Source organism: Pongo pygmaeus, chromosome 15 (assembly GCF_028885625.2).
Source record: "Pongo pygmaeus isolate AG05252 chromosome 15, NHGRI_mPonPyg2-v2.0_pri, whole genome shotgun sequence".
NCBI classification, from domain to species: Eukaryota; Metazoa; Chordata; class Mammalia; order Primates; family Hominidae; genus Pongo; species Pongo pygmaeus.
Window position 1 is genome coordinate 49,525,994 of NC_072388.2, and position 108,849 is coordinate 49,634,842.

The 108,849-nt window shown below is 42.3% G+C and overlaps 2 protein-coding genes across 3 annotated transcripts; one reads left to right on the forward strand and one right to left on the reverse strand.

The window, feature by feature from the left end:
- The first annotated feature begins 17,106 nt into the window (after positions 1-17,106).
- ABHD12B (abhydrolase domain containing 12B) lies at positions 17,107-46,641 on the forward strand. Its single transcript, XM_054447982.2, has 12 exons — positions 17,107-17,219; positions 22,870-22,997; positions 23,662-23,764; positions 25,391-25,510; positions 26,537-26,567; positions 30,538-30,583; positions 30,690-30,819; positions 31,568-31,605; positions 33,751-33,830; positions 44,265-44,347; positions 45,837-45,915; positions 46,519-46,641. The coding sequence occupies exons 1-12, from the start codon at positions 17,116-17,118 to the stop codon at positions 46,639-46,641; spliced, it is 1,065 nt and encodes a 354-aa protein (XP_054303957.2). The 5' UTR covers positions 17,107-17,115.
- PYGL (glycogen phosphorylase L) lies at positions 45,400-93,266 on the reverse strand. Of its 2 annotated transcripts, XM_063651220.1 has the most exons (21): positions 92,750-93,266; positions 91,281-91,415; positions 80,246-80,347; positions 77,615-77,693; positions 74,165-74,268; positions 66,432-66,563; positions 63,415-63,526; positions 62,997-63,079; positions 59,412-59,555; positions 59,088-59,180; positions 58,283-58,429; positions 57,794-57,957; positions 57,154-57,268; positions 55,469-55,570; positions 54,591-54,738; positions 54,413-54,471; positions 54,166-54,307; positions 52,330-52,537; positions 51,255-51,389; positions 50,703-50,769; positions 45,400-47,999 (listed from the first exon to the last, which is right to left on the reverse strand). In XM_063651220.1, exons 1-21 carry the CDS (start codon positions 92,990-92,992, stop codon positions 47,835-47,837), a joined length of 2,679 nt encoding a protein of 892 aa, XP_063507290.1. In that variant the 5' UTR covers positions 92,993-93,266; the 3' UTR covers positions 45,400-47,834. The 2 variants fall into 2 exon arrangements, with proteins under 2 accessions (XP_063507290.1, XP_054303635.2); XM_054447660.2 differs by lacking the exon at positions 91,281-91,415 and having other exon boundaries at positions 92,750-93,250.
- Positions 93,267-108,849: the final 15,583 nt, after the last annotated feature.

The window sequence follows — 108,849 nt, forward strand, 5'->3', positions numbered from 1 at the left end:
GGTGGCTCGCTCCTGTAATCCCAGCATTTTGGGAGGCCAAGGCAGGTGGATTGCTTGAGGCCAGGAATTCAAGACCAGCCTGAGCAACATAGTGAGACCCTGTCTCTACAAAAACATTAAAAAATTAGCCAGGCATGGTGGCCTGCACCTGCAGTTTTAGCTACTCAGGAGGCTGACGTGGGAGGACTGCCTGAGCCTGAGTTTGAGGATGCAGTGAGCCATTATTGTGCCACTGCACTACAGGCTGGGTGACAGAGTGAGATGCCTACAAAAACAAACAAACAAACAAAAAGCCCAAAAAATAATACATAATAAAAATAAAATAAAATTGTAATACGAGGATTTGGTTCTCAGGGCACAGTCAAAACAGAAGTCTTTCCCTCTCAGGAACATATTAGAGAATGCAGCATTTATGATTATAAATGCATGGTTATGGGCTAAATGTTTGTGCTCTTCCCCCAACCCCCGCTTCATATGTTGAAGCCCTAACCCCCAGTGTGATGGTATTTGGAGACAGGGCCTTTGGGAGGTGACTTTGTTTAGATAAGGCCATGAGAGTTGGGTCCTCATATGAAAAGAAATCAGAGCCTCCTCCATTTCTCCCCTCCATGTGAATATATAGCAAGAAGTTACCTGTCTACAAGCCAGGTAGGGAGCCCTGACCAAAACTCCACCCTGATCTTGACCTTTCAGCCTTTAGAACTGTGGGAAATAAACATCTGTTGTTTAAGCCACCTAGTGTATGGTATTTTGCTATAGCAGCCTGAGCTAAGACACATTTTTTCTTTCTTAATGGGAATCACGTGAGATAGAATTATAGCATTTCTACAAGCAGCAAGAAGGTCTGTGTGTGAAGTTGCAAGCTGGGACTACAGGCATCATCTTGCTGTGTTGCCCAGGCTGGTCTTGAGCTCTTGGGCTCAAGTAATCCTCCTGCCTTGGCCTCCCAAAGTGCTGGGATTACAGGTGTGAGCTGCCACACCTGGCATAACGTCATTTTTAAGTAGTGATGAACATAAATGATATTTGAAAATATCTGCAACAGCCAGGCGCAGTGGCTCACACCTGTAATCCCAGCACTTTGGGAGGCCGAGGCGGGCGGATCCCGAGGTCAGGAGATCCAGACCATCCTGGCTAACACGGTGAAACCCCGTCTCTACTAAAAATACACACAAAAAAAATTAGCTGGGCGTGGTGGTGGGCGCCTGTAGTCCCAGCTACTCGGGAGGCTGAGGCAGGAGAATGGTGTGAACCCGGGAGGCGGGGCTTGCAGTGAGCCGAGATTGTGCCACTGCACTCCAGCCTAGGTGACAGAGCAAGACTCCATCTAAAAAAAAAAAAGAAAATATCTGCAACAACTGAAATGTGAGGTGAAAATATGGTGTGAAAAATCTGTGATTCTACTGATGACAAAGTCATAGATATTGCTAACATTACTATAGTCATTTTCTTAACATTAGTAATTGAAGAAGATGATAAACTTTAGTAGGAGGGAAGTGAAAATAAAGATACAATGCTTTTCCTACACAAGTGTACAGACCCCTGAGCTCTGCAGGTGAACAACACCTGTTTTAAAGTGATCCCTGGCACTCACCTCCTCTTTTCCATTCCTCCTGCCACTGACCTAATTAGAGTCCCATCTCCACGTGGACTCACCATAGCCACCCAAACTGAGTCCTCCCCTTTCTCCTAAGCCTGCTGTTATTCCAGTGTTCCCTGCATACCTGAGAGGAGCTGCTGCCACCCACTCATCTATGCCAGAAGCTGAGCATCAGGCCTCCCTCCCCACACCCTATTTGGATGGAGTCCTGACTCCTCAAAGGAGCTCGGGTTTGCCACCCTCTCCACCCACCTCCAGTGCCTGCCTTCTTCATCAGGTGACTACAACAGCCTCCACACTGCTGTCCTTGCCTGGCCTCACCAATCCTTCTTGCAAAGGCACAGACCTATTTGGAACCCAGATTGGATCAGGGTGCATGGCTGTTTTCATCCTCCTGGCTGTCTTCAGGATGAAATTCAGGCTCCTCAGTGTGGTGTGGCTTTCTGTCCACCTTTCCAACCCAGCTCCTGCAACTCTGTGTTCCAGCCACCCCTCCTTTCTTGAGTTATCCAAACTGCAGGATGATCGAGGGGTTAAAAGTGGGGGCTCGAGAGCCAGCGTGCCTTAGTTCAAATCCCAGCTCCATCAGTCGCTGACTGGATGGCCCTGGTAACGTCCCTTGGCTCCTCTGTGCTTTAGGGACCTCAGCTTCAGAATGGGAGTGATGAGAGCAATGGCCGTGCAGGGCTGTGGGGATGCAGTGATATACCACATGAGAACCGTGCAGGGCAGGGCCGTGATATATAGAAAAGCTCAGCACAGGGGCCTTGCTATGAAATCCTGTTTCCCTGGGGAAATAGCCTTTCTCTTGGTCTCTGTTCACCTAATGAGTCCTTTAAGATGCAGGCATCTCCCCATCCTGAGAAACTTCTCTGACCTGGGCTGAGCTGAGCTGGGCTGGCTGCTCTGGACTTCATTGCCCACCTGCCCAACTCACCACAGGCTTGTCACTTACCTGTGTCCTGCACTGAACGTGTAGTCCTCCAGGCAGGGAATGTGGCACCCTCATTCATAATCCAGGTGCCGCCTAGAGCCAGAAATTTACTTCTCACAGTTTTGGATATTGGGAAGTCCAAGATCAAGGTTCTGGCAGATGTGCCTGGTGAGGGCCTGCTTTCCCATAGATGGAGCCTTCTCTCTGTGTCCTCATGTGGTGGAAGGGGCAAACGAGCTTTCTCCTGCCTCTTTTATAAGGACACTAACCCCATTCATGAGGGACCTAATCACCTTCTAATACCATCACCTCTGGGGTTAGGCTTTCAGCATGTGAATTTTGGGGAGACACAAACACTCAGACCATAGCAGAGACTGAATGGAAAGAGAGAATACAAATCAAAGGACAAAAGTGCTAGTGAAGATAAAGAACAGCTAGTTCTCTTCCCCTCTCTGGACAATTTGCTTTTCAGAGTATTGTAAATACGTGGACTTATCTTACTGTTTCTCTGAGTGGTCCTGTCTGTACTGAGTCCTTTCCTGGCCAATTCTTGGGCCTGATAGCATCAGTCTTCTGAAAAAGAGAGGAAAAAAAAAGTCGTGGGGGAAGGGGCTGGGTAGAGGAAGGAAGCTCTCAGCCTGCTCCTCGAAAGTAGGTCTCCAGGGACACTATAGCCACTTCAAACTCTTTTAGCTAAAGGGACCACAGCATGGGAGCAAGAACTTATATATACATATAAAAAATAAAATAAAATAATATATATTTTATGTTTGTTTTATTTTTTTGGAGACGGAGTCTCGCTTTGTTGCCCAGGCTGGGCTGGAGTGCGGTGGCGCTATCTTGGCTCACTGCAACCTCTGCCTCCCGGGTTCAAGCAATTCTCCTGTCTCAGCCTCCTCAGTAGCTGGGACTACAGGTGTGTGCCACCGTGCCCTGCTAATTTTTTGTATTTTAGTTTCACCATGTTACTCAGGATGGGCTCGATCTCCTGACTTCGTGATCCACCTGCCTTGGCCTCCCAAAGTGCTGGGATTACAGGTGTGAGCCACAGCGCCCGGCCCAAGTTAAGTATATTTTAAGAACAGAGGAGACCCACTTGCTGTGCCGAGTCCTGGCTGAGGCATGTCCAACATAGCAATAGTCCTGACTTTAGTTAGAGCTGTCCTTTTTCCTTTATTTTTTACATTACAAAATAACTCATTTCTATCCTGGCATGGTGGCTTGCACCTGTAGTCCCAGCTACTGGGGAGGCCAAGGTGGAAGGATCAGTTGAGCCCAGGAATTCTAAGTGACAAAGAGCTATGACTGCACCACTGCACTTCAGCCTGGGCAACAGAGTGAGACCCCCATCTTTAAAAAAATAAAAGATACAAAATTAAAGAAATAAATACAATAAATTCATTTCTTGGGAAAAGATTAAACAATACAAAAGTGTAGAAAATAAAAAGCAAAACTGCCTTATTTCCCTGATCCTAGTCCCCAGAGATAGTCCCTGTCTCAGTGTGGATTTTAAATACACATATGGAGGGTCAAAGTTACAAATCCAGTATGGCATCAGAAATGTTAAATTATGCCTAGACTTGTCTAGAGAGTCGTGGATGGAAATGCTACAATAAATGCACATTTCTTTTGTAGTGGAAGAAATAAGCTATCTAGAATACAATACATACAAGGAACTCTTTTGATCAGGGAGGGCCTGAGGTTCAGGAGTGGCTGTGCAGTTTGAATCCTGGCTCTGAGCTTTCTCATTGGCTACTCAACAGGTCAGTGCCAGGTAAAGTGTCCCACATCCAGACAGAGGGGTAACCAACCACCCAATGCAATGAGGCTGCCCATCCTGGGGGAGCTGGATTGTTTGGTTTTAAAATGCCTGGGCTGGAAGTGCATGCTGGGATGCGGGGGAAGCAAGCTGCCCGGGGCTGAGCAGGAAGGGCCCAGGAGCCTGCCTAGGAGCTCACCCCTCCCCAACCCTTCTCTTTAAAGCCACCATCATTCTTCCAACTTGTCAAGCCACACCAAGGCCAAGGGAAGCACAGCACCGGTAGGCTAGGGCTTTGGAAAGCAGAGGCAACAGCTGTGCGAGGGGAAAGCTCCGGGCGGGAGGCAGCCCTGGCTGAGTCTAAAAATAAAACTCGGCCTGACAACCTGACAAAGGGCCTCTTGTCAGGCGCAGCAAGAGGGGCTGTCCTGACCGCCCTTGTGAGGCTGTTCTGGGGCCACGTGGGGAATCCTTCCCTTTCTGCCTTTGGAGTGTCATTCTCCAACAGCCTCTTCAGGTGGACCAGGCTGTCCTCAGTAAACAAGCCGCTTCAGCTGGGGGTTTAAAGATGAATCAGCCGCGCCACTGCACTCCAGCCTGGGCGACATAGCGAGACTCCGTGTCAAAAACAAAAAAGATGGATCGGCTGTGGTACCTTTGTGTACAGACTCTCCTGTCTGCAGTGAAAGTGAAACCGGGTACAGGCCAATCTTGCTCTTCAGAGATGGGCGATCTGCCTTGCCATACTAGAACAGCAGCTCCAGATAGGCAGGGATGAAACACATCCGTCTTTGGGAAGGGAGAAGGAGTGCCACTGTGTTTCCCCATTTTATAAAAAGGAGCCCCTGGAACCGATTTGCTCTCACGATGGTGTCAGCTCCGGGCCAAAGTGGGCTCCCCACAAAGGCAGTCCTTTTACTCTCTGCACCGCACAGAGCTCGTTTTCTGAGACTGTGGGGTGGGAATATCCCGCCTGTGCTGCCCGGGTTTCAACTCGGCTGGTCAGGAGCAAGTTTCTCAGCTTTAAAATGATTAAATTCCTCAACGGATTGAAAAAAAATTGTCAATAGAAAAAGCAAAAACATCAGGGAAATTAGAAAATTAAGCATTAATGAGGAGCAGGAAACATCTACTAGAAGGAATTCCTCTAGTATTTAATTTTAAAGGTTTTAAAAATGTGTATCTTTTTGGTGTAAATAATTTTAAAACAGAGCTAGCCGGCATCTCAATCTCTAGATTCAAACTTTCTGGCTCCAAGGTGTCACCATTGTTTGTGCTCCTCATCAGCTCACTGCTGCCCCCGCGTGTCTAATCTAAAAATCACAACACAGAGCTTGTTCTCAATTTTATGCTTTGCAAATAAGTGGAGAAAAGTCCCACCCACCCCTCCCGCCCCCAACCTATTAGCTCCCATGACAACAAACGGTATAGAATGAAAGCAATGTTTTAGCTTGTTAGTTACAGCTGCATAACCCAGGTGAATTTTCAACAAGTCTTTCATTTGAGAAGATATCATTACTTATTTTTATTATTATTATTTTTTTTTGTACAATTCATTGAGCCTTTGCTGAAGGGATAAATTTAATTCTTAGAGGGAGTGGTTATGATTATATTAGTGACGTAAGTCTTACTAATGATATCCTCTTCCTGAGAAGCTACATGAGTTACTTATTGACCTGCATTAGAGTTTATTTTATAACATTACATAAAAACCCTATATTTAGGATGATTGAAAGTTTGCTTTCAATCACAAAGGGTCTGTGATGTGAGAGAATTTCTCACACAAGGCTCAAACATTCACCAAAGGGCAGCTTCTTTGTGTTCACCTGGTACCTTTGTCTGTAGTGAGCAGATTGGATCACTGTTTTGATGTGAAACTAGGCTGCCTCTGTGATTTCTACTGAGCACCAATTTTTCCTATTTCTTGCTCATCTATGTAGTTTATCTGAGTCACTTTTTGCTTTATAAAAACTGGGACCACACAGAATATCATGCTGCTCTAGATGGAATTTGGAAAGTGCCTTCCATCCTGAATAGATCAGGGGGCCTTCTCCTTTATGCAGAAAGGACACATTCCCCTCTTCAACATTACCTGTATGGAAGAAATGGCCACTTGTTCCCAATACTCACACCAGAATCATCCTATACTTTAGTGAGACTTCCCAAAGTCATCCACTAAAACCTGAGTGCCATTTATGGATCTTAATGATCTTTCACTGTTCAATCCAAAAACAGCTCTGGAAGAGAGGGCTGAGGCTCTACCTCCTGCCAAAGCAATCAAACGAGTCTGGTTAAAGTCAGTGCCCGCCTAGGGCCTATGGGGGCAGATTCTGTTAGATCCAACCCCAGTGTACTCCCAAAGGAAAGCTGCGAAGGGCATGGTCTGAATGCCCTGAATGCCCTGAATGGCTGGTATCACTGTAAGAAGAGCACTTGGTAGAATGTTCATCATGTCTTGGAATTCTTTCAGTCACCTGTGTGAGGTTCCTGTGAACTAGGTTAAGACCAGCTTTACCACTCTGCAAGGTAAGGCAGAGACTATGGGTCACAAAATGAGATACAAGTCCAGTATTTCTTGGCCATTGACATTGCTCTGACCAAGTCTTCCCTGTGTTTCTAGTAACATTCCAGGTTCAGCATATCTACAGACATTTAACCCTAAGAGGCAAGATGTCTATCAATGTCTGGAAAGGCAGCTGACAACCTTGGCAGCAGGGACTTGAGAATTTCTACATAGGAGGAGTGCTGAGGTGACTGATTGGATAACAGGGCTGGAGAGAATGCCTTGAGGTTGCATTTGCATTCAAGCACTGTTTTCTATTGTGCATTTATTACAGGCGGCTCTGAGGGTCGCTGTTGGAGCTGCCCATTGGAACTGTCATTGAAGAGAATTCAGTTGGTCATTCTTTCAGTTTTTCAAACAATAGGCTCATTCTAAATATAGAAACATGGTGTGAAGAGTTTATTCAGCCTAAGTTGAAGTCTGTTCAACAGACCAGGGGATCTATGGTTGTGTAACAGTTTTAGAAATCTGAGTAGGGAGACGCCTGCAATGCCTGCAAGTCTTCAGGCTTGTCAGTTCAGCCTGGAGGGGTCCCCTTCTCTAAGTACTCTCAGGAGGGAAGAAGCAGAGATCCTGGAGTCCAAGCCTGCCTTAACCTCGTGTCTTTACCTTTGCCACTGACCTCTGCCATGTCCATTCTCCTGACCACCATCCAGCTGGGACCATGCTACTTAACTGCTGTATGTGTGTCTGTAGAGGAGTGGAGGTGACTGAGGACCTAGTGGGAGTTACTGAAGCTATAGAATAAATATAGCACATCTTCTTGGATTGTTGATTTTACTCAAAGCTTAGGAACATGTACAGTTTTATTAAAATAAATGATAATATATCATACAGTGTGAATTTGTTGGGATTAAATTCAGCTATAAGTAACAGAAAAATCCAAAGTAACAGTGGCTTAAGAAAATGGACATTTCTATTTTCCTCATACTGACAAGTTTGAGAGGGCTAGTATGGCCATCCACAGGGTCAAAGACACAGCTCCTCTGTCTTGTTGTTTTGCCTTGAGTAGCTTCCATACTCAAAGATATCTCCTGGGACAAGATAGCTGCCAGGGAAGGAGACTTTAAATTTGTGTTCCAGACAGCAGGAAGGAGGAAAGGATTTACCTTTAGGGAGACTTCTGAGAAGTCATATATGTCACTTCCTTTATGCCACATGGCTACAACCATTTGCAAGAGAGAGTTGGAGAAGTGGTCTTTATTGGAGGCAGGTGTTTGCTACCTGAAATTTGATATTCCTATGGCTGTAAAAGAAGGGAAATGAATGTTGGGGTAATTTAAACAAAGTCTCAGGTGATGCTGGTGCAGCTGATCCAAGGACCATACTTTGAGTAGTAAGGAACATGATCTTGCATGATCTGGCTCCTGGCTATTTCTCCAATCTTGTCTGCTTTCTCTCCCCCTGTCAGTCCCGATGCTTCAGCCGCACTAGCTTTTTTGATGGGTCTTGATTACTTCCAGCTTGTACCCTACCTGGGAGTCCTTGAACTTGCTATTACTTCTGGCTGGAACCCCACTCTTTTTTTCCTTTTTTCTTCTTCTTTTTTTTTTTTTTTTTTTTTTTTTTGATGGTGTCTAGCTCTCTTGCCAGGCTGGAGTGCAGTGGCGCGATCTTGGCCCACTGCATCCTCTGCCTCCCAGGTTCAAGCGATTCTCCTGCCTCAGCCTCCTGAGTAGCTGGGCCTACAGGCACACCCCACCACGCGCAGCTAATTTTTGTATTTTTAGTAGAGACAGGGTTTCACTGTGTTAGCCAGGATGTTCTCGTCTCGATCTCCTGACCTTGTGATCCGCCCATCTCGGCCTCCCAAAGTGCTGAAATTACAGGCGGAGCCACCACGTCCAGCCGGAACCCCACTCTTAAGTCTTGTCATTAAGATCTCAGACAGGCTGGGCGCTGTGGCTCACGCCTGTAATCCCAGCACTTTGGGAGGCCCAGGCGGGCGGATCATAAGGTCAGGAGATGGAGACGAGACCATCCTGGCTAACACGGTGAAACCCCGTCTCTACTAAGAATACAAAAAATTAGCTGGGCGTGGTGGCGGGCGCCTGTAGCCCCAGCTACTTCGGAGGCTGAGGCAGGAGAACGGCGTGAACCCGGGAGGCGGAGGTTGCAGTGAGCCGAGATCGCGCCACTGCACTCCAGCCTGGGTGACAGAGCGAGACTCCATCTCAGAAAGAAAATCCCAGATAAAGTAGTTTTTCTATTATCTGATTTGGTTTTGATAGCACTAATCTGAATTTATATAATTTATTTATTTGCATGATTGCTTTTCCCCCTGTAAAATGTCAGCATAATGAGAGGAGGAAAATTATTTGTTTTGGTCAACTTTGAATCCCCAACACTTAGAAGAGTATTTAGCACATGTGCTCAATATATGTTTGTAGAACAAATGAGCAATAATAAATAGTCTCCCTAATGATAATATTAGTTCCTGAGTTCAGGGGCCATGACTTGTCTTTTCCCTTTCCTCTACAAGGCTTCATGTGCTGGAATATGTACAGCTGGCATTTGATGAATGCTTGCTGAGTGGGGATTGCACAAGAGAAGGACTACCTGTTTAATCTCTAGATGGGTCAGGGGTGGGATGAGGTGGAATCGCACCTTTACACATGACATGACAACTATGCTAAGCATAGAACTTCCCTCTGGGTGGGGGAGGTGAAAACAGGGCAGCAGACCCCAGACCAGGCCAGCTTAGTGCACCTTTCAGCCCTTTCACTTGTGCTGGTTTCTTTCCTGTCATCCCGCCGTTCAGAATTGTAGAGATGCAAACTAGAGAATGCCACAGGGGCCTATGGAGAATATATGTGATGGAATTTCATGGACTGGCTGCAGTACAGATTCAAGTTTTTCAATTATTTACAAAATACGTATTGAGCACCTGCTTTGTGCCAGACATTATGCTAGGTGCTGGAGATACACACAGCCTGTATGTGTGAAATTTTGTTCCAAACTTAACAAGTAACACCTAACACAAAAAGGATTCCTGATTTAGATAGTGCAAGACTATAGAATTGCATGTGAAACACTGTAGCCCTTCTGCTGAAAAATTGTTTAAGTGGTCACCTCGCAAAACTACCCAACACTCACCTCCGGATTAATGAGCTGATATTTGCTAAGTAACTTGTGATTGCTGGGTTGGGAGGACTCCTTTGGGAGTTGCCATCCTCTTTGACACTTAGCAGGCAGGAGAAGGAAGAACATTATCCACCCCCACTCTCACCCACTCTTTTGTCTCTCGCTCTGCAAGGAAGGGTATGAGTCTCCTGCTGGTATCAATTTTTAATTGCTTTTGGTAGGCGGTGAAGTAGAACAGGATAACTGCATGCACTTCTAGGTACATTTGTGTATCTATTCGTATTTATTAGTAATTAAACTTCTATGTTGGTCTATAAGCCATAATGTTGATGATTGTCTTTGTAAATGAATGCATGCAAATACGCCCAGGAGCCTGACAAAGAGAGTATCAAATACATTCATTAATAAATAATACCAATACTGTGCATTTGTAGGCTGAAATTTTTTTTAACTTCAAAGAAGAGCTTTCATATCTATGATCTCATCTCACACTACATATGATTATTTTAAAACTCCTCTCTAGGGGCAGGTTGTTCCTTGCCTGCTAAGCCAGGCCATGTGAAGCTAATGAAGTCCCGCCTCGGGCTACCGGACACCGTTTGTACCATCAGGCCAGCCTGTCCAAGTCTCCTGGGGTCTTTGCCTGCTTGTTTAAACACTAAAGGCCAAGATGAAAAAGTACACTAATTTCAAGCTGTGCTGGGAGCACATATACACTTGGACATGAGCAGGGGAACTGAGGAAATGAAGCTGCTTTCAGGACCATCTTTGGAGATTCTCTAAACGATGAGGAACAGATTAGTTCAAACTGACGGCAGGGATTCAGAAAGCCCAGAATTACAGACCCGTCATCTTTTAGGACTGAAAACCAGTTCCTGTTTACTTTACCTACAGCTGTGACTTTTTTTCCTGTCTTCACAATTTCTTCATGTGCGCTTCCATTAACAGGAAGATATTTTTACATCATCTTGCTTATGTTTTATAATAGCTTTTCCTGTTGAACTTCAATAGACTAAAAATTCAGTGTCATTATTTATCCTAAGGCTGAAGAACCGCACATCTTGGAAACGCCCTTACTCTGAATTTATTAGAGGGGCATTTAAAAAAATAAAGAGAAGTCAAGAAAATAAAACAATCTCTGATTGGGAGGCTCTCCCTGCCTCTCTGTCTCCATAATCCTAAACCAGCTGCAGTGTTCCCAGATCACAAACATTTAGGCTTGTGTCCACTGTAAAGATTGCTTCAGAATTTTCTTCCTGGATGTCTGTATATCCAGATATGAAATGACTGGATACTGTAGGTGGTGATAAATTCTTCCACCCTGATTACTCATGAAGCAGAAATAATTAGTGCCTGCCTAACCTGTGAGTAACTATTTGAATTCTGCTATTTTCAAGGGTAAGTGGAAGAACTAGTAACCCAGTTTATAACTACCAGTTGGCCCAACCACCTTTGCCTCAAAGACCTGCCCCTTGGGATGCTGTGATAGGTTTAGTTTTTGCCAAGTACCAGTGCTATTTGATAGTCTCACCTTGCCTGCTCTTTTGTATAAGTGTAGCCCATGCTGTGCATTGCACGCAGTGGGTACTCAATAAATACTGAATGAATGCAGCTTATCATCCATCATTTGGTCTGTTTCGGTCTCAGTTTCCTCTATGTAAAGTGAGATTATTAGCAAATGAGTGCTTATGTATTTTCCAGCTTTAACATTCTATGGGATCTCTGGATAGCCATTTTAAATTACCTCGTATCTCCAAGGCTGTTTCTAAGCAACACAGTAATACTTCCCCGGAATCCTTGCCTGACCTCTTCAGCCCACACAGGTGTTTCTCACTGGGCCTTCTTATTATCTGGTGGTACTCCTCAGGTTGTTATTTAGCTTTTCATTTATGTAGGTCCTTCCCTTGCAATTAGAGTGTAGGCTTCCAAAGCCAGATACTATATAAAATATACAAATAAAGACGTATCACCCGAAGGCTTAATCTTGATGTTTTCTAGAGGGAATACTGGGCTTCAGAAAACAGAAGAATCAAGATAAATGTCAAGTTTGTGGTTAGGGAAACTTGGTGTATGATGATCCTGTTCTTCAAGATAGGGAATTCTGCAAGTGGTACAGGTTTGGAGAAGGAAGGAGAGCAGATGACTTTAGTGAAGTGCCACATTCTATACCTTTTTCTGGGAGACTCTCAAAGATCATTAAACAAGAAAAGATTTTGAGATATGAAATCTTGGCCAAATGAACATATTATTACTGTGTTTAGCCCAGAGCTTCCCAAATGATTAAACATAGTGTTGATCTAAAGAAAGAAACTGAGGCAAAATTAATATAGGTAGCAAGTTTATTTGGGCCAAGGTTGAGGAGTGCAGCCTGGGAAACAAAGGAAGTGCAAAGGACGAATAAGGCGAGGGGGCAGTTACAAAGGTTGTTTGCCGGGGATTCAAATTGGTTCACAGAAGTAACATTGATTAGTGATTAGCTATACATTGTTGAACTCTAGGGTATGAGTTACGGTGTCCAGCATGTGGGATTGTTAGTTTAATTTATGGCTACTTAACATCACTCAGTGTAGAGCCCACATAGCAAGAAGAGATTACTTAGGTCAAGGGAGGAGTCAGAGGTGACTGCTGTCACATTTCAATGCCTCACTGGGCCTGATAATTCAAAGGGGCTCATACTTCTCAGATAAAAAGTTTCCTTTCTTTCCCAATAGCTTTTAAAATTTTTATTATTTTTTTAATTGAGATTGCGTCTTGCCCTGTCACCCAGGCTAGAGTACAGTGGCATAATCTCGGCTCACTGCAACCTCCGCCTCCTGGGTTCTGGCAGTTCTCCCAACTCAGCCTCCTGAGTAGCTGGGATTACAGGTGTGTGCCACCATGCCTGGCCAATTTTTTTATTTTTAGTAGAGATGGGGTTTTGCCATGTTGGCCAGGCTGGTCTCGAACTCCTGACCTCAAGTGATCTGCCCACCTCGGCCTCCCGAAATGCTGGGATTACAGGTGTGAGCCTCCGCGCCTGGCCTCTTTCCCAATAGATTTTGGAAATCCTGGTGTATACAACACAAGAAGAGAAGCAGAGCTAGGAAGGAACCCTGAGAACAGCTAACTTTTAAGGAATGGCTGGAGGAATTTGGAAAGTAATACCCAGAGAGGTAGGAGGGAGTTGTAACTGCTGGGGTTTAATCCCAGCTCAGTTCTATAGATATTAGGAAAACAAAATCTCATGTCTTACTGTAGAACGGCAAGGACCCTATGAGCCATGTCTGGGAATGTGGAGAGCTCTTAGGAAGAAACAGTGTACCCAATGTACTCAAGCACTTCCAGTTTCAACTGAAAGGGGCCCATGACATTATCATTTTCTCTTCTCAAAGAAACCACCCCTTTAGCTAAAAGGAAACCCGTATTAACACTCAATTCTAAGTACATGAGAATAATCCAACAGCTGCTCTTGAAGCTATAATGAATTGTCTTAAAATTAGATCTAATATAGAGGAAGACAATCCAAAACTAACAACATAGAAAAATAAATATTCTGAGTGAGTTAGTTACATCATTCTTTCCCTATTGTCTGGGACTGGACTCAAACTTCCCTTTAATGGTTTATTTCAATCTCAACAATATTAGATTTAAAAAAATTCCTACCTGTGCATGGAAAGCTGAGAAAGGGTGAAAAAGGTACATGGTGCTTATGTTGGTGGGATTGTATAATCGGGTAGCCACTTTGGAAAACAATTTGGCAGTTCCTCAAAAAATTAAACATAGAGTTACCTATATGACCTAGCAATTTCACTCCTAGCTGTACAATAAAGAGATATGAAAACATATGTCCACACAAAGACTTGTATGCAAATATTTATAACAGCATTATTTATAATAGACAAAAGGTAGAAACAACCCAAATGTCCACCAACTGATGAGTGGATAAGCACAATGTGGTATACCCATACAAAAAAATATTTTTCAGCCACCAAAACGAATGAAGTATTCATTGAGATAGCGCATGGATGAACCTTGAAAACACTATACTGAGTTAAAGAAGCCAGACACAAAATGCAACATATCGTTTGATTCATTTATATGAAATGTCCAGAATAGGCAAATGCATAGAGCCAGAAAGTAGGTTAGTGATTGCTTAGGGCAGGCGAAGGGAGGAATGGTGAGTGCTAATGGGTATAGGATTTCTTTGGGGGTGTGTGATAAAAATGTTCTGAAGTTATTGTAAATAATAGTGATAGATGCACAACTCTGTGAATATACTAAAATCACTGAGTCGTATACTTTAAAATAGTGAATTTATAGTGTGTGAATTTTATGTCTCAATAATGTTTTATTCAAAATAAAAGAAAACACAAGGGGGATGCATACTTTCTTTTCAAGATATCTAGGTCTTCAACACCCAACTGTCTTATTACCAGCAGTTTACCTTCACAACTGTGCAGCAGCTGAGAGGTGGTCAGTCTTATTCCCCATTCCCTGTTTTTCCAGAATAATTTTAGGTGGTCAAATTAATCTATCTCCAATCAAGATTTATTTTTCTGCTAGTGCAAATAACATTCAACTGTTGGTTTCTGATGTATTTGTACCATCAGCTTTGTCTTAACATTTATACAACATGACATAGGACATGTTCATTTATACAGTTTATCTGTACATTTCTTAGGTTACTTTTCAAAAGTCAGGTTTGTTGAGGTATAATTCATATTCAGTCAAATTCACCTGTGAGTTATATGCATTTTGGTGGATATTTATGGTAACCACCACCACCCTTGAGATGTTGACTATTCCCATCACTCTAAAATGTCTCTTCACACCCCTTTGTAGTCAACCTCCCCTCCCCACCTCCAGCCCCTGCTATCCCCTGATCTAATCTCTACCCTTAAGATACTTTTCATTTCCTGTTCTGTGTTCTCATGGTTCATCCTGAAATGAATCTCTACCAGCTGGGATCCTGATTTGTATCCCTACAGTGTCCAATGTGGTACCTGGTACCTAAAAGGTGCTCAGTAAATGGGTGCTGAATAAATGAATGAATATTTTGTTTTTCAGATTCTATCAAATCATATTGGAGACTTTGTTCTCTGATTTCTAGGATGTGCCGTTTGAAAGGGGCTATTTATGTTGGGAAAGGCCTTCTTGCAGAGTCTTATGCAACCTTTCAAAAAATGGGCCGTAGTGATTTCCAACTTCAGAGATTTTTGCTGAGCATTTCAAACATATCCCTAGACTTGGGGCTTACAACTTTGTTCATCCAGCAAGTAGATGGAAATATCCTCTCTCAACCTGAGCAAGTAGATGGAAATAGACTCTGGGACCACATGCAGCTGTTCTTCTCTCCTCCAACCTCTCCTCCCCATCTTTGATCCCTCCATCTCCCCTTGGCATGGCCCCAGAGTCCCATCCAGAGCTTCCCTGAACAAGTTCTGTGAGATTCCAGACCAAGTTTATGAAGAACTCCTGGGGTAGAATCGACATTTGCTAGAAGCTTTCTCATCATGCAGGGTGTGGCTGTGTGAAAACCCACCTGCTGCTGGCTCATCAATCAGGCTTGGATCCCATTGGTCCTTTCTGAGCTAATTCCTCTTCTATCTTGATGTGTGTGAATCAGAAACTGAACATTCCAGCCAGGTGTGGTGACAGAGACCTGTAATCCTAGCACTTTGGGAGGCCGAAGTGGGAGAATTGCTTGAGGCCAGGAGTTTGATAGCAGCCTGGGCAACATAGTGAGATCTCATCTCTATACACACAAGCGTGTGCGCACACACACACACTCGTGCGCACACCAGGCATAGTGGTGCATGCTTGTAGTCCCAGCTACTTGGGAGGCTGGAGTGGAAGGATTGCTTGAGTCCAGGAGTTCAAGTGAGTTCAAGTACAGTGAGCTATGATTGCACCACTGCACTCCAGCCTCAGTGACAGGGTAAGACCATGACAAGAAAGAAAGAAAGAAAGAGAAAGAAAGAAAGAAAGAAAGAAAGAAAGAAAGAAAGAAGGAAGGAAGGAAGGAAGGAAGGAAGGAAGGAAGGAAGGAAAGAAAGAAAGAAAGAGAAACAAAGAAAACAAACATTCCCAGAGAAAGTATAAGAGTATTAACAGGCAGTGAACAAAATACCCCTTTGCCCTGACAGTTCCATGAAATGAACTAGTCCTCAAAGAAAATTTCCCTTTCTTGAAAAGTGTGGGTATTTTCCCCCAGACCGTCTTACTATCTTCAAGCAGGTGGGTTTCCACGCACTTTCTGGTGCTGACAGCCCCCTGCTCTGCCCTCTGAACACAGACACTACAAAAAACCCATTTCACCTCTTAAGATTTGCACCTTGCCTCCAAGATGAAGCCTTGATGCTGGCATCTAAATGTATCCAAATAAAACCTAATTCCCTTTCTTCCTCCTTTGTCCCCACACATGCACGCCGTGGCTTCCCTAGAGCAGCTCTGGTAGACAGTTCCTGCTCCTAGGAGACAGCTGCACAATGTAAACCTGCACCAAGATGTAAACCTGTACCAAGGTCAAAGTTTCAAGGTGTGAACTCCTTGGTACAATGGTGAGGTTCTGCTACATGCTGCTACGTAAACAAAATACCGAAAAGGTCTTAATTTTTTGCTGCTTGGAGTAATTGTGTTCATAACCCCATGTGGACAGACAAATCATTAGTAAATCAAAGGGAGCCAAAGAAATTCTTTCTATAGTAAGGGTGACAGGGTTGGGGACTGTGAGGATGTTGGGGGTGGATGGGGAATTGAAGACAAGGAGGCTTCAGAAAAAGAGAAAAAGAAAAAAGTGGGGTCTAAGTAGAGGAAAGTTTATATTCTTCATGAAAATCAAAAGCTGTGGCTGTCAAACTTTTGTGTTAGTAGTACCATGGTGAAAACATATTTTACTGCGTTGTGCGCTCCTCACACCCGCACACACACACAGAATTATAATGGAAATCAATTTAAAATAAAATGTTGCATAGCTAGCTATAAGCGTAGGACATCTGTGTGTGTGTGTGTGTGGCCGCGAATAGCCTGACCCAGGCGGAGCGCACCCTCGGGCCGCGTCTCCCCCGCCGTACCAGCCTGCCTGACAGCCCGGAGGAGGAGGGCGGGCGCTATGCGGCCGGGGCGGGAAGGTCGCGGGCGGCTGCTCCGGGCTGCAGCTCCCTCGGCGGTGGCTGCGGCTCGGGACACGGCGCGGGATGGACGCGCAGGACTGCCAGGCGGCGGCAACGCCCGAGCCGCCCGGGCCCCCAGCCCGTGGCTGCGTGGCCGCCTGGTGGGACATGGTCGACCGCAACCTGCGGTGAGTACCGCCAGGTCCAACCCTGGCCGGGCCCCGACGGCTCAGGCTGCGCGGGGATGGGGCAGGGGGCCAGGGCGCGGCCGAGGCCGTAATCCCTTCTGCTGGCCCCGGCCCAAGGCCCAGCATTATGGCTCCCGGGGGACCTCGGCGGCCCCCTGCGAACTCTAGGGCTCTTTGGTTGCCCTTGGTATCCTCAGCCTCAATCCCAACCTGGACCAGTGAGACTCTCAGGTTTGGTATTTCAGGAAGTTATAACTTTTGGGGGCTTCCGAAATACAGATGCCAGGGAGACGGTTGAATTCCTATACCAGTCTCTATTATCTGACCATTTTGCTGACATACAAGATGGATCTGAATAACATTAGTAATAGTGACAATAGTAATATATGTTGTAATCTTGGACGGGGTCCTCTTAGGTCAAGGGCCTATCTGTGTAGGTGGAAAAGAATCAGAAAATCCCTGCCTAGTGCCCTGAGTGTGAACTCCCTGGCATGTATTTTAAGAACACATCTCCAGTATGATAAAGATGTACATAGTGTGTTGAAACCATAACTTGGCATTACCTGTGCCAAGTTCTTATGTTGTTTAAATCTGAAATGTATCAGTGGGTGTTTTGGTTTTTGTTTCTGTTTTCTTCCTCCCATGGATCCTCCGTTTAAACAGGAATCTTAAATTACCTGAAGCCAGATATTGGTTGGAGATCCTGGACCCAGGACACGTGGGTATTTCATTTAGTTTTGTTGGTGTGGGAAGGTATTGGCATTTTTACTTCCCTCTTTCTATTCCTTTTGTTTAATTTGTGCTGGTTAGAAAATATCCAAAAATTACATCCAGACACAGGAAACCTCACTTTGGAGTGCCCAGAGTGATGATGACAAACAGGGATCTTTTCTCTCTCTCTCTCTTTTTTTTTTTTTCTTTTTTGAGACAAAGGTTTCACTCTGTTGCCCAGGTTGGAGTGCAATGGCACAGTCTCGGCTCATTCCCAGGGCTCAAGCGATCCTCCCATCTCAGCCTCCCCAGTAGCTGGGACTACAGGCACCTGCCACCACACAGAGCTAATTTTTGTATTTTGTGTAGATACGGGTTTTCACTACATTGCCCAGGTTGGTCTCAAACTCCTGAAGCTCACAGGTTGCACCTGCCTTGGCACCCCAAAGTGTTGGGATTACAGGTGTGAGCCACTGCACCTGGCCTCTTTTCTCTTCCATTCCTTTTTATTCTCATTGCAGACAGCAGAGTGCTGGCAGTTCTACAGGCGCCCAGTCACCTAGAACCCATGCCTTCCAGCTCTGGGTTGGATCTGAACAACTGGCAGAATGTCCTGATTACACTTGTCAAACTGCATATTAACAGGACTTCAATCCCAGATGTGGTGATTCTGGGAACGTTGACATCTAATGTTTCTCACTTTGATGATCTCTGTGGAATTGATGGCTGATTATTTAACATTTATTTGGCAGTAAAGGGCATTTATTAGGCAGAGAATCAAAGTTGCACTTCACACTCATAGAGAATAACCCACTTTGTTGATAATGGAGTGGGAGATGGGGAGTTGGGGACCATCTATTACTTGCCTTACTAATTAGTGAAAAAAGTCTCAAGAGGTACTTCCTGAAAGAATAAAATACTAGCGTATGTCTTCATCTGAGCAGAAGATTATTGGCTACCATAAGATGTGCTGAGGCTGAGGCCCAGACCCATTTCCACTATCTCAAGTCCTCTTTGATTCTTGGAACCAGGTTCATTTAGGTGAGCAAAACTTCACGGAGGGCTTGCCATGCCCCTGGCCCTGATCATGGCACTGGAACTAGTGGGATGTGTTGTGAGACCCAAGAACATTTCATCATATTTTTTCAGTGGCTATTGTTTAATGCCTTGGGAATCTAGTTATTTATTTCACAAAAATTTTTATCGAATCCAGTTGCTCCTTAAGGTGGGTGGGCCAAGGAGAGTAAGTCTCCACCTTACACTGGTTTTCTTTAAATTAGAAAAATGAGGTCAGGCATCATGGCTCACACCTGTAATCCCAGCACTTTGGGAAGCCAAGGCAGGCAGATCATGAGGTCAGGAGATCGAGACCATCCTGGCTAACACAGTGAAACCCTGTCTCTACTAAAAATACAAAAAATTAGCCAGGCATGGTGGCACATGCCTGTAGTCCCAGCTACTCAGGAGGCTGAGGCAGGAGAATTGCTTGAACCTGGGAGGCGGAGGTTGGAGTGAGCCGAGATCGCACCACTGCACTCCAGCCTGGGTGACAGAGTGAGACTCCGTCTCAAAAAAAATAATAATAAAAAAAGAAAAATAGAAAACGTGCTCCAGAAGGAAGTTGGGGGAAACCAAAGGTTTATTTTCCTCCTCATTTCCCCCATTCCACCCCAAGTCATTACAATCCTAGATAGTGCTCAGAAAATGTGCAGGAGTAGGCTGATAAATGTGTTCATTCTTTCCACAGCGTTGGTTCTTTATTATCTATTGGACACTATTCTAGTCTTGGTAACACAGCAGTAAATAAAACAGACAAAATCCTTGCTCTGTGGAGCACACATTGATTCATTTGCAATTGTAAGTAAAAAAAAGAAAATGAAGTCCTTCCTCTTTCCTCTGAAGCTACCAATAAATGTTGCTTCCTTCTCCCTTACAAAATAAATGCACTTTCTTTCTATTTTCAACCTATGCGTCAACAAATGTTTAATGAGCTCAGCCCTGGGCTAGACAGAGGGAAATGTAAAGGAAGCATTCTATGCCATGTTGTTCTTTTTGTCTGTGGCCTGATAGAGTGGAGAAGACAGGGCTAATAATGGGAAAGCCATCAGAGAACAATTCAAGGCCAGCCAAGGCCCCATTATTATTTGTGGGAGGAAAGACAAGATAGGAGAGGTCACCATGGAATGATCTCTCCATGAGACTTTGACAAAAAAGAGATACTTCCATGGGTGTGAAGGAAGAGGGGATTTGGTTGGGAGGGTGTCTCCTGGTGCTTGGTGACAAACATATGTCGACTGAGTGAATTGGCACACAGGTTGAAGGTACCTGTCTTAATATTTGAAATAGTAAATGTAGTTAGATTTGAGCTTCCCAAAGTTGGTTTGCAGAAACCTCTGAGCATGAGTGATTCACCCTGTAGCAGCTCAGACTCCACCAGCTTTCATCAGTAAGAATCATCCAGTTAGGTTCTGAGTCCCCTGTGGGACGCTGTACGGTTACAGCTGCGGCTGATCAAAGGGCAAGTGAAAGAACACCAAAGCACCAAGGTGGCCGTTTGATGTGGCTGGCCGTTAGCGGGGATTGGGCTGAAACTGCATCCTCCACTCAAATAAGGTCTATTAGCCACTGGTGACTTTTGATCCCCTACTGATCTAGGGGAAGTCAAATTGACAACCCCTTAGTTAAAAGAAGCTGCTTTGCATTATTGATGCTCTGAGGATCTGGTCACTCTGTTCTCTTCCCGCAGTGCATCTCAGAGAAGTGCCTCGAGCTATTTGAGAGAAGGATTGTGTATGAATTATTCCTTAAAAACAGACACACATTTCCCTCTACTGCCTCTGCTTCCCAAGCAGACCTTCAAAACATAGCTTAGCGGGAAACTACCCTGCCTACCTTCAAAAGACAGCTTAGCGGGAGACTAACAGGCAGGGTGGAGGTGAGTGAGGGGAGCTTAGAGGGAAGCCAGCAGGAGCCAGCAGCTGGAAGGAGGCACAGTTCAGCCTTGGGTTCAGTTCTGTCCATTTGGGCTTGATCTGTGGCTCAAAGTGGCTTCTCTGGGTTTTGATTTCTTATCTCTAAAATCAGAACAACAATGTCCTCTCCTTCCTGCTGCCTTCATGGCAGGGGTGGTGGGGTGCTATTTTAAAGTATTATGAAACAATCATTTTCATTTCTTTCTTGCTGATTTTATGAGTAGGCAATTGCCAGTGTATGATGTATTCAAAAATCTATCCATTACCCTTAGCCCACATATCTTTTCCACTTCTTGCAGAACTGCTGGAAATTCATTAGAGATTCATTATCTTCTCTCTTCGTGCCTCTTCCAAACACATATAAGTGCTCTGATTTTTAAGTCATTAACACTTTAGGGGGAATTAATTTTTTTAGAGGTCTTTCTTTGATGACTTTGTTATCAGAGGGCTCCTGAGAATACAGGAGCAGTTAGGAGGAAAGAAGAAAGGACGGGACCCTGCTGAGAGGGCTAAGGTGCAGAAGGAGATCTTAAAACAAGATTGTCTAGAATTTTGCCAGAGGCCAGCCTTGTTCCTGGGGTTCATTTCTGCTTACATGGATGTCACCAAGACTGTGACATCCTGGAGATCATTATAAGACTATGGGATCAGACAGACCTGGGTATGTGTGGCTCTGCCATTCATTGACTTGTGACCTTGGAAAGATTACTTAACTTTCCAGTCTCATTTGCAAAGCAAAGGTAATAATTATCTTCCAAAAATGCCTCTGGTCTAGCATAGAAATCAGGGCAGGGGAGACAATTTATCAAAAATGCTTTCTAGCCCCTCAACCTTACCATTTGATTATATTAAACAGTTTTAACAATGACCTCTTACAACATGGAAAGGGACTAGTTACTTAATGGATAATGTGGGCAAAAACTGGAAGCAGGAGGTGGTGACATTGACCTCCTGTATCCCTCATCTCTCTAAGACCCTCACAAGAGAGGTGGCTTGAGACAGAAGTGTCCTCAGTGACCCCTCATGGACAAATTGTCACTTGTGTGCTGACAGCTCCTGATTGGGTGGTTTGCGTCACAGGGAACAATAGCGTAAGCAAGATGTGCATGCGCCCATCCCACTCCCTGACCAGGCTCCAGCCCTGTGCCTCATGGGTCCCTCTCTTCCAGGGATCTCATCTCAGAAGCGGGGTCTTCTAACACTGGCTCATTTCTTCCTAAGATACATACAGAATATAGAGGATCTAGAGATTATTCCCTCACTGCCTGAGACTAATGATAAGAATAGCTAACACATATAGTGCAGAATTGTGATATAATTAAAAACTGCGGCAACTGTTAAACTGTCTGAATCCTGTTTACTGGTGACTTTGGGGTCCAGCCTCAGCCTTCTATGGGGCTACAGTAAGGGACCAAATCTGGCTGTGGTGCGAACATATCCCCTCCCCTCCTGTCCCTGCCATGTCCTGGCTTTTTCAGCTACTGGTTGGGGCCCTGCCTTATTACTCTCCTTACCTGGTTTCCCCTTAGTCCCAGTCTTGACCTGCCCTTTAGATAATTCCATGTCATTGTGTAAAAGATTTTGCTTAAATGCCAACTGACCCGGAATTCCCAGTGTTAGTCTCTGAAATTTGGGGGCAGATCACCTGAGGTCAGGAGTTCGAGACCAGCCTGGCCAACATGGTGAAACCCTGTCTCTACTAAAAATACAAAAATTAGCCAGGCCTGATGGTGGGTGCCTGTAATGCCAGCTACTCGGGAGGCTCAGGCAGGAGAATTGCTTGAACTCGGGAGGCAGAGGTTGCAGTGAGCTGAGAACATGCCATTGCACTCCAGCCTGGGCAACAAGAGCAGAACTCCATCCAAAAAAAAAAAAAAAAAAAACAAACAAACAAAGAAAAAGAAAAAAACAAACCAAGACAAATGGATTAATTTAGAAAACCTTGTGTGTTTCTCAATATCTTGCAGATCTTTTCCACACTCCTGTTCAATGCTTGGAAGAAAAATTGCTGCTCTGTATGACAGCTTTACTAGTAAATCCTTAAAAGAACACCTTTTCCTTCCTCTGATAGACATGCTAATTTATTTTAATTTTTGTAAGTATGGACCTTCCATAAATTTCCCTATATAATTTTTCCCAAATAAAGACCTCAGTACCCTTAAAGTTGTGACATAGTGAAAAGACATGTCAGCTATAAAATTGTGGTTAGACTGAAATGGTCTGAAACTTATTTAATATTGACTTTGAAGTCTAGCAGGAATCCTTGCAAACTGTTGGGAGTAAAGAGAGATGCATGGCCTTGTGGGTGGGGGTTCCATTCACAGTCCTTCTAGTTCTTACCTGCTTGCCTCCTGGTGTGTGTGAATTCTGGACATTTCTTGCCTTTTGGCTGATGATTAGGTTTCACTGAAGTAGCAGAATACTTATTATTTTCTTCTAGGCCTTTTTACCTTCTTAGGGGAATGGTCTCCGCTGCTTTTAACAAGCTGGAGACAAGGATAAGGATTGAATAAGTCTTTTTCTCTATTATGAGCCATCACACTGATGCTATTTTAAAATCTAGCTTTTAGGTTTTTGTTTTTTGCCCCTCTTCTGCAGGCTAGTCCTAGCTGATAAAATAAAATACTCTGCTAGGAGTTTAGTGTAGTAGCTTGCAACTTAGAAGCCTGTTAACCTATGTAGGCTAATTCCTTTCTTTGATTGTGATTAAAAGGCATGGAATTTGATTCTTGAAGTTGATAATGATTTTTACTTTCCAGTCAAAGCCCCATTTCTTGTGGATTTAAAGAAACCAGAGTTAAAGATTCCTCACACAGTGAACTTCTACCTGAGAGTTGAACCCGGGGTGATGCTAGGGATCTGGTGAGTGCACGGATGGGACACTGGGTTGCTTGATGGGGCAGGTGTTCCTGTTAGGACGCAGAGGAGCAGTGCTGTGTTACCTGCCCATGGAGAGGTCGGTGCTCCTGGAGGTACCTGGAGGCTGCTTCCTACACCTTCCTCTTCTGTTGATTTGCTTGATTTTGCTTTCTAAGAATTTTGCTTTGGAGTATAGACTTTTAGGTGTTGCCCTTGGCTTCTGGCCTCACCCATCCCTTCTGCCTTATTCCATACCACCCTTGCCGTCATGCCCTCAACTCCAGACACACTGCCCTCCCAGGACATGCTCTGCCCTCAAGGCTTCCTTCTATTTCTCAGCTCCCTGCCTTCCCTCTTCTTGCCTTGCTAACTGTCTACTCATCTATTGGATCTTACTTTAATTGGTAATTTTCAGGAAAGCCTTTCCTTACTGCCCATTTTAGGTATGTGCTGTCATGGCCATCTGTGCTTGTCCCTTTTGACAATTATTCCCATTGTCATGAAATAAGTGTTTGTGTGATGATTTGGTTAATATTTGTCTTCCTTACAAGACTACAGCTTCAGCAGGTGATAGACTTTGTTGGTGGGTTTTCATTGCTTTGCACAATGTTTGGCGCAAAAAGGGCATTCAGTAAATATGTCAGATGAGGCCATGAACATTCTATTGTCTTACAATGTTAACCTTAACATTTCTTCTGTTTAGTTGTAATACTCATTCTTGGCTGCCAAGTTTCCAGTGACCTGTTTTCTATTTCATCTCCCTGAGTTCAAACCTTTGATCATAAAATGTTTAGGAACCAACCCATAACTTCTTCCTACTCTGCAGGGTACAATTCACCCATATTGTTGGAATTTAGAAATCTTTTTATTCTTTGCTTTTGCCCCACCGGTCCTTGGTTTGGTGAGTCAGCTATCTCATCAAGATCAGCTCATCCAGCAGGCAGCAGTGCCTATATTCGGAGTACAGATATATCTGTACTCATCATCCCTGGGGATGATGGCAGACTTTCTGCCCTTAAATGATGGAGAGGACAGAAGATTTGTCACGCTTAGCCAGTTCTCCACATCCCATGGTGACATGTCATATGGCAGTGTTTGCATTTGCAGCATTCACTGGTTTAACAAAGTGAAGAAACTGGAACTCACACAGATGTTTAAAATCACAAGGTTACTTGGTTTCTGGAGCAAAATATTTTAGTGTTTTAGTTCTTTTCTCTTACATAAACTGGTTTCTCTTTAAATTATTTCCTACTTGTCTCTTCAGCTGAACTCATGGCAGATGGCAAATATCTATTATCTTTTACTTGTTTCCCTTTTCAAAAAAACAATTTCAATGGGCTGTATCTAAGAACTGCAGTCTTGGAAAATTAACAGGTGCAGAAGTCAGAAGAACTAAAACAGTAAGTTGTTAAAAGGCATTGTCTCTGTGCATGGGGACATGGGGTAGGGCAGTAGTCGTTCTCATCATAAGACTTTTTGTGGTGTTAGATTTTTATTTTTACCATGTGCATATATTACTCAGATAAAAAATTAAAATATATGTATATATATCATAAGGAGAGTTTCAGCCTTTGGAAAAGATGGAGAATTCCTCTTTCTACATTTGTTTAAACCTCCCTTGCTCTTCAGGCACACAGTCCCCAGCTGCCGGGGGGAAGATGCCAAGGGGAAGGACCGTTGCTGGTATGAAGCAGCCCTTCGCGATGGGAACCCAATTATTGTTTATCTTCATGGCAGTGCAGAACACAGGTCAGTGGCTCTGCTTACATATTTTTTTTTTCAAGAGATTGAGAGCATTTCAGCCCCATGGGGAAATGAAGAAGGACAGGGCTCTGTTTTTAACTCTGTAGGCATGCCTTCACATATTTCTTCTCCTTTGTTGAAATCTGAGGATGTTCTGGCAATAAGCTTCACTTAAAAAGATTATTCTATATATAGAATAATGTGGATCCCTAAGTGAGAAGGAGAAAAGAATAACTCTTCCAAAAGTTGCATATTGATTTCAAAGAAAGTGATGATTTCTTTGCTCCCGAAGAGTGTCTGGAATGATGGATTGAACCCATGAATGACAGGAAATGGAATAGGAACGCATTATGGGGGAAAGGAAGAGCCATTTCCAGATCAGAGATTTTTCAGAACACTACAGTGGAGAGTCCTTTATTTAGCTTTAATGTTATTAGCTGAAAATATGACTCCTTAAGAGAGGTCACATGGAATTCTGACCACAGGTACTGGGGACCGTCTGACTAATTCTAGAATATTCACACCTCAGCCCATTCTCTGTAGTCCCAACCTCGCTTTGTAACAAAGAACGTCTCCCAGGAGTCTGGCTCCCCTTCAATGTGCTGTCAGAGCCTTTTTGGGCCTGTATAATTATGTTGGGTGATGATCATCAGCTGTGACTGTGCCCCTTCAGCTTGGGGTAGGGGCGATGTGCCTTGGAAACACACAGATCTCCACCATCTTGGGAGGAGCACCTGCCTGTGACTCCCTTCCTAACCTGTCATTTTCTGGCAGGTGACTCGCCTTTCTCAAGACTCGCCTTTTCTCAAGGGGCTTTTTTGATATGTGCATTTTAAAGCCACATTCGTTGAAATTTCCTGTGAAACCTAGCATTTTTTTTTTCATTTCCCCTTCTCCTAGTTATTTATTCCTCCAATCTGAAAGAGAAAGGCATGAAATCAGATACCCACAGCACGAGAGTGATTTTTATTGAATTTGTTATCATCGTTCCTAATTCTTGCTTTTTTTTTTTTTTTTAAACTTCCTTCACAGGGCAGCTTCTCACAGACTGAAGCTGGTAAAGGTATGTCTGAAGAGGCCTCAAAGCACCCATTTCATAAGTCTGTTTGATATGTCATAAGATTTTCCTCAGGCCCTCCGCGTGGTTGTCTTTTGAGAGGTCTCCAGGGTACTGGTCAGGGTGGGTTGTGGTGTCTGGGGCTCAAAGTCCCACCGGTGGATTTCTGCTCCTACACTGATCAAAACAGAACCGAGCTTCTCTAGGTCCCAAAGTACCTTCGTGAACTTAATAACCTCATTGCCAAGTGGAGGTGAAGACATTTTTATTTGCTGTCTCTGAGGGCTGGGGGATGGGTTGAGAGAGTTTTTGTTGTTGTTGTTGTTTTTTGAGATTCTGTTGCCCAGGCTGGAGTGCAGTGGCACGATCTCCATTTACTGCAACCTCCATCTCCCAGGCTCAAGCGATTCTCCTGCCTCAGCCTCCCGAGAAGCTGGGATTACAGGCGCCAACCACCATGCCCGGCTAATTTTGTATTTTTTGGTAAAGACAGGGTTTCACCATGTTGGCCAGGCTGGTCTCGAACTCGTGATCTCAGGTGATCCACCCACCTCCGCCTCCCAAAGTGCTGGGATTACAGGCACAAGCAACCTCACCCGGCTGACATTTTTATTTGCTTTCTCTGAGTGCTGGGGGATGGGTTGAGAGAGTATCATTAAGGTGCAAAATGGTCACTCCTTTTAAAAGAACCAACCTTTTTAGTTTCTAGTGGTTATACGCTAAAGACAGAATGTCTGCATTTTTTTTTTTTTTGAGACGGAGTCTCGCTCTGTTGCCCAGGCTGGAGTGCAGTGGCCCGATCTCGGCTCACTGCAAGCTCCGCCTCCTGGGTTCACACCATTCTCCTGCCTCAGCCTCCCGAGTAGCTGGGATTACAGGCACCCGCCACCACGTCCGGCTAATTTTGTTTTTGTATTTTTAGTAGAGATGGGGTTTCACCGTGTTAGCCAGGATGGTCTCGATCTCCTGACCTCGTGATCTGCCCGCCTCGGCCTCCCAAAGTGCTGGGATTACAGGCATGAGCCACCGCGCCCGGCCAGAATGTCTGCTTTTAAAAGTCATTCAAGGCTGGGTGCAGTGGTTCACGCTTGCAATACCAACACTTTGGAAGGCTGAGACCGGGAGTTCAAGACCAGGGTCTCAACTTAATGAGACCCTGTCTCTACAAATAATTTTAAAATTAGCTGGATGTGGTGGTACTTGCCTGCAATTCCAGCTACTCAGGAGGCTGAGGCGAGAGGATTGCTTGAGTCTGGGAGTTTGAGGCTGCAATAAGCTAGGATTGTGCCACCACACTGCAGCCTGAACGACAGAGTGAGGAGACCCTGACTCAAAAAAAAAAAAAAAAAAAAAAAAAAGTCATTGAAACCCTGGCTTCAGCCCATGTAAGGCTTTGTAGAGTAGCATGGTGGCCACACTTGCTCTCTTCACTCCCTGCTGCATGACTCTGGTTTGTTGGGACAGCCCCTGTGTTTCCAGGTATGCAGAAGATGGCAGGCTTTCCACGTAGCCATATCTGCCTCAGAACTGGTGGAACAAGCTGCCTGTTTATCCTCTTCCACCCTCTGGTTAGGTAATCTCTGCTGCAGGTGACCGGCTGTTGACCACAGGGACTTGGTCTCTCCTCCCACATGTTGGCTCCCACCTCGGAGTTCTTTCCTGATCAAACAATATCAGTGGGGCCCAGAATCCTGGCAGTACCAGTATCTCCAGTGCTTTCTTCATCCTCTCTCCCCTGTGCAGACAGGAAGCTCCTCTCCTGTCCCCTCCCCTCATCCCCTCATCACTGCCTTCTCAGAGCCAATGCTTGTAGAGTGGCAGAGGGCTGGGTGCAGTGTTGCCCAGGAGTACCATGTTTATTCATTTTTAGGTTTGCTTTCCCCTCTGCACCCTGCCCTTTGCATTCCCCACGTGGAACGTGGTAAAGCTAATGTCTGTGAGAATGTGCGTGCTTTTCCCCTCCCACTCAGAGCTGTCTCAATGTTCCCAGAAAGAAGAGCTGTAGGTGTGAAATGCAGCCAGGTGATCCTTGTAGTAGTTAGGATGGGTGGGGAAGGAGAGTGGCTGGTATGGCAGGACTTTGCCCCCAGGCAGATTGTGGGCATCAAGTGCCAGCGTCATCATTGTCCAACAGGACCAAACTTCCTTAGCCCTCCCTTTCCTCCTCTGGATAGGTGATTTTTTAAAAACAATAAATTTTCATTATTAAATTTTTATTCATTCATGTATTCATCACTGCAACAGACTAATACAGCTATTTTCATTTATTTGCATTCCCACCTAGTTTTTACTTCTCCTTATAAAAGGCTTTTGTTACTATGATTGTATCTATATATACTTTTATGTTGTGCTCTTTTACTTCACACTATTTTATAGACATTCTTCCATGTTTTCACAGTCATAATAGTTAGCCAGTTTAAAGGCTGTATCATTCTCCATTATATTTATAAGCAATTGTTTACTTAACTATTCCACTGCTGTTGGATATAAGATTTTTTCTCCCTGCATTTTCTTTAACTAATATTGTTTCAGAAAACTATAAGCATCTAGATTTTTCTTTTTTCATATCTTTTTCCTAGAAATGAATTCTTAGGAGTAGGGTTTGTTGCTGTTGTGGTTCTTGGGTCGTATTGCCTAGTGGTCCTTCAACACGTGCTGCAACACACATGCATATTCCCATTTTCCTGGATGCTTAGCCGCCATGTGTCTTGGCTAACTTTCTTGGAGGGAATGTAACAGATATGTAAAAGGTATATTTAGCTCCTCGTTATTAGTTTAATTTGTATTTACAAGTTCCTAATGAGGTTTTGCCACCCGGATATAAAATGCAGTGGGAGGAAGCACAGTATTTGGACAGAGGCAGACCCAAGAGTGAATCTTGGTTCTAGTTCTAGCTAGTTGGGTGATCTTAAATAAGTTACTTAAGCTCCGCAAGGCTCAGTTTATCTGTAAAATGGGGATAATATCTACTTTACAGTACAGTTGTGAGGATTAAATAAAGTTTCAAAAGTGCCTGCACAGTAAAATTTTGTCCTTTTTTATCTCTCTTTTCTTTATCTATGATTGTATTTCTTCTTCTTTTTTTTTTTTTTTTTTTTGAGACAGAGTCTCTGTCACCCAGGCTGGAGTGCAGTGGTGTGATCTTGGTTGCTCACTGCAACCTTAGCCTCCTAGGTTCAAGTGATTCTCCTGCCTCAGCCTCCTGAGTCCTGGGATTACAGGTGTGCACCACCACACCCAACAATCATTGTATTTCATTTCATGAAAAATTATGTTTTCATAGTCTCTCCTTCTTTACCTACTAGAAGCTTGGCAGTGGTCTCATATATTAGAGTGATCTCTTTATTTTTTATTGAAATTAACTCTTTATTCATATTTAATATAAATAGCTTCCCCTTTTTGATTGCTTCTACTACAAATCTGTGTAGAGTTCTTATTCTCAAGGAATTTTTAAAAAAGAGACATTTATAGACCTAAAGGAGACTATTGCTGTTTCTCACTTTTCAGAATAATATTTACATATGTAAATGTTAAATAACTTGGCCAAGGTCACACAGCAGGTAAGTGGCAGAGCCAGCGTGAGACCCCGGGTGTCTGACCCTGCTCAGCCTTCCCGCTCTCCGTCTCTCCCACTGAGCGTCGGCTTCTCAAGTTGGAAGTCAAACACCAGATTTCAAAAATACATCTTTCCCCACCTGTTAAACTTGTGTGTATGCTTTGAACATACAGATACCTAGAGCATCCTAACTTCAGAGAGTTTCTGACAGTGCAACAAACTTTCTTTTTAATCTTCATCTAATATAAAATAATAGCTGTTTTTCTAGGTTCTGCAGTTAAAAAATAAATACTAATGAACAAGTTAAAATTACCTTTGAAAGAGCCCTCCTTGTGAAGTGATATGGATGGTTATAGGGAGGAGAAGCCTTTTCTGTTTACATCTTCTAATTAAAGTGATAACAGCTCCTTTGTTACCTAGGTGCTGAGTGATGGTGGCTTTCATGTCTTGTCTGTTGACTACAGAGGTATGTGTTAAGAACGGTGTACAAAGATTTTTCAGTAAGCAAGGGGCCTCTGATGACCCCTCATTTTGAAGGCAGTGATACTGTGTTTGCCTTTTCTTGCTGCCAGGATTTGGGGACTCTACGGGTAAGCCCACAGAGGAGGGACTAACTACGGACGCCATTAGTGTCTATGAGTGGACCAGGGCAAGAAGTGGCATCACTCCCGTGTGTCTCTGGGGCCACTCTCTGGGTACAGGGTAAGTGAGATCTGCAGATGTGTCCTTAGGCAGGTCCTTGAGGCTTTAGTGTCCTATCAAAGGCAGCAGCCAGTAGTGGAAGGAGCACTGAGCCAGAAGACAGGGACTCTTTGCTGATCATTTTCATACTCTAGAAGTGGCTGAAGATCTTGCCATCTTACCATGCTATTTGTAAAACAACAGATGGTCCCTTCAGCTCTACGGTTATCTATTACATTGAAGTCCAAGTCTTTCTGAGGGTTTTAAAGAAAAGGATCCTTGGCCAGGCAGGGTGGCTCACACCTGTAATTCTAGCACTTTGGGAGGCTGAGGTGGGCCGATCACTTGAGGCCAGGAGTTCGAGACTAGCCTGGCCAACATGGCCAAACCCCGTCTTTACTAAAAATACCAAAAATTAGCTGGGCTTGGTGATACGTGCCTGTAATCCCAGCTACTCAGGAAGCTGAGGCAGGAGAATCACTTGAGCCCAGGGAGGTAGAGGTTGCAGTGAACCGAGATTGTACCACTGCACTCCAGCCTGGGTGACAGAGTGAGGCTCTGTCTCCAAAAAAAAAAAGAAAGAAAGAAAAGAAAATGACCTTTAATGTAGGGCCTGTGGAACCCTTTGAAATAGTGTGCAAATTTTGTGTCTATATGCATTTTTCTAACCAGAGAGCCCAGAACTTTTATCAGATGCTCATATCAGAAGTTGCATTTTGTACTGTTAAGTTATTGCTTAACATATGTACTAATTTTCATTGCTTTACAGAGTTGCAACAAATGCTGCAAAAGTGCTAGAAGAAAAAGGTAATATAAAATGCTTAAGTGGTATAATTTCCCATCTTCAGATGGGAAAGTAAAAACAGTCAAGAGACTATTGAGTACACTTTGAACATACAGACACCAAAAGCATCCCAACTTTAAATGGTTTCTGGCAGTGCAACAGGCTTTCTTTTTTATCTCCATTTAATGTAAAATAATAGCTGTTTTTTCAGGTTCTGCAGTTAAAAATAAATATGAAGGAACAAGTTAAAATCACCTTTGAAAGAGTCCTCCTTGGCTGGTGTGGTGGCTCACGCCTGTAATCCCAGCACTTTGGGAGGCTGAGGCGGGCGGATCATGAGGTCAGGAGTTCGAGACCAGCCTGGCCAAGATGGTGAAACCCTGTCTCTACTAAAAATACAAAAATTTGCCAGGCACAGTGGTGGGTGCCTGTAATCCCAGCTACTTGGGAGGTTGAGGCAGGAGAATTGCTTGAACCCAGGAGGCGGTGGAGGTTGCAGTTAGCCGAGGTTGCCACTGCATTCTAGCCTGGGCAACAGAGCAAGAGTCTGTCTCAAAAAAAAAAAAAAAAAAAAGAGTTCTCCTAGTGATATCATATTAATTTAAATTACAGGATAAAAAAATACTGTATCATTAAATGATACACAGAACTGGCTTTCTGCAGCCCTTCTTAGTAATATTTATGTCAGGGTTTCTCAAAGTGATCTAACTGTTTGTATCAGAATCTTCGACCCTAGCTGATTTGAAGAATTAGAATCTCTGTGAACAGGGTCAAGTCATTTAAAAAAAATTAAAATTAGAACTTACTCCATATATAGAGATGCTATATAAATGCAAATATTCATTACCCTAATGTCATACAATTTAAACATTTACATTACAATTATCTGCTTTTGTGTGTATGTGTTTTGCTCATCTTTGTATGGCTATTTTTGATTAAGGGCTACACATGGTTTATGGAAAATCATAGAAATGATTTGAGGCTTGAAGTGATATTATCTTCTTCCAGATATAATTTACTCTTCTCCTGAAAGGCAATTATGGTAGGGACAGATCACCTTATTCTAATTAGAGATTGAGCTGATCTGAAGCTGGTCTTCAGTCTTTATGATGGCTGGTCTATTTCTAGTTCACATTACTCCTAGACTGTAGTTCTTTGAGACCACAACCAAAAGCCTGAGAAATGTACTAGGGTCCTCTTTTTTGTCAGATCCTGAACTCTAATTTCTGTTATTTGGATTTTGTCAGAATGCTGAAAGTTTTGTCTCATTTCTGATTCTCTCAGCCACCACTATTGCTTTCAACTGAGTTGAGGGAAAAGGCAGCTCAAACTCTCTGGACTTCTCTCTTTTGTTATTGGTTCTGTAGTGTCTCACTGACCAGTAGCCCCCATATCCATTCAAACATATACGTATACATACCTTAACCAACCACATCTTTTCTAATTGTTCTTAGACGCAGTGTTGACCAAAACAACCTAGTCAGCCTCTGGCACATTCCTAGCAACGGACTGCATGGACTGCAGAACACCGTCTTCCTGTAGTACTTTGCTTTCTTTTTTTTTTTTTTTTTTTTTGAGGCGGAGTCTTGCTCTGTCGCCAGGCTGGAGTGCAGTGGCGCAATCTCGGCTCACTGCAACCCCTGCCTCCCGGGTTCAAGCGATTCTCCAGTCTCAAGTAGCTGGGACTACAGGCGCGCACCACCACGCCCGGCTGATTTTTGTATTTTTAGTAGAGATGGGGTTTCACCACGTTAGCCAGGATGGTCTCCATCTCCTGACCTCGTGATCCACCCGCCTTGGCCTCCCAAAATGCTGGTATTACAGGTGTGAGCCACCGTGCCCGGCCTTGCTTTCTTGTTATCCAAGCCATGATGACCTGGTTGTGTTCTCAGAAGAAGGTAGTGGTTTTCAATTATCATCATGTGCACAGAAACCTCTTGGGGAGGGGAGGGTGGAAGCGTGTTAAAATGCACATTCTCAGCCCTCACCCTGGAGAATCTGACTTATAAATATGAGGTGGGGTCCAGGAATTTGCATTTTTAATAACCTTCACAAATAATTTTGATGCAGTAGCTCATGTACAAGATCTTGAAGACCTCTTATCTAGGAAAGATGGTATTTGAATAGGGGAGTTACTGATTCCTTTCTTTCTTTCTTTCATTTTCAAGGATGCCCAGTTGATGCTATTGTCTTGGAAGCTCCATTTACCAACATGTGGGTTGCAAGTATCAATTATCCCTTGTTAAAGGTGAGACTCTGGTTCATCTTTACCAAGGATCAAAGTAGGCTATTTTGATACAGTGTAGGCTATTTCTACACATGGATGTTTATTAACAGTCTTCCTTTTCTTAAGTAGTTTTATATGTTTTTAAGTTATTCTAATCTGAGACAGTTTATTAACCAGTTACCACAAAAGGGAACCCATGGCTGTCGGATTTGATATTTCTTTCATTTTCTTCTAATGATATCTCTTTTATAATTTTGTAGTAGATAGACTTGCCTTAAGTTTATTCTTTATTTTTATTTTCTTCTTAAAAGTGAAAACAAACATTTCATACATCATTTTTGAGCCCCATGAATGTCATTCATATATCTTTCATAACTTTATCATAAGAAAGTTTCTAGAGAATTTAAGAAAGCTGCCAAATACTTTTACACAGTATCCCAGATGAAGACAAACTTTCTAAGAAAATAAGTAGAAAGGCCGGGCGTGGTGGCTCCCACCTGTAATCCCAGCACTTTGGGAGGCCGAGGTGGGTGGATCACAAGGTCAAGAGACCGAGACCATCCTGGCCAACATGGTGAAACCCCATCTCTACTAAAAATACAAGAATTAGCTGGGCATGGTGGTGCAAGCCTGTAGTCCCAGCTGCTTGGGAGGCTGAGGCAGGAGAATCGCTTGAACCTGGGAGGCGGAGGTGGCAGTGAGCCCAGATGGTGCCACTGCGCTCCAGCCTGGCCACAGAGCGAGACTCCATCAAAAAAAAAAGTACAAAGAATTGGGCCACAAGATGCAGTTTAAAAATATCTATTGTGGGCTGGGCGCGGTGGCTAACGCCTGTAATCCCAGCACTTTGGGAGGCCAAGGCGGGCAGATCACGAGGTCAAGAGATTGAGTCCATCCTGGCCAACATGGTGAAACCCCGTCTCTACTAAAAATACAAAAATTAGCTGGGTGTGGTGGCACGCACCTACAGTCCCAGCTACTCAGGAGGCTGAGGCAGGAGAGTCAGGAGGTGGAGGTTGCAGTGAGCCGAGATCACGCTGCTACACTCCAGCCTGGTGACAGAGCGAGACTTCGTCTCAAAGAAAGAAAAAAAAAATCTATTGTGTAGACTATCCTAACTTTATAATCTTATTCTATACCTAATGCTCAATTGTTTATAGTTGTACATCCGTATAAATGTTAGCAAATGAGAGGTGGGGAGAGAGAGAGAAAGGGATACATGGCCTCAATTTAAAAATTATTCTACATGGTTGTTTCATACTGTAAGACATCTTGGAGTATGTTACTCTAACAACTTTAGGAATTTTTTTGTACAATAAACCATCATAGATAGAATTCCATCATAGACAGAATTTCTGAAACTTACTTAACTATTTTCAGGGAAAAGTAGCCCACCACTTCCTAGGACAGCGAGTTCACATAATCACATACTCTTGAAAATGGCTAAAGTTTAACTAAATATAGGAATCCCCTCTACAACACAAAATGCTGAATGCTGAGTAATTTAAGATATGATGAATAAGATATTTTCAATTGGTTCTAGAAACTGAACATTCATTTTAATATAATATAACCATTAATTGCATATCTATCGTATTACTTAAGTCATTACTAATAAATTCATGAAATTGTAGGTATGTAACATAAGTCAAATGCAATCTTTTTATTTAGTTTGTTTTTAAAAATGTGTTAATGTTGAAATTTAGCAAAATAAGGAAAATACATGATTTAATGAGCAATTATAAACTGAACACCCATGTAACTGTCGCCTATGTCAAGACACTCTAGAAGTCCTCTGTATATTACTTCCATCTTAGGACTAAGAATTACATCTAAAATAAGGCTACTTAGTCCTAAGATGGAATTCTTAGATGAATTTTACGGTAATCATATCTATGCATTTATTTATAGTGTTACCACCTGTACATGCATCTCTGAGCAATATTGTTTTGTCTGTGAAATTTATATAAAAGTAAAACTATATAGGATATATTTTATTTTCTTCACCCAACATTATATTTGTGGGATTTTATTCATGATGTGTATAGTATAGCTGTAGGTTGGCTATTTTCATTGCTATATACTACTCCATTGTATTGTATGTACATACCAAAATTTATTGATCTATTGTGTTATTTATTATATTTGTATTACTTTCAGTTTGGGGAAATTAACAATATTGTTGTTATGAATGTTATTGAACCTGTATTCCGTAAACATGTACAAGAATTTCACCGGGGTATATCCTAGGAGTGGAATTGTGGGGTAATAAGGTATCCATATGGCCAGCTTTAATAATTACAGTGCAAGTTTTCCTACATGACTTTACCACTTTACTCTCTCACCAATCCTGTATGAGAGCTCCAGTTGCTTCAAATCCTTGCCCTCATATTGATATATTAATATGGTTTTAATTTGCATTTCCCTTATAACCAGTGAGGTTGGGCAACTTTTAATATGTTTATTAGCCATTTGGATATCATCTCTTGTGAGGTACTTGTTCATGTCTTTTGCCCATTTTTCAGGAAGATTGTATTTCTTTTTATTTGTTGAATTTCTTCATAGATGCTGGATATGAGTCATTAGAAAATTATTTGTATTGTAAATATATTCTATTATTTTGTTTTGTCTTTTCACTTTCTTAATGATATGTCATGATAGAGAGATGTTTCTTGTTTTTTTTTTTGTTTTTTTTTTTTGAGACAGAGTCTCTCTCTGTCGCCCAGGCTAGAGTGCAGTGGCTTGATCTCGGCTCACTGCAAGCTCTGCCTCCCAGGTTCACACCATTCTCCTGGCTCAGCCTGCCGAGTAGCTGGGACTACAGGCACCCGCCACCATACCTGGCTAATTTTTCTGTGTTTGTAGTAGAGACACGGTTTCACTGTGTTAGGCAGGATGATCTTGATCTCCTGACCTTGTGATCTGCCCACCTCTGTCTCCCAAAGTGCTGGGATTACAGGTGTGAGCCACCGCACCCAGCTGATAAAGAGATGTTTCTAAATTTCAGGTGGACCATTTACCAATATTTTTCTTTATGGTAACTTTTGTGTCATTTATAATAAAACTCTGTTTACCCAAATATTATCAAGATATTCTTCTATGTTGTCTTCTGGAAACTATTTTACCTTTTACATGTAAAGCTATAATCCACAGGTTTAGATTTTTGTATGGAGGCAGGGGTCCACATGAATGTCTAATTGGTCTAGAGCCATTTATTAAATGGACCTTCCCCACCACTATGCAGTGCTAATGTTTGCACATATCAGTGTCTATATATAGAGAGAGAGGTCTGGTGGTAGGTTCTCATTTCTCTTCATTGTCTGTCAATCTTAATATACTATGGTCTTTTAATTACTATAGCTTTATAATATGTCTTGATATCTGGTTGTATAAGTTCCTTAGCTTGGTCTTCTTATTCAAGATTGTCTTGGCTATTCTTAATGCTTTGCCTTTCGGTATACATTTTGAAATACACTTGTCACGTTCTACACAAAACTTGCTGGGACTTTGGGATTGCATTGGATCTATTTGGGGGACTTGAGATCAATTTGAGGGACTTGGTATCTTTCTAACATTGAGTCTTCAAATTCATGAGTATTGTATTTTATTTATTATTTATTTATTTAATTTTACATTTATTTCTCATTTAGGTTTTGTTTAGTTTCAGTTTTAGGTCATATTCTCCTAGAAGCAAAGCCCAAGACAGAGATTTGGTGTGTTTGATTTATTGAGGAAATGTTCTTCAGGAAAAAATCCAAAAGGGAATGAGAGTAGTAGCACTGGAAAGGGGGAAGAGCAGAACAAGGATGTGACCTCAAGCAAAGTCTGGCTTTGGCCTGATTCAGGCGGAGTGCTAAGCTTTGAGGCAAAGTGCTAAGCTTTGAGGGCCTGTTGTTTCTGCCATCCCCTAGGGTAGGCAGTGGAGAAGGAGCAGGAGGATGACATAACCTTTTATGAGTGATGGCTTTTGTCATCTAAGAATAAGGAGAAGCAGCCAACACTCCAGCGGAAGTCAATTAATTTTGTTAGTCTTTTCAAAGAACCAACTTTGACTTTGTTCGTCTTCTGTGTTATGTGGTTTCTATATTTTTAATTTCTGGTTTTACCTGTATTATTCCCTTTCTCATATGTTCTTTGGATTTAATTTGTTGTTATTTAAACATTTCTTTAGATAGTACTGAATACCATCTAATAATTTATTTTTACTATTTTTTTTCTAATTTATGTACTACGGCATACTTCACCTAAACCACACTTCAGCTGCATCCAAATTTTGAAGTGTGTTCTAATTATCATTTAGTTCAAAATATTTTATAATATTATTGTAATTTCCTCCTTGACTATATGGATTATTTAGAAGTATGATTCATAACTTCTATGCATTTGGGCATTTGATTATGATTTTTATTGATTTTTACCTTAATTCTCTCAAGATCCAAGAATATACTGTGTATGATTTTAGTCTTTTGAAATTTGTTGAGACTCACTTTATGTACTAATGTATGGTCAATTTTGGCAAATTTTCCATATGCTTGAAAAGAATGTGTTCTGCTGTTTTCAATGCAGTGTTCTATGTATGTCAATTGAATTGGGATTATTAACCATGCTCAAATTTTGTCTATTGTTACTGATTTTTTGGACTGCTTGTTTTTTCAGTTACTCAAAGAGGATTATTGAAATACCTCATCATGATTGTGGAATTGTTTATTTCTATTTTAGTAATGTTAATTTTTGTTTTAGTTTTTTGAGGTTATGTTGTTAGGTACATATGCCTAATAATATTATGATTTAGTTTAGTGTTTTGTTTTGTTTTTTTTTTGAGATGGAATTTCACTCTTGGCACCCAGACTGGAGTGCAGCGGCGTGATCTCAGCTCACGGCAACCTCTGCCTCCTGAGTTCAAGCTATTCTCCTGCCCCAGCCTCCCAAGTAGCTGGGATTACAGGCATGTGACAACACACCTGGTTAATTTTTTGTATTTTTAGTAGAGACAGGGTTTCACCATGTTGATCAGGCTAGTCTTAAACTCTTGACCTCAGGTGATCCACCTGCCTCAGCCTCCCAAACTGCTGAGATTACAGGCATGAGCCACCATGCCCAGCCTAAGATTTAGTTTTCATGTCTTTCAGGTGGATTCATCATTTTCATCATAAAATGTCCACCTTTTTTGTGATCAATATTGCTTCTTGACTTCAAGTCAACTTTGTCCAATATTTGTATATCTTTGTTTTGATTAGTGTTTGCATAGCATATGTTTTTCTATTACTTGATCTCAAATTTTCTAAATTCTTGCATTTAATACATATCTCTTGTAAGCACCATATAGTAGGGTTTTGATTTCTGACATAATAAACTTTATTAATTGTAGTATTTAGTCTATTTATATTTTATGTAACCATTATATATTGAGGTTCAAATATACTTTCTTATGTTCTTTTTTGTGTCATCTGTTCTGTGTTCTTTTGCCTCTAGTTTCTTGCTTTCTTTTGACTTGGCAGCTCTGTCTCAAAGAGAAATATGGTGTCAGGCTCACCTCTCTGATAACCCCTTCTCTCTAGGATCTAAATGTCTCCAGATCTCACTGCCTTGGTAGCTCTCTGGCACCCTCAAGAGAGTTTTAAAAAAATATTTTGTCCAATTTTTCTAGTTGTCTTTGGCAAAAGGTTTAGTCTGTAACAATTCTTCTATTACTAGAAGAGGTAAATTTCCCCATTGTTTCAAGTTTGGGATTTAATTTAAAATGTCATAAACTTTAGTTTAATAGGTACTTTAAGGTCTAGAAGTTTAATAGGTACTCTAAGGTCTAGAAGTATAACAGTCCTGTGTATTTCACAGTCTTTAAAAATGATGGCTCTAGTGTCAGACTTGCCAGGTTTGATTTCCAGGATTGTCATTTAATAGCTGTGTAAACTCACTTTTAATGCTTTGACTGCCTCATCTGTAAAATGGGGTAATTATAGTCTATTCAAGCTTGCTGTGATAATTAAGTGCATTAATATATGAAACACATCTACAGTTGTGCCTGGCAGAGAGTGAGCCCTCAGTGGATGTCAGCTATTTTTATGCTCAGAATGCCGTAACTGATCATTAGTGAATAAGAAGGTGTAAATGGAGTGAGACATACAGATGTAGTAAAAGGCATGTGTTCTCAACCTCAAGAGGCTTTCTGTTTAGTTGGGGAGACAGGACATAAATAGGAGGTATAAAGTAACAACAGGGATTTCTACGGGTCTCTTTGGAATCAGTTTTGTTACTCAGAATCGAAAGGCAGCATGATGTTGTGGAAAAGAGCATGGGCTATGGAGCCACTCAGACTTAGGTTCAAATCTGTCCTTGGCCACATACCCTTTGTGACCTCGGTAAGTCGTTTCTCCCTCTCTAAGTTTTCCCATTTTTTTACCAAGGGGTTGGCGATGACTACTGCACAGGGTTGTTGTGAAGACTGAATTAAGTAAGATAATGTATGTAAAGTACCCAGCTGCTAGTAAGCACTAGACAAATACTTGTTCCTTTCCGTCCCTCTTTCTGTTACAAATTAGGCTAAAGTGTTATGTATGTCAGGAAAAGGCAAGGAGAATTCAAGGTAGGGAGAATTACAGAAGAGAGAGGCTTTGCTCACAGGTGTGGCCAATGAAGACTTCACAGCATATTGGACCTAAGCTTCTTTCTTGAAGGTGAGGGAAAGCAGTTAGGAAACAGAGCGAGGAACAGGTGAATGTCAACTCAGATCCCTGGCAGGAATGGGGCTGTTCTATGTTATAAACTGCCTGAGAGTTAATAGAGGACGTCCACACAAGTCTTTCGCACTCGTTATTCTTTTAAATTCTCACAGCAACTTCCTGAATTTGTCATCATTGCTTCCACTTAGAGATGAGAGAAATGGAGACCTATAGGTTTGCCTAATTGTCACATATCTTATAAAAAGAAGAAATGAGACTCAAACCTACATCTTCTAATTGCAGGCTAGAGGTGAGCAGGGTTTGGAATGAAAGATTGTGGCCAGATGTGGATGGGCTTGCTGTCTAGTTGTTGTTTTCAGTAGATAGTGTGGCATGCCCAAAGCTTTGTAACAGCAGATTTAATATAACTGGTATTTTAAGGATGTTTATCTGGTGGTATTACAGAAGAGAGAGGAAGGTAGGAAGACCAATTAGGAAAGCCCGTTGCCATGGTCTAGGCTGGAGGGGAAGGTATGACCTGTAAGTCTCAAAGGGCACTCCTAGTTGGAAGGGAATGAGGAATAATGAGAGTAGATTGACCCAGGTTTGCGTTCTTCCTACTCTTTCAGAATTTGAGATGAACTGCTGAAGGACTTTTCTTATTGAATTCTCCTCAGGGGAGTCTTAATTCCAGGGGTGACAGTACCAGAAGACAAAAGAGAAAACAAAACAAGAAATCTTGCCCTTAGCATGGAAGAGGAGGGAGAAGAAAGAGAAGGAAAGGCACTGTCAGGAAGTCCAGAGCACATCTGAATGCAGATCAGTTGCTACGAGACCAGGCCAAAAAGTTCAGGCCAGACAAATCCCACAGAACCAAGGAGATTCCAGCTGGGCATGGTGGCTCACGTCTGTAATCCCAGCACTTTGGGAGGCCGAGACGGGTGGATCACCCGAGGTCAGGAGTTCAAGACCAGCCTGGCCAACATGGTGAGACCCTGTCTCTACTAAAAATACAAAAATTAGCTGGGCGTGGTGGCAGGTGCCTGTAATCCCAGCTACTCGGGGGGTTGAGGCAGGAAAATCACTTGAACCCGGGAGGCGGAGGTGCAGTGAGCTAAGATCGTGCCACTGCACTCCAGCCTGGCCAACAAGAGTGAAACTCCGTCTCAAAAAAACAAAACAAAACAAAACAAAACAAAAAACCAAGGAGATTCCTGGGGAATAGCAGGCCTAAGCCAGAACTATGAAGCAGCAACTCTATTTAGTGACACTGGCTTACCTATTTTATACCCGTTTCCTTACCACATTCCCTAAAATGACATCAATCACTTTCTAAAATCAGAAAAATTGTATTTAAGTTTATTCTATTTAGAAAGTCTCTATTCTATTATTACAGTTCATAGTAGGAGACTATTAACAAATGCCATTATAGCCATGGGGCAAGTTTTAATTTCTTTTTCTTTGTGAAGCAGAAGTTTGTATTTATTGGGTCCAGCCTCGCTATTCTCTGCCTATTTCCTTTCCTTGGCCGTGTCCCATTTACTACGCCCTCTACCCCTCCTCTCTCAGGCACAACACAAAAATGTATAATACTTTGCTTATTTTTCCTCTTTGCAAATTTATTGCAAAGATTTGTAATCCCAGCACTTTGGGAGGCTGAGGCGGGAGGATCATTTGAGGTCAGAGTTCGAGACCAGCCTAGCCAACATAGCGAAACACCATCTCTACTAAAAATACAAAATTACCTGGGCGTGGTGATGCATGCCTGTAGTCCCAGCTACTTGGCTGGCTGAGGCAGGAGAATTGCTTGAACCCAGGAGGCAGACGTTGCAGTGAGCCGAGATTGCACCACTGCACTCCAGCCTGGGCAACAGAGTGAGACTCTGTCTAAAAAAAAAAAAAAAAAAGAAAAAAAAATTTAAATCTGGGCCAGGCACTGTGGCTCATGCCTGTAATCCCAGCCCTTTGGGTGGTCAAGGCCAGAAGATGGCTTTGAGCCCAGGAGTTCAAGACCAGTCTAGGAAACATGGTGAAACCCCTTCTCTACAAAAAAATTAGTCAGGTGTGGTGGCGCACCCCTGTAGTCCCAGCTACTATGGAGGCTGAGGAGGGAGGATTGCTTGAGCCCAGGAGTTTGAGTGCTGCAGTGAGCCATGATCATGCCACTGCACCCACTCCCAGTCTAGGCAACAGACTGAGACCCTGTCTCAAAATAAACAAACAAATAAATAAAATAAGTAATATCTGAAATTCAATCATACTAAGATGAAAATGACAGATAATAACAAAGTGTACGCCAGGGATATTTGCATAATAGACTCATTTTGTCTTTAGCAAATATTTATCAAGTGTCTATTATGTACCAGGAACTTTTCTAGTTTTTGAGGACACCACAGGGAATAAGAAAGTTGTGGTCCATTTACCTGTGAAGTTCATATTGTTGATGGAGAAACAGATAGAAGATAAATACATTAAAAAAGAAATCCAATAGTGAGAAGTTCTGTGAAAGCACCAAAATAATGTGATGGAGAATGACTGGATGGTGGGGGCAAGGTTTGATAGCTGGTTATGGAAAACAGCTCCGAAGAAATAGCATCTGAGCTGAGACCTGCCTGAGATGAAGCCAGCTGATGGGAAAATATAGAGATCTCAGGCTGGGGTAAAAATAAAGACAAGGGCCTTGAGGTGGGATCAGGCCTGACATGTTCCAGAAGCAGAAGGCAGCAGAGACAGGAGGTGGACAGGAAGGGGCTTAGAGATAGGAGATGAGGCTGGAGAGGGAGGCAGGAAGCCACTGGATTCTGCAGGGCCTTGGAGGCCACGGTGACATGTTCAGGTTTAATCCAATTGCCTTTGGAGGGTGTTAAGCAAAAGAGGGCTACGATCTGATTTGCACGTAAAATAATCATACCGGTTTTCCTGTGGGAACTGGATTATGGAAGGGTGAAGGCAGAAGTGGGGAGCCACTTGGAATTGCAGCTTAGTATAAGCAAGAGATGAGGGGTGGCTTAGGCTAAGTGATAGTGGGGATGGGGAGAAATAAATGGGTTTGGGATACAGTTTTGGAGGCAGGATTCAAAGTTTGTGAGAAAGGTGCAATATTGCTCAGGGTTTTTATTTACTCCTTATTTCCAGATAAAATGGATATTTCTAGGGCATATAAACTAACTTACATGTTGACTATGTGAGTCAAAACATTGTAAAAGTAGATTTAGCTAGCATTCCATTTCTTGGATTTTGCTATTAAACAACAAATTTAGTATGTCTAGAGTGAGCATTGTTATATCTGGAATCCTGTGGTCATTGTTAAAAACTAAAATGTCTTTTAAGGCATTGGCATATTAAATCACATTCAAAAGTTTCTAATGTTCAAATTCTCTAAAATCAATTTTCTACATATTGTATATTTTTGTCAGAATTTTTGACTAATCAGAATATTCTGTCCACCAACTAAACCAGTTATGTTCACAGTAGAAGCAATTTTTAGGTTTTGCATACCACTGCTTCTATATGGAGAAGTAAGAGTTAGTGGTGCCATTTGCAGGAAGTGAAAACAAAATGTTAACAATGATGATCTATGATGGCAGGATTATGTGTGCTTTGTTTCTTCTAGGTTCCTTCCTTTTTTTCCAAATTCCCGACGTGCATTACTTTTTAAATCGTAAAAGTTTTTGTGAAGTTTACCTTATTTAGAGAGTCATTACTCTCTGTGTTACCCTGGTTCATAGTGAAAGACTATATAACAAATGGCATAGCTATGGGGCAAATATTAATTTTTTTTCTTTTTTAAAAATAGATTTACCGGAACATTCCAGGATTTTTACGTACACTTATGGATGCCCTGAGAAAAGACAAAATAGTCTTTCCTAATGATGAAAAGTAAGTTAATGATGAAAAGACATGCATTATTACTGTATCTAAAGGATTCTAGGGGCAACTATCATGTGACTTACTGGATGGTGACATGAGACATCCTGAATATCATTCTTATTCTTAGAATATTGTTCTGCGCTTCTCAGATAGGCACTAAGATTTGGGTAAAATATCTATGAATTTTTAGTATTTGCTATTTTCCTCATGTCTAATTCAAAGACTTCACCAATTCAGTACTCTCTCTGAATTCATAAACGAAGTTGTATATCTATGGCCTATCAAGACCTTTTAAAGGGCTGGCAGTGTTAGCGTATGTCCATAATCCCAGCACTTTGGGAGGCTGAAGTGAGAGGACAGCTTGAGCCCAGAAGTTTGAAACCAGCCTGGGCAACATAGGGAGACACCATCTCTACCAAAAAATTTTAAAATTAGCCAGGCGTGGGGGCACGTGCCTGTCATCCCAACTACATGTGGGGCTGAAGTAGGAGGATCACTTGAGCCTGGGAGGTTGAGGTTGCAGTCAGCTGTGATTGTGCCACTGCACTCCAGCCTGTGTGACAGAGTGACATCCTGTAAAACAAACAAACAAACAAACAAAAAACCAGCCTAACATTTCTTGAGGCATCTCTGACTTCTAGGCCCTTTTCTTCATATAATGAAAACTCATCTACCATCCACCTTACTAACGTGACAGCAAATCCAATGACTAGAATTTATCAAGTTAGCCTGTTACAGTTAGAGAATTTAAGAATGCTTCCAAATAGACGGTTGTTGTCAATGTATTTTTCTATGTCAACACACTTGAGAAAATCCAACATTCTCAGGGATGTCAGTGAGTCACTGTGGCAGAGATGGATGGGTATCAGAATTTTGGGGGGACAGGGAAGCATTGTTTGAGAAAGCAACTGGAGTGGGAGACAAGACATTCTTCATGCCGTAGCCCTTTTGAATTAGCAAACTAGGGGGTTGACCAGGAAGCTAATCAGACCTGTTAACTGTGTGTCCATCCTCTACATTTATGGAGAAAAGTAAACAAATTGCTACAAAGAGGTCTCTGATTCTGTCATAGTTTTTGTTTTATTGAGGTTTTGAGTTTTGTTTTCTTTTCTAGTCTTTTAATAAAATATTTCAGATGTTACAAAATAGGTGGAGCAAAGAAGAATATAAGGTTCTTCTAACACTGTACAAAATCAGTGTTTCAGTGTTTTTTTTTTTTTTTTTTTTTTTTTAGTATTTCCAAAAATCATGCAGAAGTAAATTAATTAAACAGCCAGTTAAATTGCATGAGTAAATGGGAGAGAGGGAAACTTGCATGGAGTAAAAAAGCTACTATGTGAAATTTTTAAATGTATGATATTGTTATTCCTTGGAAGGAAGGAAAGAAATTTCTTGTAATTTAGACAGGCCTCATGTTTTGCTAAAGCTTTAACTTAGAAGAGGAGAAATCTCAATGTATAATTCTTTAACTGAATGCTTTTCTTCTACTTGTCCCTAGTGTTAAATTCCTTTCTTCTCCTCTTCTCATCTTACATGGAGAGGATGACAGGACAGTGCCTTTGGAGTATGGGAAAAAGGTAAACTAAGGGCTCAATGCTGACTGAAATATACTATACTCATTTCACCTTTTCATTCAGCCAAACTTTGATTAGAGCCGAAAGGAGGGTCTCTGACATTATAGGAGATTCTCTACACCCCTGAATAGCCTCTATAGTTTTATCAAATGGGCATCAGCGTCCTTGGCTACTTAGCTCAAAGGAGTGTTTGTGGCAGAGCCTGGCTCCTCATCTGGGTTGTGTGGAGCTGCAAGTGTAGGGTATCCCAGGCTGCTGTGGGAACCTCCATGTCATCTCTACTGTAGTGAATCTAAAATGGAAGATACAGACTTTTTCCTTTTAAACAAACTTCTACTAGAGTGGGTCCATAGCAATTCCTTGTCATTTTGCAGGGAGGTTCAAGCAGGGAAGGATGAGGTTTTATCAGTATTCTATATTAGCTGAGCAGCATTCAGATCTTTAGCTGTAGAGACAGCCAACTGGGACATGGAGAGTTTTTGTGTCTCTGGCTTAATGGAACAAACTCCCCAAGTTAGCTGTTTCTGTGCACTTTTAGGGAAATCGGACTAGAGAAATCTACAGCTTTGAATGGCCAGCCTTTGAGTCTCTTTCTGTCCCTTACAGGTCTATGAAATTGCATGCAATGCATACAGGAACAAAGAGAGGGTCAAGATGGTTATCTTTCCTCCTGGCTTCCAACACAACCTGCTTTGTAAAAGCCCCACACTGTTAATAACCGTGAGGTAAGAGTCGCTTTGCTAAATGTATGTTGCCCTTCAAGGCAATTAGGGCTGCTCTGGCTTACTTAGGCCACAACACGAAAATGTATAATATTTTGCTTATTTAGGTAGGGAAAGGGTGTGAGCTGATCTGGGTCCTTTTTCTACAGAGATTTCCTGAGCAAGCAATGGTCATGAGTCTGGGAGGAGTGGAAATCTTCAATGAAGACTTGGTCCAAACACCACCTGTGATGTGTATTGTTTTAATGTAAAATTGTACTGGGCTGGTCGGATGAGCTGAAGCCATTGACTTCTCTACAAATCACTTGCCATTTTAACAACAGAAAGTACGAATGTTAGGCAGTATGGAATGTTCTTGTTTGGCTTATCATAATCTACTTTGTAAAACATACTGAAACCTCACTGTGGAGAACCAGAATTTGGTAAAATCTAGATCCTATCTAAAAATATGTAGTTATCAAACATTCTATGGATATTTGTGAATAAGGTAGTTGCTATGGTCTGAATATCTGGGCCTGCCCCCCAAATTATGTTGAAACCTAATCACCAGTGTGATGGTAATAGGAGGTGGGGTTGAGCTCTCATGAATGAGATTAGTGCCCTGATAAATTATGGCCAAAAGAGCTCTTCACTCCTCCTACCATTTGAGGATACAGTGAGAAGGCTTCATCTATGAACCAAAGTAGCCCTCATCAGGCACTGAATCGGCCAGTGGCTTGCTGTTGGACTTTCCAGCCCCCAGAACTGTGAGAAATAAATTTCTGTTGTTTATAAGCTACCCACTTTATGCCATTTTGTTTTAGCGGCCCACACGGACTAAGACATTGGTCTTTGGTTTGGACTCAGTTAGAAGTGTAAGAAAGTTGCTTCTACGTAGTTACGTTTTTTGTATTTTAGTTTAGTTCATTTAAATGGCATTTGAAAGTTCTAAGCAGTTTTCTAATTTTATGACTAGTTTTGGGGTAAATCCTAGCAGTAGCAAAGCATCACTAGATTTGCTACAAAATAAGTTTTGGCACTCATGTAGCCCTTGGAAATTGACACTTCATATTTTTAAGCTCTATTACATATAATTTCCCTCCCCATTCCCAAAGATACTCAACTATTATAGATTATTAGCTAACAAAACAATAACCAGTGAATGTCGTAAAAATGTTCAAGTTCAGTAAGAAGCTATGTTTTCTAGAGACATTTTAGAGTTCAGTGTCCATGGACTTTGTTAGATTCTTTGGATAGAGAAATCTTTAGATCTGAAGGTTCCACGTTCCAGATGTTCCGGGCATATTCTTTAATTGTTCGGTCACTGGAGAATTTCCCCGAGGCAGCTATGTTTTTGAGTACCATTGTGTTCCAGGCCTTTGGATTCTGTAAACAACATATGCATATACAGCCCAGAGTCCCAGTGCGCAGTGAGCTTTGTAATAAACATCAGCCAAGCACATCCAAACACATTTCACGAGGGAAAATGACAGGAATAAATTATAGTAAATTACAAATATTCTTGTTTGTTTGTTGAGAGGTAGAATAGAATGTACTTTTCTCATATTTTGAGTATAATTCTCTTAAGAATGAAAAAAGAGTATTTTTCACTCTAAGAGAACCATGGATGTACATTGCCTAGTTGGCAATTCCTGCTGTGGTTACAATGTTTTGGCATGTAAGCCATATTTCCCATGCTTTCTTATGAATGAAGATACTTCCCTTTAAACTATAGGGGAGGAATTCATTGTCTGCTAAATGCCATGTCAAGAGACTTATCCTATGGCTCATAGAGTTTGAAAAACACTGCTCTAAAATGTTAGCTATAATGCAGGCAAACAATTCAATGAGAGGCTTTATTGACCTACTTAGCTTTACTTGTTCTTTCTGAAGGTACGCACTGTAGTAGGCTTACACTGAGTCCCAAACACTCTACTGGGGCTTCAAAACAGGGTCAATTGAGTCTTTATCCTTAATAAAAAATATCAAAATCTCATAATTTTTATATAAAAGAATATGATAAGAAGGAATTTATTTTATAGCCTCTTAATTTTGTAAGGAACTCTAAAAGTGTATTGGAAGTGAACAGAACATTATTCAAAAATGTTATCAATGCATTACAAATGCTTACGAGAAAGACTGAAACCACCATCATTCCTTAAGGTACAGCAAAACAGCATCTGAAATTTGTTTATTCAGACTTCGGAAACTTCCTATAATAAGAGGAGGATAAAAGCTTTCTCTCTTCATTTTCTTAAACTATTTAAATGGATAATGAATAGAGTTCCCAGCTATATGGGTCATGTTTACTAAGTCTCAACAATACAATCATTGTTAAGAGTAAAAAGCTGCAATTTGCACTAATGAACAAGAAAGACCGAATCAAATGCTGGGTTTCTAGATGAGCATCCTTTGGATTTGGGCCATAATTTTAACAGAGGAGACATTCACATTTGTCACAGGAAAGAAAAAAGAACATATTTTTCTTTCCTGTGCTGTTTTATTGGTCTGTCTTGAGGTGGCCATTCTCTTCCCTGTGTCTTTGCATTCTTGGGGCCTGTATATGGCTTTTCTCTCCAATATACAGGAAGCAGGTAATGAGCCCCTGAGCTTAGCTCTAGCACTGCCCTGCTTGTTTGTAGCCATTAACTTGAACTTATTCTGGTCTATATGCCACTGGGGGACTGGCCATTATTCTATTAGAAGATAAGGGCTGTAAAGCAGCACAGGCATTGAATGATCCTTTTTAAAATCCCAATGGGACATTTAGGATGACTGTAGGAACTACCCTTTTATCTGCCTTGGGAAAGGAATAGAAAGAAATGTTAGTAAAACCCACCCTGGAGTCTTAGCACAGAGCTAGCCCCCTCCAGTATCCATTCCTTTAGGGTATCTGAAATTCACTAAAAGTCTCTCCTATCAGAGATGATCAACCTTTTTACATATTTACAAAACACAGCTAGAGAGTTGTTTGATAAAGTGTATAACTTTGCATGTGGAGGCTTATTCACATGGCTCTACCCATCCCTTTTTTTTTTCCCTCAGTATAGTATTGTCTTCCTTCTTATTCTTTCTTTTTTTAAAAATTCAATTATGAACCTTTCTCTTTCTACACATTTATATTCTATTGATACAGCCCCCTCCATGAGAAGTCCAGAAGAGGTACTTATTTTGCAATTTTCAAAGAATAGGGGTCAGTCCTTATCTTAACAAACCATGGTTTAGCCTTAGAATCATCATGGCAAGTTTCTCAAATACTGATGGTGACCCCACCCACTACTGGGAAAGAATCTCTCAGTGGCGGGGCTGGCATCTGTACTATGATGAAGCTACCTTGGTGATTCTATGTGTACTTCTGGTTAAGAATCTCGATGTTCAAACAGACTCCTTGAGGGAGGGGAGGGAGGGCGAGACCTCAACTTTGCTCATGCTGTGTTCTCAGTGCCAGCACAGTGCCCGGCATAAAAAAGACACCGAATGCCCCTCTGAGGCTTTATTTCCTTAGCTTCCAGGACATGTCTGCTACAGAGTGGGTGCTCAATAAATATTGAATTATTTGTGACTTTTAAAAAAGTTGGATATTAAAAAATTTACAACTGGTTGGGCATGGTGGCTCACGCCTGTAATCCCAGCACTTTGGGAGGCAGAGGTGGGCGAATCACCTGAGGTCAGGAGTTCTAGACCAGCCTGGCCAACATGGTGAAACCCCATCTCCACAAAAAATACAAAAATTAGCTAAGTGTGGTGGCACGTGCCTGTAATCCCAGCTACTTGGGAGGCCGAGAGAAGAAGGTTACAGTGAGTCAAGATCGCGCCACTGCACTCCCATCTGAGTGACAGAGCGAGATCTGTCTCAAAAAAAAAAAAAAAAAAAAAAAAAATTACAACTCCTGCTGAAATGTCAAATCTCAACCTTGGCCTGAACTTGGGAAAAGTCAAGGTTTTTTCTGTTGTTGTTGTTTGTTTGTTTTTGTTGTTGTTTTTTTGATTGCTTAATGGGGATCTGCTATTTAGATTTAATTAAAAAACCCACATTTTAATGAATCATAGTAAACTGGTTTTCTCTATAAATCTTGGCAATTTACTCACCATGTACAGCTGACTCACTTTATCTTGACACTTGACATAGGCTTCATAGTCTGCAAAGACTTTAAACCTTTTATTTTGTGATTGGAAGAGGAAAAAAAAACAGTCAAAAGCTTCATTAATAGATACATGCTAAAATTCCATGTAAAATCATCTTTCGCTTAATATCAGGCATGGCTGGTTTACCAAATTCATATTTCTGTTTGTAAGACTTTTAACCAGCCCTCAACCTTCTTATGGTTCTCACATGTGAGAATGTCATCACTTGGATGCATTTGGAAGTTGGGAATATCAGTGGAAGGAGAAAAAGAGAATCAGATTTGTGTGTGTTATTCTTAAACCTTACTGGCATCGTTGGTGGAGAATATCTAACTTTTTTCCCAAGCCTAAATTACCTGAGCAGATCACGCTAATCTATGCTAATCTACATGAGTGGGTTTAAGTTGGTTTAAGATTGGTTTAAGATTTTCTTGTTGGTTTTAGAGTTGGTTGGTTTAAGATTTTCTTGTCCCCCTTTCATGATCCAAATAGCACCATCTTCTTATGGGAACTCACCTGTCATGATAAAATAGCATGTTGATGATCTCTTTGAAGAGGTCAGGCTGCTTGGGAGAAAAAAAGCCATTGTCAATTTGATCAATGACCAGCTTCAGCTCTGGAAGTGCCTCATAGTATTCTTTTGCCTCGTACCTGTTGGGTAGGGGTGGGTGGGTGATGAGAAAAAGGCTCTGTTATTGTGTTGTGTGATTAACAACACACTAGACACTGCATTCACTGTGAAAAAATACATTCAGAAATACTAGCATTCAAAGAAGTCATTATAGATTTCACCATGAGTATATATAACTTTTAACTAGATCTGTAAGTTCTTCTCCCTGTAAATTTGATTCCTTATAAGCAAAGACACTAAGAACAATAGATAATGAAAACTCTAGTCAAAGATCAAGAGTCTGATGTGGTAGAATACAGCAAGGTCCATTTCAAAGCAGACTTTATGGCTCTAAATGAACATTGTATTAAGTAGATCAGTTGCTTTTTGGATCCACAGATTCTCAAAAGTTGTTGCTACTGAGGGAAACTGACTTCCAAGGGTCAGGAAGTATATTCAACATCCTCCAAATGTTGCTTCTTTGGGCAGTACTCTTTATTTTGTGCTTGAACTCAGGTTAATAAGCCCATCCAGATATTAAGTGAAAATAAATGTTTCCAATTACTTCTGTACATCCGTATCTATTCTCTATCACATTTTAGTCAATTTCTTTGATATCTTAAAGGAGCACTAGATCATGATTTAAATTATAGGTAACCCTTCCAACTAGAAACTGGTTCATCTTTTGATCAAAGTAAAAATCATACATATGGAGGAAAAATAGCTCTTTGAGGCCAGCTCTGCAATGGCCGATAACAAATAGCAACTCCTCCATGTGTCTGTACTTTTACTTGCTGGGTTTAATAATATTAATCTGTGGCCGGGAGGCTCTCCTGCCTCATCATGGGAGATGTTCTGCTGCCACCTCTTATGTGATCCAGCCTCAGTGGGATATCTGTGTGGGCAGGAAGCCCTCTCAGGTCACACACCTTCTGCGGGGGAGGGGGGGTCCTGCCTAGCAAAGAGAAGCTGTTGTCTCACCCTTTCTTGTCCAAAGCAGCCACATCATCTACCCTCATGCCAAAGATGAACAGGTTCTCTTCCCCGGCTTCTTCTGCCATTTCCACGTTGGCCCCATCCATGGTCCCGATGGTTAGGGCCCCATTTAGCATGAACTTCATATTGCCTGTCCCCGAGGCTTCGGTGCCTGCAGTGGAAATCTGCTCTGACAGATCTGTGGCTGGAATGACTGCAAGAAAGGTAAGTTAAAATTAGTAATTTTGTCTCTCTAGATCTGCTTGTATTGTATTGAAGCATTTATGAAGTTGGGCTGTTTTGATAATTAAAGTAATACATGCACATTAAGATAAACATTCAAATGGTCTAGAAGGCAGATCACACTCTTTCGCCTTGACTCAGGCAACCACTTTTGTCCATTTTATATGTTTATATTTCTTTCTCGAGCTATAAACTTTGAAGAGTATCTATTGACTATGACAAACATTGATACTACATTTCTCTTCTTCCTTTTATCCCTTCCAATTTTTGCTACGGTTTTATTTTTATTTCTTCTACTTTATAAAATATATTGAAATTTTTCTTTTTTTCTTTTTTTTTTTTTTTTTTGGTACAGGGTCTCACTCTGTCACCCAGGGTGGAGTGCAGTGGAGTGATTACAGCTTACTGCAGCCTTGACCTCCTAGGCTCAAGCAATCTTCCTGCCCCAGCCTCCCAAGTAGCTACAACTACAGGCGAGCACCATCATGTCCAGCTAATTTTTAAAAATTTTTGTAGGTATGGGGTCTCCCTATGTTGCCCAGGCTGAACTTCTCTCTCTTGATCCATAACATTCAGAGTGTCTCTCCAGGACTCCTCTTTGGCAACCTGAGGAGACTGGATTGTCTGCATTCCTTCTACTTCTCACCTCCTTCCTTCCACTTTCCCTGCAGGGAAATAAGCCACACGTAATTGAGGTGTGCCTGGGGCTAGACATCTAGCCTCTGACCTTTCAGGCTGATTTGCACGCAAATTAGAGCTGCCTGAAGCACTTCCTTTGACTACAAAGGTCAGGACCACTTTTCTGCTTTACTCTGAGAGCTTATTTGTGGATTAGATGTATCTTCTTTTGCACCCCTAGGAACCTGGCTCTTTTCTCTTAATGCAGAGAGTTCTTAAACAGTAACATCAGAGGACCTAAAAACATCACAAAAAGAAAAAGCACCCTTTCTACTTTCAGTTTGGGAAGTGGGTGAATACACAGTTGGGCATTTGCATGTGGATAGTGCTCTGTGAGCTTCTGACCCAAATAACCAAAGGTCCCAGTGGAAGAGAAAGGGACACTGGCTTCTTGCCCATCTGGCTGTCCCCATGTGGGAGCATCATGCTTGATGCTGAAGTGCCCATGTGAGGCACATCTAAGCCTCGTGCTTTGGCAGCCTGACATCTGCCCTCATTTATTGTTGCTACAAGAGCAAGTGACAGCACTTCTTCTCACAGAGTGACCAAAGGAATATCTGAGGACTGGGGATTTGGTGTTCTTTTGCAAAACTGGGGCTGGGAACTGAAGACTTTTCCTCTATTTTATAGAGCGGGTTCTGAATGATGCTGAAACCTCAGGGCTGCCTCCCCCAGCACATAGCTCTCACTGGCTTGGAAGAAAATGTACTTGCAAGTATAATCCTGTGATACTGTCTCCAGGACATCAATTTCATTGTGACTTGGGTCACTTTAAAACCTCTTAGCGTAGGCCCTTATTCTGCACAAGAGTGACACCTATCCTAAGTTACTAGCTCCTGGAGGTTGGCTGCCCCATCTTTCATACCATGTAATCTCTAGAGTTTGCCCTGGCCCCTGCATATTTTGCAATGAGGGTAGTACCTTTTTCAGCAAGAGATACTCTGTAGTTCTCCAAGAAGATGACTTTCAACTTGCTTCCAACCATGGGGTCATTGTTCACCACATCTGCCACTGAAGTGATCAGCTTTATGATCATTTTGGCCATGTGATATCCTGGGGCAGCCTTGGGGAAGAAGGTCAAACGCATTGACAGAAGGCAGCCATGATGAAGTAGAAGAATGGCAAGAGATTAGAGCCCTCAAGTCCCCATTGAATAGATTCAACTTACTTTACCACCAATGATAACTGTCCTTGGCACGAATAACTTCTTAGGGTCTTTCTTAATGCCTGAAAAAGATGGAGACATGGATGAAATGGAAGACAGCTGACGGTCAGGGCAGTGAGACCTATGCTGAGGCTGCTGCTTCCACCTGCAAGGGGGCTTGTTGGCTACAGGGCTGACTCACGGTTGTACATCGTGATCACATGCAGACAGTTCAAGAGCTGTCGCTTGTACTCGTGTATCCTCTTCACCTGGACATCAAACATGGAGGATGGGTTGATCTTCACTTTGTACTTGGTCTCCAGGAACTGAGAAAACTTCAGCTTATTCTCCTGTTGAGACAGTGCATGGTGCCAGAGCTCTTTTGGCTTTGAAGCATTGGGTGGCCCAGTTTTTCTTTTTTTTGAGACGGAGTCTCACTCTTTTGCCCAGGCTGGAGTGCAGTGGTTATGATCTCAGATCACTGCAGCCTCCACCTCCCATGTTCAAGTGATTATCCTATCGGGGATTACAGGTATACGCCACTACTGCCTGGCTAATTTTTGTATTTTTAGTAGAGACGGGGTTTCACCATGTTGGCCAGAGTGGTCTTGAATGCCTGACCTCAGGTGATTCACCCTCCTTGGCTGCCCAAGTGCTAGGATTACAGGGATGAGCCACCGCGCCTGGCTGGGTGGTCTGTTTTTAAAAACTACAGGATAGGCCGGGCGTGGTGGCTCATGGCTGTAATCTCAGCATTTTGAGAGGCCGAGGCGGGTGGATCACTTGAGGTCAGGAGTTCGAGACCAGCCTAGCCAACATAGTGTAACCCTGTCTCTACTAAAAATACAAAAATTAGCCGGGCGTGGTGGCGGGCGCCTGTCATCCCAGCTGCTTGGGAGGCTGAGGTAGGATAATCGCTTGAACCCGGGAGGTGGAGGTTGCAGTGAGCCGAGATTGTGCCACTGCACTCCAGCCTGGGCAACAGAACGAGACTCTGTCTCAAAAAATAAACAAACAAAAACTACAGGATAAACTTTCACAGTGAGTGCCCAGGAGGGGACCCACACCTGGAAGGCTCACCTGCTTCACCTTGGCGAGTTCCCGGAGGAAGACATCATCACCCAGGAAGCTGTGGAGCTTGGTCAGCTGGCTCAGGTCTTTCACATAGTCTTCTCCAATTTTCTTTAAATTCAAAGGAAAAGGTGACTTCAATTTGGGGATGGTAATCAAGTCCAAATGGGCAGTTTCTGTTAGTATTTCTCTCTGTCACCTACCACAGTATAGTTCACATATCACACAGAACATGGGATAGTTTGACTCAAAGAAGAGGCTATAAAGTCTACGTGGGAAGAACACTTTTGCTAGTATCTTAAATGTAGTTTCAGCAGTTTTTAAAAATTATTTTTATTTTTTTATTTATTTTTATTTATTTATTCATTTTTTTTGAGATGGAGTCTCGCTCTGTCGCCCAGGCTGGAGTACAGTGGCATGATATCGGCTCACTGCAAGCTCCACCTTCCAGGTTCATGCCATTCTGCTGCCTCAGCCTCCCGAGTAGCTGGGACTACAGGTGCCTGCCACCACACCTGGCTAATTTTTTTTTGTATTTTTAGTAGAGACGGGGTTTCACCATGTTAGCCAGAATGGTCTTGATCTCCTGACCTCGTGATCTGCCCTCCTCGGCCTCCCAAAGTGCTGGGATTACAGGCGTGAGCCATCACATCCAGTCTAAAAATTATTTTTATTTTTATTTAATTTTTTTGGAGACAGGATCTCACCCTGTCACCCAGGCTGGAGAGCAGTGTCGTGATCATAGCTCACTGCAGCCTTGACCTCCTGGGCTCAAGCAATCCTCTTGCCTCAGCCTCTGAGTAGCTAGGACTACAGGTGCATGCCACAACATCTGGCTAATTTTTTTATTTTTGTAGAGATGGGTGGTGGTGGTGGGGGTGGGTCTCATGTTGCCCAGGCTAGTTTCAAACTCCTGGCCTCAAGTGAGTCTCCTGCCTAGGCCTCCCAAAGCACTGGATTACATGCATGAGCCATCACACCCAGCCAGCTTCACTGGTATTAAAGTGTTAAAAACAGGAAATCTACTTATAAGAGTGACCAGGAACCCAGGTTCTGTTAGTTACTTATATGGGCTTTGTTATCCTCTTTTACTAGAGAAAACCATCTTCTATGTGAGTGTCCTATGAATACTGTTAGCTGCAACTAGCTACATAATTTGCAGGACCTTTTGTTCAAAAATTAAGAATTTCAAGATGACGGCTGTGTGTGATGGCTCATGCCTGTATTCCCAGCACTTTGGGAGGCCAAGGGGGAGCAGATCACCAGAGGTCAGGAGTTCAAGATCAGCCTGGCCAACATGGTAAAACCACGTCTCTACTAAAAATACAAAAATTAGCTGGGCATGGTGATGTGTGCCTGTAATCCCAGCTACTCGGGAGGCTGAGGCAGGAGAATCGCTTGAACCCGGGAGGTGGAGGTTGCAGTCAGCAGAGATTGCACCACTGTACTCCAGCCTGGGCAATAGAGTGAAACTCTGTCTCAATAATAATAACAATAATAATAATAATAATAATAAATAATTTCAAGATGACTACAGCAGAGAATTAAACCCAGCATGGAGCCCTGTGTGACTGCACAAGCCACATGCTGAGGAAGCCAGCCCAGCTGCAGACTGGATTTACAAGTTACAAGTATAGTCATATGCCTCTTGCATTCGAGTCAGGCCTCCTTTCCTCTCAGCACTACCCAGTTACCTCTGCTATGAGCTCTGCAAGTCCTGGGTTGCAGAGTAGGAGCCAGCGCCTTGGAGTGATCCCATTGGTTTTATTCTGAAACTTGTCAGGTTCTAGTTCACTGAAGTCCTTGAATCTGGAGACGGAGGAGACACATCACTGAATTTGGCTGAAACGGCAAAGGGTCCTGCACACTGGACAAAGTTTGAAGTTATATTCAAGAAGCCAAGTGCAGGCTTAGAAAGGTTAAATAAAGGTGGAGGGACAGGCTGACAGTAGCTGTGGCTGTCATTTAAATAGAAATTCATTTGCAACTCAAAAGAATTACCAGAAAAATTTCAAATCCAGTCACCTCCATCTGACTTCTTCACACTGACATATATACCACATTTTCAGTAGAATAGTTTTTTGGTATTTTGTTTGTTTGTTTGTTTGTTTTGGCTCCTATGTCTAGAATTAAGATGGCTCTAAGAGGAAAGCATTTTTTTCTTTCCTTTTCTTTTTTTTTTTTTTTTTAGAGAAGAGTTTTTTGTATAGAAGAAAATACTTTTAAATCTTTGAACAAGGCCTTTCCTCATCCCTAAGTGCAACCCTGCATTTAGTAGCATCATTCCATTCATGGATCAGTGTCAGACCCACTGCCAGAGTAATGGAGGCTCACACTTTAGTCTTCACGATGTCTGAGTGGATTTTAGCCACGCCATTCACAGCATGGGAACCGACAATGCAGAGATGGGCCATGTTGATCCTTTTGCTTCCTTCCTCTTCTATCAGAGACATCCTTCTCAGACGGTCCACATCTTTAGGAAACAAGGCCACAATTCTCTAGCCAAAGGAAGAGAAAGCCCTTGCTGGTCACTCAGGTTTAAAGCAACATTGGGATAACGCTGTTCATGTCTTAAGCAAAATCTTCGGTCTACTCAATATAAACTTCACTTCCACGGGGAGAGGTTGAGTTAGCTCTACGGAGGTGCCATCCCTCCATTTCAGCACTTTCAAAAAGCTGCCTTTGCTGGAGCCCCACTCGGACTTGAGTACTTTTGCTGTATCAATGATTGAAAGATGTTTGGTAAGAGGGAACACTGTAGCCATCTGTAACACCTTAAGACCTTACGCTCATGAACAGAAAAAATCTCTCAAAATGACTTACATCTAAATGCTTCTGATTTATCTCATAAATGATTTCCAAATGTCGAGGGAGCAGCTTCTCCACCAGGTCCACGGGCCAGCGCTCCAGGGCTTCCGGGAGCACTGTGTGGTTGGTGTAGGCGAAGGTCTTCTGGGTGAGCTCCCACGCCTGGGGGAAAGGAAGGAGTCAGCTGCTTGCCCTGAAGGTGGGCACCCACTGCACAGGCCAAATCCTTCTTCAACACTGCTCTGCCTGCAACAGTGTGCATAGTCAGAGCACTCAATTCTACTAAGTTCCTGAATAGTCCAGATAATAGAAACATGTTCTGGGTGTGAGGGGGAAGCCATTTGTAAAGCTACTGATGAAACTTAAGACAGCATTCTGATCAATCTATCTACTATCCTTACGTGTCTTTCATTTATTAAATACACAAAGATTGAGGGATAAAAACATAAATAGTGCTCTCAGCAAGTACAAAGTATGTAAAATGCTGACTTCTAAAGCTATGGGGACACTCAATTAGCTGTCTTCTGAGGTTAGATAATTTAATTTTTAATATTTTTCAACACAAAAATGGTAAACACAATACAAGCCTTAATACAGCTATTGATTTGTGTCCCATTAGGAATGTACTCATTTATTTTATAGTCTTACTCCCTGTAAAACTCTAAGGATGGAAAATGTCAGCGTCAGGGAAAATATACCTTTAACTGTTGAAAGTTAGCAACAATAACTTACTTTGAAAAACTAAAAAGGGAGTTTTGGCAGTCTTTCAACTGCAGCCATTCTGGTTAATTAAAGGAAAAAGAAGCCAAACTATCCAGACCTTGGACCAGGGCAGTTTTTCAATATCCACAAAAATCCTCATCAGCTCAGGGATGGCGAGTGCAGGGTGAGTGTCATTCAGCTGGATGGCCACCTGGGTGGGGAAAGACATCAACATGAAGGCAACGGATGGCTCAGGGTCTGGCTTCTTTGTCCTAACACATCTGGAGAAAGCACTGGATGATATGCCCACCTTCTATGAAAGGCTTGATGCACACTATTCCTGCTCAACGTTTTTAGCACTGAGAGAGGGGAATTAATCTGATAGGAAATCCCAGTCAATCCCTCAGTGGACCCCAACTGCATCCACAGACTAAATACTTGCCTGATCTGGAAAGGCATCAAACACAGTTCCCGCACCACGGGTGGAGCCAAACTTGGAGGCTTTGAAACGGCGGATGATATCTTGCAAGGTTGCAGCCACTACAAAGTATTCCTGCTTCAGTCTTAGCTCCTTCCCTTCAAAAAACTTCAAGCCAGAGAGATAGAATAAAAATGGTTCATACTGTAGGTGTGACCAACATGTGACTGGTGTCTCCTGCACTGGGAATTTTAAGACTAAGGCCCATTGGACATCTGCTGAGGGGTGGTGGTTTGAATGCCAAACTGTGAGCCTTTGCTCTTTCCTGAGACCCCATGAAAATGGCAGTAAAAGGATCCTCTAAAGGCATACAGATAAAAGATAAAGAGGTTGGGATAAAGACAATAGCAACAACCTTTTAGAGGCTGAAAACCAGATGCATGAGTGGTAAGTGATTCAGAAGATCCAAGACAGCCAAATCCTGACCTGGCAGTGGGGAAAAGCCAAAAAGCAACTCAGTGTGTACACTGGAGCTCCCCAAGGCTCAGGAATTGGTAGTACCGAGTACTCGGAAGTAGGGAAGAAGATGAAGGAAAAGGTTAATGACAGCCTGAGGACACTTGGCCACCAACCTTATCCCCAGTTCCTGCAGCTGAGCACAACCAGCACATGATCACCCTCCTGCCTGCAGTCACATTCCTAGCAGGCAACATATCAGGAAGCACTGGCAGCCATGGACCGTGTGGAGAACCACGACTGGCTGAGAATGCCCTACATGACTGCGAGACAGGATTGCAGCCAGGCTATGGTGTGCAGGGTGGAGGCCTTAGAGGCCATGATGGCGGCCAGCTTCCAAGTTCCTCCCACATAGATTTGCTGTCGGTCAACTCAACCGTGTAAATGTCACCAAGAAATGGTCCTAACCCTGAGCCATCACACTTTGATTTTTATAGATCATGGAGCTGCCCTGTCTTTACCTGGTCGTAGAATTAAAAGCTGTAACTTCTATTAAAAATGTGAGCCTTGACTAATATCCAGAATCTACAAGGAACTCAAACAAATCAGCAAGAAAAAAAAATCCCATGAAAAAGTGGCAAAGGATATGAATAGACAATTCTCAAAAGAAGATATACAAACAGCCAACCAAACATATGAAAAAATGCTCAATATCACTAATTATCAGGGAGATGCAAATTAAAATCACAATGAGATACCACCTTACTCCTGCAAGAACGGCCATAATTAAAAAGTCAAAAAACAATAGGTGTTGGCATGGATGTGGTGAAAAGGGAACACTTTTTACACTGCTGGTGGGAATATAAATTAGTACAGCTACTATGTTAAACAGTATGGAGATTCCTTAAAGAACTAAAAGTAGAACTACCATTTGATCCAGCAATCCCACTACTGGATATCTAGCCAAAGGAAAAGAAGTCATTATATGAAAAAGACACATGTACACACACACGTTTATAGCAGCACAATTCACAATTACAAAGATGTGGAATCAGTCTAGGCGCCCATCAACCAACAACAATATGTGGTATATATATACCATGGAATACTACTCAGCCATAAAAAGGAACAAAATAATGTCTTTTGCAGCAACTTGGATGAAGCTGGAAGCTATTATTCTAAGTGAAGTAACTCAGGAATGGAAAACCGAATATCGTATGTTCTCACTTGCAAGTGGCAGCTAAGCTACGAGGATGCAAAGGCATGAGAATGATGTAACGGACTTTGGGGACTTGAGGGATGAAAGACAATTTATTGGGTGTACACTGCTCAGGTGACAGGTGCGTAAAGTCTCAGAAATTACCACTAAAGAACTTATCCATGTAACCAAAACTACCTGTACCCCTAAAACTATTAAAATTAAAATTTTAAAAATGATGAGCACCCCACCCCCCAAATGTAAGCCTTGGACCAGAGTCCTATTAAAACTAATGAATATGAGCATAGAGGTCTGCATACAGAATATCTGGGGCTCTGAACTCCCTAATACTTAAAAGTATAATCACTGACCTATGCCAGGGCTATGGCCAAGTTGAGGAGAAGAATGAATTTGTTATTGTAATTACAGTATAAAAGGATTTATCAGCTTACTCTTAAAAACAAACAAACAAAAACATGATCCTGAGAACTCCCTTTTACCCAAGAAATCTAGTCAACTTTTTACCCCATGCTAACTTAGTATATATTGTCAGTTACTGCAGACGATTATTTCCCAGTAAAATTAGTTTTGGTCCTTACTGAAGACAGGAGGATGAATTTCAAGCCCCTGCAGACTGGGTTTAAGTTGGCAGTATGGTCCCAGACTTGGAAGAACTCTTACTTTGATTCTGACATAGAATAACTTTTTGCTTTGGGTTAGAGATTTCTCTGAAATGTACTGAAGCCACCAGGTTTTCCACAAAGGAATAATAACATATACCATTAGGTTCCTAAAAATGCTCCAGAAAAATCCACATAATCATCTTCCCTTCTGAGAAATTATGATTTAACACCAGGTGGACATCTGGTATTAAGGACTATTTATGTCCTAGTCCCCCCAAGATCCTTGTCTTCTGCCATCTTTGTAAAGCAGAGTGCTAATTTTATTGCTTCTGAGACCACTTTAAAAAAATCATTACAGCTTCATGAAAATGATTTTACCCATAGAGAAGTTTAGAGTTACATATATTTAAAACAACTAAGAATCAATAGCAGTGATTTGAGATCCAGTTCCAAGTGGTGTGTGTGTATGTGTGTGTGTGTGTGTATGTGTGTGTTTTGAGACAGAGTCTCACTCCATCACCTAGGCTGGAATGCAGTGGTGCAATCTCGGCTCACTGCAATCTGTCTCCCAGGCTCAAGCGATTTTCCTGCCTCAGCCTCTCCAGTAGCTGGGATTACAGGCGCCTACCACCACACCTGGCTAATTTTTTGTATTTTTAGTAGGGACGGGGTTTCGTCACGTTGGCCAGGCTGGTCTTGAACTTCTGGCCTCAAATGATTTGCCCACCTCACCCTCCCAAAGTGCTGGGATTACAGGCATGAGCCATTGCACCTGGCCCCAAGTGTTTTTTTTTTAACTAAGCTATATTTACAATAAAATTAGAATAATCGACTATAAGAAAAAGATACAAGTCAGTGGCAGAAGAAACAGATGTTTGTTCATGGGTCTGCCCCAGGGTCTCTGACTCCATCTAGCATCAGGGCAGAGGACCAGAAAGAGCCTAGTCAGTGAGAGAAGAGGTGAGGCAGAAAATATTCAGTGACTTCTGACTTTGCAGATAAAATTTCTATCTGGAAAGGAAGTAGTGCTTCACCAGTGATTTACTTCATCTCTTATATCCAGTTTTGTTTCAAAATACATCTCTAGAACTTCCCAATTAGTGATGGGGTCACTAATCAAGGGCAAAATACCAATTCTGATTTCATGAACTATACAGATTTGTTTTCCTTACTTGGTTGGGAGGGGAAATCTAGACAATTCAGAGAGAAATATGGAGCTTGTTCTGCACATGGAAAAACATCAATATTAAATGTGTTTTATAGGTTACTGAACAGGCTCTTGTGAAGTAAGCTGCTTCTGTTGCCACTAAGAAAGCAACCTTGATCACTCACATTGTCATTGGGGTAGAGGACCCGGGAGATGTTCTCGGCCAGGTTTCGGTCCAGCACAGCCTGAATGTAGTCTCCAACATTAACTAGGGGAAAGTTAGAGAAACAATAAATAGAGAAAGCAGCCATTGTTGTTGGAAACCTCTTGATCTCACTGGCTCTGTGCTGTGTGTCATGTGGGATTCCCAAAATTCCTAAAAATCCCAAAGGATTTCAACACACCGTCATGCTGGACTTCACATGAGAATTGCTTTAAAAACGCCCTCCCTACTTCCTCCATACAATGCCTGCTTAGTCACTGAAGTTCAGATCAGAAACTCAGGCTTTTTTGTTTGTTTGTTTCAAGCTCAATTTGGTTCTAACTACCAATCAAAAAGATTAAGCACACGCATAAAGAAACCAAGGCCTGTGCTGTACTCACAGTCTCTGAGGTTAAAGTCATTCGGTGCCCGAGCAGACCAGAGGCGCATGGTGTTGACAGTGTTATTCATGTAGCCGGGCACCGGGGTGTCATATGGCAGAGCCAGGACCACCTGCGGGATTAAACAGAAGCAGCTGCTCATTGTTTCCCAAGTGTGATGACATAGGTTGAACAAGGGGCTGGGAGACTGCAGTGGAATTCTATTCCTGGCTCCATCACCAACTTAAGTTGTGTGAGGCCTAAATGGAGAAGAGGGTCTCAGAGCTGCAGAGGGTATTAGAGGAACATGCGGTTCCTCCCCCACCTGGTACAATCTAGTGACTGAAACCATCCACACGGATGGTCATTTACAATATTTCTACATTGACTCTCCATGTGCCCTTGCCCTGATATAAATGCAGTGGAACGGAATGATATGGTATTGGTATTCAAAAAAGTTTATCTTTTTTTTTTTTTTTGAGACAGAGTCTCGCTCTGTCTCCCAGGCTGGAGTGCAGTGGTGCAATCTCGGCTCACTGCAAGTTCACACCATTCTCCTGCCTCAGCCTCCCGAGTAGCCGGGACTACAGGTGCCTGCCACCATGCCCGGCTAATTTTTTTGTATTTTTTAGTAGAGACGAGGTTTCACCGTGTTAGCCAGGATGGTTTCGATCTCCTGACCTCGTGATCCATCCACCTTGGCCTCCCAAAGTGCTGGGATTACAGGCGTGAGCCACCGCACCCAGCCAAAAAAGTTTATCTTTCATGTTTCAGATCAAGCCATTGCTCTAATAATAATAAAATATGATATGCAAACAAAGTGACAATGTGAATCTGTACCCACCAAAAAATAGCACTTAGAATATGTTTTGCATAGGTTTTTCAGTGATCTGATTTCAAGTATGATGAAAATAAATGGAATAGGAAATTTATGAAGCTATAACATCTCATATAATATTTAAAATGTTATGCTAGATTTTTAAAGTTGCATAAGGAGTTATTTTAGTGATTCCTATAGTGATCTGCCAAATCAGCTGATAATTAGCTGAGTTGAGTCTAAGAGGTAAGCTTTGGAAAATCTAGCTTGATCTTTGTGACAGTCACTGAAATAGAGAAGAGGAAGATTAACTATGTTTCACAGTGCATCGAAAATTCAAGTGAGAAATCATTCATTTTTATTCCTGGCCTCCTCAGAGTCAAGCTCGAAGGAAAGAGAATGACAGATAATTGAACTGGAGGATGCTGGATCTCATTTAGTGCAACCCACTTATTTTGGACATGAGGGAGCTGAAGTTGAGAGAGAAGTGACTTGCCCAAGGTCACAGTCATGCCAGGATTGAAACGTAAACACGCATCTCTTTAATTTGGTCTGCTGAATTGTGAAGAATGAAGCATTATAGCCCATATCAATCACATATATTCAGTCATACTTTCATGATCACCGTGACCTCAAAGTAATAAATTACCCTCATTTAAATATCTTTCATTAAGAGATAAAAGTCTCTGGATTTTTAAAGCAAGTTGCAATCAATGAGGGAAAGTCATTTGCAGGCTGGGATTGAGTCTCGGTTCAAACAAGAGTTTGACCCTTCTGACCCTTGAAGCATAATTAAGGCAGCCCAGGAAGTGCACAGCTTAGATCTTCTTTCAGAGAACCTCAAAGAGAACTTGCTCTCTCAGAACTCACACCAAGGCTGTGCTCTCTGGGATGCTCCATGTGGCTGGGACACTAGGGCCGGGACTTCTCTAATGGGCAATCTTTAGTCTCAGGCTCCATCAGCCTGGCCACTTGCTCAGAGTGGCACTGCGGTCTGAGGCTCTTCCTGAGAATGCTGCTTCTTTCCCCTTCACTTTTCACAGGTGGCACACCTGTGTCACAGTCTGAAGCCTTCCCACCTCATCCTGCTCCCTTTTCCCTTTATCTTTCATAGGCATCCCCCCAAGTATGTCACTTGCACTTCTCATTCTCTCTGGTGTCTGTTTCCTAGAGGACCTAAACTGACACATGACTGTGTCATTTGACTTTATTGGAAGCCATCCCATGCATGCACAGAGCACATCTGGCCTCATGCTCTGACAACACTGGGTACCAGTTTGGGGTTAATTCATGTGATGATTTCAATCTATGAAGCTAAGTTGCATGGCTTGGGCCAGCTCACTTATATTACCTCTGCCCCCTAACCTTGCCTCTGTGGGCCCAGAAACACACACTCTCTCTAATTGAATTTCTGGATACATTATGAAAGTATCTAGAGGTGCTTTGTAAATACAAGTTAGCTCAGCAGTGGGACCCACAGTGTAAATAAAATGCTTCCAGGATTGATTGTGTAAACTGCATACTTTTATTTTTATTTTATTTTATTTTATTTTATTTTTTTTGAGACGGAGTCTCACTCTGTTGCCCAGGCTGGAGTGCAGCGACATGATCTCGGCTCACTGCAACCTCCACCTCCTGGGTTCAAGCGATTCTCCTGCCTCAGCCTCCCAAGTAGCTGGGACTACAGGCATGGGCCACCACTCCGGGCTGATTTTTATATTTTTAGTAGAGATAGGGATTCACCATGTTGGCCAGGCTGGTCTTGAACTCCTGACCTCAGGTGATCTGCCCGCTTCGGCTTCCCAAAGTGCTGGGATTACAGTTGTGAGCCACTGCACCCAGCCAGGAATGACATTTAAAATTATTCAATTTTGCTATCAACACCTTAATATAAAACCAAAGAGGTAAGCATGCTGGTTACTATAGAACTGACAACTTTCTGGCAAAAAAAAAAAAAAAAAAGAACTGACAATTTTCTGACAAAGCTGGTTGCAAAATGACCCTTATAAAAGTCACTCCTCTCTTGGCCTCAGCTCCCTTGTCTCCAAAATGAGTGGGCTGTGCTAAGAGAAGTAACAGATTTATTTACAAAAATATATTCTATTATTCAATACACGACATGCCCTGTATTCAATATCACCACTATATGCTACATAGTCAATGTATTAGCTACTGTACTAAATACTATACAAAATGATGGCTATACGAGCACTCTGAATACCTGAGTGTCAATCCACTTGGTCCCGGTGTTGGTGTGTTCTACTTTTCCATAGAAGTGCACAGGCAGCATGAATTCTGGGCGGGACTTCTCCCAAGGGTTTCCATATCTGAGCCAATCATCTGCTTCTTCTACCTGCAAAAGGACACAGTATTGCTTAGAATTTATTTGTCAGGAAATGTGAACCTAGCACTTCAATTACATTAAATTTAAAACATCTTTAACTGAAACAACTTACTAATACTGAGTACTGTTTTGTAACTGTTTTACAGCCTACATCAACAATAATAATACTCGCTAATACAGCTCTAAATATTTTATATGTATTACTGCATTTAATCCTCACATTATATCAACCATATAGGAGGGAACTATGATTCCTCTTTTAAAGATGAGGAATTGTAACTGCTCAAGGTCAAATAGTAAACGGTAGACATAAGATCTCAAGGTCAAACAGTAAACGATAGAGATAAGATCTGCCCTTAGGTCTCTGTGTTCCAGAGCCTCTGTCTTAACATCTGTGAGTCCAATTGTCCAGCTTCAGCTAAAGACAGAGGCCTTACAGGGATGTTTATCATTGGATACCTGGACCTATTGAGTCCTACACAATGGGTTCAATCAAGATTCTTGTGGCTAGAATATACAGAATCAGTTACAAAATGCTACTTGCAGAACACTCTTAATCAAGCTTATTGGTATAGGTACAGAACATTATTGCATTATGTAGTCTTTGCTTATCTTAATCCTTATGTAATTTTGATTTGATAATGAACTACAGATTATAGTTTAGTTTGAAAATAACATATTCTAAGAGGTAATGAACTTGTTTTATTGACAATTTCAATATTTTCCTAGGTATTTGTGTCAATTTATAACAAAATATTTCTTATATACAACTTTAGACTATGGTTTCTCTTTAGGATATCCTGGACATCAAATACATTTTCATTTGCAACAAATAAACAAACACATCAAAATAAGAACACCACCACCACCAAACACATTGGAGGGGGATGTATCTTTAAATTATTGAAACCTTTAAAATATTACACATACAGTTGTGGATTGCTTAACGACAGGGATACATTCTGAAAAATGTGTTGTTAGGCAATGTTGTCATTGTGCAAACGTCAGAGAGTGCACTTACACAAACCCAGATGGTGTTGCCTACTACACACCTGAGCTATATGGTATGGCCTCCTGCTCCTAGACTACAAACCTGTACAGCACGTTACTGTGCTGAATACTGTAGGCAATGGTAACACGATGGTAAGTGTTTATGTATCTAAACATATCCAAACATAGAAATGGCACAGTAAAAATTCAGTATAAAACATAAGAAATGGTACACCCGTAGGGGGCAGCTCCATTACCATCTTACAGGACCACCATTGCATATGTGCTCCATTGTGGACTGAAATGTCATTATGTGGTACATGACTATACATTAAAAAACGGAATTGTGTTCTGGCCAGAAGGGGGTAAAAAAGCAGCTTTGTCAATGAGATCATCTCTAATATGGTTATTTTACCTATTTGATTCCTCATATTCACCTCTTAGAAAACTCAGCTTTAGTTTTAGAAGATATTGCTTAAGAATTACAACACAGTGTTGGACATCTCATGATCACCTAAGCATGAGTGTAACGCCTGTCTCAGGAACAGTGTGAAGAGACAAAAATAAACACAGCCACTATCTTTTGAGAATTTAGACTAAACATTATTGTCAACAGCCAGAAAAATGAATACAAGTTCACTTAGTCAAATTTTGATAGTGATTGTTTATCAAGAAAGCCAGTAAGCTTCCCACTAATATTAACTACCAGCGTGATGATGAATGGAAATGGGACTCATAGCAACAACATCTTTAGTTAGGAGAGCTAGGAGTTAGAGAGTCACTGGAGGAAGGAGGAGGTATCAGATGCAAGATGAACCCTAGGGAAGGCTGGAGAGAGACCTGAGCTCGTCAGAAAGTCACATCTTCTTAAAATGCAGATTCTCAGTAGGTCTGGGGAGGGGCCTGAAATTCTGCATTCCTAATAAGCTCCCAGGGGCTCCTGATTCTACTGGTCCCTGAACCCCACAAAGAGCAGCCAAGAGCTACAAGGCAATGCAAAGTCAATAACTGTAATTCTGTAATTCAGAATTAAAAACTAAACTTCCACTATCCCAGTCATAAGAGAACAAAGATAAAATTTTTTTGAGGCAGGAAGGTCGCTTGATCCCAGGAGTTTGAGCGCAGCCTGGGCAACATAGTGAGAACCTATCTCTAAAAAAAATTTAAAAATTAGCCAAGTGTGGTGGTGTGCACCTGTAGTCCCAGCTACTCAGGAAGCTGAGGTGGGAGGATTGCTTGAGCCCGGGAGGTCAGGGCTACAGTGAGCTGTGATCATGCCACTGCACTCCACCCTGGGTGACAGAGCAAGACTCCATCTCAAAAAATAAAGTAAAATAAAATAAAATAAAATTTTAATAAAGAAACAGTTGAAGTTTGCCAGTTGACAAGGAGCTTGTTAAAGAGTCCATTAACTTGGCCAGGCGTGGTGGCAACGCCTGTAATCCCAGCACTTTGGGAGGCCGAGGTGGGCTGAACATGAGGTCAGGAGTTCGAGATCAGCCTGGCCAACATGGTGAAACCCCGTCTCTACTAAAAATGCAAAAATTAGCCAGGCATGGTGGCAGGCGCCTGTAATCCCAGCTACTCAGGAGACTGAGGCAAGAGAATCACTTGAACCCGGGAGGCAGAGGTTGCAGAGAGCAGAGATTGTGCCACTGCACTCCAGCCTGGAAGACAGTGAGACTCTGTCTCAAAAAAAAAAAAAAAAGAAAAGTCCATTAACTTAGGTTCATAACTAGAAATGCTATAATAAATAAAATGATGACATCAACAGAGGATCAAAACATCTTGACTTACAAAATACTTTATGCTGCACTTAGGCAAGGGCCAATTTTGGGTTTTAAAATACTGAGCAATGTGAACACTGCTTCCTGTAACAGGAAAGAACCATAGGCCTGTTTGCCTCGTTTCAGCATGCAGGGCTGTTGTAAAACCCATCTGAAGGTATTGTATGAAATAGGAAGACGATGAGGCAGAAACAGTTTTTCTTTGAAAACTCATGACCATGGGAGAACTGATGACATTTTTTTGCTGAGAAATGCAGCAGGATGATATACTGTCCTGCCCCCAAGAAGCCTGAAATGCTCAGATAAGAGAGGATGGGCTCTGAACTTCCTCCTGTGGGCTCAGTCCCTGACTCCTGTGGAAGTCAGAGGTTGTTGCATTTACTCTTTTTATTTTCATTTTCTTTGAGACAAAGTTTTGCTCTGTCGCCCAGGCTGGAGTCCAGTGGCACAATCTTGGCTCACTGCAACATCTGCCTCCCAGATTCAAGTGATTCTCCTGCCTCAGCCTCCCAAGTACCTGGGATAACAGGTGCCCGCCACCACACACAACTAATTTTTGGATTTTTAGTAGAGACGGGGTTTCACCATGTTGACCAGGCTGATCTTGAACTCCTGACCTCAAGTGATCTGCCTGCCTCGGCCTCCCAAAGTGCTGGGATTACAGGCGTGAGCCGCCATGATAAGCCACATTTGCTCTTTTGAGGGTACACTCTTACATGACATTCTTGATGCCATCAAATGTTGGTTGAATTTTTTTCCTGCCAAGTAATGATTGGTTTTAGCTTCATGGGGCTAACAACTTGTAGGAGGGTTTATTTGCTTGCTGTTCTTTATTGTGAATCTCTCGCTGATTCAGTAAAGAATCGGTGAATAATTCTATCAATTTTATAAGGCGTGTTTTTAAGGTAGATTGAGAAACAAGTGTTTCATAACAACAAGTTGAACTGAGTAGATCTGAGAAGGAGAGAACTATCCCTTGCTGCCTCCACTAAATCTACAGAAGCTGCAAAATGGTGATAAACCTTCTCTCTACCTTGCTTTCTTCCAATGAATTGACAAATTGATATTTAGGTTTCCATGTAGCCAGTGATCCCCAAATGCACTAACATGCTAATCATATGAAGAGGTAGGGGTGGGGGGCCAAGGTGGGAGAACTTTCATCTACATCCAAGTGAGCTGTCAGAGCTATTTCATCCCAGAGGCTGCACGGGGCTGAGGAAAGCAAACGCGGATCTGTGGGGTAAAAGAGCCAACCTGGGTGCAGGTGGCAGCCGGACTAGGCATTTCTTTAGAGGAATGACTCAATGGAATCTGTCCCAGTCAGCAGGGATGGAGAAGTCAGCCCAGGGGACTCTGTCGACTGAATTCTAAGAAATGCTCTTCTCTTCACCTGTGGGATACAGAGCCCGCAAAGAACCAGTGAACAGTCATCAGGAGAGCCCACGAACTTGGTTTTCTGATGTTATAAATAACTGATGAATGTTTCTGTGGCACACCAAGAATTCCACAATGATAATTAGAAGCTTGCTGGGTAATATGAATCGTGCATGACTGGCTATCTCGAACTTGGTGTGGGTTCTAAGAGGCAAGAGAAGGGTTGCGGAAGCCACTTGGATCCAGCTCTGAGATACATACTGTGAGCGCCTTTCCACCCAGGGCTTTGGTGTGATTGTGAAACTTCTGTGAGGTTGTTGCAATTGTCTTTCTCCCCACTTCCTCCTCGGGGCCAGCTATTTTCATAGAGGACTGTTACCGCACTCCCCATGAGAGGAGATGGTAAATACAGAATTTTAGCAATACAATTATTTTCCTCAGGGGGTTCACGATGAACACTCCACGCCTGCAAATCTTCCTTGAAGAGACTCAAAAATTAAAAGCCCAACAACCTTTAAAAATCTTCCTAGCATGTGGAGTTTTCATCAGCCTTCTCCAAATCTGCCTTTGTAAGAACAGTGTTACGTGTGAGTGGGGGCATGACTATACTCTGAAGAGGCCTGCTGCTTTCTTGACAGATGCTTTTTGCTTTTTATGGAAATAATTTCTTTTTTATGGTATGATATATTTTATGTTTGACAGTTAAAATCCCATCCCAGTAAACAATGGAGGTGGTAAGTAAAATTATATACGCTTCTGATTCAATTTCAAGTCATAATGAAAGAAGTGATGATGGTTGATAAGGTTAGCTTTGGAATTTATTTCATTTTATCTTTTATTTTATTTTATTTTATTTTTGAGACAGGGTCTCACTCACTCGCCCAGATTGGAGTGCAGTGGCACTATCTCAGCTCATTGCAAACTCCGCCTCCCAGGCTTAAGCGATTCCCCTTCCTCAGCCCCCAAGTAGCTGGGATTACAGGCACGCGCCACTATCTCCTGGCTAATTTTTGTATTTTTAGTAGAGACGGGGGTTTCACCATGTTGGCTAGGCTGGTCTCGAACTCCTGACCTCAAATGATCCACCCACCTCGGCCTCCCAAAGTGCTGAGATTACAGGCGTGAGCCACTGCACCTGGCCAGCTTTGCAATATTTTGAATGAGCAAAACCTATTTGGTGTTTCTTTATTTTTCTTTTTAAAGAACACTGGAATACATGCTTTCTTGGTCTGATAGGAGAGAAAGAGATAGTTTCCTGGAATAAAGATCATTTAAAAAGAGCAAAGGTAGGTGTGATAATAGTGACCCTTCATAAAATGTAAGGGGAAAACATACCTGAGACAAAAAAAAAATTGAGATTTGTTTTCTGAGTTTCTTTTAAATCTTCCATCTGACAGTAGTTAAGAGATAAGAAATGAGATCCTTGGAAATTCTGGAGTATAGTGAGTAGCACACGGTATCCTTTTCAAAGGCTAAAATTAGATACCATGTGTTGTTTGGTTAGGTTGTGTCAAAGGGTTGGTTGTCCTGGACATGCCTGCTAAACTAGGCTCTCAACATGGAGCTCTAGGTTACTCCACTGGGGAGAGGAACAACTTATTTCATTTTTATAACTTTTAATGATTACAAAATACACATTACTTATGGAATCTAAAACATGTAGAAGAGTAAATAGAAGATAGTATATATATTTCTTACAGAAAATGAGGTATGTAGAAGAGTACATAGAAGACAGTAAAAGTTGCCCATCTTCCAGAGATAACTTCTGTTGAAGCTTTGATGTATTTTTTTCTAGCACTTTTCCTTTATCTTTCTGGCCTTCTCTGGATAGCTGAGGTTATATTACCCTTATAACTCTATATCCTCTACTTATAGCTAATACAATGATTTCCTCTTTTGTTAAAATTAATCAAAAATATAATATGAATGGCTTCACTCATATTTTATTATAGAATAGCACAATTTATTAAAGCGTCCTCCTTTTCTTAGGCAAAATTAGCATTTTACTGTGTGCTTACTAATATTAGCATTTTATTGTGTGCCAGATATTTTACATGTTTTTATAACAATTCTGTAGAGTTTGTATCTCCATTTTGCCATTGAGAAAACTGAGGTTCAGGGAAGTTTGGTAACCTAATTGAGGCAGCATACCTCATAAAAGTAATGAGGTCTCCTAAGTTGACATTAGGTCTCAAATGAGAAATTAGGACCCAGGCTTCTCTTCTACAAGATGCTGCCTCTCAGCTTTTATTTATTTGGGGGTAGCTAAAGATAAACAGCACTGGTCCTTAGCAAAATGTGGAAGTTTGTCTTCCACTGTATCCCTAATATTCTCCTGAGTCTTTTTCCTTGGCACATTCTCTCATCAAACCAAATTTTTTAGTTCCTCCCTTTTTTGGTTCACAAAGAATCCAAATACTGAGGGAGGGGAAAAAGGGCAGTGGTGACACTAAACTCATTCTCATCGGGTCATTTTCCTTTCTCCTGGCACAGCCTAGGTCTCTGCATCCAGTCCCTGAGTGTTCTCTTGTTGGACTCATCTCATAAGTGTGGGAAAGGCTCAGAGAGCCCAGGGTTTTTGGAAACTGAAGATATATATTTCTGTCAATGGTGTATGTATGAGACAAAAATAGGGAGAGAGAAAGCCTAAATCACACTTAGTATTAGCAAAAACTGTCCACACTAGGGCGACTGTAGACTCAAGTTACCAGAGATAAAAAAAAAATAAGTACCTAACAATCTGGTTTGATTATATAAAGTATAAGTAGTGTCATTTGGATAGATTTGTACAAATTTCTAAGGGGCAGTGTAATTATACATATTAAATGCGTGCCAGATTTATTTGCTATAACAGTTAACAACACTGTCTGATTTCATCTTATAAAAAAATCAGGACACTTGGTTTGTATCTTGTAACCATGGCATATTAAAGAAGGCAAGACTCTGAGTGTAGAAGAGAATACTGAATGTGGTCCTGGGAATCTGGGGATACAGGCATGTATTGGCCAGCAGTGTGATCTGAGGTAACTTTACTTCCTCAGAGACTCAGTGTTCTCACCTACAAAATGGCAAGGTGCTTCCTATCATCAAGGGTTCTGGGCTGAGATCATGAGTCAAAGATGTGCTCCTCCATTATGACTGCTGCAGAGAATGGAACATCACACATTGTAGGTGCTCCACATTCAGGCAGTCAGTGATAAATATTTTCAGAGCACCCTGTGCGTCAGCCACTGCCCTCAGTGCAATGGATCTGGTGATGAGTGATACTGGAAGACTCTCTGTTCTTGGGGAACATACATTCTGAAGCGGGAAGATAGATAGATAGAACTCACTGATACCAACCAAATGCCAGAGAAATGAGTACAGCTCTATGTTAAAAGTCCATATATTATAAAGCATCCGGAGCACCATGAAAGAGAAGTACCTTAATGATAAAATTTAAAAAGATGGCTCACACACCTGCCATCCATCTCGGATCTTCTGATTGAAAATCCCATATTCATACCGAATGCCATATCCATAGGCTGCAAGTCCCAGGGTTGCCATGGAATCCAAGAAGCAGGCTACATTCAGCAGAGCACAGGCAAAAGATAGAGTCATTAAGCTGAGTCAAAATTTCCAGTCTTTCCCTAAAACACACGGCAGCCACAAAACATTGCTATATGAAGAACCACATTTGTATTCTAAACCACAGATACTACTGCACAATGGGTATTGATTTTTAAAAATAACTCATTTCTAATTATAAAATTAATACTACAGAAAAGTTAGAAAATGCAAAAATGTATAAAGAAGAAAATGTCATCTATGACCTCACCATCTAGAAATAACTATTGTGTACATTTTGTTTGAGAACAGATAAGGAAGCCAACCTGCATGAGATAATATCGATTATTGTCCCCACACTGCCTTTTCTAAGGGAAGCTGTCTCTATCCTCCCCTAAGACTCACCCCACTGGAAAAGACAGTCCCAGGAGAGTATAACTTATATGTGTCCCATTCCCTTCCAGCAACTGACTGACAAGATATTCTGTGGCCAGCTCTGTTTGGAATTCCATTGTTGTTCAGATATTAGGTGATCACATGCTTCAGGGAGGCTGAACCAGGAAGTGAATCTTGCTCGATTGGTCTAATCTGCTAAGCCAGTCATAGCAATTGTATTTCCTTCTCCATGGGCATACAATGACATTCAATCAGATGAGAGGTGCTAGAAAGTCTGTTGGGTATAGGAGAATTCTGGGAACGATTTTCCTTGCTGCCACTATCTTTTTTTCCACGAGGGGAAAGACAAAAGGACCACAGACCTGGAGTCCTGCTATAATGGCCTAACCTCTGGAGTTCTTGTTATGTGATAACACATGTCCTTGTTGACTGAAGCATTTTTGCTAGGTTTTCTGTTATTTAATGACAGGGCATCTGATCCAGAACAGTTAACCAACAGGCTGGGTAAGGATCTGTCTTGTGGCTGGGTGAAAACTAAGGCGTTACACTAATCAGATTGTCCCTCCCAGGAATTTAAGCTGAGAAATATACAGAGAGTGAGGAAGTGTACAGTAGGAATTAAAACTGACAAGAATATTAAAAGCTGTAGATCAAACAGAAAGGGACTGAATGAGGTTAGTGGTACAGCCCTTAAAACAGAGATCCACAAACACAAGTGGCCTAGGCTTTCAAGTTTTTCTTACATCGCCAGTCCCTGTGCTCACATATGGCCTGGTTTTGCTCCCATTCCTGTTCTCTTTGAGCTGTGGTTCTTCGGCTTTTCCTGAGTCCTGATCAGATTATCCTTACAGGGGGTCCCAACTTAGATGAGATCATCTAATGAGAATTCTCAGCTTCATCAGCCTCTTCACTCCGACTTCATCAATCAACTCAAGGAGGGATGTCATGAATGTCGGACACAGAGTTAACCTAGCCAACAAAGACGGAGGGCTCGGGCTTCACATAAAAGGTAGGCAGGCTGGTTCTTATTCTTAGATGTGCATTCCATCAGCGCTGCTGGCCTTCCTGCAGCCCCACAGAAAGCCTACTAAATTGTCTGATAATTAACTTCACAGGAAGGTGGCAAGTATCCCACAGGCATTGTTTTATTTTGTTTTGTTCATTATGAATGGCAATGTTAAAGCACACTGTGACTAATGTATAAGGATGAAAAAAATGAAACAGATGCAGATGGCTTTCTAGTAACTTGAGTGTATGCAAAATCAGAAGATTTTTGAACAATTTCTAAAAGAGAGGAGATAATTATTTTTCATAGAATACAATCTGATACATGTGTGGTAGTACATTTTTATTATTAAATTTAAATTTCACAGATAATACATTAATGCATCTTCCTTAAAAATATTAAAAGTTACAGACAAAAAAATTTATTATGCCAGTGCCCCCTTTGATCGCTACCCTAGTTCCGCACTCCTACAGGGGGTCATAGGGAACAGTTTAGTATTTAAAATTCCAGACCTTTTTTTCTACATATTCATATTATATACATATGTACACACACACATATATATACACACACATATACACACACACATATACACACACACACATATACACACATGCACACATATATGTCTGGAATATATATCTTCCAGACCTTTTTCCTATATATTTACACACACACACACACACACACACACACATATATATATTCACAGAAAATATTTAATTTTTAAAAAACATAAATGGTATCACACTGTATGGCTTTAATGCAATTTGATTTCTCTTTTAATTTGGAGATCTATCTAGGAAAGTACATCTAGGTCAATTTTGTTCTTCGACAATCAGTGTAGCACTTTTATAAACTACACTGTAACAATTATTTTCCCCACATGTCTTCTTATGTGTGTGCCTCTTTAGGGTAGATATCAAGTGGAATTACTTGGTTATAGAGATGTGTATTTTCTAAATTAATGGAGCTGGTATTATATTTTTAGTGCTTTCGTATATATTTGCTGAAAAATTATTCCCTGAAAAAAGCAAAGAACTCAAATTGTATCCACACACAAAAAGGACATTATTAACAAAACCATACCAATAATATTAGTGTATCATTGCCCACTAGTCAATCAAGAAGTCAAGTGCACAAGGCAAGACAACGGTTGACCAACTGGGGTCATGCCTCTGACCTGGAGTCTACCACTGAAAAAATAAAATAAAATAAAACAACAGCAACTTAACTTAGATCATGCCACACAAGGATGTGAATTGAGAAGCTTTGAACAAATAACAGTGAAGTAAAGGCACTATTTTTGACCTAGACGTACTTTCCTGGATAGATCTCCAAATTAAAAAAGAAATCACATTGTATTAAAGCCATACAGTGTGATACCATTTATTTTTTTAAAAATTAAATATTTTCTGTGAATATATATATGTGTGTGTGTGTGTATGTGTGTGTGTAAATATGTAGAAAAAAGGTCTGGAAGATATATATTCCAGAGATTTACATGTGTGTGTATGTGTGTGTATATATATACGTGTGTGTGTGTGTACATATGTATGTAATGTGAATGAATATGCAGAAAAAAGTCTGGAATTTTAAATACTAAACTGTTCCCTATGACCCCCTATAGGGAGGAGCGCAGAACTGGGGTAGTGATCAAAGGGGGTGCTAGCATAATAAATTTTTTAGTGTGCTAACATTTAACATACCCTTAAGTGCACAGGAAGGATCTGGTTAACTGAGTTTTAAGCAGTGTCTCTTTTGTTCAAGTTCCCATCTCTACTATTTGTCTAGAATTGATCAAACCAAAGTGCAAACTCAAGAACAAATACATCTACAACCAGGTCATACCTTGCACTTCTTCTAGGAAGCCTGCCTGGTTCTTCCAAGCATGGTCATGCATGGCATCTGAGATGTCTTCACTTGGCCAGACAATATAATACATTCACGATGTCACTTACCAGCAAGTCTCCCAAGACCACCATTGCCAAGTCCAGCATCTTCTTCAATTTCTTCTAACTCTTCTATATCCAATCCAAGCTGGTAATGAAGGGAAAACAATATTGGAAGCAGATACAAATTCAGGCCATTCAGAGGGACAGCCATTTCCTACAGCTCTGGTTAAAGGTATTCAGGTTTACCTGTGTACCTAATCTAGCGTCAGCTCCCTTGCAGCTTGTTCTGGCATCAGATACTGACTGCAGAGGCAAACTGTATGAGATGGTGCAGCTGCAGCATGGAGAAGAGTGTGAGCTCTAAAAGTCCATTATTGACTCTGTTACTTCCTATATGACCCTGGGCAAGCTACGAACTCTATGCCTCAATTTTCCTATTTAAAAAAGTGGAGGCTAACAGTACCTACCTTATTGATGATTGCCGTGAATTACATGAGATTATACAAACAAAGCATTTAGAACTATTCTTGGGCAGATATCCCTCAATAAACGTTAGCTATTATCATTAAAAAAAAATTGTGTGTGTGTGTACAGTAGGGTTAAAACCTCAGAAACAGTCCACTACCAAGCTGATATTAATTGGACTGAGGGATTTTGAAAATGACCAAAAGGTCTCAGGTCAGACGTTCCAGAATGGACTAAAGTTCATCTTTTCATGACCACAGCATATTTACTCAGTAGGGTCAAAAGTTGTTAACTCAAAACCAGTTAGTGAGTCACTGCCCCGGAGACCTGGGTCCTGACAGCAGGCAGGGAAACTGCAGTCCTGCAATCCAGCTGGATGGGGTAAAATCCTTTACTTTTCCCTGGGGTGGATAAGAAGCTGTGGGAAGCCAAATAGCATCTGTGAACTTGGGCACGGATGGGACTGATTGCCAGCCAGCTCCCTGCCCCAAAGTGCTGGGGATCACACAGCAGAGTCCACAGTACCACTGGGCACTCGTGACAGAGCTCTGCAGCCCTGGAGATCACATTGGATTGCTCATTTTACAATGAAAGAATTGTTGGTCAGGCAAATGACTTGTTCCGTGATGACTAGATGCTAATCTAGCCCAGGCATGGCTGAAGGTGGCCTATTGTGAAACAACTGGGTTCTTATCTGAAGTTAGGCAACCCATGAAACTGGGTATTTTTTTTAAATGGAAAAATAATTTGCACATTTGAAGACATGTGGAAGATGCACCAGTGCTTGAAGTTGTGCCCCAGTTTCCATGGAGCCACCTGTTTGGATTCCTACCTGTCACACAGGTCTTGACAACTATATCTTATGAGTTCAACCTTGGTTATGCTTCTGTTCAGTGTTAAAGGGCCTTTCAAATTTGCTCTTTGCAGATTAGAGCTTACTAGGTTCCTTGTGTAAGCCAACTGCCGGTGCTAACACTCAGAATTTTTAAATTCTAAAAACGTAAGTCTAAAGTGTGATATAGGCCGGCATGGTGACTCACACTTGTAATTCCAGCATATTGGGAGGCCAAGGCGGGTGGATCACCTGAGGTCTGGAGTTCGAGACCAGCTTGGCCAAAATGGCGAAACCCCATCTCTAGTAAAAATACAGAAATGAGCTGGACAAGGTGGTGCATGCCTGTAATCCCAGCTACTCAGGAGGCTGAGGCTGGGAGGTGGAGGTTGCAGGGAGCCGAGATCGTGCCACTGCACTCCAGCCTGTGTAACAGAATGAGACTCCGTCTCAAAAAAAAAAAAAAAAAAAAAAGTATGATATAAATTTTGAGCAAGTAGACATGGATCACGTCACCCTGCCTGGCTATAGGCTACTCCAAGGGAGGGATATTATTTTCAGCTGATATTAGGGGAAGGAGAGGGAAGGGACATGGAGAGGACCTGCAGGGGTTCTTTCACAGGAAATACTCCACCTAACCCACATGTATGTGAGTTAGGTATGACCTGGTTGTAGATGTATTTGTTCTTGAGCGAAGGACACATGAGGGGACAATCCCATGGCAAAGGAAAGGAAAAGTTTGAACAGTCTCTCATTTAGAATTTGTCTTTGCAAATACACATTTCTCCTTTCAACCACATCAAAAAGTTTAAGGGCTACCTGTTTTGGGTATGAAGGTGCCTGAAGCTCAGGAAAGAAAAAGTTAAATATATTCATGAAAACAACTTAGCACATTAGGGTTAAGACTTCAAGCTCCTCTTTTAAGGAGGAAGTGTATTTTACATCTCATTAAGCAACAGAGAAAGTATGACAACAGAATTTTTAAAGCTGATCATTTTCACAAATTGCCTTGATACATGAATAACAAAGTTTGATCATTTCTTAAAAATGAGATAGAAGCCCAAAGTAAAGCTTGTGATTCTGATAGCAGAAGACTCAAGTACTTTCAAAAGGCTTGTTCAGACACTAATTTCTGAAATGTAATTTGTGAGGAATGCTGTCAAAGACTTTGATTGCAAAAGAAAATTCTCGAGTCATAACGAGTTCTCTAACTTTTTCTGGTTCCTCTTAAATGAGAGATTACCAGTGATGCATATTTCTAAAAGTTTGTAATAGCCACATCTATAGAGGCGATTTTTCACTCTTATTTTACTTTATTTTTTTGTGCAATGTCCCCAAGTTTCCTGAAGTGCACATGAAATTTAAAGAGACAGGATGAGAGAAATCTAGGAACAATGTACCTGGTAAATGGCCTCATCACAGGCATTTTGCAGACCGAGGTTGATCATGGTGTTCTGTAATGTTCGGCCCATGTAAAATTCCAGAGAGAGGTAATAAACCCTCTGAAATAAAGAAAAGAGAGATAATGTTTCCCCTAAGAGATCAACCTTACTTAACATAAAAACACAAATTCATGTGTTAGGTCACCAATAAGAAACAAATAGGCAGGACTATGTCACCACAGGTTCAAATGAGACTCCTGTCAGAGGTATTTGAACCAAAGCGACTCCATCTTCAATAGGAGCTGGGTAAAATAAGGCTGAGACCTACTGGGCTGCATTCTCAGAAGGTTTTGCATTCTAAGTCAAAGGATGAAATAGGAGGTCCGCACAAGATGCAGGTCACAAAAACCTTGCTGATAAGAGGTTTTCTTTGCCTCCTTTTTAATAATTCCAAATTAGTGTGGACTTAAGATATTTAAAAATATTTCAAAATCTTTTCTTTTCTTTTCTTTTTTTTTAAAGACAAAGTCTTGCTCTGTCACCAGGCTGAAGTGCAATGGTCCAATATCAGCTCACTGCAACCTCCACCTCCTGGGTTCAAGAGATTGTCCTGCCTCAGCCTCCTGAGGAGCTGGGACTACAGGCATGCGCCACCACACCCAGCTAATTTTTCTATTTTTAGTAGAGATGGGGTTTCTCCATGTTGGTCAGGCTGGTCTCAAACTCCTGACCTCAGGTGATCCGCCCACCTCGGCCTCCCAAAGTGCTGGGATTAGAAGAGCGAGCCACTGCGCCCAGCCCCTTTACTTTCTTTTTTTTTTTTTTTTTTTTTTTTTCTTCTTTTATTATTATTTATTATTATTAAACTTTAGGTTTTATGGTACATGTGCGCAATGTGCAGGTAAGTTACATATGTATACATGTGCCATGCTGGTGCGCTGCACCCACCAACTCGTCATCTAGCATTAGGTATATCTCCCAGTGCTATCCCTCCCCCCTCCCCCCACCCCACAACAGTCCCCAGAGTGTGATGTTCCCCTTCCTGTGTCCATGTGTTCTCATTGTTCAATTCCCACCTATGAGTGAGAATATGCGGTGTTTGGTTTTTTGTTCTTGCGATAGTTTACTGAGAATGATGATTTCCAATTTCATCCATGTCCCTACAAAGGACGTGAACTCATCATTTTTTATGGCTGCATAGTATTCCATGGTGTATATGTGCCACATTTTCTTAATCCAGTCTATCATTGTTGGACATTTGGGTTGGTTCCAAGTCTTTGCTATTGTGAATAATGCCGCAGTAAACATACGTGTGCATGTGTCTTTATAGCAGCATGATTTATAGTCCTTTGGGTATATACCCAGTAATGGGATGGCTGGGTCGAATGGAATTTCTAGTTCTAGATCCCTGAGGAATCGCCACACTGACTTCCACAAGGGTTGAATTAGTTTACAGTCCCACCAACAGTGTAAAAGTGTTCCTATTTCTCCACATCCTCTCCAGCACCTGTTGTTTCCTGACTTTTTAATGATTGCCATTCTAACTGGTGTGAGATGGTATCTCATTGTGGTTTTGATTTGCATTTCTCTGATGGCCAGTGATGGTGAGCATTTTTTCATGTGTTTTTTGGCTGCATAAATGTCTTCTTTTGAGAAGTGTCTGTTCATGTCCTTCGCCCACTTTTTGATGGGGTTGTTTGTTTTTTTCTTGTAAATTTGTTGGAGTTCATTGTAGATTCTGGATATTAGCCCTTTGTCAGATGAGTAGGTTGCGAAAATTTTCTCCCATTTTGTAGGTTGCCTGTTCACTCTGATGGTAGTTTCTTTTGCTGTGCAGAAGCTCTTTAGTTTAATTAGATCCCATTTGTCAATTTTGGCTTTTGTTGCCATTGCTTTTGGTGTTTTAGACATGAAGTCCTTGCCCATGCCTATGTCCTGAATGGTAATGCCTAGGTTTTCTTCTAGGGTTTTTATGGTTTTAGGTCTAACATTTAAGTCTTTAATCCATCTTGAATTGATTTTTGTATAAGGTGTAAGGAAGGGATCCAGTTTCAGCTTTCTGCATATGGCTAGCCAGTTTTCCCAGCACCATTTATTAAATAGGGAATCCTTTCCCCATTTCTTGTTTTTGTCAGGTTTGTCAAAGATCAAATACTTGTAGATATGTGGCATTATTTCTGACGGCTCTGTTCTGTTCCATTGATCTATATCTCTGTTTTGGTACCAGTACCATGCTGTTTTGGTTACTGTAGCCTTGTAGTATAGTTTGAAGTCAGGTAGTGTGATGCCTCCAGCTTTGTTCTTTTGGCTTAGGATTGACTTGGTGATGCGGGCTCTTTTTTGGTTCCATATGAACTTTAAAGTAGTTTTTTCCAATTCTGTGAAGAAAGTCATTGGTAGCTTGATGGGGATGGCATTGAATCTGTAAATTACCTTGGGAAGGATGGCCATTTTCATGATATTGATTCTTCCTACCCATGAGCATGGAATGTTCTTCCATTTGTTTGTGTCCTCTTTTATTTCCTTGAGCAGTGGTTTGTAGTTCTCCTTGAAGAGGTCCTTCACATCCCTTGTAAGTTGGATTCCTAGGTATTTTATTCTCTTTGAAGCAATTGTGAATGGGAGTTCACTGATGGTTTGGCTCTCTGTTTGTCTGTTATTGGTGTATAAGAATGCTTGTGATTTTTGCACATTGATTTTGTATCCTGAGACTTTGCTGAAGTTGCTTATCAGCTTAAGGAGATTTTGGGCTGAGACAATGGGGTTTTCTAGATATACTATCATGTCATCTGCAAACAGGGACAATTTGACTTCCTCTTTTCCTAATTGAATACCCTTTATTTCCTTCTCCTGCCTAATTGCCCTGGCCAGAACTTCCAACACTATGTTGAATAGAAGTGGTGAGAGAGGACATCCCTGTCTTGTGCCAGTTTTCAAAGGGAATGCTTCCAGTTTTTGCCCATTCAGTATGATATTGGCTGTGGGTTTGTCATAAATAGCTCTTATTATTTTGAGATACGTCCCATCAATTCCTAATTTATTGAGAGTTTTTAGCATGAAGGGTTGTTGAATTTTGTCAAAGGCCTTTTCTGCATCTATTGAGATAATCATGTGGTTTTTGTCTTTGGTTCTGTTTATATGCTGGATTACATTTATTGATTTGCGTATATTGAACCAGCCTTGCATCCCAGGGATGAAGCCCACTTGATCATGGTGGATAAGCTTTTTGATGTGCTGCTGGATTCTGTTTGCCAGTATTTTATTGAGGATTTTTGCATCAATGTTCATCAAGGATATTGGTCTAAAATTCTCTTTTTTTGTTGTGTCTCTGCCAGGCTTTGGTATCAGGATGATGCTGGCCTCATAAAATGAGTTAGGGAGGATTCCCTCTTTTTCTATTGATTGGAATAGTTTCAGAAGGAATGGTACCAGCTCCTCCTTGTACCTCTGGTAGAATTCGGCTGTGAATCCATCTGGACCTGGACTTTTTTTGGTTGGTAAGCTATTGATTATTGCCACAATTTCAGCTCCTGTTATTGGTCTATTCAGAGATTCAACTTCTTCCTGGTTTAGTCTTGGGAGGGTGTATGTGTTGAGGAATTTATCCATTTCTTCTAGATTTTCTAGTTTATTTGCATAGAGGTGTTTGTAATATTCTCTGATGGTAGTTTGTATTTCTGTGGGATCGGTGGTGATATCCCCTTTATCATTTTTTATTGCATCTATTTGATTCTTCTCTCTTTTTTTCTTTATTAATCTTGCTAGCGGTCTATCAATTTTGTTGATCCTTTCAAAAAACCAGCTCCTGGATTCATTTATTTTTTGAAGGGTTTTTTGTGTCTCTATTTCCTTCAGTTCTGCTCTGATTTTAGTTATTTCTTCCCTTCTGCTAGCTTTTGAATGTGTTTGCTCTTGCTTTTCTAGTTCTTTTAATTGTGATGTTAGGGTGTCAATTTTGGATCTTTCCTGCTTTCTCTTGTGGGCATTTAGTGCTATAAATTTCCCTCTACACACTGCTTTGAATGCATCCCAGAGATTCTGGTATGTTGTGTCTTGGTTCTCGTTGGTTTCAAAGAACATCTTTATTTCTGCCTTCATTTCGTTATGTACCCAGTAGTCATTCAGGAGCAGGTTGTTCAGTTTCCACGTAGTTGAGCGGTTTTGAGTGAGATTCTTAATCCTGAGTTCTAGCTTGATTGCACTGTGATCTGAGAGACAGTTTGTTACAATTTCTGTTCTTTTACATTTATTGAGGAGAGCTTTACTTCCAAGTATATGGTCAATTTTGGAATAGGTGTGGTGTGGTGCTGAAAAAAATGTATATTCTGTTGATTTGGGGTGGAGAGTTCTGTAGATGTCTATTAGGTCCGCTTGGTGCAGAGCTGAGTTCAATTCCTGGGTATCCTTGTTGACTTTCTGTCTCGTTGATCTGTCTAATGTTGATAGTGGGGTGTTAAAGTCTCCCATTATTAATGTGTGGGAGTCTAAGTCTCTTTGTAGGTCACTCAGGACTTGCTTTATGAATCTGGGTGCTCCTGTATTGGGTGCATATATATTTAGGATAGTTAGCTCTTCTTGTTGAATTAATCCCTTTACCATTATGTAATGGCCTTCTTTGTCTCTTTTGATCTTTGTTGGTTTAAAGTCTGTTTTATCAGAGACTAGGATTGCAACCCCTGCCTTTTTTTGTTTTCCATTTGCTTGGTAGATCTTCCTCCATCCTTTTATTTTGAGCCTATGTGTGTCTCTGCACGTGAGATGGGTTTCCTGAATACAGCACACTGATGGGTCTTGAGTCTTTATCCAGTTTGCCAGTCTGTGTCTTTTAATTGGAGCATTTAGTCCATTTACATTTAAAGTTAATATTGTTATGTGTGAATCTGATCCTGTCATTATGATGTTAGCTGGATATTTTGCTCGTTAGTTGATGCAGTCTCTTCCTAGTCTCGATGTTCTTTACATTTCGGTATGATTTTGCAGTGGCTGGTACCGGTTGTGCCTTTCCATGTTTAGCGCTTCCTTCAGGAGCTCTTTTAGGGCAGGCCTGGTGGTGACAAAATCTCTCAGCATTTGCTTGTCTGTAAAGTATTTTATTTCTCCTTCACTTATGAAGCTTAGTTTGGCAGGATATGAAATTCTGGGTTGAAAATTCTTTTCTTTAAGAATGTTGAATATTGGCCCCCACTCTCTTCTGGCTTGTAGGGTTTCTGCCGAGAGATCCGCTGTTAGTCTGATGGGCTTCCCTTTGATGGTAACCCGACCTTTCTCTCTGGCTGCCCTTAACATTTTTTCCTTCATTTCAACTTTGGTGAATCTGACAATTATGTGTCTTGGAGTTGCTCTTCTCGAGGAGTATCTTTGTGGCGTTCTCTGTATTTCCTGAATCTGAATATTGGCCTGCCTTGCTAGATTGGGGAAGTTCTCCTGGATAATATCCTGCAGAGTGTTTTCCAACTTGTTTCCACTCTCCCCGTCACTTTCAGGTACACCAATCAGACGTAGATTTGGTCTTTTCACATAGTCCCACATTTCTTGGAGGCTTTGCTCATTTCTTTTTATTCTTTTTTCTCTAAACTTCCCTTCTCGCTTCATTTCATTCATTTCATCTTCCAGGGCTGATACCCTTTCTTCCATTTGATCGCATCGGCTCCTGAGGCTTCTGCATTCTTCACGTAGTTCTCGAGCCTTGGTTTTCAGCTCCATCAGCTCCTTTAAGCACTTCTCTGTATTGGTTATTCTAGTTATACATTCTTCTAAATTTTTTTCAAAGTTTTCAACTTCTTTGCCTTTGGTTTGAATATCCTCCCGTAGCTCAGAGTAATTTGATCGTCTGAAGCCTTCTTCTCTCAGCTCGTCAAAGTCATTCTCTGTCCAGCTTTGTTCTGTTGCTGGTGAGGAACTGCGTTCCTTTGGAGGAGGAGAGGTACTCTGGTTTTTAGAGTTTCCAGTTTTTCTGCTCTGTTTTTTCCCCATCTTTGTGGTTTTAACTACTTTTGGTCTTTGATGATGGTGATGTACAGATGGGTTTTTGGTGTGGATGTCCTTTCTGTTAGTTTTCCTTCTAACAGACAGGACCCTCAGCTGCAGGTCTGTTGGAGTACCTGGCCGGCCGTGTGAGGTGTCAGTCTGCCCCTGCTGGGGGGTGCCTCCCAGTTAGGCTGCTCGGGGGTCAGGGGTCAGGGACCCACTTGAGGAGGCAGTCAGCCCGTTCTCAGATCTCCAGCTGCGTGCTGGGAGAACCACTGCTCTCCTCACAGCTGTCAGACAGGGACATTTAAGTCTGCAGAGGTTACTGCTGTCTTTTTGTTTGTCTGTGTCCTGCCCCCAGAGGTGGAGCCTACAGAGGCAGGCAGGCCTCCTTGAGCTGTGGTGGGCTCCACCCAGTTCAAGCTTCCAGGCTGCTTTGTTTACCTAAGCGAGCCTGGGCAATGGCGGGCGCCCCTCCCCCAGCCTCGCTGCCGACTTGCTGTTTGATCTCAGACTGCTGTGCTAGCAATCAGCGAGACTCCGTGGGCGTAGGACCCTCTGAGCCAGGTGCGGGCTATACTCTCCTGGGGCACCGTTTCCTAAGCCCGTCGGAAAAGCACAGTATTCGGGTGGGAGTGGCCCTTTTTTCCAGGTGCCGTCTGTCACCCCTGGAAGGGGAACTCCCTGACCCCTTGCGCTTCCCGAGTGAGGCAATGCCTCGCCCCTGCTTCGGCTGGCGCACGGTGCACTCACCCACTGACCTGCGCCCACTGTCTGGCACTCCCTAGTGAGATGAACACGGTACCTCAGATGGAAATGCAGAAGTCACCCGTCTTCTGCGTCGCTCGCGCTGGGAGCTGTAGACCGGAGCTGTTCCTATTCGGCCATCTTGGCTCCTCTCCCCTTTACTTTCTTAATAAACTTGCTTTCACTTTACTCTATGGATTTGCCTCAAATTCTTGTGTGAGATCCAAGAACCCTCTCTTGGGGTCTGGGATGGCGACTCCTTTCCGCTAACACTCCTATAGAGATGTATGAAGGACTAAATAAAAGTGTTACTGACAACAGGTTTTGGCAAAGCACTATTTTTGGCAAAGTAATTCAGTATCTTTTACCCCCAGGGAGAAAAAAAGCAAACTCATCTAACTAAGTAGATTCAATGTTTTGCGTTTTTTCCCTCTCCTGATCATGAGCCTCATGAACAAAGCATAGGTTTTGGACAAACAGAAGTCAGACGGCCATAGCTCACCATTCATTAATAAAATATTTATAGGGCACCTTGGTGGGTGCCAGTAAGGTGGGTTGGCTATGACTATCTCAAGTTATCCAAGAAACACAAAGATTAACTCCCACACACCCCATGGCTAGAAAATATTCCTCCTTGGCTGATTACTGTAAGAAATTTTACAGATTTGTTTGTTTATTTATTTATTTATTTATTTATTTATTTACTGATGGATGGATTGATTGAGACAGAGTCTCCCTCTGTCGGCCAGGCTGGAGTGCAGTGGTGCAATCTCGGCTCACTGCAACCTCTGTCTCCTGGTTCAAGCAATTCTCCCTCAGCCTCCTGAGTAGCTGAGACTACAGGCGCCTGCCACCATGCCCAGCTAATTTTTGTATTTTTAGTAGAAACAAGGTTTTGCCATGTTGGCCAGCCTGGTCTTGAACTCCTGACCTCAGGTGATCCGCCTGCCTTGGCCTCCCAAAGTGCTGGGATTACAGGCGTGAGCCAAGCGCCCAGCCTACAATTAATTTTAGAATCAAATTTTTCTATAAAGTCTATTTACTGGCAAGTTCCTTATGAACAAGAAGACTACCTAAGGTTTATTGGTGTTTGTTCTTATTGAAATTGGAAATTTCTCTATTGACTTAGACATTATTTGCCTTTGACATGGTAAAAGTCAGGCAAATATCATCAGAGTTGAAGGTGAGAGGTACAAAGGTCAGACCTGTTGAAAACCTTCTTTATATACAAGCACAGTTGCCTAATTAAAAAAATAAAATAGCACCAGTGAGTAACTTCATTGCCCCCTTTTACAATATCTTATTCTCCATATCATTTATCCTCTCTTCTCTACTAGACACAAAACAAAACGGCAAAAATCTGTAAATGCACGAATATAGTTACCTCAAATTTTAGGGATTGCCCCATTTCCATAAGATAAGAAGTAAAAAAAGAAAAAATAATAATTTGGCCAATCAAAAAAAAATTGTGAATAGAATTCAGTATAATAAAGGCCTATTATCATATTTAACATACTAGTTACACATAAATATTTAAAACAAAATATTATTTGAAAACATCAACTTGGAAATTTCATGCTTTCCCATTTTCCTTTTATGAACGATTGAGTTCTAAATTTCACAACAAATGGTCAACATCCATGACCTAATGGGCCACCTAACACTGCTTTCCAGAACACATCATCTTCGTTTTCATCCAAGTTGTTTGAATGTCTATAATGCTGTTACTAGAACCCTCACCAGCTATTAGGTAACTTTGAATGACTGGATAAAAGTACCTTCTCTGGAGCAGACATAGGCAATGGCTGGTGCTCTAGTACGTGATGACTGCTGTCACAGGAAATAGTATCTTAAGCCACAAATACCCATTTGCATAGTATTACCCAGTTTAAAAAAATCCTTCCGTGTGTATTTTCATTATGTCTATAACCATGATGTTTTGCCTTTTTCTTTTAAGTAATCTACAAAAAGCTTGTTTATATAGTATATATTCCACGCTTGCAATTGTGAGGTTATACCCCTAGGAATAATGACTACATCTGTATTAAATGTGCCTCCTTTTTAATGATTCCACATTAGCACGAACTTAAGTCTTCTTAAAAATATTTCAAAGTCTCTCTTGAGAAATATGTGGTTGCTCAAAGTAAAGTAAATGAGAAAATACTGCCTTGCATGACAGACTTTATAAGGACAGGAATGTAAGGTGATTCCCTGTTTTCTCACAAATAACTTTTTAGAGGTAATCTCTCCTTATATTTGGGAATATATAAGACCTCAAAAAATAGATCTTGGCCATCCTCTTACTTAATGGTCTCTAAATATTTGTTACATACGCCTGATAGTAAAATATATGAGCATCTCCAATATACTTTATAAATTACATGCAAGTACTATGATTACTAATATTTTATGTAAAAAGTGGACATTTTCAAAAGGCTTATAAAATAAAATAAAGAAGATATAACAAATATTTTTAAAATGTGTGTTTTATTTTTATCCCCAGCATTAGTCAGAGGCCTGGGTACTTCTGGGAAGACCTCTGGAACACCTGTCAATAAACCTGAGACTTGCAGGACAGGCAAGAGTTGAGCATAGAAATGTGGTAGGAAGGACACTGCAAGTGAATCGGGGGCCCAGCAGTGGGGATTGGTTTATTGGGAGAGCAAGGTGGGTACAGAGGGTAATGGAAGATAACAAGGGAAGAACAGGCCCACCTGGACTGAGAAGGGCTTTTGAACACTTGCTTAAGGACTATGGCAGGCAAGAGGAGCCAATGATAACTGAGCAGAGGCAAGATGTGTTGCTTTAGGAAGCTTGAGCAGACTACAATGCACAGAATGAGATGGGATCATATACTCAAATGCCTTCAGGAGCTAGGCAGAGAAAACACATGTATAATTGAGGTCACATAAAACAAAGAAGAGTACTGGGCTAAGAAATGGAGTGTGCAAGTCCTGCCCACAGGAGCTAAAAATTAAACTCCTGAAAAATGTCTTGGCCAACAAAACAAAGCATAGCAGACATGCTATCCTTATTCAGCCTCAGGCTGCCAGTTTTACCACTTCTGGAAAACAAAATAACCATGTAGAAGTCAGCTGCAACAAATGGGTAGCTAGAGCCTCACCAAGGCAGGAAGAGAGAATGGAGGAGAGCAGGTCATTCAAAGGAACCTATAGAAATCAATAGAAATTGGCAAACAGTTGGTTTGTGTCTGGATTGTCAAGATGACAACGGCATGAAAATAAAAAACACAGAGGCCAGGCGTGGTGGCTCATGCCTGTAATCCCAGCACTTTGGGAGGCCGAGGTGGGTGGATCACCAGATCAGGAGTTTGAGACCAGCCTGTCCAACATGGTGGAATCCTGCCTCTACTAAAAATACAAAAAGTAGCTGGGCATGGTGGCATGCACCTGTAATCCCAGCTACTTGGGAGACTGAGGCAGGAAGATTGCCTGAACCCAAGAGGCAGAGGTTGCAGTGAGCCAAGATTGCACCATTGCACTCCAACCTGGGTGACAGAGCAAGACTCCGTCTCAAGACAAAACAAAACACAGAAGATGGGGCAGGATTGGGAGAAATAATGGTTTGAGTTTTTAACGTGCTGAGTATGAGGAAATAGGAAGATATCTAGGTTTGTTCGCTAAACACTCAGAAATGTACACATAGAGTTAGAAAAGGAATTCAGACTAGGGATCCATATTTGGGATTCATCTGCACAGTTATTAGAGAGCAAGGAAGGTGGGAGAGGAGCTTGGAACACCTACTGGCTCTACTTTATGAGGGCAGGAACCATCCTGTTTAGACAGACGACTTTGATGGAGTAGATATTTGATGAACACGTGTGGAATGAAACATGTTCATTGTTGTATCCCCAGTGTATCGCTATCAGAATAGCTGGTTTATACACGTCGGAATTCCAGGCTTATACCTGCACTCACGCAGAAAAGGAGAGCCCAGTGAAGAAACTGGCCAGAGAACCAAGAAAACCATAAAGCACAGCATAAGCTACTGAAGGAAAAACATACAAGACTCTCTGGTGTTCTGTGATGCTAAATGCTACAGAGGCGTGAGTGTGTGTTTCTAATATATGCTCAGTGTCCCACCCTTCCGCTTAAAATTGTTAAAAATAATTTTTAATGAGAGGCACAGTATGGTGTACTTAGTAGCATTCCCTTTGTGTAAATAAATTTTTAAAAGATAGTGGCCGGGTGTGGTGGCTCACACCTGTAATCCCAGCACTTTGGGAGGCCAAGGAGGGAGGATCATTTGAGGCCAGGAGTTTGAGAGCAGCCTGGCCAACATGGTGAAACCTTGTCTCTACTAAAAATACAAACTTAGCCAGGTGTGGTGGTAGGGGCCTGTAGTCCCAGCTACTCGAGAGGCTGAGGCAGGAGAATCGCTTCAACCCTGGAGGCAAAGGATGCAGTGAGCCAAGATGGCGCCACTGCACTCCAGCCTGGGCGAGAGTGAGACTCTGTCTCAAACAAAACAAAACAAAACAAAACAACAAAACAGTAAATATATGTATACATAAAGTGTTTTCTAAGGTGCATTTAAATTTTTAAGGATACATTTTAGCAGTTGCTACCTTGGTGGAGGCCTAGGTCTTTGGGTGAAGAAGAGTTACTTTCCATTTGAAAGCTGTTACAGTTGCAATTTCTTACTATGAGAATTGACATTCATTTCCTTTCTTAAAAATTCCTACGGGGTTTCTTGGGCACTGGGATTATAGACCACTTTTTTTTCTTCACACCTTTACATAATTAAAAAGTTCTAATAAATGTTTATATATAATTCCCACTGCCCCTGGGATGTATCCCAAGCTTTTATTCTTTCCAATATGTCTCCAACTGGCTTCTCCAGTTTCCTCTCCCAATAGACTCACACCTGCCCTCACTCCAGCCTGCACACAATCCCTCTCCCTGCCATGTCCTCCCCAGTCCTTCCCCACTGCCTCTCGCCCTCTTCGCAAACTGTCAGGCAGAGATATTGTCCCTCTGTAGGTCCAAAATCACCCTAAGGAGGTCTCTGCTCCCGCCCCCACGCCGTGGATGGAGGTGGTTCCTGACCAGCCTTCCTCAGCAGCTCTTGGGGCAGGCCTCGGGGGTGGAGGGGCTAAGGGTGGGGGGAGTGTGTGTCTTCGGGGAGTATGAGTTCAGGGCATTGCCTGGCCCTGGGCCTTGTTTGCGCAGGACTCATGGAATTCCAGGAGCTACACACCCGACTCAGGAGAATGGGTGGGCGGAGCTCTACGCTTGGAGCAGGACCCTGCCCCTCGTCTGCACCACACTTAGCCACTCCGAGAGGCCTGAGACTTAAGACCTTTTCCCAGCTCGGCATTTGTCTCCCCTCCCAAAATACCAAGCTCCAGCAAGGCAAGATTTTTGTCCCTTTTGTTTAGGGCTGAGTGTCCAGGGCAGAGAACAGTGTCAGGCATACAGGACAAGAGGCCCCCGTCACCTCTTGATTAAATGCTGAGTCAAAGTTCCAAAAAAGTTTGTGAAGTGGACAGGCGAGAGGGGCCTGGGCTTCTGCCCACCTGGCGGTTTCCAGGGGCGGACGGCACAGTGGTTTGGGCGGGACACTGGCGGGTGGCACCTCGGGGACATGAGTGCGGCGTCGGTGGGGAGGCCGAATCTGTCCTCCAGGCTGCCCGCCCACAGCCTAGACACGTCTCCTCTGGACTTCGGGGCAAGGACGGGGTGCAAGGGACCACTCTGAGGGGTTCTCCACCTCGTCCCCGTCCGGCCGCGGCCAGAGACTCCGACTCCGGGCTGGACCCCGGCCCGCCCGCCCTCTCCGGGTTACCTTGGGGCACTTGTCGTAGTAGTGCTGCTGCGTGCGGATCCAGCGCCCCACCAGGTGGTCGCGCACCGTGTGCGCCAGCGCGAAGTAGTAGTCGCGGGTGGTGGCCACGTTGCGGTCCTTGACCAGCGTGAAGTGCAGGTGCCGGTTGAAGCTCTTCTTCAGCTCTGCCACGTTCTCCACGCCCACGATGCCGCGGATGCTGATCTGCCGCCGCTTCTCCTGGTCAGTCAGGGGCTTCGCCATGGCTGGGGCGGCGGGCTGCGCGGCGGGCTGCGCAGAGAGCTGGATGTGAGGCCGGAGGCGCTGGGCTGCCGGGCAGGGGTGGAGTCCGCCCCGCTGGGCCAGCAGCTTTCAATGCGCACGAAAGTTTGGGGCCCGCCCCCTCGGGCGGTGCCGCCCCCGCTGCACTCCCACCGCGTCCCGGCCCCTGCCCCAGGCCGGAGGGCCGAGGAAGTGCCCGGCTCCTCCCGGGGCTCTGGGGCCGCGGTGGGCTCGGGGGTGGGGGCCGAGGTCCAAGTGCCGGCGAGACCCCTGCCAGCCCGGGACCTGGGCTCGGAGGCTCCCTTCCGGATTTCCAAAATCTGCGGAGGCAGCATTTGTCCCGCCTCTCCTCTCTAGAGTGTGGAGACAGGAGGACGTCTGTGTAGGGAAGCACGTCGTTGGCAGACTGCCGTTTTGCCGATGTTTATTTGTTATGCCATTATGACTGCTGGATTTCTCACCTGGAGTGGCTTCCGCCATAAGCGCCGGGATCTGGAAGGACCGCACGTTTAACTTCTGTTGTCCCAACCTCCCTTGCCAGCCCTTGGCACCGCCCCAGCTTGGATCCTCAGGGCGCCTCTGTTGTTTTCATTCATTTTTTTGAGGACTCCAGGGTTGCGGTTTCTTAACTCCTGGACCAAATTTCGCCCTGCCCGTAGCACCCTGTCGCTCATCCTTAGAGGTGGGTTACTAAGGATCAGAGTAGGTGAGGTGAAGCTCTAGGCTCATTATGCGGCAGGGGCTTTTACCTTAGGCTTCTTGTTCGAATTACGTTTTAACTGCAGTGGAGGGTGTGGGGGTAGGAGGGGGAGAAAACAGAAGGGTATGTGTGTGGAAAATGAAGGGATTACTCACTGGACTAGTTACCTTCTTTACAAAAAACAACCCAGTCTGTGTTACTGTGCTGTACAGGCTGATCTTTGCACCTCCAGTTTGGGTGGTATTTGAATATGCGTGTTTATGTGTGCTTAAACCTTGGCAAAGGCAAACACTTGGCATTTTAGGATGTCAGAGGTTTTTTCTTCCTCATTAAGTAGTATTAATATATTATTTTAGAAACAGTCCATTGCCAGAATTAAGTTTTCTTTTTCCTTTTTCTTTTCTTTTCTTTTCTTTTTTTTTTTTTTTTGAGACGGAGTCTCACTCTGTTGCCCAGGCTGGCGTGCAGTGGCGCGATCTTGGCTCACTGCAAACTCTGCCTCCCGGGTTCACGCCATTCTCCTGCCTCAGCCTCCAGAGTAGCTGGGACTACAGGCGCCCGTCACCTCGCCCGGCTAATTTTTTGTATTTTTAGTAGAGACGCGGTTTCACCGTGTTAGCCAGGATGGTCTCGATCTCCTGACCTTGTGATCCGCCCTCCTCGGTCTCCCAAAGTGCTGGGATTACAGGTGTGAGCCACCGCGCCGGCCAAGTTTTCTAGAAAAATCTTAGTATACTTATATTAATATATTTTGCTTTTTATAATAAACCAAAGTTGATTATTTTGAATTCACACATGGTGGTGGTGGTGGGGGGGGGGGGAGGGTAATGGATTAATTGATTCAGACCAAATGTGACCCTCACCATAAAAGTGAAAGTTCAAAGCTCATAGGTCTGACAAAATTTCCTGAATCCTTGTCCTCCCAGATTCTGAAGTTTGGACTTGAGCCTTTGGGGCAGAGACTGAATTGGGCCTTATGCAACTCTTGCAATACCAATGACCTGCAAAGGACAGTATTTATAGAAGAGATGAGCATTAGAGTTTGGATCTGGATGGGGCCAGAAATACCCTGAATTAAGAGTGGGAAGGGGGGCCCATCAAAATCATTGATCTTAAAAATAAGTAAGGCCTGTGGGGTAAAATTTGAAATAAAGCAGAAAGATAAGGTTCTTTGATTATTATATAACTTAAAGGGTTTATCAGCTTTGAATAGCCCCAAGATGGTCACAGCATTAAGCCAGTTATGAGTCATTCGTACACAAGTGTGAAATTAGTCACTCAGCTTTAACAGCTGGATGAAAAAATAGGGTAGAGCCTGGGATGAGGGAATACCAGGTCTGAGTAGGTCTTCCTCCCAAAAAGGTCTCTGAGCAGAAGACATCATAATGTCTGGGCACCGGGGAGTGAATAACTAGGGGGCACACAAGAAGGGATGAAAGACACCAAAAGCAAGCTTACTCGGTTTCTTAGTTTTGCTTAAGGCAGTTTCAAATAGATGGCTCCCAGCTCCGCTGTCTACTTTCCTGTACTAAATTCTTGTTGGAAACTCAGGGTAATGATGAACTAATAATGAACACACTATTTTCTTGATTCACTATCCAGTTGGTGAGCCTGCACCCCCGACTTGAACAATTATCTATGCAGAAAAATCATGAACTATAGAATGCTCAATATATAGAGTATGGGGAAAAACCATCCATCTCCATGTTAAAAAGAACATGATGGAACCAGGTGATTTAGGGTGCTCCATAGACCCAGTCTTAAACGACAATAAATTACATTGCAAAACAGTTATTCCCCTTTCACTTTTCTTTAAGTCTTTCTGGAAAGTCTTTTGTGTTAACATGTTAGCATTTTTTAATCTATATTTTTAACAGAAGGCAGGTCCAGACTCTAAAAGTTCTTGAAGTTTTAGCATCTAACTAGTATTTAATACAATTATCTTCCATTTATGGTAAATGATACTTTTTCAGTTGACATTCTGATATAAACTTTGTTTCATCTGCTTGTTCTGTGCTAGTCTAGGACACTGAGGCCTTGAGAGGTTAAGGTACTTGACTAAGAAAATTAATATCTTTAAAAACCTTTCCTTTAGCCTCTCTTGACCAGAAAGAACCAGAAACTGTGGATCCCTGAAAAAGTATCAGATTTCAGTGGCTCACGTGTTTATAGCAGCCTTACTCACAATGGCCTATATTATTCCTGCTTCTCATCCACTGCTTCCCCATGGCTGCTATAACGAAATGGCGTTTGTAAATAGCTGAACAAACAGTCCAGAACTCATAGGACAAGTGTAAGTTTCCCACTGTTGGAAATACAAAAAAACATGAGAAAGTAGTGTGTTAGTTGGGGTCTTCAGAGAAGCAGAAGCTAAAGCAGGATTAAACATGTTAAGATTTTTTATTGGGGTAAATGCTTGTGGGAGGGAAAAATAGGGAGTGCTAGCCAGAGAGAGCATCAGACTGTGATGCCAGTGTGACCTAGAGTGAAGGAGAGAGAGAGGAAAGGGTAGAAGGGCATATCTCAGACAGCCCTGTAGTCCCAGGAAGATCCAGCAGCGCTACTGGGCAGTTCTGGAGCGCATCTGCTGTCAGGAGTCCACGGTACTCTGCTCAGTCATTGATAGGAGCATCCTCCCGGAGGCATGGCCTCTGCAGGGCTATCTGGAGCCCTGGGTCGGTTATGCTTCCTGCAGCTTGGGGCATGTATGAGGTCCTTTCTAGTGACCACCACAGAAAGCTATGAGATAAACAAATACAGGTTAATATCCACTATGTTTCAAAGCAGGGCCTATTGTGGTGGCATACCACTTTCAGATTCATTAAAATGGCAACTAGCATTTTCCAAGGACTCTGGCAAGGCTCGTAATGTGCATTATCTCATTTAATCTTCTCATCAGCTCTGTGGGACAAGTTCTGTTTTTCTTTCCATTTCACAGATGAGGAAATTGAGGCTTAGAGAAGGTGAGTAGCTTGCTCAAGATCACCTCACCAGTAAGTGATGGAAGAGGTTTTCAAATCCCTTAATGTTGTTTCTCCTCCCCTGAAACAGGATTCGTGATCTGTTAAGTAAACCAGAATTCTGACTGCATCTCAGCTAACCTATTACCCTACTCACTTGTTTTGTTTTGTTTTGTTTTTGAGGTGGAATCTCGCTCTTATTGCCCAGGCTGGAGTGCAATGGCCCGATCTTGGCTCAGTGCAACCTTTGCCTCCCAGGTTCAAGTGATTCTCCTGCCCCACCCTCTCGAATAGCTGGGATTACAGACGTGCGTCACCATGCCTGGCTAGTTTTTTGTATTTTTAGTAGAGAGGGGGTTTCACCATGTTGGTCAGGCTGGTCTCAAACTCCTGACCTCAGGTAATTCACCCGTCTCGGCCTCCCAAAGTACTGGGATTATAGGCGTGAGCCACCGCGCCCCGCCTGTTTTGTATTGTTTATTGGTTTTTGACCTTCTTCTAATCAGTTCTGCAATCCAGGGAAATGCCAGAGGTCCACAGTGGCCCCACAGACAGGTCACTAACACTCTGGAGAGGGGTGGTGTAAAAAATGGGCTGAGCTTTATGCTCAATGAGGGAATTTGAGTACACTGCACTCAGCATATTTAATGTATGAATCTGTTAACCAAGGTTGTTATCCAGCCTCCGCTGTTTCAAATATTTAGAAAGATGACTGAGATCCCGGATTTATTTTACTTTTGAATTCCCTTAGTGTCTGCAGACAATGCAGCTGACTGCATTGCCATCACTATAATTGGCTGTGACAGTGACCGTTTACTCGTTACCTGAGTATATTTGGCTTGTCTTGAAACAAGCGGATGTTCCTGACACTTTCAGTTCCTGTCATGTTTGATTTGCTCATTGATACAGTAGTTTGAATTCTTAGGCATAGTCCAGTGGGAGTTCCTGAAAAGATGGAAATACTTCCAGTCTATCTTCTTCCTCTCCCTCAAATCACTGACAGCCTTCATATGCCTATTGTGGAATATGCTGAGATTGCAGAATCACTTACTGCCTTGATTTCAACTTCTGCAAAGTAAGAACAAAGCTCTCTGTCCTTCTCACTCCATAAAATGGCTAAGCTCAGCTGGGTGCGGTGGCTCACACCTGTTATCCCAGCACTTTGGGAGACCAAAGCAGGCGAATCACAGGTCAGGAGTCCTAGACCAGCCTGGCCAACATGGTGAAACCCCATCTCTACTAAAAATACAAAAAATTCGCTGGACATAGTGGTGGGTGCCTGTAATCCCAGCTACTCGGGAGGCTGAGGCAGGAGAATTGCTTGTACCCTGGAGACGGAGGTTGCAATGAGCTGAGATCACACCACTGTACTCCAGCCCAGGCAACAGAGTGAGACTCCGTCTCAAAAAAAAAAAAAAAAAAGGTGGCTAAGCTCAAAAAAGATATGAGTGGAGAAGTTCCAGGAAATGGTAAAAGCATTATTAAGATGGAAACTTCTGGGTTGGGATTATATTTTGACATATTAACCAGTGTTTTGATTTTCTCCTGATAGTTTACTTTTTCCCTATCTCCCTTGGGGAGCTGCTGTAGCACTTGAGGTGCTTATAATCTCTGAGGAAGATGTGAGCCTTCCTGGTTTTGAACTCCAAGTTAACATTCAGGAGACACATTAAGAGTGAAGGCAAGGGTCTGAGGAGAGTGGGGCAGTAATGAGAAGATGACACGGAGGTGTGGGGAGTAGAGACATCACTGGTCTTGGAGTCAGGATCCTGGAGCTGGCTTCCTTGATCAGGTAGCAGAAATCCCAGGCAGGCTGAGTATCTGAGAAGTGTGCAGGACTTTGCTCTGCTTCCTGAGAAGAGCCCAATGAGGAAGTGACTGCCTGGAGGGTCTCAGTAGTCAGGGCTTGGACAAGGTTCGCAAAGGCTCCTCATCCCCAGGGAGGCACAGGGCAGCCATTGACGGAATCCCCAGCGCTGACGACTGATTCAGAGAATACCCAAGGGAGAGGTATCAAGGCTAGAGGCTTCGCTCCACTGGTTCCTGCCACCAGGGTCTTAGCACAGGGAACCCCTGCTGAGGGGTCCTCAGTTGAATAGACTGGTTGACTGAATTTGAGATCAGATTTCTTCCCTGGAGGAATGAGAGCTCACATTAGAAGTTAAAATGAAACTGTTACAGGCCAGGGCAAGGTGGCTCACAGCTGTAATCCCACCACTTTGGGAGGCTGAGGCCGGTGGATTGCTTGAGGCCAGGAGTTTGAGACCACCCTCGGCAACACGGCAAAACCCCATCTCTACTAAAAATACAAAAATTAGCTGGGTGTGGTGGTGCACGCCTGTAGTTCTAGCTATTTGGGAAGCTGAGGCATGAGAATCACTTGAATCTGGGAGGCAGAGGTTGTAGTGAGCCGAGATGGTGCCACTGCACTCACTCTAGCCTGGCAACAGAACAAGACTCTGCCTCAAAAAACAAAACAAAAAAAAGCAGTTAAACTAATACAAAAAATATAAAGCTGCATGTCAGGCCTCTGAGCCTAAGCTAAGCCATCATATCCCCAGTGACCTGCACGTATACGTCCAGATGGCCTGAAGCAACTGAAGATCCATTAAAAAAGTGAAAATAGCCTTAACTGATGACATTCCACCATTGTGATTTATTTCTGCCACAACCTAACTGATCAATGTACTTTGTAATCTCCCTCACTCTTAGGAAGGTTCTTTATAATTTCCCCCACCCTTAAGAAGGTTCTTTGTAATTCTCCCCACCCTTGAGAATGTACTTTGTGAGATCCACCCCCTGCCCCCAAAACATTGCTCATAACTCCACTGCCTATCCCAAAACCTATAAGAACTAATGATAATCCCACCACCCTTTGCTGACTCCTTTTTCGGACTCAGCCTGCCGGCACACAGGTGAAATAAACAGCCTTGTTGCTCACACAAAGCCTGTTTGGTGGTCTCTTCACACAGACACATGAAACACCTCATTCCTTGCGCATCTGAGTTTATACATTGTTTGTATTTGCCTTGCCCACTGGAGTTATTACTAATGCAATAAGACATGTTCCAGAAAAAGCTTTCACCTTTGTTTTTTTGTTTGTTTGTTTTGAGACGGAGTTTTGCTCTTGTGGCCCAGGCTGGAGTGCAATGGCATGATCTCGGCTCAATGCAACCTCTGCCTCCCGGGTTCAAGCGATTCTCCTGCCTTAGCCTCCTGAGTAGCTGGGATTACAGGCGCATGCCACCACACCCAGCTAATTTTTGTATTTTTAGTAGAGACGGGGTTTCACCATGTTGGCCAGGCTGGTCTTGAACTCCTGACCTCAGATTATCCACCCACCTGAGCCTCCTAAAGTGCTGGGATTACAGGCGTGAGCCACCGTGCCTAGCCAAGCTTTCACCTTTGTATGGGAGCAAATGAGGAGAGTAATTCTGGACAATTTTGCAAAGAGATATGAACAAATCCTGACCAAGGAAAGGAAGTGAAAAGTGTGCTAAGCACAGAGTTTCAGCAGATAACCATGATGCAATGTGCACAAGGGACAGCCTCTTTGCTGCCTTGTCTCAGGGTCTTTGTCATGCAAACCCTCCATTGAGCCCACATTTTGACTTGCCCTTTGCTCATGATTGATTAATTGCAGGCTTTAACTATATAAAACATATAGGCTTCTATAAAAAATATTGATTTTTAGAATTTTGTTCTCTTATGGGGGTAAACCTAAGGAATCACAAACCCCAAATTCTCAAATGCCAAATACTTTAACTTCTCTAAGCTGTTTATCCATCATTAAAGTTCTAACTAGTAAGGTGCTTAGATAGTGAAGGATAACATGTGTTAGCTTAAAATATACAGAAATGCAGGAAGAAAATAACTTCCCTTTCACTTAATATTTCCTAGGATGGAGGCTGGGAGTCTGATGATATACTGAAAGCTGGTCTCATATACAAATGAGGGCTTTTCTTTTTGCATTTCTTGTATTAAATAGATTATAGTTCATTGAGCATAGCTTTGCATAGCATAACCTACCTCTGTTTTTCAAATTCAATGTTTCTAATTTATTGATTTATTAGGAAAATATTTGTTAAGTACCTACTATGAGTCCAGCATTGTGCTGGACACTTAACAGTGAACCAAACTGACTGTAGAATAACAAAACACCTTGTTTCCCCAGGATCCTATCTTCTGAGAACCACCCTCTTCTTTTTATCTTCCTGCTTCTGGTCTTACCTTTAAGTACAAGTCCCTATACTTACTGTAGGAATGGCTGTTTTACACCCTGACCCAGTTTTTACAACCATGACTACAGGACTCCTGTAGGGTCATGAAAGAAGAACTGGACATTAGCCAACTTGGAATATCAACAATGCGATCATTGAATGGGTACTCACTGTATACAAGGTACTTTGCTCGCTGCTAATGGTAAAAAAATTCAGTTCATGGCATCTGCCTTACCCAGAACCTTTAAATTAGTTCAAGGCACCATATTTGCGTTAAGGTACAAGGCAGACTATGCTAAAGAAAAAACAAGTAGCCCAGATCTTAGGTGGTATCTGAGGTCACAGGAAGAAAAGAACATCTTGCATTTGTCTAGAAACCAAATGATAACAGCCATTTCTCTATCTTCCTAGAAGTTCCATTTCCTTCTCCACCTTATTGAATGATAGTTTCTCAGTCATTGAGTCATAATACGTTTCCAGCTTAAGATGAAAATGTAAAGTTTCTCCCCACTCAGAATTTTCATTTTATGTTTTTTAGGGAGTTGATGTGTGAATTGCAGAGACAGGCTGATACCAGCAGGTGGAAGAATTTACCATTTGAACTCCACATCATAGGCTAGTGAATGGTTCAGCAGGATGTGACTGCAATTTTAATCACTGCTTCATTTCCCTTTCTTTGTTCCAGATATTTATGCACCAAAACCCTGTGAGAAAATGGCCCATAATCTGAAGAAGATAAATAAAAGTGGATTATTTTTATCACTCTAGACAGAGCATAAAGAGATGGCATTTTCTCCATTTTAAAATCTTAGATGTAAATACATTGAAATCTAAAGAAAAAAATTATTCTGATAAATTGGAGAAATTTAAAAATTATAAAAAAATATGGAGTTTCAACATTCTTATGATAGATTTAAAGAACTCTCAAAGTTTGATGTGCTAGTGGCTTGGGCCTCCCAGTGAACCACATGAGCTTACAGGATTAGGGTTGTGAAGCAGAGGGAGCTGCGCTGGGGTCCAGCACAGGGTTTCAGGCCTGTCCGGGCACATCTGTGAACTGGTAAGACAGGCCTGGGTGAACTCTATGTGCCTAGGGGAGGTGGAGCCATCTGGGAAAGACGTCAGATCACACCCACTGCTGGGATTTAGATGTATGCAGGCATGTCTAGCAAGCTGTGAGGGCTGAGGAGCTTCCTGGGTGAGAACTCACCCTAAGGGCAGGAGTCTGCTGATTCACTTCACCCAGGAAGAAGCCTTAGTTGTCAGAGGGGAGCAGTAAGTCTGACTATGGCATGATAGCAGTTTCTGGATTCTGTTGCCTGGTCCAGCTACCTAGAAGCCTGTATACCCTGTGGATGTAGAGGGCTGTCAGCAAACCCTGAAAGAATTTTCTCACCAAGCTTTATAGAAAATACTCAGACTCAGAAACAGCGTCATACCTTCTAACTGGAAGAAGTGAGTCATTCTCTTGTATCTTAGAGGAGGATCTAGATGAACTGTGATGACCAGCGGGGCAGGGCGTGGCCAGCAGGACTGGGAGCAGCACATGGAGACACTTCCTGGAGACTCCCAGAAATACAGGACATGATATGCCAGGGTTGGAGGTTTGGTGAGACAAATGGGAGTCAGAACCGCTGGCATTTGTGTTGGAGTTAATGGAATGCCCTCTGATTCAAAGGCTCAGGGGAACTGGAGAGGTATGCATCTCTCTTTCACACATATTCACCACATACACACATCTCACATCTCACATATGTATGTATATGTGTGTGTGTGTTTTGTGTGTGTGTGTATATATATATATGTCAAGTTATCAGAGTTTTCAAACATTTACTAAAAGAACTTTAATAAATGATGTCTTTTTATGTGTAAGCTCTTTGTAAACCTTCTTTTTTGGAGACGGTAATATTTTTCTATCAGTAAAACATACTTATTAAAATGTGTGGAAATCTTAAGTTTGTGTCGCAAATAATTTCTGCAAATGGATGACTCATGTTCCATAGCTAGACTGAGCTACAGAACATTATGAGCAGCTCAGAAGCCCCTCCTGTGCCTGCTTCCTGTCACTCTCTCTCCTAAGGGTAATTGCTACCCTGATTTCCAATATGGCAGATTACTTTTGCCAGTTTTATACTTTGTATAAATGGAATTATACAGTGTGTCTCTATTTGTCTGACTTCATTTACTCAACATTGTATCTGTAAGTTTCATTTATGTTCTTGCCAAATTTCTTATGTTTTCATCATTATGTAGTATTCCATTATATTAATATAGCACTTTTTTTTTTTTTTTTTGAGACGGAGTCTCGCTCTGTTGCCCAGGCTGGAATGCAGTGGCATGATCTTGGCTCGCTGCAACCTCCACCTCCAGGGTTCAAGTGATTCTCCTGCCTCAGCCTCCTGAGTAGCTGGGACTACAGGCGCATACCACCATGCCCAGCTAATTTTTTGTATTTTTGGTAGAGACGGGGTTTCACCGTGTTAGCCAAGATGGTTTCAATCTCCTTTCCTCATGATCTGCCCGCCTCGGCCTCCCGAAGCACAATTTTATATATCCATTTTGCTGCTGATGGACATTTGGGTTGCACCCAGTTTGGGGTTATTATGAACAAAGCTTCCATAAACATATTTGTACGTGTTTTTTTTGTTTGTTTGTTTCAAGACAGTCTCATTCTGTTGCTCAGGCTAGAGTGCAGTGGTGTGATCTCAGCTCACTGCAACCTCCACCTCCCAGGTTCAAGCAATTCTCATGCCTCAGACTCCTGAGTAACTGAGATTATAGGCATGCACCACCACATCCAGCTAATTTTTTGTATTTTTAGTGGCAATGGGGTTTTACTAAATTGCCCAGGCTGGTCTTGAACTCCTGGGCTCAAGCAATCCACCCACCTTGGCCTCCCAAAGTATTGGGATTACAGGCATGAGCTACTGCGCCCGGCCTGTATATGTTTTTTATTGCATGCATGTCCTCATTTCTGTTGGAAATATAACTGCTAGATTTGATATATAAGTTTTAATGCATTTTTTTCTGTATGTGAAAAATGTTGTTTGGGTACAGATGTACTGTTCTTTGGAAGTAAAGTATTTGAAGCAATGAAGAAAGTGAATTTGACTAGAAATCCAGAAAGAAAGAGTTGACATTATTTAGAGTAGCTGGGTACTGATAATTTTACTTATGTATTTATGTTATTTATTAATGTCAAATCTTGATTAGTTATCATAAGTTATAATAAGTGGTAACAATGTAAACCATTTCATTGCTCATGACAGATTTAAAAATTTGCAGGATAGTTTTGTACTGCTATCTAGAATCTTTTTAGAATGCCTCATCCTGCAAACTAATTATTAATATTAACCCCAGGACAATAGGCTTGGAAAGTAATTTTTAATTAAAAAATTTTCTCCTATCTGTGCAGATGGTTAAAAGTTGATTGCGGCACTCGTACGTAGTTTGTAGCCTTTACCACTAGAAACCAGGAAGAATCAGTGAGTCTTCTAATTTTTTATTTTTAGTTGATAAGTTGGCAAATTTGTTGTAAGCATTGACCACCGTGTTTCATGAGCTTAAGCTATGAAGACTGTATGAAAAGGAGCAACACTAAGTCTGAGTCCTAAGAAACAAATGCTTTGTGATGTGGGCCTCACTCAGAATGTCTATGGCTAAAAATATCCCTGGGGGGTCAAAGTTGTCCAGTGGATCTTGGCTCAACCTTGCGGATTGGGCGTCTAATCTACAGGAGCATCGTTTAGCAGATTTATTGGAAACTAATATTTGTTTTATTTATTTTCTAATAATAAAAATAGAATGTGTTTATTCTAGAAAATTTGGAAAGCATATACAAATAGAAATAAAAATTATACGTAATAACATCATCCTTTCTTAATATTTTGGAGTATTTTTTTCAGTTTTTAAAGTACCCCTTTTTTTAAACATAGCTCATTTGTTCAACACATATGTGTCTGAGAACTTCTTGTGTATAGATGGCAAAACTGAACAGAACCAGAAATCCTGCAATCCTTTATAGGGTCACCAAGACCACAACTTATACAACGAATCCAGAACAATTCTAAGGTCAGTGGTGGTGATGGAGAAGCTGCAGAGGGGGATCTCTGTGACTGTAATGAAAAAGAGCTAACATAGCAGCCCCGAGACAGCAGACCTCAGAAAGGCCTACTTGCAAGGTTGACCCACGGCCAGCATCTGGGAACTTGGCTTCCAGGAGTCCTCCTACCATTCCGTAATTGATAAGGATGGTTTACTGTGCCTTGACTGTACAAACAATATGGTTTATGCTGAATACCATTGTCCTGCTGGAAGTCTGAAATTTTATATGTGCTAGGCAGAGGGTTTCTATGACCAGTCCCCAATAAAAACCGTAGGCTCTGAATCTTATGAGCTTCTCTAGTAGAGAGCACTTTGCATATGTTGCCACATGTTGTTGCTGGAGGAGTTAAGTGCATCCTGTGCCATTTTACTGGGAGGACCCTGGAAGCTTATATCTGGTTTCCTTTGGGCTTTGCCCCATGTGCTGATTTTGCTTTGTAACTGATTTTGCTTTTGCTGGTTTTGCTTTGTGTCCTCTCACTGCCAGAAACTGTAAGGGTGAATACATTTACTTCTGAGTCCTTTGAATCCTTCTAGCAAATCACTAAACATGAGGGTGGTCTTGGGGGCCCTTGAAATGATGACCCACTAGGAAATTAAGCTACCAGATGAGTCATTACCTTTACTTTCACAAAGGCCCTTAGGATAAAGTTGGGCATATAACTCTTTGAGTAGAAGAAATATTAGAGGAAATGTGTTGTTTGGGCATTGGTTTATTCACAATCAACTCTGCCCATATTGGCTTACTCGCCAATCCCCAAATCACTTAGTCTCAATCATACAAGTGCTTTTCACTTAAGACTGACACTGGTTTAGGCTGGGCGCAGTGGCTCACACCTGTAATCCCAGCATTTTGGGAGGCCAAGGCTGGCAGATCATGAGGTCAGGAGTTCGAGACCAGCCTGGCCAACAGTTCGAGACCAGCCTGGCCAACATGGGGAAACCCCGTGTCTACTAAAAATACAAAAATTAGCTGGGCATGGTGGTGCACACCTGTAGTTCCAACTACTCAGGAGGCTGAGGCAGAAGAATCACTTGAACCCAGGAGGCGGAGGTTGCAGGTGAGCCGAGATCACACTACTGTACTCCAGCCTGGGTGACAGAGCGAGAGTCCATCTAAAAATAAATAAATAAATAAATAAATAAATAAATAAAAAAAATTAAAAAAGACTGACATTGGTCTATATAAATTAAAGAAGCCTTTTCAAAAACTTAACAGGGAGGGAGGTAATGGAAGAGAATAATCTCATGGAGCAGGAAATGCCTTAAAATTGGATATCAGACATCATTGCACCAAAAGTCCATTAGACAAACACTGTCCAAGGGAATTCATTTCTGGCTGTTTCTTTCCTTGGGTCTTATTCTGCTTGCATGTTTCTGGTGACCATTGTTTTGGAGCAGAATGGCTTTTACCATGTCCTCTTGTCTTGAGAACTCCAACTGCAATCTCTGAGCTTGCCAGGAGCAAAAAGGAGTCCCTTAAAATGAAACCAACTAGGCCGGGTGCAGTGGCTCATGCCTGTAATCCAAGCATTTTGGGAGGTAGAGGCGAGTGGCTTGCTTGAGCCCAGGAGTTCAAGACCAGCCTGGTCAACATGGTGAAACCCTGTCTCTACTAAAAATACAAAAAATTTAGCTGGGTGTAGTGGCGGATGCCTATAATCCCAGTTGCTCAGGAGGTTGAGGTACCAGAATCACTTGAACCCAGGAGGCGGAGGTTGCAATGAGCCAAGATTGCGCCACTGCACTCCAGCCTGGGCAACAGAGCGAGACTCTGTCTCAAAAAAAAAAAAAAAAAAAAAGAAAAAGAAATGAAAAAAGGAAACAACCAGCCTCCATTCCCAGATGCTATCTGCACAAAGATGAATTACTGCACAGAACAATTTAGTTCCACATTATCTCAGTCATCTCTGCTGGGCTGGACTGGGGTTTTTCTTTTGCAAAATCAGAGGTTCCATGAAAACATTTTAACAACAAAAGCAGGCAGGGAGAAGAAAATAATCTGTTTTTTTCTGAAAACACCCTTCTAGTGTCCTCAATGCAGCAATGGCTGGAACTTAAAAATTCCCATCCTTCTAGCCATCTTACTCTCAACTCCCCTCTTTTGTTCTGCTACACCGAGAAGCATAATTTTTGTCCTCAAGAATGTGAGCAAAATGCCCTGAACATGGCTGGCCTTTGAAAATCTTGCATTTCAGCCCTCAGATGCAGCAGGCACGGTGTATCCACTGCCTCCAGCCATGGTGTCACGGAGAGGGACAGTCTTCACTGGATATGAAAAGAGAAGGCGGGGTGACCTCTTGGCTGCAGCAGATATTCTCATAGCTGCCCGGGTATTATTTTGTGCAGGTCTGCATTTCTGAGCTGGCTGCTGATACTGGAGTGACCCAAGCTCTCTTTTCTCTCCTTCCCAGGTGACCATGCTTCTCTGTCCCAGAGGGTGCAACCTGTTTATTTCAACAAATTCCCTTTGCACACAGTTCTGTTTCGCAGTCCAGCCTCCTTTATGCTGACGTTGATCTAAATGCTTTTTAGGCACTAGTAGGGACATAAGTGACTTTATCTTAAATGCTAATCTGCTGACTAACCCCAAGTCTGGGAATGCCTCCAAAATGTCTAGATGATGTATTACTGTTTATGTAGGAACACTTATTCATTGTAAGTTTCCCTCAAAACAACCCTTGATAATGTTGCAGAAATCACAGGCTATGATGCTTATAGCCACCTACATATTCCTTCCGGAGTATAGATACTTTTTCCTCAAGATACACATCCTGGGTCTGGGCGATTGCAGTGCAGAGATTTACCTGTCTTGTAGCCAGCTGCCTAAGACCAAGTTTCTGTTTATAAGTTCCCCCCAATAAATCAATTTATTTTATTTTTATTTTTTCATCACCCAGGCTGGAGAGCAGTGGTGCGATCTCAACTCACTGCCACCTCTGCCTCCTAGGTTCAAGCAATTCTCCTGCTTCAGCCTTCTGAGTAGCTGGGACTACAGGCACGTGCCATCATGCCTGGCTAATTTTTTTATCTTTAGAGAAATGGGGTTTCCCCATGTTGGTCAGGCTGGTCTCAAACTCCTGACCTCAAGTGATCTGCCCACCTCGGCCTCCCAAAGTGCTGGGATCACAGGCGTGAGCCACCATACCCAGTCCCTAATAAATCACTTTATATCAACAGACTGAATTTGTCTGCCTCATTCTTTGGTGTCTTGGCTCCTTCGGCATTTGGGGTCCACTTTGCATTTATGACCTTTTCATATATGCCCTGTCAAATGGTTGACAGGGTTTCTAATGCTATCGAAACTTCTAAATTTTAAGAAGCTCTTATGGGTTTCTTAGTGGGAAGTTGTAAGAAATTGTATTAGAGATTATTACCTTGATCAGCAATGACCTGAACATTGAAGACTGGGAGATTTAATTGAGGAAACAGAAAAGAGATTGAGCTGAGGATGGCTCTGGAGGCATGGGGTAAGCTGTAGTATCAGAAGCTTTCCACACTTCAGATACTGTATTCCTAGTGAGAATTTCTGGGCACAGAAAGTAAAGTGAGAGGGTGCCAGAGAGGCACCTGGCTTACTAATCTTTGCCTGAGGTTGGCCTTGTTCACTGTCCTCCAGGACACTTGGTGGGGACTAAGACCCTACCGAGAAGAGTCTCTTTTATACCATCTTGGTGATCCTCTGGGAGGGCCAGGGCCAGCTTGCAGGGAGACCAGTTCTCTATCAAAATTTCTTCAGGTCCTGGACATAAACCATTTCAATCTATTCCAGCAAATGGAGGAGAAAGACTGATTACTCTCTCCTCCAAAGCCACTCTTTGATCCCAGTTGATAACATCTTCTTTAAGCCATACA

What these genes read in the sequence shown, in the direction of transcription:
- ABHD12B (XM_054447982.2), top strand. Translation starts at nt 17,116, where the DNA reads ATGGACGCGCAGGACTGCCAGGCGGCGGCAACGCCCGAGCCGCCCGGG. An exon ending in ACAGACTGAAGCTGGTAAAG is followed by an intron (nt 26,568 to 30,537) that starts GTATGTCTGAAG and finishes TTTGTTACCTAG; the next exon opens with GTGCTGAGTGATGGTGGCTT. An exon ending in GTCTTTCCTAATGATGAAAA is followed by an intron (nt 44,348 to 45,836) that starts GTAAGTTAATGA and finishes ACTTGTCCCTAG; the next exon opens with TGTTAAATTCCTTTCTTCTC.
- PYGL (XM_063651220.1), bottom strand. Translation starts at nt 92,992, where the DNA reads ATGGCGAAGCCCCTGACTGACCAGGAGAAGCGGCGGCAGATCAGCATC. An exon ending in TTGCAGAGCTCATAGCAGAG is followed by an intron (nt 55,571 to 57,153) that starts GTAACTGGGTAG and finishes TTGAATTTAAAG; the next exon opens with AAAATTGGAGAAGACTATGT. An exon ending in GCTGCTTTGGACAAGAAAGG is followed by an intron (nt 51,390 to 52,329) that starts GTGAGACAACAG and finishes CCTACCCAACAG; the next exon opens with GTACGAGGCAAAAGAATACT.